Source organism: Durio zibethinus, chromosome 4, assembly GCF_047325235.1.
Source record: "Durio zibethinus cultivar Kanyao isolate XHJ-2024 chromosome 4, ASM4732523v1, whole genome shotgun sequence".
Taxonomy (NCBI): domain Eukaryota; kingdom Viridiplantae; phylum Streptophyta; class Magnoliopsida; order Malvales; family Malvaceae; genus Durio; species Durio zibethinus.
The window spans coordinates 32291030-32435208 of NC_143165.1; the positions used below are offsets into that span (position 1 = coordinate 32291030).

The 144179-nt window shown below is 28.5% G+C and overlaps 7 protein-coding genes and 1 pseudogene across 17 annotated transcripts in view; 4 read left to right on the forward strand and 4 right to left on the reverse strand.

Annotated features, from left to right (window-relative positions):
• LOC111287268 (cysteine-rich receptor-like protein kinase 2) overlaps positions 1-5290 on the reverse strand; it is a 7325-nt gene extending 2035 nt beyond the window's left edge. Inside the window, exons 1-4 of one of the 5 annotated variants that reach the window (XM_089759916.1) lie at positions 1347-1686; positions 1200-1266; positions 411-965; positions 122-235 (exon numbers count right to left, since the gene is read on the reverse strand). In XM_089759916.1, coding sequence (XP_089616042.1) covers positions 122-235; positions 411-795 — 499 coding nt within the window. In that variant the 5' untranslated portion in view covers positions 796-965; positions 1200-1266; positions 1347-1686. Of the gene's footprint in view, positions 1-121; positions 236-410; positions 1715-4936 lie in introns of those variants that run through there. The other 4 variants (XM_022877672.2, XM_089759914.1, XM_089759913.1 and 1 more) reach the window with 4 other exon arrangements.
• A 1042-nt stretch (positions 5291-6332) lies between these two features.
• LOC149519337 (uncharacterized) lies at positions 6333-7068 on the reverse strand. The gene is made up of 2 exons (XM_089760265.1): positions 6782-7068; positions 6333-6594 (listed from the first exon to the last, which is right to left on the reverse strand). Exons 1-2 carry the CDS (start codon positions 7066-7068, stop codon positions 6333-6335), a joined length of 549 nt encoding a protein of 182 aa, XP_089616391.1.
• Positions 7069-36300: 29232 nt separating this feature from the next.
• On the forward strand, positions 36301-48518 carry LOC111289001 (protein NRT1/ PTR FAMILY 6.1-like; annotated as a pseudogene).
• Positions 48519-74998: 26480 nt separating this feature from the next.
• On the reverse strand, positions 74999-76138 carry LOC149519338 (cysteine-rich receptor-like protein kinase 3). Its single transcript, XM_089760266.1, has 4 exons — positions 76118-76138; positions 75905-75999; positions 75425-75531; positions 74999-75249 (listed from the first exon to the last, which is right to left on the reverse strand). The coding sequence occupies exons 1-4, from the start codon at positions 76136-76138 to the stop codon at positions 74999-75001; spliced, it is 474 nt and encodes a 157-aa protein (XP_089616392.1).
• A 146-nt stretch (positions 76139-76284) lies between these two features.
• LOC149519339 (uncharacterized) lies at positions 76285-77025 on the forward strand. The gene has a single exon (XM_089758867.1). The coding sequence runs from the start codon at positions 76356-76358 to the stop codon at positions 76824-76826; it is 471 nt and encodes a 156-aa protein (XP_089614993.1). The 5' UTR covers positions 76285-76355; the 3' UTR covers positions 76827-77025.
• Positions 77026-107817: 30792 nt separating this feature from the next.
• On the forward strand, positions 107818-121612 carry LOC111288704 (alpha-glucan water dikinase, chloroplastic-like). 7 transcript variants are annotated; one of them, XM_089759919.1, is made up of 35 exons: positions 107818-108048; positions 108229-108258; positions 108346-108651; positions 109297-109338; positions 109480-109589; positions 109719-109797; positions 109889-109980; positions 110067-110220; positions 110874-111095; positions 111267-111602; positions 111699-111806; positions 111916-112014; positions 112157-112297; positions 112421-112509; positions 113646-113780; positions 113894-114056; positions 114146-114235; positions 114303-114488; positions 114777-114839; positions 114918-114980; positions 115083-115142; positions 115234-115386; positions 115541-115624; positions 115905-116081; positions 116206-116312; positions 116783-116996; positions 117071-117174; positions 117350-117485; positions 117664-117789; positions 118420-118530; positions 118869-118967; positions 119852-120025; positions 120122-120214; positions 120420-120544; positions 121211-121612. In XM_089759919.1, the coding sequence occupies exons 3-35, from the start codon at positions 108370-108372 to the stop codon at positions 121413-121415; spliced, it is 4422 nt and encodes a 1473-aa protein (XP_089616045.1). In that variant the 5' UTR covers positions 107818-108048; positions 108229-108258; positions 108346-108369; the 3' UTR covers positions 121416-121612. The 7 variants fall into 7 exon arrangements, with proteins under 7 accessions (XP_089616045.1, XP_089616047.1, XP_089616046.1 ...); XM_089759921.1 differs by having other exon boundaries at positions 120429-120544; XM_089759920.1 differs by having other exon boundaries at positions 108229-108255; positions 108344-108651.
• Positions 121613-121890: 278 nt separating this feature from the next.
• LOC111289003 (uncharacterized) lies at positions 121891-122877 on the reverse strand. The gene is made up of 2 exons (XM_022879894.2): positions 122566-122877; positions 121891-122461 (listed from the first exon to the last, which is right to left on the reverse strand). Exons 1-2 carry the CDS (start codon positions 122784-122786, stop codon positions 122041-122043), a joined length of 642 nt encoding a protein of 213 aa, XP_022735629.2. The 5' UTR covers positions 122787-122877; the 3' UTR covers positions 121891-122040.
• Positions 122878-142237: 19360 nt separating this feature from the next.
• The window catches only part of LOC111287698 (protein neprosin-like), a 5804-nt gene continuing 3862 nt past the window's right edge, over positions 142238-144179 (forward strand). Inside the window, exons 1-3 of the mRNA XM_022878369.2 lie at positions 142238-143147; positions 143289-143375; positions 143482-143694. Coding sequence (XP_022734104.1) covers positions 142776-143147; positions 143289-143375; positions 143482-143694 — 672 coding nt within the window. The 5' untranslated portion in view covers positions 142238-142775. The remainder of the gene's footprint in view (positions 143148-143288; positions 143376-143481; positions 143695-144179) is intronic.

The window sequence follows — 144179 nt, forward strand, 5'->3', positions numbered from 1 at the left end:
GGCTGACAACTACAACATTTTCATCTCTTATTCCTTTGTTTGGGCCTTGGGTTTTCTTTTTTCTTTTTTTTTTCGGGTGCATGGAAAGTGGATAGTGAAACCCAGTAAATAAACTTTTTACCTCGTCTTTTGTTTTGAATGTATCTGCGCTTCCAGATATAAACTCCAATAGCCACTCCAACCGCTATGACAACCAGGGAACTGACAATAGAAACTACTATAATTATAATGGTTCCTGCAATTTCATGAATGCAAATTCTCAATCAGCTAAAAACTATTAAGGGGGAAAGTTTATCCCGTCACTATACGAACTTGGACACATACAAAGGGAAGTGTGTAAAGAAACCAAATGTATGAATTAACTAACATTTTAATGTGTGACAGATGATAAGGAGATGAAATTCTTTTACCTCTTGAAATTCCATTTCGTGGTTCTTGATTGAGAAAATCCTTGTCAGAGTACCTCATGAAGCAGCCAGTGTAGAGTGCCCGTCCCTCTGACCAAGGCAAACACCCTAATACTGATGCAGATGCATTGTCCAAACATGCCTTACAAGAACTCTGGTTCACTGTCCTCCAGCAATTAGCCAGAACATAAGCCGTCTCGTTTGTTCCTGAAACTGCCACCTGAGCCTTAGCATAGCCTCCATTTTGCAGTGCAGTAGCAACTGCTTGAGACACAGCCTGTCTTGCCGGTTCTCGAAAATTTGATGCCTTCTGGCTTGTATTCCCACAAACTGCCCTGTCATTCGGTCCCGTGTACTCCTCATAGAAGCTATAATTCTCAGATCTCATGAAGCACCCATCAAGGAAAATACGGCCCCCGTTGTATGGATAGCATTGAGGAAGAAACGTACGTGCCTCAGCATAGCACAATACACAGTCGAGCAAAGATAGATCCCCGTAACACTGAGCAAGGCCATAGTTAATATCAGGCCCTGAACCCGTAACCGCTGTTCCAAAACCTGAATCACGCATCTGATCACTGATTTTCTCCATTGTAGCAATAAAATTTGGAACAAAGATACTTGCATTGTGCTCCAGTTGGTTGGCACATGTCATATTCACTATTTGGGCTCTCGGATCTCCTGCTACTCTTTTAAGTAATGCTAGAGATCCGATAAGAACCAAGAAAACATATTGAGCTGTTTTATCCATTTTCGTCGAGGCGAGTTTTGATTTTGGAGTGGCCAATTTACCTTCAAGTTCAATTGCAATGCTCAAGAGATTAGTCCAGTGTCATCAACAGCTAATTTATCAATGAACCTGAAAAGAAAATGAAATTGGTTATGCAAATTCCATCATTTTGTCCCGCTTGAAATGCCAAAAAAGGAAAAATAAAATACAATCAGCTGGTTCCAAGAATTATCATTTCTTTTAACAGAAACTGCCAAGAGGATGGAACTGGAAACGACAGCGATTTTTGGTGTTGAAATTTGTGGCACCGTCTACATCTCCCAAGTCAAAAAGTCAAAGTCCTGAATTGGCACTAAACTTTTGTCATTGCCAGTCGTTGCACCAAATTGGATTTTTCATGGTTTCACATTTGAACAAGTAATGGGAAAGGGTTAAAGATAATTGAAAGGGGACAATGACATCTTCATCCATAGTTGTAACATCAATTGTACCTGATTTTGCTGCTACAATGAATTCTGTACTCACATATACATTTGGCATTTGATACTTGACATTATGACCATCATCAACTTTACAGCTACAAGAATATGGACAGTTGCTGTAATTTTATTTGTTCTTAGCATTTTCGCCTAGACCATGAAAGGCCCAAGAACAAGACTGTGACAATGGCTCACCTCTAAAACTCGATGAAATTACTAATTAAAAGTTAATAATCAGATTTGTAATCACCCACCATAATTAATGTAAAAAATCTGTGACATCTAGATTCTTGCAATTTAACATTAGTACAACTACTACTAGTTGCATTTTTTTTCTTACAGATTTTTTATGTTTTGCAAAGCCGTGTGTACAACGTGAAAGCAATGTCGACATCAGAATTCTTGAACATTACAGTGGGAACAAACCAACCAACATTAATAATTGACCGAAAATTAGGGCTAATTAAACGGCCAAGTGGCCCACCCACGGTTACAGTCTGACACGTTGCAGTAGATTGTAGAGCAATGAGTCAATGACCATAACTAAAAAAATGAAGAGAGGCCAATCATGGCGAGCCAGATAATTAACCATGGAAAGGAGGGTTGTTTTTCGATTTTTTTTTCTAGAGTTTTTACACTCTGACTACACGATGATAAGATAGCATTAAAAATGTATGGGTTCCGTAAAAATGTATTTTGTGTTTAGTTGTGTAGAAATGAATTTTGAAAGATATTATGTTTTTTTCGTATATTTGATATATTTTAATATTTATAAAATACGATAAATATGTTTTATTAAATTATTTCACACCTATAATTGTGCTTGATATTATTAAAATTTAAATACTATTTTATTTAAAAATATCAAAATAATTATGTATATTATAATAGTTATATAAACTAATGACTTTAATATTTTTAAAAATAATAATTTTAAAATATTATTTATTTCATAATAAAATATAATTAAATTAACATATATATTTATTGATATATAAATTAATTTTTATAATATAAATTATGAAAAAATTATTTGAATTAAAAATAAAATTAATATATTAAAATCATAATAAAATAAAAATATTATATATAATATTAAAAGGTTTTAAAAAATACACAAATTATTTTTAAATTTGTTACAATAAATATTACTTTAAAAACACAAAAATTTATAATATAAAATAATTATAATTATGAAAAAGATTTTTTAATTTATATATTAAATATTTCATATTAATGACGAGTCTTGATATTTAATTTTGGAGGGACCAAATAGTATTATATATGATCTTAATTTTTTTCATAAAATGAAACAAATGTTTACAAAATAAAATACATCAAATAAATAATTTTATTTAAAATTATGATTGATTATTTTTTAAAATACATATAAATAAATCAATTGTTAAATAATATATTTTTATCAAAAACAAGAAAAATAAAATACACCATTAAATGAATAAAGTTGAAAATTTGAGATTACATGTAAATATATTTTTCTAATCAAGTTATAATATAATTAATTACTTTTTTAATCTATTTTAAAGTGGTTTCAATCTTAATTTTTTATAAAAAAAAAAGTGCATAACAACAAAGATAGAGATTTAGGCTTTGTTTGTTTCGCGAAAAATGATTTTCGAAAAATAATTTTCATATTTTCAAGTATTGGTTTAGCAAAAAATTGGTTGGTCAACGTAAAATGATTTACTGATCAATAAAATATGAGGTCATTTTTCTGAAAATTATCTTATGAATTTAAAAAGAAAACAATATTTTTTGAAAAAAAACTATCAATGAGTAGAATTATTTATTAATATTTTAAAACATAATTTTACTTATAAATAATATTATATTAATAAATAATATTATATTATATTATAACATATTAATAAATATTATAACAATATATTAATAAATAATATATTATTAGTAAATAATATACTATTAATATAATATACTAATCAATATTATTAATGAATAATATTATAATATATTAATAAATAATATAAAAATAATAAATAGTTTTACGTTTAAGTATTTTTTATATTAACATAATATTTTAATACTACATATTATTACTAAAATATAATTATTTTTAAATTTAATATTTTTAATAATAAATAATTTCATAAATAATTTTTAATATTTTAATAGTTATGTTAATATTATTTGAAAAAAAAATTTCAGCAAACAACCAAACATCAAAAAATAATTTTCATTAACTTATCCAAATATTAAAAAATCTCTTTTAATTTAAAAAATTTAAATATTTTTTAAAAATTATTTTTTAAAAAACAAACGAACTCTTAAGGTATAATTAAAAGTAAAAAATTATATGAAAAAGAGAAATTGTAGTTCCCAAAAGGAAAAGTAAAATATGTTTCATACTTAGTTGGAAATTTGGAATTGGTTGAATTAATAAAGTTATAATATAATCAAGTTATAATATAATCAATTAATTTTAATTTTTTTATAATAATGAAGTTAAAATAATAATCATGATACTAAATTAAATTAAAAATAAAAATTTAAATTCAATAAATAAATAAATATAACAAAAAATTATCTAAACTAATCAAAAGAATATTAAGCAAGGAAAAGGAGTATATGTGCAAATTCACAGATCTTGAGATTATAAAATATACGAACAAATTTTATAGCGAGTATACAACGGTGCAAACAATACAAGCGATTTTCCAGTTTGTCATCAAAGCCACAAACATCATACTGTACAATTTGTCATACAATAAAAGCGATATTGAGGGGCCAGGCCCCCACTAGTTTTTATTACTGTCCCCCCTTATTTAATATTATATATTATTAATTTTATTTATCATTTTATTTTGATTATAAAAATTTTTATCCTTTTACAAGAGAATTAAATTACCGTCTAAAATAATGATTGATCACTATGATCATATAAAATCATCTCCTACTAAATACAATTATCTAATCACCTAATTTTAAATGATCACCAACATCAAACACCACCTTAAAGTTTAAAGCATTGATGAACAAAAAGTTAAAGCTTAATTCATGGAAAACTCTCCGTCATTCAAATAGAATGATGCTGGAATATGCTTAGCATTTGAGCTTTTTTTTATGTTTCTTTAAGAAGTGAGGACTTTATAACACTTTCAATAAAAAAAAAAAAATGAAGGAACTCGGATGAAATTTCAACAAATTATGTTATATCTACAATTTTCTTTCCTTGTCTTTCAAAGAAACTAAAAAGCAAAGCACATATACTAAATTCAGTCAAGACCCAGAAACAAAAAGGGTTACAGATATCAGAAAACCCAGAGAAGAAAGGATCTTACCTTAATTCATCTGCAACGATGAGCAGCTGACTGGAGTTGCAGAAAAGAGTAGGAACAAAACGATTACTGTTTGCTGGATTGTCCTTTTGGAGACGAAAGAGAAAGCAGTCGGTACAACACAAATATAATACAAATAAGAGATGAGATATATACAGGAGCAGGTGGAACTGGCGTAGAAAGTCAAAATGGAGATTGGAAATGAAGGATGTCTCTGCTTTTGGCTTTAAGATTCAAAGCAAGGCTGCGCGTGGTTGACCGGTTGGATGTGACGGCTTTCATACAAAGAAAGATTCCTATAATACAAAACAAACCAAAACAAAAGGAAAAAAAAAAGGAAATGGCAAAAATGCGGTCGGAGCGTTGAATTTTTACACTAAACCATATTTCACGTTTCGGTTGTTTGACGGTTGTCATTATTGAACCTCTATTTCTTTTCAAAATTACTGTTTTACACCGTGCAGTTATTCAAATAATATGTATATCTTTATAAAATATGTACATTATGATCATTAAAATAATTTTATTAATTTTAAATATAAATATTTTCTTTTCATTAATATTTTTATTATAATATCAAATAATAAAATTTTTTAATGAACTATCACTTTTTATAATTTATTTTTTTTAAAAAATAGATTCATTTACTTAAAGAGAAAGGTCTTGGAATACAATGATATGAATTTTAGAATAGATTTCTGCTGGAAACCTTTCTAAACAAGAACATTCTTCTCTCCCAGTCGTTGCTAGCTTTGCAAGTTTGTGAGCCACCCCATTTGCTTCACGATACGTGTGGGATACCATCCATTTTGTAACATTGGATAATTCCATTCTAGTTTCCTTCTAGAGGCTTCCAATTCTTAAGAGATCAGTTACCTTATTTAGGTTGATCTATGAGGTTACCCCCACTGTATCTCCCTCTAGTATCACTCTCTGCATGCACATGTTCCTTGTAAATTTAGTAGCTCTTGCAAATACCATTCCTTCAATAATGTCTGCGTCCCTTATGCCATTAACAGTTAGGTAGAATACTCTTTGTAGTTCTCCTAGATGGTTTCTAGCAATGCCACCAACGCTAGCCCTATCCTCCTTCCTTTTCAGTGCCCCATCAAAGTTGATTTTTATCCATCCCTTAGCTGGTGCTTGCCATCTTCCTGGAGTATGCTTTTGATGTGTCTCCTTTCGCTCATGTATCTTACGGTACTCCTTCAGATACTGTTGCACAAATGTGATCATGGCAGACGTAGGTTTTGTCTCATTACCTTTAACTTCTATGTTCTTGGTTCCCTATATCACCTAGCATACTATTGCAAAACTGTCAAAATCTACTTTGTCCAATCTTCCAGCCATATGTGACAGTCACTGTTTAATGCGTTGTATTTGATCGTTCTGCCAATCTTCACCCTGATAGACCAGTGTCCACACATCCTTTGCTTTTTACACAGTCTCTAATCGCATGCATTATACTTTCATCTTCGTCGCATCTTAGGCATCTTGCATGATCCATTATTCCCCTTCTTTGTAATTGCCTAAACACTGGGAGTACTTCATGCCACATCCTCCAAATAAATGTTATGATCTTGACTGGTATGGATGAATACCATCTGTTCTTCCAGGTGGTCTTTTCTTTAATTGTGTCCATGTCTCTAATGCATGCATCCCTGTGGTTCATGTCACGATCATTTGATACCAATAAATGGTATGCACTTCGCACCGTAGGCAACCTATCCTTTGTGTAGTGCCATACTTGCACGTTTGCTTAGCCATTCAAACCTATAGGAATTACTTTGATTTCTCTGGCAGTTTCCTTGTAAAACATGGTGTCTAATTTGGCGATATCTCACCTACCCTGTTTTTTTGGAAGAGTCCTTAATCATATCATCTCTTAGCATATAATTTGTTTGAGGGCTTGGAATGAAAGGTTTATCTTTTGGTATCCACTTATCATGCCAAACTCTAATTTTCTCTCCATTTTCCACCCGCCCCCGCAGTCCAAGTTTTAGGACTTCACTCCCCATCCATATGCTACACCATGTGTATGATGCTGTTCTTCCTAACTCTGCCTCCCGAAAGTTGGTGTGGGGGAAATACCTTGCCTTTAGAACCCTGTGAACAGGCAAAGAAGAGTTCTGCATCAATCGTCACCCCTGTTTTGCAATCAGGGCCTTATTAAACAATCCATATCTCTGAATCCCATATTCCCTATTCCTTCCTCGTGCACATTTTCCACCATTTTAACCATTGAATCCTTCTTACCATATAATTTGTTCCTTTTAATTGCATATTATGTATATATATATATATGTATTTACACTCGATTTAAGGTCTATTTAGATGTATGATGAAATTGTCTTAAGAGAGATTAAAATAGTTGTAAAAGTAAGATTAATTATTGTAATAATAAAATTAAAATATGATGTGATTGGATGCAAATCTAACTGTGATAGTAAGATGAATTATAATAAAAAAATAATTATTAAAGATATTAAATTAAAATTATATGTAATAATAAAATTTTAAATTATTTAACATTAATTTATAAAATTATATATTATATTAATTTCTTAATTAAATTTTATTTAAAATATTTATTAATATATAATTGGCCAAAAAATTTATTAATATATTATATAATAAAATTTATTTATTATATTAAATTAATAAAATTAATTCATAATTTTTAAATAAAAACAAAACAAAAGAAAAAGAAAAGGTTAAGGAACATTTTTGGGTTTAAAGTAAAAAGGGGAAGGCCAAAAACAAAAACACTAAGGAGCGAGTAGCCACTGGATCAAAAAGATTTCGATAGCCAACTGCCACCGGTCTCATCGTGCCATAAATTCATCTGGGTCCCAACCAATCAGTGAGTAATGAAATCCATTGCAACCAAACCTCCACCGGAGGAATGCAATCTAAATGCAACCTTAATAAGAAAAAATTAATCCAATAATTGAATTACATAACAATATGTACTGTATATTATATAATGTGTACTATAATACAACTAAACCATTATATTAAAACTTTTATTTTATTTTATTTTTTTTGAAAATTTCATTTGATAAAAAAAGTACAACTTATATTCATGCAAAGTGCAAAGGATAAGTAACAAAAAAGCAATATTTTTGCTAAAAAAGGACGATAATATTGATTGAAAACAACACAGAATCCAATATGACGAGGTATTAGATATGTAAAAAAATTAAATCTTTGTATTTCAATTTTAAAATACTCTACATTATATTTTAGGGAGAGTTTAAATATATGAAACTAATATAGGAACTATTGTAACGGTTTTGGGGATTGTTAGATGAAAATTTTAAAAATTTTAAAATATAAGGGGTTGTCATTAAATTTTTTGTTATGTATAATTAATCATTTAAAAAATTTATCATTTTAATAAAATCTTAAAACTAATTTAAAGTTTATCAAAAAACTAATTTTGATATTTGAAGTTAAAAATGAATTTGAGAGTATGGTTATACGTAAAAAAAGATTAGTACTCTCACAACACTTTTTTTTAAATGGTACCGATTAGTTTTGCGTTATTTTTTAATTTGGACAAAAAATTTTTAATTTGATATTTAAAATTAATTTTCATAATTTCTCTTATTGCAACAAAAAATAAATTTTTTTTATTTTTTTAGTCATTTGTTTGAAAAATAAATAAGAACCTTGCATACCTTAAAAATTTTTAAAAATATTTCAATACTTTGATAATATTAAGAGTAACTTTTTTACTTAAGGATTTTTTAAGAATTATTCTCATACTTCCTAAGAATCTTATCATCGACAGTTCCAAAGATCAAAAGATGGGAATTGAGAGATAAGCACAGTGTAGTCCTCATAAATAGCTTGATCAAGACCAAGATTAACCCATTCCACCTGTAATTGAGTTATTGCCTGATTACCCCTCTTCATTATCCTTTTATCCAATACAGTAGCATGATAAACTAAAGGCTAACCTTATTTTATTAACCTCTGAAGGGTTATACTAGTTACCACTTTTGTGCCAATTTTTTTCTTCAACAAACTAACATGAAAAATAGGATAGATTCTTGAAGTAGGTGGCAACTGAAGCATATAAGCTACTGGTCCAACTTTAGTAATTACAGGATATGGTCTATAGTACTTAGATGAGAGCTTAATAGTTTTTTTTTAGAGCCACATATTTCTATTTATAAGGTTGGATTTTTAAGTACACCTCATCACCAACTTGAAATTTTTGTTCACTCCTTTTTTTGTTAGTATAAATTTCATCCTTTGTTAAGCTATTTATAATTGTTCTACCATCAACTTGCTTAACTACTTCCTTAAACATTTCTTCAACAGTGGAGACCTTGGCAGTAAAGTTAAAATCCCATAAAAATTCATGAGGTTGGTAACTGTATAAGGCTTGAAAGGGTGTCATTTTTAGTGCTGTATGAAAACTAGTACTGTACCACCATTATGCTAGAGATAGCCAACTGGGCCACGACTTAGGCTTTAGAAAGCACATGCACTGTAAATATTTCTCTAAGCATTAATTTAGTATTTCACACTGCCTATTAATCTCTAGATGGTAGGGTGTGTTGAGATTAACACTAGTACCCAGTAACTTTATCAATTCTTGCCAAATGAAGTTCGTAAAAACTTTATCTATATATGATATGACGGTTTTTAGATTACTATGTAGTCTGTGTACCTAGTTGAGGTATAGTTTTGCCACCTCTGAAGCTATATAAGGGTGTGAGTGGCAAAAAAATGGCATATTTAGTAAGCTTATCAATCACAACCAATATGCAATTAGAAATGAAAGAGATGGCAATTTTTTTATTTTCAAATAGATAGATAGTTTATTACATCTAGGTTTTCGTTCATCAGATAATGACTCACTATTTGAAGGGGATAAAAAAGAAGTATAATTTTCCATCTAGGCTCTCAAATGAAACATAAAGCATGAATCTTTTGAAAAACCAACCATCTTTAACATGCTTTTTAGTACCCAAATGTGACGTTTTGATTGATGTCAAGACTAGTTGTGATAGGCTTAAAATTGTAAAAGGTTATTTAAGAATGAAAGAAGAAGGCCCAAAATTTCAAAATTAATCTTTTAGTGTGTAATGTAGGCCATGGTTTAGGGTTTTGAAGAAAAGGATATATAAGCTCCAAAATATATTTAAAGGTGATCAAATCAATGATCTTTCATATCATTGGAAGGATTTCCTTTAGGATGTTTATCTTTTCATTTTCCCACACTTGCCACTTTATCATTTTATTTTTTTTGCTCTATTATTTTCTTTGCCTTTTTTTTATTTTTTTTGCTTTTTTTTTTTTTGCACATATCCATTTCTAATTAAATGAGTGCAAAACTTTTTGGAAACTCCTTTTATTGAACATCTACCTCTCGACATATATGGTTCCCTTTTTATACTTGAGTAGGACTCCACCGTGTATAATTATTGAATATGTTTTTCTTTTGCCTCCTAATGTCAAGTGATCTTTGGTCAAGATTCATTGAGAAAGAATTTGGGCTCAAAAAGGTAGCAAGTGGAATGACTTTTGTATTTGTGAAGTGATAATGAAAGATGACCATTTGTCATTTCAAGCATAAGCAATTCTTTTTAGGAAAATAGGTTTAAAGAAAAGTCTTTTTATTTTAAATTTTTTTTTTTGGGATTTTTTTTGTTTTCTTGACTTTTCTTTTCATTTTGAGTTTTTTGGTTTGTTTCTTTTTGGTTTCTTTCAAAATTTTTGGCTTTTTTTTTTAGATTTTTCAAGTTTTTGTTTGGATTTATTCAAATTTCTCAAGTTTATGATCTCACAATCTTTTTTGTTCTTTTATTTTACATGCTCCCTTTAACTTATACATTAATTTGTCTGCTAGTAATGCAATTCTTAGAAGATGCCCCCATTTTAACATGCCATTCCTAATGAACTCGTTTAGGGTATCAAATTGTTCATATCATTCCACAGAAGAAGAGGTTGTGACATTAATCAAGTTGTTTTAATCTTATGGTCGATTTGCTTTAAGACATGGAATAAGGTAGGGTGAAAATTGGGCTTTTGTGTGTTTGAGGTTATCTAATGAAATTTAAGTATTTGGTTTTGGCAAATTGGAGACTATAACATAGTCTTGACACATCCAATTACCAACATCCAGATTCTTAAAAAAATGACATGTTTCCTTGATTTTATAGAAATCCAAAAAAAAAAATATTTGTCTTCTATTTTTTAAATTAATTGTCTCATTGTTCATTGTCTAGGAAAAGATTATTACCCTCTTATATCATAGCATGATCAAGTGAAGCCAAAGTTCATGAATTCAAATTCATGTCCCTAAAAGGGTTATAGCTGATGAGTGAAATTATTCGAGTGGCTTAGGACATTAGAGTATTCAAAAAAAGTGTAAAGTATTTAATGAGTTTATTTCTAATAGTAATTGCCAAGTCCTTAGAGACTATTACCACTTTTTATAAAAACATATATTTCTCTTATCTTTTTGGAAAAGGTTGATTTTTTAAAAAATATTTTTTTCCTTGCTTTTTTATCTTAATTTTCTTTCATGATATTCAAAACTACTTATATGAGACTTTATTTTCAAACAAATGAAAATCAATTTTTTTTTTTTGTTTTTAGTTTGAAATTTTCTCAAACAAGAGTTAGAAAATATATAAAATAGAATTTACAAATCCGAACTAACCAGTCAGTAAGTTAGCATTTACAAAATCCAAAAATTAAAAGTTATTCCTTTTGAAGGAATAATAATCCACTTTCAACAATTTTCAAAACAAAATTTTATATAAAGTTAGAGAGACTAGAAATCGTCTGTGAGTAACAACGACACTTTTCATGTTTAGAAAATTATTTTTCATTTTGGACTTATTCATTCCAAAGTGTTTAATCCTCTCCCATATTCAACTTCTTGAAGTTCTTGCCAAACTTAGATGAAAAAAGGAGTAATCTGGAAGACACTTGGGCTTTATCAAAATTTTCATGGTCATAATCTTTATCTTGAAGACTTTAGGATTTTTTTTTTTATTTTCACCCATTGTGAGCGTTCTTTATGCATCAAATGATAAGATTTTATGAGAGAATATTTAAATAAATGCGTGAATGATATGATATTTCCATGATGAATTTGTGAATGTGTGAGCAATAAAGATTATGCATGCTTTCTTGAAATGTAATACATGTATGTACCACTTAAGTTTGATGTGAGTCATATTATTTATCCATGTGTACACCAAATAACAAGACATATTTACATGAAATGAAATGTATCTACAATGTGTGTGTGATGGGAATCATATCATTTTTGAATATATGCACATGAAATATAATATCCCAAAACATGAGTGATGATACACATTTATATGAAATACAGTATATGTATAATAGAAACCATGTGAATGTATATACATGGAATGCAATGTCCTATTTCATGAGATGATTTGCTTTGATAGAATGCCATGTCTGTATAATGCAAGTTTAGAACCATACCATTTGTGAATGTATATATACAAAACATAATGACATAAGACATGAGTAATGGTATGTATATAAATGATGAAACATACTTATATGAAATGCATTGATGTATCATATGCATGACAAAATATGTTTATATGAAACGTATTGCATGTGCTATGCAAATTTAATGAAATTAGCATTACTATTCAAATATGCATGAAATGAAGTGTATGTAAGATTTTATTATTTCTAAATATGAAACATGATAAAAAAAGATGCAAAAAAGATCAAATGAAATACAAATGGTGAAATAACTTTCAAAAATAAAAAATTTCTTTCTTTTTTTTTTTTCTTTTTTTTTTTGTAGAAAGAAATAAGAATTCAAGAAAATTTTCTTACGAAATTAAAATATTTTTTTCATACTTCTACATTTATTATTTGGCCAATAACAAAAAAAATTAAGAAAAATCTTTTTTTGAAAAAAGCTTTGTTTTTGTTTTTTCTTTGTTTGTTGGAAAATAAAAAAAAGATACGAATTAAACTACATGTCAAAAATTTTTTTATTGAAATAATGTTTTTCCTTTCATTTATTTTTCCTTTTTTTTCCTCAAAATTTTAGTTTTATTTGTATTATTATTATTATTATTATCTCTAAATATAGATTGTATCAAAGTGCTTCACATGTGTCCTTATTAGGGTAATTTCTACAAAAAAGATTGACATGACTCTACCTAGGGCTGGTCTCATAGCGCTCACTATATGTTGGATAGGGATTAATATGTCTAAAGGTTCCCAAATTGCTCATCACATCATCGTCTATTATAGACTAGTAAGGTACTCCAATTTTCACCTATGATAGGTTACAAACGAAAATGGTTTAATTTAAAGAAGAGTATTTTACTTGCGATTGTGAAAGTTATTATCTTACGAGAGTATAGATACTTTACCCTCTCTTAAAATAGATGGAGTCCGAGTATAACTCTTACATGATATGAATGTGCAAATAAGGGAATATAACATTAGAAACATAATCTTAAATGTCGTGCAATCTATCCAGAATAATATATAAAGAACATAAAATAATAAATGAATAAATGATCTAATTAAAATGAAAAGCATGTGATTTTTTCTTTCTAATTATTTTTGTTATTTAAAAAACAAAATCAAAATTAAAAAATTAAAGTTAAATACCAATTAAAACTATTAAATCAAAATTAAAGATAACACATAATTAATTTTGGCTTGACTCTAAAAAAAATTACATCCCTGGTGGAGTCACCAAGTTGTCATAATGATTTTGGGAATCATTACACGAAAATTTAAAAAATTTTAAAATAGGGGAGTCGTCATCAATCTTTTTTTTTGTTAGATATGATTGACTACCTAAAATGTTTTTTTTTTTTAATAAAACCCTAAAACTAGTTTAAAGTTTATCAAAAAGATAATTTTGGTCGTTGAAATCAAAGATGGGTTTTGAAGCATGGTTATGCATGAAGAATGATTAGTACCTAATAACGCCTGTTTTAAAAAATATTAATTTTGTGTTATCTTTTAATTTTGACAAAAAATTCTTAATTTTAATATTTAAAAATAATTTCCTTAAATTTTCTTATTGCAATAAAAAATATACTTATTTTTTTTAGTTGTTTGCTTGAAAAATAAATAAGAACCTTGCATATTAAAAATTACTAAAAAAATTTCAATACTCTAATAATGTTAAGAGGAACTCTCTCACTTAGAGATTTTTAAAAAATTATTACTCGAATTTCTTAAGAATCCCGTTCTTGGTGATTCATATGTATCTTTAAATTTAATATTTACAATACACGTAATAAAATAATAAAATATAATCCCAATGATTTAATCCAAAGAATAATTTTTTATAAAATTCATTTCTTATCTTTTTATTAAATAAAAAGTAAACAAAAATCTTCATTGAAAATTACTTTAAATGCCCCAATACTTTGGCGGTGATTTAGAAAAAACCTCTTACATAGAGAATTCTAAAAAATCACTACTTAGATTTCTTTAGGATCTCATCTTCATAGGTTTGCATTTATTTTTTAACTTTCTTTAAAGTCCATTTTTCTCTTAAAACAATTTTTTTAATTCCAACTTATTGTAATTCATTTGTAAAAAAAAAAAAATCTTTTTTTTTCAACCTCAATCATTCACAAACAAATTCATTTACTTAATTCTAAAATGTGTGAAAAATAAATGAATACATAAATAAATAAAAATAAAATAAAATTTACCATAAATTGGGCCAAAATCAAATTCAAAATGGCGTGATCCAATGAGTAGGGCTATAACTTGGGTCAATCAACATCAAGTGTTGGGTCTAGGAGCTCTAAGCAATTTGGGCCTACTCCAATGCAAATGAGCTCAAGACAGGTCAACGAGTATATAAGTCAGGTCAAATTGACCTGCTTGTTTTTTTTTTTTTTTGTTATAAAATGCAAACTTTTTTTCGTTTCTTTTTCTCCTCTTAGAAAAAAAAACTATAAACATCCCGTTTTGTCTGATTTTTTTTAGGATCGAAGGCAGGTTTTCGGTTATGAATTAGGCCTAAATGAGATACTTCAGGCCTAATAGGAGATATTTTAATTTTAATTTGATTTATTTATTATTTATTGGTTTAATTGTAAAAAAGTAAAAAAAAAAGTTAAAAGTTTCATAAAAAAAATGAAGTCAGGAATTTGTTTTGAAAAATAGTCCAAAAATCATGTGCATAGAATTAGAAACCAAAATCAAATTGACACCATTTGACCACAATCAAATTGGAATGAAATCCTAATATTCAAGCCTTGATTGAATCTATTAAAACCCCTAAAATTTATGTTAAAAAAGGTTATAAATCAAGTGCAAATTCACAAGGGAAGAGGAAGAAATCAATGGGAGTGATAGAAATTTTCTAGAAAAAAGATCAAAGGCTTTGTGTTCTTTACCTAGATTTTTTGGATTACAAGAAAGAAAATGGGCTAATTTTTAGTTCTGGGTTTTATGTGTTTAGGGCTTGAACATTCATAGGGTTTGATTTTTCATTTGGTTGTTTATGGGTTTTAAAGGTTGTGTTTCATAAATTTAGGTTTGATTTTTTTTTTTTTGGAAGTCTAGGTGGATTTTTCATTGATTTGAAGTTTTGGGATTTGATTTCTAGGTTTTAGGAGAATTTTGGTAATTTTTGGATTTTTTTGGATTTAAAATCCAGTTTTGGCTTTTTAAGAATTTTTCAATGGGGCTTTGAAGATTTCGGTGAAGTCATGGTGGACGGAGGGATTACAGTGGCCAAGTTTTGGGGAAGCTAAGGTTGTTTCCTGGCAGAGTTTGAAGTTTTCAATGTCATTTGAATTTTTTGGTGCTGGAGTTTAGGTTCATCCCCACTATTTGAATTTTTTAGTAAATGCTTATAGAGAGAAGCCAGAGAAAGGCCTAGCTAGAGAGAGAAAAAACCAAAGCCATCTGTGGAAGTTGACATTTTTTTTTTATTTTTATAGTAGATCGATATAATGGCGTTTTGTAAAAAAGGGCTGACCCGCATGACTCTTTAAGATCTGCTCGTGACCCGTTTCTTGACCTGACCTGAATTGTACAATTTGCCTTTTTTTCCTTTTAATTTTCAGTTTTAATTTTATTTTCATTTTTATTTATATTTTTTGTGTTTTTCATATTTTTATTTTCTGTTTTATTGTGTGGGTGAATTAATATAATAAAATATATTATTATATTAATTACATATTTTATATTATTATATTATTATTGCATAAAATTATTTGCATGATAATTTATTTTCTTTTAATTTAAAAAAAAGTTTGTAAAAAAAAATTTAAAAAAAAATTATTTTTAAATCCTACCAAACTATTGGAGGATCTAATCTTAAATTAAGTCTTACGAAACTATAAGAAGACTCAATGAATTTTTCTTAAAAATATTTTTCTTAAAAATATTTTAAAAAAATCTTACCAATAGATTGGAGGATAGTTTTTAACAAAAAATCTTACCAACATATTGATGACATTTTTTTACTATAAACCCTATTTGTAGATATTTATTTCTAGAAGCAAAATTAAATAAATTCGACGATGGAGTCTCTTCAAAGTGGGACACTAGTTTTCATAAATACTTATGAAGTGAGAGAATTATATTAAATTATTACCAAACTATTGAAGTAAATCATAAATATGGTTAAAGCTTAGATAATTTGAAATCAAACTAGTACTATTTTTCGGATGGGTGCTGTGAAGTTGTTATAACCTTTCTCATGTGTAACCGTACTCCCTAACTTAAAATTTGGTTTTGTAGACTAGAATTTACTATTTAAATTTACTTAAGTTAATATTGGGACTCCTTTTTAAATGGGATAAATTTTGTCAGGTGACCAATCACACCTTAACAAAAAAAGATTGGTGGCGACTCTTAAAATTTATGTCTAGCAATAAGTCTACAGATCTATACATTATGATAGTTTGGTGATTCCACTAGGGACATCGAGAGTTAGGCTAGTAAATGATTTCTCATTATCCAAGTCTAACCTAATTTAGTTAAGATATTTTATTCTCTTGCTTGTATTTTATTTATTTATTTATTCATTTTATATATCTATCATTCATTTGCATATGCATAACACGTGCTATACACTTGAGTTCTGTCCCTGAGAAGGGAGTAAAGTACTTACGCCTTCATAAGATTTCATGTCTCTGCATGAGCTAGTGAAAAACTTTCACTCAAATTAAACCCTTTCTACTTGTAGCCTATAATGGGTGAGGATTGGAATGCCTTATTAGTCTATAGTGGACAATGATATAAGGAACAGTTTAAGAACCCTTAGATTGTCAAACTTTTGAGCCTAGCATGTAAACCTTAACGGTCTAAACCTAGGTTAAAGTCATCCATTCCCTTGTGTTAAAAAATCTCAAATAAGACATATGATGGGACATTTATTCAACTTGTAACTTTATATATTTTCTTTGTATTTGTACACTAACCCTTTATGTTATTTTTTGTGTATATTATTCTTTGTATATATCATTTTTTTTACTAGCCTTTTTTTTATTGTATATGCATGCATTTTCATCATTAAATCTTTCTCGTTGCATTCATGCATTTCTGCATTTAATCTTATTCATAATCTGATGGTCATATAAACATCACTCTAAATTTGTACCATAATTGTAAATAATTAAGGTTCAAAGATAGCTCGACTAATTCACCATAAGTACAATACCTAGGCCCAAGCTAGAATAATGGAATAAGTTAATGTAGCTGTGTTGAAAAATTAGAAAAGGCTTAAAAGGAGATTAAAGAAGAGTTGCACAAAATCTTTGAGACACTAGACAAATTGAATAAAGGAAAGACGGTAGAAGAGGATGTTTCACATGACGTTGCTGATCCTCTATATCCTTTGGGTTATAGTCCATATTAAGCCCAATCCATTCCAAGTCTTCCATCATAATAATTAACATATTCACAGGTTATACTTACTCAGAAATATCGTCTGCACCTAGCAAAGGGAATGCCCAAAGCTACAACAACCTTGCCCTTACTGAAAAGGCATTTGAACACATCCAAGTTCCTAATATGAACATCTCAAAAAGGAAATTGAAAATGGTTAAGGCTTTGGAAGATTCAAAAGCTGATTACAAGATAAACATGCTTGGGGAGAGGTTACGAGCTGTTGAAAGAATAGATTTTTATGGCATTATGGATGCTATTGACCTTTGTTTGGTTCAGATGTTGTGATTCTTTCGAAATTTAAAATTTTAAAGTTTGAAAAGTATAATAGTACTAAGTATCCAATAATTCATGTCATCATGTACTGTCAAAAGGTGGTAACCTATACCAATAATAAGAAGCTATTTATGCATGTATTCTAAGACATTTTAATTGGTTCTGCTATAAAGTAGTATGTTCAGTTAGACAAGACCTGCATTCGATCATGAAAAGATTTAACCCATTCTTTCATCAATCAATATCGTCATATTATAATTATGGCTCCTAATTGCTTTTTTCTACAAAGCATGGAGAAAAAGATAACAGAGTCCTTCAAATAATATACCTAAACATGGAGGGATATGACTGCTCAAGTTCAACCTCTTTTGACTAAGAAAAAAATAATGATCTTATTTGTAAACATCCTGAAGGCATCTTATGAACACAATAAAAAACTTTACTGATATGATGATCTTAAGAGAGATTATTGAAAATGCCATCAAGAATGGCAAGCTTGAGAAAGAAGAGGCCAGTAGTGTCAAAAAAGATGAGATGCCTAAGAAGAAAGAAGCTAAAGCCTTAACGGTAAGTTTTGAGGGCAATAATTTAGAGGTTATGCTCTATATCCACCACTTAATCACCCTACTTACTGCTTTGCAATCAACAATATTACACCGGTTCCTTATCAACCTCGTTATCCAACCATGAATAACATTTACCCAAGCTTTTATCAACAAGTTTTTCAAACACTGACATATGGGCCTAATCTTGTCACCACACTAGTTTCAAGGCTTGACAATCATGCAAGTGATTTGAAAAGATCCAGAGGTAACCAAAAGAGAGCTTGCATTGATCTTATCCCTATAACCTATGCTAAGCTATTTCTAGAATTAAATCAAGAATGACTTGGCATCCCTAATGATACAATGTTAATACCACATGTGACTACCATAATGGGAATGTGGGTCACTTTATAGAAACCTACCCTGCTTTTAAGCATAAGGTATAAAGTTTGATTCAAGTAGATTCAATGAGCTTCAATGAATCATGAGAGTTAAATATCCATAAAGGTTTTTTATCTAATCATACAAAGGCATGATTTTGAAAAGGCTGATTAGAACTACTTATCATTTTAAGATTTCTTGAGAATATGTATCTCTTTTATGTATTTGGATTTCATCTTATTTTTCATCAGTTTGATAAAGTGGTAGATTTGATGCATTTTCATAACATTACCTCTTTTGTGTGAATTATCGTTATATATACTTTTACCTTCTCACATCTTTCATTATATCCATTCTTTGATTTTGAATAATAAATGTTCAAACAGTCATGGCAATAATTCATGATTCAATTTTAAAAATATCATTCATGATGATATGATTGATGAATTAAGATAGTTGATGCATTGGGATTACTGAATAAAATAAGATACATTTAGTAAAGAATTTTGAAAGTGATGCAATACATGATCTTTATAATGGTTCATTTACAAGTCTATTTTTAGTCAATCAATATTTTCCATTGAAAGTATTCATGTTGCAAATGATAAATGTCCATTTTTCTTCTGCTTTTGATAAAAAAAGTAAAATTATCTCTTGCTACCCCATTCGAGCTTGTTGAAAATTTCTTTCAAGAAATCCTAGTTAAGGGTCACCCCACACTAGAGGCAAATGTCTAAGAAGCTTGTTTATCCTTAGTGATTTTAGAGGTAAAGCCTTTTTGTACTCAAATTTTTTAAAAAAAATGATGAAAAAAAAAAATAAAGAAAAAAGTAAAAAAAATAAAGAAAAAATTGATAGGACAAAATGTCAAAGTTCTTTACATTAAAAGAAATGATCATTGGTTTGATTACCTTTCAAATATAATTTGGGCCTGTTTCATCCATTTCTTTCATAACCTCTCACCCTAGCCTATGTTACGTCCCTTAAAAGTCTATTTTGATCAATGTGAATACTCGAATTAGAGAATTATGAATTGAATTAAGATAGATTTGTCATTGGATTGTTTGAAATTTTGATCGAAGTTTCATTGATAGATCAAAGGAAAAAAGAAATGAGTAAAAATGATGAGAAAGAAGTGTGCAAAAAAAATGAAAAAATGAAAAAAAAAGAAAAAAAAAAGAAAAAAGAGAAAAAAAAAAGCTTAAACTAAAAATCTGAGGGGGCAATTTAAGTAAAAATGAAAACTTGAAAATACAGCTTTATTTGAGGATCCTATTGATATGGATAATGTCTAAAGATCACAAATATTAATCAAATGTGTTTTCAAAAGAGGATTCTGATTTGGAGTTCAAAATTATCTAAACAATCATTATTCTTGATGCTGATATCCTATTTACACAATCACAACATTTTGTTTTTCATTTATCTTTGAGTTGTTCTTAACCATACTTTTTTTTCTTTCAATAATAAAGATCTATTTTAATTATTCTTTACTAAGAGTACATCCCCTGAATGAATAAAGAAAATATATCATATTTGTCATGAATTAGAATGATGGTAAATAAATGAATGATAATGTTCGTAAAAGATTTTTTTATTCTTTTGAAATAAATCTAAAATGAAAGAAGTGAAAGAAGCTTTAGAAGATGATTTAAAAAGGGCAAACAAGGTGACCTAGTGATGAATGCAATGATAGATTAGTTGATATGACCTATGAGTTGTGATCAGATGAGAAAAATGACATGGATTAGTTGATAGAATTTATTCTAAGATTATTAGTATTAAAAAGCTAAGAAAGAATGGTGGAGTCTTGAGAACCTTATTACCATGATTAGATTTTTATGACATTGATTTAGTGACATTTGCATTACATACATTGTGATAATTGCATTTGCATCATTGTTAAGGCATGAATTTGCATCTTGTAAAGAACATTTGAATTATAGTAGAACATTGGCATTTACAACATTTAGTGAGAATCTGGATTATGACATTTGCATTATGACATTTACATGACATCTGTCGCATACAAAAATTTGACTATGTTGGGAAAATATATATTTTTTTAATTTTTGAATCTTTAAATGATGAATATCTTTCATAATGAGATTTTTTTTATTGACAAACTTTTAAAGTTATAGAACCTTTATTTAAAGGAGCTTTTCAAATGAGATTCTTTAAATTTTGGATGAGAAATCCTAAAATTTTTCGAATGTGAATCTTTGAAATTTTGGATGTGAATCCCAAAATTTTTTGAATTAGAATATTTGAAATTTCAAATGTAAGTCCCAAAAATTTTTGAATGTGAATCTTTGAAATTTTGGATGTGAATTCCAAATTTTTTTGAATGTGAATATTTAAAATTTCGGATGTGAATCCCAAAATATTTATATGTAAATCTTTAAATTTTGGATATAAGGCCCTAAAATTTTTTGAACAAGAATCTTTGAACCTTGAAATCTTTTATGTGAATTCTTGAAATTTTCAAACATAAAGCTTTAGATTTTGGATCTTTTAAATGCAAATTTTTAAATTTCTTGCAAACCTAAATCTCTTATGAATATGAATTTATTGCGAATCTTTGTATTTGAATTTCTTACGAATTTTTGAATTTTTTGTGGATCTGAATTTCTTGCGAACCTGAATTTCTTGCGAACCTTTGAAAAGTGTTGCAAATCTTCAAATTCTTGTGAACCTGAAATTCTTGAGAGTCTGAAACTCTTAAGAATTTTTACAAATCTAAATTCTTACGAATATTTCATTTTGCGAAATCTGAAATCCTTGTGAACTTAGAATCTTTTTGAATCTAAAACCTCTGAAAAACTGAAATTTTTGTGAATGTGAAATTTATGTGAAACTTGAAATCCTTGTGAATCTGAAACCTCTGAAAAATAAAAATTTTTGCGAATCTGGAAACTATATGAATGTAGAAACCTTTGTGAATCTTGAATCTTGAATCTTTGTAAAATTTGAAATCTTTATGAATTTTTTATGAATCTTAGAGTCTTGAACTTTCATTATGGAACTTTGTTTTTGTGGCAAATTCTTGAATTTCCAAATTGTGAACCTTTGGATTTCAAGTTAAAAGTCTTCAATTTTTCTAAACTTGAATAAAATTGATGTCTTTTGTCTTTATGCAATTCTTGTTTCACATAAATTGTGCAAAGAGAGTAATTATAAATATCCCATTTTGTCTGGTATTTTTCTGGGATTGAAAATAAGCTTTTGGTTATGAATTAGGCCTAAGTGAGAAGCTTCATGCCCAATAAGAGATATTTTAATTTTAATTTGATTTATTTATTATTTTTTGTTTAATTTAAAAAAAATTAAAAAAAAGTTAAAAGTTTCATAAAAAAAATGAAATTAAGAATTTGTTTTGAAAAATAGTCTAGAAACTATGTGCATAGAATTGACAACCAAAATCAAATTGAAACCATTTGACCAAAATCAAATCAGAGTGAAATTCCAATATTCAGGCCTTGATTGAATCTTTTAAAACCCTAAAATTTATATTAAAAAAAAGCTATAAATTAAGCACAAATTCATAACAGAAAGATGGGGAAATCAATAGGAGCATAATAAATTTTTTGAAAAAAGATTAAAGGCTTCGTGTTCTTTAACTAGGATTTTGGGATTACAAGAAAGGAAAGGGGTTGGATTTTTAGTTTTGGGTTTTATGTGTTTAGGGTTTGAACATTAGTAGGGTTTGATTTTTCATTTGGTTGTTTTTGGGTTTTAAAGGTTAGGTTTCATAAATTTAGGTTTGATTTTTTTTTTTTGGAAGTTTGAGTGGATTTTTCATTGAATTGGAGTTTTGGGATTTGATTTTTGGGTTTTAGGAGAATTTTGGTAATTTTCTAAAATTTTTTGGATTTGAAATCAAGTTTTGGGTTTTTTTAGGTTTTTAAGAATTTTTTGATGAGGCTTTGAAGATTCTAGCGAGGTCACTGTGGATGAAGGGATTACAGTGACCAGGTTTTAGGAAAGCTAAGGTTGTTTCTGGGCAGAGTTTGAAGTTTTTAGTGCTGTTTGAATTTTCAACACTGAAGTCTGTGTTCATCCCCACCATTTGAATTTTTAGGCCAGGCTTCTAGGGAGAAGTCAGGGAAAAGCCCAGCTAGAAAGAGAAAGAACTAGAGTTATCCATGGAAGTTAAAATTTTTTTACTTTTATAGCAGATGAATATGATGCCATTTTGTAAAAAAAGGTTGACCCACGTGACTCATGGAGATCTGCACATGACTAGCTTTTTGGTTTGACTTGAATTGCACAGTTTACCTTTTTTTTTCTTTTAATTTTTAGTTTTGATTTTATTTTGATTTTATTTTCCTTTTTTTGTGTTTTTAATATTTTTATTGTGTGGGTGAATTAATATGATAAAATATATTATTATATTAATTGCATATTATTATATTATTATTGCATAGAATTATTTGCATGGTAATTTCTTTTCTTTGGAGTTTTTTTTTAAAAAGGGTTTTTAAAAAAAAATTAAAAAAATTATTTTTCAATCCTATCAAATTATTAGAGGATTTGATCTTAAATTAAGTATTATCAAACTATTGGATGACTTAATGAATTTTTTTAAAAAATATTTTTAAAAAAATCTTATCAACAAATTGAATGTAGTTTTTAACAAAAAATCTTGCCAACAAATTGGATGACATTTTTTACTATAAATCATATTTATAGTTATTTATTTCTAGTAAAAAATTAAATGAATTCGACGACGGAACCTCGTCAAAGTGAGACATGAATCTTTGTGAATATTCTTGAGATGAGAGAATTATTTTAAATTGTTACCAAACAATTAAAGTAATTTTAAGATCAATTCTTAATATTAAATATTTTGATAAATCGTAAATATGGTTAAAATTTAGATAATTTAAAATTAAACTGATATCATTTTTTGGATAGATGCTGTAAATGTATTATAACTTTTTTCACATATAATCATATTTTTTGAATTTAAAATGTAGTTTCATCGACTAGAATCTATTATTTAAAAGTACCTAAATTAATCTTGTGATTTTTCTTTAAATAGGATAAATTTTGTCAAGTGATCAATTATACTTTAACAAAAAAATAGTGATAACTCTTAAAATTTATATCTAATGTTAGATCTATAAATCTATATATATTATGACAAAAACCATATTTTTGCTTTAAAAAAATTCAAAGCTACCAACCACCAATTTAAACTTAGCCCAAAATCTGGCATCGACCTCTATGCCACCGCCGCACTTCGCTACTGGCTGTCGTTCACTAGCGCCCATTCGCCCCCAAATTTTCACCTCGAGATCCTCTCTTCCTTTTCCTCCTTGTTCTCGTTTTCTAGTTGGTTTTCCCAAAACCACCATAGATCTTCCTATGTCTGAGCTGACGTCTCGTAGGTTCACTTATCAAGAACTACTCCACCACCACTTCAAACACGTCCTATTCGTAGTGGATGTTTCATTTGGCCCTAGGCTTCTTCTACTCAAAGATCTGACCTCGACACCAAACATAGCCCTCAAACTACCCCAAACCTGAAGCCTTTCCTCTTTTTTCTTTGTGACCTTTTTTTTTTTTTTTGTGGTTCCCTGTTCAGGTAACTGTTGGTTGTGGTTAGAGATAGGGGTGATTAAGGTTGATTTTTTGCTGTTTGCGTTATTTGTAAGGAGTTTTGAAAGTTGTGGGCTTTTGGTGGATGAAGGTGGGGGTCTCGGGTAGTTTAGGTAACGGTGAGTGGTAGTTTTAGGACGTGGGTAGAAGCTGTGATTCTTTTGGGAGTTGCCAAATCGGTAAGTGGGAGAGGCTGTAGGCTTTGTGGTGTTTACTGGGCATATGGGTTTTTAGTTGGACGTTGGAGAGGAGTAAAGGGATGGATGTCAGCTAAAGGTGCAACGAGAGAGTTGGGTGGTAGGTTATGTTTATCTTTGGGTCTTCGGAATTGGTAATGAGCTCTCTGTAAAAAAATGGAGATGTGGGGATGGTTTCTCAAGCTCTTGGTAGTGGTGGCCCCGTGTTGAATTCGTGATCGCAGGAGAGTCCCCAAAACAATTTTCGTCCCTTTTGCATTCGAATTCTTCTCCCTCTTTTTCATGGCTGTGCATAATAAAATCTTTTGTAGAATCTGAATTCTGATTGAAGGACATATGAATTCAATTTTTTTTGAACTGTTGCTCGTTGCAATAATGTCATTGCTGCCTTTCAAGAGGTGTGTCTTTCTATCTTTTGGGATATTGGTCTTTTTATTAATACATGCTAGAAGTCAATAGGGAAAATGGGGGTGAAAACCGTAGAGGTGAAAAGTGATCATGCAAATTAGGGGAAAAGCTGTGAGGGGGAGGCTGCCATCCAACCTTCTTTCTTTTTCTTTTTCTTTTTTTCTTTGTTGAATTTTTTGAATTTCTTTATTACTTCAACTTTATTAATTTAATTCATTCTAAAATAAAATTGAGTTCTAAAGTTTAATTTGGACTTGGAATTCGGCTTTAGATTTTTAGTGAACTTTTCAAGCCCAAATGACTTGAATAGAACTTTAAGCGCGTTGATTGGATCATTGATCAGTTCAATTTAGGTAAAATTTTTTTTTTAATTTTTATATATTATTTTATTAATATTTATATATATATTAAAATATTTATATTTATTAGATTAAATGATAAAATATGTGGTTAATTTTTTTATAACTTTATTAATTTTTAAAATAAATTTTAAAAATAAAATAATATAAAAATAAATTTAATAATAATACTAAACTAATAAAAAATATAGGAATGAAATTGAATTAGATTTTAAAAATTAAGTTTAGACTCACAAATTAGTTTTGGGCCTTTTAATTGGGCTTTTAAAATCTTAACTCAAAATTGACTCAATAATGAAGTAAAATTAGGTATGAGTTCATGCAAAAATGATTCAAAAAATGATTAATCTAAAATAAAGCTTAATTGAGTTAAATCCAATTGGAACACATAATTTGACCTAAATTGAAAAGTTTAAACCAAATAAAAAAAATTGATTAAATTCGAATTGATCCAAATAAAATTAAGTGTCTATACAAATTTCACGCATTCATTTAACAAAAATTTACCTCATAAGTTTTTAAAAATTCTATTATAATTAAAACAAAATTTTAGAACTTTTCATATAATCCCTAAAATAAGAAATAGATAAACACTTAAGCTTTCAACAATAGTTTAATGAATGAGTCTTATTAAACATTTTTCCCAAATATTATCCAAAAATTTAATAAAAGGTTTAAATATAATAACACTTATTCAAAAGCTATTGGATTTTCTTTTTAAAATTTATAGTTCATTGACAATTTCCTTAGATGCTCCATTCAAAATATGATATTTTGATTTCATCATGAAAATTAACCTAAAAAGCACTCGATAGTTGCAAAAAGAGATCTCAATAAAAATGTGAGAGAAATTTGATATGATTGACTATTCTCCAAGATTAATAAAGCTAGTCTCATTCCCAACTAGAGCCATAAGAGAAAAAAATTATGTGATTAATGAAGTTCTTAAGCAAATATATATGTATATATATATACACACCCGGACAAATTAATAAATGCCCCTGGAGAAGAAGATTACTAGAATCTACCTAAAAGGATTTGTTACTCTGAACTACACATAAAGAAGCATCTAATTCCAACTCATAAAAAAAAAACAACAGGAAAAGATATGAATTCTTGGTGGAATATGGTCTTTTTTCAACCTCTATTCTATTAAATTTTCATAAAAAAACACAATGTCTAAGAAACTTTCTAATAAAGGAATCCATCTATGCAATTAAGACTTTCCCATTCTCTTTCTTTCTCTCTCTCTCTCTATATATATATATATGTATAAAAGAAGGCTTCATTTCTTCAATAAGGCATACTTGAAATCAAACTTGAGAGATCGCCTATAAAATATTTTCTTCACTTTTCTTTTGCCTCCACAATCCTCTTATTGTATTAAGTTTTGTAAATTAAGTGCGACTGTGTGAGTGTGTCTAGTGTGATTCCAATGTGTCAAAAAGTCATAAAAAATTGTGTTTTAATTTCAATGTGCTCCTAGTGTAGGGAAGGAGAACTTAGTCTCCCACAATTGTAAGTATTCTATTTTCTTCACTACAAGAAAATGAAAGATTAGTGGTAGTTTTAGATCGGCATTTCACTTACAAACGCCAATAGCTTCCGTGTTTTTATAAAACTTAAGGCGTTTATTATGAAAACGCCACTAAATATTCAAATAGCGATGTTGTTACATATAAATGTCACCAAAGACTTGATATTAGCGATGTTTCTTGATTAAAATCCCTTGAGTAATCTTTTTTAAAAAATCAAGTGAATACTAAAAGCATTTTTGACAGAAAATGACTTGAATAATCTCGTTAAAAAAAATTGATAGGGAATTACTGAAGGCATTTTTGACAAACAACACTTTCAATAATCTCCTCATAAAAAATTTATGCGATTATTGAATGCATTTTCTATAAAAAAAGTCTTTAATAATTTCATCAAAAAAATTTCATAGGCTTATTGAAGGCATTTTTGGTAAAAAAATACCTTCAATAAATATTATATCAAAATTTTAAGATCATACGGATGTTAATCATAAGGTGATAGGTTTGATCCCTTTCTTTAGCCTTTTTTTGGGTTTTTGTAGAGATTATTTGTAATTGATTATTCTAGGCATTTTCTTGACAAAAATGTCTTCACCAATTGCTTTTAAAAATTTTGGAGAGAATATTGAAGGGGTTTTTGGTAGAGAAATGCCCTTAATAATCGATAAAAAAAATATAGAACTGATTCTTGAAGGCATTTTTGATCGAAATCACCTTCTATAATCCAATCAATAAATTTTTAGTTAGGATTATTAAAGGTGATTTTTGTCAAAAACGCCTTCAATAACCCATAGACAAAAGTTGGAATGGATTCTTAAAGGCATTTTTGGCTCAAAACGTCTTTAATATTCTAGACAATTAATTTGAATGGTCGGATTATTGAAGGTAATTTTTTTCAAAAACACTTTCAATAACATTTTGTTAAGGATTATTTAAGGCATTAGCGGTAGGAAAATGCCCTTAATAATCCATTCAATTAATTTTTAGTTTGTATTATTGAAGGTGATTTTTTTTTAAAATACCTTCAATAATCCATATAAAAAAGTTGGAATGGATTCTTGAAGGCGTTTTTTACTTAAAACGCCTTTAATATTTCATATGATAAAATTTTATGTGTGATTATTGAAGGCAATTTTGGTAAGAAATGCCTTCAATAACATTTTGTTATGAATTATTCAAGGCATTTTCTTGCATAATATGCCCTTAATAATCTATAAGAAAAATATGGAATGGATTCTTGGAGGCCTTTTTTGGTGAAAACGCCTTCAATAATCCAATAAATAAATTTTTAACAGAAATTACTAAAGGCGGTTTTTTAAAAAAATCCCTTCAATAATCCATACACAATATTTGATACGGATTCTTGAAGGTATTTTTTCCCCAAAATATCTTTAATATTTCACACAATATATCTTTAGGTGGGATTAGTGAAGGCGATTTTGGTTAAAAATGCTTTCAATAACATGTTGTTGGGGATGATTCAAGGCGTTTTATTGCTAAAAATGCCTCAGTTAATCCTATCAAAAAAATATTTTTGATATTGTATACGTCAAGTCAGTTGTAGATTTATACCCAGAAAACATTTAAAGTCAATTGTATATTTATGCTAAAAAAATATTTGGTTTATATTGTGATACTACGAATTACATTTTGAAATTTACATAATGAACATTGTTGTATTTCAATAAATTGACTACACATCCAAAATTAAAACTGATAATGTTGTCATATTAATATACTTTTCTGAAATAATCATACTCAATAATATATTAAGTACATATAATGTATTCATATTAAGTATACCAATAATATTAAACCAATACCCCAATGTACAAACTTAAAGTTTTCATTCAACATGGCATGTTAAACACAGTATACCAATTTGTTTCTCATATATTTACATTCAACCAACAATGTCTAACCTCAAGGTTATCAACATTGATAAATGATAATACATACTCACGCCATTCTTTAAGAATTTCATCTAGTTCCTCTTTCGTGAAGCTTTTTTTACTCTCCCACTAAAAAAAAAAAGTAAATGTTAATAAATGAGAACATAATGTACCTTTTTATTTTTTTGAAGATATAATGAGTTTATGAAATTTATACTAACCTTGAATGGTGTGGTCATAAAATCATTTAACAACATCTCACACATAAAACAAAAGACATAATATCCACATTTAGTATTATTGGATTGATGAGGTACTTGAAAATTAAATTGAATGGGTTTAGAAAATATTTATCTATATAAACTCAGCATAAAAGAACACATTTGACTTGTACCGGTAATGAAACCCATTTTGGTTTCTTTGTCTTCTTATCGAATGCAGATATTACCTTAAATTGAAAAGAAAAAAATTATTTAATACATAAATAAAATTACTTATGAAGAAACAGAAGATATATAATATAATAAAGTGTAATACCTTTTTATAAAAGTTTGAATATTGGGGTTACGCATCGTCGTTAGATTAACTGAATTAAGTAAGTATGGCATTAAGTATTGGGTGTCAATGATAATAAGCACCCAATGAAATTGTAAAATAATAACAATGATATATTCAGATTACGCATCAGATTAGATTTCGGTAAAGTTAGAATAATTAAGGTTGGAATATAACTTAATGTGCATTATATGTGAGCAAATAATAATCAACTGGTCTTTTCATGCATTCGATCACATGATTAGCATGATAAATGATTGTGCCACTCTGCTCACTAATGAAGTTGGGGTCAACGAATCTAAATCTGTTGGTCAACTATCTCTCCTTGAGCTCTCTATATAGGAAGTTACATGATAACAATCAATACTGCTAGTTAATATTACACCATAATATAGATTAATACATATTGAATGTGCATATTTGTATTTATAAGCTAACTTCATATAAGCAACATTATCAACAACTGATAATTTATCTAGTTCATAAAATTCTTTAACCCTTTCCAAACCAATGAATGAAAATGATGGTTTATCAAATAACCCTTCCTCAGACTCAATGGTTATGAAGTTTCCTTCAGATAAATGCTCTAGCGAATATTTGGATAACTCATCCATGGTAGCCTGAGAAAGGGTCATACTGTGAATCTCAACATCCTGCTACAATATTTAATGAAATATAAGTATTAAAACTAAATCAATAAATATAATAAACAAATTAATATTAAAATTATAAATAAAACCATACTTCTTGCATGGTAGCGGAGGATAGGTTCGCTTCTTTACTTGCAACGGAGGTTTGTCTTATGTGGACGATGCTACCAGACTAGCCTACTGGTATGTTATACTGCATTGCTACCAATATAGACTCCAAAACAATGAGTCTTTGCTATTGCTTATTGAGGCATTGCTTCTGATCATCAATTCATTACTGTTGTTGCTTAATGATTGCTTTATATTGTGTATTTCTCATTCGCGGGGTTTTGTGTTGATTACTAAAAAACTTTGATGGCAAGATAAATTTACCAACCCCTCGAATGTGACCAGGCCTTTCTTTAGCGCCTAATGCTAAAGACAAAATATCTTTGCCATACTGGGTTGCCAGTTCACCAGATTTGACTTTACAGCATAATTATCTTGAAAGACAATAATAAGATGGGCTGTAACAATAAATTTATACAAGCTAGTATACAGTCATGCATACAACCACAATGCCAATCATACATTATATTAAAAAAGTAGTTATACATACAATCTTTTTTATCATTTCTTCGGTTATTTCATCTACAAAAGATCTATCATTCTGTACATGTCCTTGTTTTCAGACATCTCATTTGGAAACTTCAGTTCCAAAACTCGTTGATTCTTGTTAAATTATCGAAATACAAGAATCAGAATGTATGAAATGAATGTTTATAAATATTCATTAATGATGTTAAAACAAGTGTGCAAATACATATAAGCTCATACTTCACATTTGCATATCTCTTTCTCGTTGTCCAATGGTGATATTGTTGTTTGGCCTGAATGTTTTGTTGCTTTTCTTTGATTTCTATAAAAGAAATAAATTACATCAATGACATATGAAGATCAAAGGCTATATTGCATAAAAACTTATAAACAATATTTTTGGTAATGGGTTTACGCACTAAAAAATCTTCTGAAAGTTGATATCGAACAAAATTTATCAAATCTTTAACACTTATCACATTTGCATATGTCACAAGTAGAACAGCCAATACATCACCTTGATCAGCTAGTTATAAAATATATTGGGTTGTCAATTTGCTTTTAAAGTCTTTGAATGCTTTTTTAGTAGATTACAATACAATCTTTTTACAGTCAATTGGGACGTCGAATATTTCCTAGATTATTTAACACAATTAGTAAGAACACATTGAATTTCAATTAAATGATCATTTAACAAATTTTATGAAATAGTTGAATAAACATATTACAACTGACTGCCATATATCATCCTTTAGATTATCAGGAACTCATCATCAATCGATGTACGTAATTAAAATCTTATGATGGACAACGGCTCCAATATGAGTAGCCAACTTAGCAGCTCCTTCAGACACAGGTTACCCACTTTGATTGAAATCAACTTGAATTTTTGTGTCACTCACTTCAATTTGTTTATTTAGGCTTCTTCTCTTTCTTTTTTATCCTACATGTGTGTCTTTTGCATATTCAATAGAAAGAGAATGATGTTGTTCGGAGTCCATAATACCTAAAATTTTGATCATAATTATATGAATTATACAAAATAACCGTCTAAATTTAACACTGTATGTAATTAAATACAACCAATACCATACTATGTACAAAAACACTATTAAGTAAAACACTCAGAAACACCATTCAGCAAACTATTCAAAAACACCATTCAACATACGATTCAGCATACCAAGATCATACAATATCATTTAGCAAAACAATATCACACAACAAGGTTCAACAAATGACATTATTAACAGAAAACTATATAGAAATAGCATACATGCAATAATAGGTGCTTGGAGGACTATGCTTACGGTGAAATGGATAAAAATATATATCTATATGTAAATAGTAAAGAATCGAAAAAAATAGCTCTATCAAATAGTATAAATAATACAGTAAAAAAAATTATAAAGACATACCAATTAATAGAGAGGTGTGTGTTGGATTTTGTTAAAGGTCAGTGGCGACAATAGGGCTAAAGAAATCAAAAGTTTGATAGAAATGTGTTTGTGGGTTTGGTTTGGTTGATTAATGCAGCTTTTAATCATTCTGTGCATTAACAGCTTTTGAGTTCGATGTCCAAGACATGGAATGAATATAAAATTTATTATTAAAGGCTTTATTTGAAAAAAATACCTTCAATAATCCCCTTAAAATTTTACTTGGAGATTATTGAAGGCATTTTGTACTAAAAGACACCTTTAGTAATGTAAAAAATAATTTTCAAAGAAAATTATTAAAGGTAATTTTCCTCAAAAAATGCCTTTGATAATTCTGAACAAAAAATATTAAAAGCATTTTCAGTAGACAACCGCCTTCAATAATTATGTACAAAAATTAAAAGGAATTAGTGAAGGCATTTCTTTATAATAAACACCTTCACTAACCGTCTCAAAAATTGAGTTGTGAAATATTGAAGGCGTTTTTCAATGGAAGATGCCTTTAATAATCTAAAAATTTTAAGAGAAAATTATTGAAGGCATTTGTTCTCAAGAAATGGCGTCAATAATTATGTACGTAAATTAGAAGAAATTAGTGAAGGCATTTTTTTTTTGGAATAAATACCTTTACTAACTGTTTCAAAATTTGAGTTGTGGAATATTGAAGGTGTTTTTCATTGAAAGAGACCTTTAATAATCCTAAAAATTTTAAGAGAAAATTATTGAAGGTGTTTGTTCTCAAAAATTACCTTCACTAATCATTTCAAAATTTGAGTTGTGAAATGTTGAAGGTGTTTTTCACTAGAAAACACCTTTAATAATCCTAAAAATTTTAAGAGAAAATTATCGAAGACGTTTATTTAAAAAAAAACACATTTAATAATTATGCACGTAAATTAGAAGAAATTAGTGAAGGCATTTTTCTAAAATAAACGCCTTCACTAACCGTCTCGGAATTTGAGTTGTGGAATATTGAAGACGTTTTTCACTGGAAGATGTCTTTAATAATCTCAAAAATTTTAAGAGAAAATTATTGAATGCATCTGATCTCGAAAAATACCTTTAATAATTATACACGTAAATTAGAAGAAATTAGTGAATGTGTTTTTCTAGAATAAACACCTTCACTAACCGTATCAGAATTGGAGTTGTGGAATATTAAAGTCATTTTTTACTGGAAGACACCTTTAATAATCTAAAAAATTTTAACAGAAAATTATTAAAGGCATTTGATCGAAAAAAATACCTTCAATAATTATGCACGTAAATTAAAAAGAATTAGTAAATGTATTTTTCTAGAATAAATGCCTTCACTAATCATTTTAAAATTTTAGTTGTGGAATATTGAAGGCGTTTTTCACTGGAAGATGCTTTTAATAATCCTAAAAATTTTATGAAAAAATTATTGAAGGTGTTTGTTCTCAAGAAACGCCTTCACTAACTGTCCTAAAGTTGAGTAGTGGAACATTGAATATATTTTTCAATAGAAAACACCTTCAATAAAAAAAATGAATTACTCAAGGCGTTTTTTTGGAATAAACACCTTTAATGACCCCTTAAAATTTTAGAAGTGTAAAATTATTGAAGGTATTTTTAGTAGCAAAATCACCTTCACTGATATTCATAGATAAAAAGGAAAAAATTATTGAAGGCGTATTATGCAAAAAAATACATTCAATAAATACACCATATAAATTAGATGAAAATTTTGAAGGCGTTTTTAGGGCATAACTGCCTTTAATAATCCCACACATTCTACTACGACTTTATTGATGACGCCTATAATATATTCAAAAAATATTTAGGAAAAATTATTGAAGGCATTTTTCTTAGTAAACGCCTTCAATAACCCTGTCTAATAAAATTGTCCCCAAACTTAGCACATCTAATCACCAATTTGAAGCTTTATCTTCATTATTTTACTATTTCTCTTTCTAGACAAATAATAATTTATTTTCCCTTTCATTCAGCTTTTACTATTCGAGCATTGTCTTTTAGCACCTGATTTTAACTATTCATTAATGATTTACTGATATTTTTACTTAATTTGACTATTCCTTCAGCTTTTGCAATTGGTGATTTTCATTTTGGTTTAAACAATTTTCTCTAAAACCCACATTCCTCAAATACCCATTTGTAACCCATCATCTACTTCTTTTTCCCTTTCATTGTTTTTTCTTTTTTGAGTTTTCTCGTACCTGTTTTACCTTATTTCAACCTTAACTATAAAAATTCTTAGGTGCTATCTATGTTAGCAGTAGATTTTGATATTCATAATATCAAGTGCCTGATAAAATACTTCACAAAAATGAGTTCTCATTTTTTGTAATTACTGGTCTTGTTATTATCTTTTGTTTAAAACATAGTAAACTTAAATATTTGACATGTTCATTTTCATATAAATTATTTATATACATTTGGTCTGATAATGTAGCAAATACTAAATGGATAAGAGTTGGATGCAAAAGTCAAGATTAAGTCAAGAGTACAGAGATGGAGTGAAATTTTTTTTTAATTTTACATTTGAGAATATAAGTGAAGATAATATGATATTATGCTCATGTGTGAAGTGTGGTAATATAGATTGACAAATGCGTTAAGTTATTTTTGAACATTTAATTTGTATTGAATTTCTCTTGGGATATGTTAATTGGTATTTTCATAGAGTCATATCATCTAGGTCTTCCACTAGAGTTTCTTCAACTTTAAGGGCTCCTCAACACCAATATGATCCTTTTATAGCAGATGACATTAAAAGCATATTGTGAAATGCTTTAACATTCATAACCAACATTTTCATAATCGTTCTCCCTAAAATGATGGATTTAATTAATCCAATATTGAAATGAATAAATTTAGTGAACTTGGGATAGGTGTAGGTGACCAACAACCTAGAGGAGAAGCAAGTTTTATAGGTTGCTTGAGGATATGAATGAAAAACTTTATGAAGGCTCAAAGCATTCAAATTTATCTTTTTGTATTCGTCTTTTTCACTTGAAATGCTTATATGGATAAACGAGAAACTCTCGACTTTATTAGTAGAGTTTATGAAAAAAATGTTTCATTTTGCAAAAATCCTTGAATATTGTAAGCAATCAAAGAAGATGATCAAGGATTTAGGTATCGGATTAAAAAAATTCATAGTTGTCCTAATGATTGCATGTTGTACTGGGGTGATAAAAAAATCAGGAATCTTGTCATATGTGTGGTATTTCTCGTTTGGTGGATAAAAACCCTGATGAAAGGTTGAATAAGGATGGTGATGAGGTCAGTGTAAAAAAGAAGCCTGTTAAGGTTTTACACTATTTTTCATTAATACCAAAACTTCAATGATTTTTCATATCTTTCAAAACTGTAGATTCAATGAGGTGACATCATGAGAAGTGGATAGATGATGGATCATTAAGGCATTATGTAGATTTTTTGGCATGAAAATCATTTCATTTTAGGTTTTCAGACTTTGCATCTGATCCTCAAAATGTTATGCTTGGACTAGCATATGATGGATTCAATCCATTCAAAATGATGAGTACTTCTTATAGTATTTGGCCAGTTGTATTAATTCCTTATAATTTACCATAATGGATTTCTATGAAGCAATAATCATTTATATTGTCTATGATAATTTTCAGGGAAAAAAGGTCAGGTAATGACATAGACATCTACTTACAACCTCTTAGTAAAGAGTTAAAGCAATTATGGGAATGAGTTGAGACCTATGATGCATAAAGAAAAGAGAACTTCAATATGCATATTGCTTTGTTATGGACTATCAATGATTTTCTTGCTTATGTGAATTTATCTGATTGGAGTACAAAAGGTCGTTATGGTTGTCCATGTTGTGTTGCACAGACATGTTCGAAGTGGTTACCTAATGGTATGAAGTTCTGTTATATGAGACATTGTCGATGGTTAGATGATAATCATCGATTTAGATTTTAAAAATATCTTTTTAATGAAACTGAAGAGTTGAGAAGATCACATTTACCTATTAGTGGGTCTAATATCTTGTCAAAGTTAAAAGGTATCAATTTCACTTATGAAAAAATGACTCAATTAAAGAAAAGAGTAAGGGACAACTTTGAAGGTGTCTGGCCTTATATTACGCAAGTTGGTGATACTGATACTAATGTTGGTGATCTTGATATTCAAAGTGATGAAGAGGACGATGAAAAAGATGACCAAAATGAGTCTGAGTGTGAAAAAAAATAAGTATCTTTTTTGAGTTGCCTTATTGAGAATATAATTTATTACGCCATAAACTTGATTTGATGCACATAGAGAAGAATGTTTGTAAAAATTTTATCGGGACAATTTTTAATGCGAATAAAAGATCAAAGGATGACTTAAAAAGTTGGTTTAACTTAATTGATATGGGGATTCACCCTGACCTTTATTTGAAGTTACTTTCTAATGGCAAATATCGATTGTCTATTGCTTATTTTGGGATTTCTAAATCTGAAAAAGATGTGTTTTGCAAGGTTTTGAAAAATGTCAAAGTTTCAGATGGCTATGCGTCAAATATATCAAGATATGTGAATCTAAAGAGTGAAAACTTTCTTCATTGAAGTCACATGATTATCACATTTTGATACAAGACTTACCTCCAATTGCTTTACGTTTATCAATGTTAAAGTAAGTCACTTCTGTGGTAATTGAATTGAGTAACATATTTAAATCTCTATGTGGGAAATGTATGAATGTGGAAGAGCTTGACAAACTTCAAGATCGAGCCACGAATGCTTTATACTATTTAGAGAAGATTTTTCCTTTAAACTTCTTCACTATTATGATGCATTTAGTTATCCACCTTTTATATGAAGCAAAAGTCGGTGGGTCAATTTATTATCAATGGATGTATCCTATCGAAATATATTATTGTTTAATGGATTGATTAGGCTTTTATTGATGATCATGCCACTCTGGTTGAAAAGATATATGACTAATGTTTTATGCGATAGGTTTTTTGGGAGGTTAAAGTCCTATTGTTGTAACAAACGCTATCCGAAAGGTTCTATTATTGAAGAATATTTAACAGAAGAGTGTATGACATTTTGTTCTCGTTATTTGGAAGATGTTGAAATGAGATTTAATAGACCATCGAGAAATGTCGGTATGCAACAACATGACTTTATCTACATGTATCTTTTTCAAAGTTTTGGACAACCAATAGGCAAAGCTAAAATGATGGAGTTAGATGATAAATTTTGGGCTCAAGCACATCGATATGTTCTTTTTCATTATGATGTTATTGAATCATTTCGCACATAAGTTTTTTAGCAAGAAAATTATTCATTAAATTAAGTGTAATTTATTTTATTTTTTTTTATTGTTAATACTTTATCATGATGCTTTGAAGTGAGTATAAAAATAATTTGAGAGCTTCTGCACATTATCGATGATCAAACCCTCGAGAGCTTGATAAATTGTTCATTGAAAACTTTCATGAATGGTTAGGAGCAACTGTAAGTAATGCCATACTTCATTTTGTGACAAATCTACATAGAATGCTTATGATATAATTAACATTAATAACATATATATTTATTTCACTTTTATAGGTTTGGAGTGGAAGGCTTGTTAGTGAAGAGGTTAAGTGTCTTTCACAAGGTTCGAACGGGATTGTGAAACGATACAAAGGTTTCATCATCAATGGATTTAGATTTCACACTAAATCTCATGAGAGATTTAGCAGTACATAAAATTCAGGAGTTGTTGTTGCTTCATCAACTACTAGATATGCTAGTGCTAGGGACACAAACCCTTTAGAGGGAAATGTTGACAATTATGGCATGATTAATGACATTATTATGTTAGATTATTATGACAAATGGAAAATTATCTTATTTCAGTGTGATTGGACTGATGTGAATAGTGTGAGAGGTATTAAGAAAGATCAGTATAGATTTATACTTGTAAATTTTTCTTAATTAATTCACACTAGACAACCACTCATCGATGAACCTTATGTTTTTTCATCTCAAGTCAAACAAGTTTTTTATTCTGAAGATCCCAAAGAATTGGGTTGGTTTGTTATTATTTGAAACACACCTAGAGACTTATTTGATATGGGGTTAGATACAAGATATGATGTTGAACATGAAACTAAATGTTATCTTTTTGCTGAACAAAACTTCGATGAAAATATCTTTAGTACCTACGCTCAGTGGGTCCGTGAAGATGTTAATGAAGACATTTATGAACCATGATGGATCATCTATAATTTATAATTCAGGTGTTTAAGACATAATATAGTAAATGATCATATGTAATTAATATCGCATTCGTTATTATATATTTATTGTATTATAAATCATACATTATCTTTCGATTTAATTAAATTGATATGTTCTTTTTGTATCGTGTGTTATGATTTCTTAACTTCTTAATGTCTTTATATATGTTCTAAACTAATATATTTTATATATTTGCTTTTATGATGCAAATAAGCTACAAAGTGGAGGAGTAGATTGAAAGGAATACATATCATAGATATTAGTTTAGAATCGTCTGTAGCACTTGTTGATATTGGTGATGAATTGAATCTTTTAGAGGGGAATGAACGTACTGTTGGATCTAATTCATTCACTTCTAACCCTTTAATTGATATTGAATCTAGCAATATGGGAGGTCTAGGTTTAGATAGTATCCTATCAATTGATTATGCTTTAAATTTAAATGCAGGTATCATGCACCCCATATTTACAAATCGATTATAATGATAAAAGTATTGCCATTTTACAAATTAATTTTTTAATTTTTACAATTGATAACAATGGTCAATGAAAGACCAAAGGTCAAACAACTTTGAAGGAATTGTTTGTACTACCTCCGAACGAGCATATTGTAGTATCTACAAACTTTGATAGACAACCAATTGGTGAAGAGGCTAACTACTGGCTGGATTTCTAGGCATGCTTGCCTGTAATAGAATAAAATTGTCTATTCATTATGAAACATGGCATAAAGTTCCAAAAGAAGTAAAGGTCGATGCTTTAAACTTTATTGAGATATTAGTATAATTAATTACATATAAAAAATTAATTATTTTAAATTTGGTTTATTGATTAAAACTTTTCATTTTTGTATTATTACAGTCAAAATTTGAACTTGAAATACCAACTTCATTTGTGCTTTAGTCATTGGGAAAGAAATAAGAAGATTATAAGCATAATTTGAAGAATAAGTATTTCGATAGAAATACAACTGTAGAGGCGATGATGGAAAATCTATCCCGTAATGTGATTAGGTGGCAATATGAACAATTAGTTAGATTTTGGTTCTCAAGAAAAAAAGAGGTACTAATTTATAACTTTGTATAGTAGAATGAAATAATAAAAGTGTTTTCTACTTTAAGTTGGAAATATTTGTATTTCTATGATATTCCCAATTATTTTTTATAACAGGAAAGAGAACATATTGGGATTGGTAGCAGAAAACAACAAAAATATAGCCACACAAGTGGATAAAAAATTTTTGCAAGAAAGCAAAAAGAAATAGTAAGTTTATGATTTTAAATTTATTTCAATGAATGAACTTTTTATGTTGTTAAAAGGTAAATATGCAAATTAACATTTATTGTACTATTTTAATGGTTTTGATAGTTTCAATACATGATATTAAACTTATCAAAAGTTTTGAACTTAGTTGAGACGGATGATATGTATGAAAAAGTTATTATTTATGTCTATTTAGGTAAAATTACAAATTTTTTGTTATTATTCTATTTAAATAGTTTGGATAGCTTCAATACTTGATATTAAACTTATATGATTAATTGAACTTGGTTTTTATGGTTAATATGGGTGAAAAAGTTATCGTTTATGTCTATTTGGGACTATTTTTGCCTTTAAAAGGAAAAAATACAAATTAAACTTTTGGATGGCTTTTAATAGTTTGAATGGCTTTTAACAGTTTGAATGGCTTCAATCTGTGATATTAAACTTGTCCAAATAATTGAATTTGGTTGCCATGATTGAAATGTGTGAAAGGCCAAAATGCTTTTATGTACGTTTATGTCTGTTTAAAACTATTGTGTTGTAAAGTGGCCAAACTATAAATACATGATATTAACATTATTCAAAATTTTTAAACTTGATTGACAGGTATGATATGTATGAATAAGTTACGGTTGATATGTATCATATTAAATAACATATGTTTTTGTATAGGAGATTGAGATAGGTGGTCAAATTATACATGTGAAACTTTTTTGCTTAACACACATAAAAAAAGATGAATCTTACATGAATATCGAAACACAAGAAATTATGATAATTTGTAATGTCTATTTTAACAAAAAGTTAATATTTACTCTTTTTAACATATTATCAATTAATCATTAAACTTGATAGTTGTATATAACTATTTTACAGGAGAAAGGAAAAGAAAAAATGGCTGCTAAGATTAAAGTAGCTGCTGAGATTGAAGTAGCATCTAATGGTTCTCTCTACATGCAAGAATTGAAAAATCAAATATTCATAGAAGTTGCTAGAAAAGAAAGGCATGGACGGGTCTGAGGCCTTGGATTGGGTCCAACACTATCTACCTACTATGGACGAAGTTCTTAGCAATTTACATTCTTAGCAAGTTAGTCTTCTCGAGACATTTCTATATTGAGAGAGGAGTTACAAACTATGCAACAACGTTTCCAGCAAATGAAAGTAGAAAGAGAACAGGAACTTACCAAAATTGAGGAAAAACGTGCTAGAATGAAGCAAGAGGTGCAAAATTTCAGTAGTTGTATAATCGATTCGATCATCTTATAAATTGTGTACAACAATAATTTTCAGGAACTGATCTCGGTGGTCCTCCAACTCAGATATTATATTTAGTAAATATTTATATTTTTTAATATCAAAATAGCTTGCAATGAAGTGTTAAAAATTGTATGCTATTATTCAGTAGGTTCTTGAGCATGCTAGTGACCAAAGTAAAAATTTTTTTTCATCAATTGGCAGCCTTCAAAATGTATATAGTCATCAATTTCATACATTTTAATTTTTATTTTGTTAATGTATTAAAAAATTTGAATGTTATTATACTAATTATTAAATTTTGTGTTAATTAGATGCATATTTGAACGTGAATTAAGTTTCTATTAATTTCAGTATCTGAATTTAAACTCGTTTATGAAAATAATAAATATTAACATAAATTTTTTATTTTAAAAAATATAATTTTTAATTTCGCTGCATTTGTGTTTAAGAATGTTACTAAATGAATAATTTAGTAATGTTTGTACCATAAAACACCACTAAAAATAGCAATGCTCTTGCTAGAAATCACGCTAAATTAGCAACATTTTTTTTATACAAACTCTATCAAAATAACGACATTATTCTGATAAAAATGTCACTAAATTAGCGGCGTATCAAAGATACAAATGTCACTAATATGGTGACGTTTTACAAAAAACGTCGCTATTTTTCAGATGCCTGTATAGCTTGCACTTTGACTGACGTTTTTCGTAAATGTCGTAAATTTTTTAGTGGCGTTTATAAACGTTACTAAACGTAAGAAAAAAAAAAGGTCACTAAAAACCAAAACCCCTATAGTACTTGTAAAATATAAGTTGTTTAATATTAATTAGTGCATTTTATACATTTGTCTTAATTACATATTTTAATCTATTTTATAACTATTTTTTTAAATATTGCTTGTGTAATTCAGACGCTTTTAAGTGTTGTTTTTGTGTGTTTCCTGGACCAATTTTGGTATTAGAGCTAGGTTCATATTAAGATTATATTGATCTTATAAACGTAAGGATTGAAGTGAAAAAAAATAAAATAAAATTTGAAAGATCAAATAATATATGCGTGTATGGTTTATGTATCATAATTTTGTTGGTAATATGATCATAGATATCTTCAAACATTACTTGAGTAACCTCTTCCCTGAACGGTCCCAAAATCATACTTTTTCACATCATCAATACTTGCATTTATGTAGTATCGCCCTATTTTTTTTTTTTGCTATATTGAATTCATTGTAAGTTTTTAGTGAGCTTAGCTAATAAATATAAGGTTCTTGGCGCAAAATTAACCATGCTTAATAAATAGCCAATGAGTAGTAGCTCAGATGGTGCATACATATTAATCAGACTATTGGGGATTATGTTTCAAGATGATTTAGACATATAATGTCTTCAATGAATAAAGTAAATAACGATTGGGAGTTAAGGATAGATTAACAATAAATCTATAAATAAACTAATTTGCTAGTATGCATATTTTAAGTATTTAAAACTCGGATTCAGTCCAAAAGCGAGCATTTACATGGCAACTAATTCTTCGCATTGGCTTGACTGTATTTAACAAATTAAAGATAAAATTCTTAAATGTTGATGAGGGTATTGCTATGAAGTCCTCCCAAAATATGATCATTTTTTCCACCATGGGAACCCCATTTCTAGGTCGTCCTGGAATTCTTCACATTGGCTTGACGACAATAGGTCATATATTTAACAAATTAAATATAAAATTTTTAAATTTTAATCAGCGTACTCCCATAAAGTCCCCTAAAGTCTCAACATATGATCATTTTTTTCCTTCATGGGATCCCAATTTCCAGGTCATCCTGGAATCAATATAATTAGTTGGAGTTTACCCGTCGGTTTGTGCCAAAGAAAGTCATCCACGTTAAAACATTCTAGACTTGCGAATGTCAATGTTGGCTTCGCATGTTTGGATAAGATTGTAGTTAAAACAGCACCACTATCTGAAGTAAAATATAGAGCATGGTTTAAGCGTGGTTGAAGTCTACTATTTTTTTTTCTCAATGGAACAATTAATAATTGAATAGTGAACATATAACTGGCTGCCAGGCTACATCTTGACGAATGAACACAGGGCTTCGACACTGTGCAGAGGTTCCAATGCCGTGTTCAGTTCATTTAGGTTAATATTTTTATTTATAAAAGAGAAAGGAAAATGTATTGTAGATGCTGGATGCTGTCTTTTAATTAATCCATTTAGTTTAGCATTAATAATACCTATATTTCAATCTCAAATTATATATCATAATAGATTTGTTGGATTGCTTTTGGAGAATTTGATATTCCAGGGAGGAAACTGTAACACAATAGTAATTGGTTAGCCATGTTTGATTAAGAACATGACGTTGTAGCTTTGCACTAAATTGTCTTGTATTTTTATGTTGCTCAGCAAAATGCAATTTCCTTGTACCTTAGGAAGAATTTATAAAGCAAATCATCTTTGCTGGAAAGTGATATGAGCAAGAGCTACTACTTTATAGCAAAGGCTATGTAAGAGACAATTAAGCAGTAAATAAGCCCGGTAGAGAGATATGTCAGAAAGCTATAATGAGATCCATAAGTGCACTGGTCAAATATTTTATCTGCTTTGAACAATATGCATGGCATAAGCAGTGCTATTGTATTGTGTTGACTTGCATACTTAAAATTACGAGGTTCACACGTCTCCAAATATGACCAAAAAGAACAATCACTGAGCCGTGATAGGACTTTCACTGAGACGTGAGAGGACTTCCAATTGGAGAATGTCACATACTAGTTCCACGTAATTGGATTGGAAGACCAGTTAGCTACAGCCGAATTGTCAAATAGGGTGACAGAGATTGAGAGCGCGGACTAGGTCGCTCTCTTGAGACGATACGCATCCTCTGGTGATAAAAACTGATGCAAAGAGGTTGTATTGCACGCTGTCTCTCAGATACAACAATCTTAGTCACCAACTGTACACGTTTTAACCTGCACAAGTTAGAAGGCAGAAACTCCACCAAAAGTGACATCTTCTTCACCCTATTAATTACAACTCTTGAAACACGCCAGAAGATTTTAATAGGAAAAAAATATATATTTGTTTTACGGATGGATGATGTAAAGTGAAAACTGACTCCTATTTATAATATCAATTGAAAGATAACGCATGAAACATATGCTGCCACCAAGCTCAGACTAAAGAGTCACTTGAACAACCTGCCCATATACTGCCAAAAAGTCAATCCACTAAATATTCAGACTTGTGAATGGTCGGTGTCGACTTCACAAGTCTAAGACTCTCAAATCTATATACCCTATATTAAAAGTATTACGCTCGAATCTATATACTTTATATAAAAAGTATTCTTAAAAGATTTTACTTGCCATGTGTACTTTTTTTATTTTGTTTTTTTTTTTTTTAGTTTTTTACCATTTAAGTCGAACAAGTGGGATGTTTTACTTGGATGAAATAGTATAAATTTCTTTCACTATTTACAGGTGTTTTTTTTTTTTCTTTAATGTTTGATAGCTGTGTTTTGATTTTAGATGTGTTTGAACTTCAATTTTGAAACTTTTATTTTTGAGTTTTCATTAAGAAAGTGTAAGTTTGGCATCAAAGAAAGCCTTCTCTAGTTTGTTGGTTTTTTTTTTTTTTTTTTCATTTCTTATATTTTTTCTTTGATGTTTTTGGGTAAAATCTGTGACTATTTTTTGTTATTTAATTGAATGTAGTTTTTTTTTTTTTTCTTAGGATGATTTTGCTGTTATATATTTTTATATTAAATGGGATTTGAATTTTATGATTTTCAGGTTTATATGTTATTGTGAATGTGTTTTTTTAATAATTTTTCTTTGCATGTTTAGATATTGAATGAAAATTAGATTGTTATTTATAGAAAAATAGTTTTATAGTGCATAATTTGTGTCTTTTTTAGGAGTTTTTTTGTTTTGCATGTTGTTTGAATGAAGTTATCATTTTATTTTTGATTGATATATATTTTTTTGTCTTAGGGTTTGTTCAAGCTCTTTGGTAATTGGATTAGGTTTTTTTATTTTTTTTGTGAATTGGTTTTTATTATCTGTTTAATTAGTTTTTTTTTTTTTTTTTGTGTAGGTATTGTTGAATGTGGTTGGGGATTAAGTTGAATGTTGTTGAGTGTTTTATTGCTTTTGTGATTTCTAGGTTTGTTTTTGCGTTTGGATTTTTTTTTTGTACATGCTATTTTTTTTTGTTAACCCATCTTTTTTATGTTTAGTTTCTTTAATTTTTTGGCTTTTTCTTTTCTCGGATGAAGAACTGTAGAGAAAGACAGAAAAAGTCAGATATTCTATATAGGATTCATTATAGAAGATATTATTTTAGATAACGTTTTTTTTTTCATCATCTAATTTTTGGTTTGTTAAGGAGTCCACACCATAAGCTCATGAGGATATTACTATTCAACTTTGGATCCACTATAAGCTAGATATCTTGGGAAAATGTAACATTGTAGCAGTCCATGGCTTCACTTATAAGCAAATGAGAGGAGCTCTATTTGCCTTCATTAGCCACGCCATGATTAGATAGCAACTTTTGCCAAAAATAGATGAATTCATGAGAACTTTCCTCAATAATTGGGACAACAAAGTCATTAACATACAAGAAAAGACCAAAGAGGTTTGTATGACATTCAAATTCATGCAAAAACTATGAAAAATTTTAAATGTTTTTGCTCATAGTTCCCCTATTTCTAATTTGTTTCTATTTGATATTTTGTATATATGGCATTTTTATCATCACTTAAGCAAAGTGCTAGTGCTAAATCCAATTCAGTAGCTTAAGAATTCATGCTTGAGTTCTTTAAATTGGTTTTAAGGACCTTATCACTTCCTATCAAGGTAAATTGACATGCATTTCAACTCTTATATCAATCTTTCATTGTAGTTTCTGTTTATAATTAATAAGTAAGATGTTTTACTATGATTTGCAGGCTAGGAAAAATATTGTAAGTATATTAGGACAACTCATAGAAGAGAGAATAGATTCTCAAGAATCCCACAAGGACATGCTTGGCTACTTGATAAGAAAAAATGATAATACTAGACATAAACTAACTGATGATGATATCATTGATCAAATAATCACAATTTTATATTTTGGTTATGAAACTATTTTGACTACTTCGATGATGGCTATGAAGTATCCCCTTGATCATGTAAGAGTTCTTGAAGAGTTCAAGTAAGTTTAAAAAAAAAATTTCTTGCTTTTTGGGTTTTTTAATTTATTGTAAAAAAAGTTTGTCAAAAAGAACATATAGCAATTAGAGACAAAAAAAAAAACCAGAGGATCCAATTGAATGGAATGACCTAAGTCAATGAGGTTTACAAGAGCGGTAAGAAATTTGTAAGTTTTCTTTTTAGACAAACCATTTTTGTAATCACTTATTTTATAAAGAAAAATTCAATGATTTGTTGCACTTTATTTTATGTAGGTGACTTTTAATACTTCAAAATTAGCTACAATTGTTAATGGAGTTTTTAGGAAAACTAATCAAAAAATGGAACTACATGGTGAGCATTAAAATATTCATAGTGGGATCCATATATTGAAAATAATTCTTTTTGGTTCTACCTTTTTGTATGAACTTTATGGGCTAAAAAAGTTGAGTTTGTAGTGAACGTTTTTAACAAAAATAAATCATGTAAAAAAATGTAATGGATATGAGATCATCTTCCCTTAGTGGACCTTACCCTATCATGATTTACATGCCATACCTACCAATCTAGCCAGACAATTTCCTGGTTTCGTTGTTAAGAATCCGAGAGAAAAATAAAGGTAATATTACTGAATGAGTTATGGTCAGTGGTTGTTTGGTTTACTAATTTTTGCAGTTAAAAAGTGTCATACTTTTCTATTAGTAGTAAAATGTGCATTTTTTTTGAAGTTAGAGCTTTTTGGACAAGAGAATCTTATAGTGAACATTCTTTTGTTTGGTGAACTTGACCCTTTTTTTTTTATTTAGGAAATGAGAAGGTAGAACGAATGGCTTATTTTGGCCTCTGAGTTAACATGGTGGCCTTTATGTTCTATGTAATGCATAGTCTCTTTTTGAGTTCTTCAAATGCAGTTAACAATTTTCTCAGGATATCTCAAGCATTATATGTTCTTCGTGGTTTTCTAGCTGATGTCTATCTTGGTCGATATTGGACAATAGGGATTTTTACCACAATCTATCTTGCAATGAGATATCCCTATAAAACCTTTTTGTTAAGAAACTATTTCCATCAATTTTTATTCATTTTTCAATCCAATTGTATCCAACAGGGTTTGACAGGAATAACTTTATGTGCAACTATGAAAGTTTTTATTTCAAATCAATATCAATGCGATCAGTTGTCCCTGGTTTTGGGTAGTTGTGAGCTTGCAAAACCATGGTAGATGCTTTATCCATATACTGTCCTTTATATAACTACTTTTGGAGTCATAGGTATAAGGCCCTGTGTCTCTTCTTTTGGGGTTGATCAGTTTGATGAAAGAGGTAAAGATTATAAGACTTTTTTTGATAGATTTTTCAACTTCTTTTACCTCTTTGTTACTATTGGGGCAACTATGGCATTCACTTTGGTAGTCTACGTTAAGATAGAGTGTGGAAAGGGAGTGACCTTTGGTTCATTAGCTATAGCTATGGGCTTATCCAAAATGTTATTCTTTGCTGGTACTATTTTGTACAGGCATAGGTTGCCAGGAGGCAATCCCCTAATGTGAGTTGCCCAGGTCCTGGCTATTGCCTTTAGGAAACAAAATGTCTCGTTCATTAGAAGCGAGTTAGTAGGACTGTATTAGCTCCCTGGAAGGCATTCTGCTATAAACGGTAGTAGAAAGATACTTCACTGATTTCCAAAGTGTACCATTAATCTACTTTATTCATGACTTTTGATTTCCAAGTTTTGGTGTTACAGATGCTTGGAGAAGGCGGCTCTCTAACTGAAAGAAGAAGTAAGCAATCCTAATCCCTGGAAGCTCTGCACGGTGACTCAAGTAAAGGAAGTCAAGATTCTCATTAAACTTATTCCAATACCAGTTTGCACGATAATGCTTAATGTTGTCTTAATAGAATTTTTAGCTCTCTTGGTATAGCAGGCATATACATTGAATACTCACATTGATAAACTGAAACTCCTAGTAAGCACGATAATGCTCGGACAAGGCGACTCTCTAACTGAAGGAAGAAGTAAGCAACCCTAATCCATGGAAGCTTTGCACGGTGACTCAAATAGAGGAAGTCAAGATTGTCATTAAACTTATTCCAATGCCAGCTTGGATGATAATGCTTAATGTCGTCTTAATAGAGTTTTTAGCTCTCTCGGTACGGCAGGTATATAGGTTGAATACTCACTTTGATAAACTAAAACTCCCAAAACATGCATGCTTTTTTTTCCTAGCCTTAGCATCTTTCTTATACTATGTCTTTATTACTCTGTATTTGTTCCTATATCCTGACAAATCATTGCTCATCCTCATGATGCTTATCAACTTCTCTGAGTGGGCTTCAACATGCATATATGTTTATTTTTTCTTTATATTTCATATCTGTTGAAATCTAATATAGAAACATTTTTTTAATTTTTCTTGCTTGCCAATAAAACTAGATGTAAAGTGGCTTCCTACAATCACATCTTTGGTTTTGTGTGTTGAGTTGTTACTTTTAGTCATGGATCCTGTTAGTGGATAATACTCTGTGTATATATTGGTTAGAGCTACAATTATGCTGCAATCTGCAGTTTCTTCAATCATTGAATTCAAGTATAACTAGTTGTACTTACAAACTAAATGTTTAATTACAATTTCTATTTAACAACTGCAGATACCCAATTTGGTCTAGGCTCGGATCAATTGGGCCTGGTCTAATGGGGTCAATGGTCAAGCTCGAGAGGTATTATTTTATTGTTTTGAATTTTATTTTTTATTGTTTTATTTATCAATTTTGTTAGAGATAATAATTAAAATATTTAAAAAAAATTTTACTGTAAGTTTGGGAGGTGGTAGGGTTGGAATTGAACTCAATTTGCCTAAAGATTGATTTTTTGATAATATTGAAACCTTATTGAAGAAGGAGTCTGAATCAATCAGAAACTCTTTTGATAGCCTATAATACCCGTAGATCACAACAATAGAATACATACACAGAAAAGATCATACAAAAACATAGATACATAAAAACGCTACAAGCAGAGAGAGAAAATTTTTAGTGTTTTTTTAGGGAAAATTTTTTTTTCTAGAAATTTTTTAGAAAATTTTCAGATTCCAACGAATTTTTTGACACCGGTTGAATTTTTTGGCAAGTTTTTCAATGTTGGTTGAACTTTTCGATAGGTTTCCTAGAATCTGGCATAGATTTTAGTGCTGATTGAATTTCTTGACGAACTTTTGGCGAACCAACCCAGATTCTAACAACATTTTTCAGAATCTGATGAAAATTTAACCAGAGTTCATCCGATTCTAGAGAGAAAGGGAGAGAAAAAAAGGGGAGAGAGAGAAGGAGAAGGGGAATCTAAGGAAAAAGGCTAGGAGCTACCTTTTATAGTAGTTCCAAAATGACATCGTTTTGGCATTTTTATTCAACCTAGGATCTGTGTGTTTCACTGCTAGGCGACCTGACCTGAGTGCTTGACCCGCTTTAACTTACGTCCCTGCCTTTTGCTCCAGTCGAGCTGAGCCACAAACCCAGCCACCAAGCTGAGCCTACAAGCCATCTTCTGGATCTAAAGTCGAGCTGATCCAAGCCGCTCTAGTCGAGCCACTTCTTTTTTTGGTTTTTTATTTAATATTTAATTTATGGGTTTGTTTCTTTAGTTTTTTTATTAAATTTGAAAAAAATAAAAAAAATTTTAGAATAAATAATAATTATCCAATGAGAAAATTTTTAAAAATTTCAAGTGATAAATTTTTATAAAATTCTTAGGTAAAACATTTTGTCTAAGTTTATCTCAAATGGTAAGATAATTTGGATAAAGTTTCAATAATGATAATTAATATTTATTTAAAAAAATAAAAAAATAAAAACATAAAAATTTTTGGTTGAAAATATTTGATAATTATCCAATGATGAGATTTTTAAAAATTTCAAATGGTAAATTTTTTAAGAAATCTCTAGGTGAAAAATTTCTTTAAATTTATCCTAAATGGTAGAAGAATTTGAATGAAATTTCAAGAAAAATAATTGTCATATTATTTTCTTTCCGAAAAAAAAAAAAAGAATTTCTAGAAAGGCCAAAATTGTGAAAAATTTAGAAATTTTGAAAAAAAAATTTCTAAATTGACCCAAATGGTGAAAAATTTAGAAATAAAATAAAAAAGAATAAAAAGAATTTCTAAATAGTCCAAAATGGTGGCGAATTTAAAAATTCAAAAAAAGAGAATACTTTTAATTTGGCTCAAATGGTGGAATAATTATATATATTTTCAACAAAAATAATAATAAATAATTTTTTTTTGATGACGAAGCCTTTTCAAGAAAACAAATAGGATTCTTGAATACTCTTGAGGTGAGAAAATATTTTTAAGAATTCTACCAGGTTAATGGAATAATCTTAAGAATTATTTTCAATATTCAACATAAAAATTAAAACAATTAGAATCAAGACCCTAGAATAAATTTAAAATAAAATGATACCATCCTTTATATGGGCATGTGAGGGTACCATAATCTTTCCTATATGTAATCGAACTCCTGAACCCTGTTCTGGTTTTAGACCTAAACCTATTCTTTTAGGGACCCTTAGTCAAGCTTAAGAGCTCCTTAAAAGGATAGATTCCTAAGGTGGCCAATCAAACCTAGATAAAAAAGATTGGTGGTGACTCTATTTGTTAAGTCTAGCTATAGATTTATAGATTTATCTGTTATGATAGTTTGGTGACTCCACTGGGGACGTTATAGAGAGTCAGGCCATAATTTTTGAATTTATCATATCCTTTGGTCTAATAGTTTTAAATTGTAATGATTTGTGTTATTTGTTTACTAATTTTTTTTGTCTTTTATTTTTGAGGCATGAAATTTATAAGTTCCTTCACACACACCACCACCTGCATTTGCATTACATGAGCTCTATACCCTGCTCCATCCCTCTTCGGAGGGAGTAAAATACATATGCTCTTGTGAGATAATAATCTTTGTAATTGCTAACGAAATACTCTCACTCAAATTGAATTCTTTCCTTTAGTAGCCTATGATGGGTGAAGATTAGACTACCTTACTAGTTTGTGATGGATGATGGTGTAAGGAATAATTTAGAAACTTTTAGTGGTCAAAATCACCTAACCCTGCATATAGTTCACACTTAAAGGTCAGCTCTAAGATAGAGCCCTACCTACCCAATGATAGATGTAACCCGAAGATAAGACACAAGAAGAAACGATTTGTGATCTAAGTATTTTGTTTATCTGACTTTGGGCATCTGCATTGCATTATCATGTCATGCATCACTTTTATTGTCATATGTAATATTGTGCATCTGCATTATTTTCATATTAGATTTCATCTATGAGATATATATTTGATTCATGCATCAACATATCATGCATAAAGCATAATATTTTTTATCATAATTATGATACTCAAAGTTTAAGGATAGCTCTACCAATCAAGAATCCCACGCACTCAACTTACCAATACACTACAAGGGCTTGAGCCAGACAGATGGAATAAGAAAATTTCAGTTGTCTCGAGAGGATAAAAAAAGCTTAAGAGAAGCTTGAAGAGGAGTTGAATAAGATTATGGAGGCTTTGAACAAGTTAAACAAAGAAAAAGGTTTAGAAGAAAGTACTAGCCAATAAGATCATCCATCACAAGAGGTGGATAACCCATTGTATCCTCTTAGTTTTGGGCCACATTAAACTCAACTCACACAAGGTCCACCACCACAATAGTTCACTTATCCTGTAAGGTATACATACTCTGAAATACCATCAGTTTTAAATCTAAGAAGTATCAGAGTTATATAAATCCTATCTTTACTGAGAAAACGATAGAACCAATACCAATTCCTAATATGGATGATCCAAAAAAAAAAGAGAAGTTAAGGCCTAAGGAGAATGAGACTTTAGAAGCCTTAAAAGCTAAATAGAAGATAAACTTGTTAGAAGAAAGGCTATAAGTAGTGAAAAGAGTTGATTTTTATGGTTCAGTAGATGCAGCTGGGCTCTGTTTAGTCCTAGATGTGATTATTTTTTCAAATTTCAAGGTTTTAGAGTTTGAAAAGTATGATGGTAAGAAGTATCCAAAGACCTACATTACCATGTACTGTCGAAAAATGGTTGTCTATGCCAATAATGAGAAGCTATTAATGCATGTATTCTAAGATAGCCTTACTTACTCTGCTACTAAGTGGTATGTCCAATTGGATAGGACCCGCATTCGATCTTGGAGTGATATGACCCATAACTTTATTAGTCAGTATCAATATATCATAGACTTAGCCCCAGATTATCTTTTTTTATAGAATATGAAAAAGAAAGCAACTGAATCATTTAAAGAATATGCCCAGAGGCGAAGGGATATTACTTCTTAAGTGCAGCCTTCTTTGACTGAGAAAGAAACCATAATGTTGTTTGTCAGCACTTTAAAATCTTTCTATTATGAAAAGATGATAGGAAATGCAACAAAAAATTTCGCTGACATGGTGATCTTAGTTGAAATCATTGACAATGCCATTAAAAATGGTAAGCTAAAAGGAGAAAAAATCAAGAGGGCATCTAAGAAGAAAGAGATCGAAGCTCAAGCCGTAAGCTTTGACAGACAGTTTAGGAGTTATCAATCTTATCCACCACAGGGTTACTCTCTATACTATCCTACTGTGAATAATACCTCATCCAACTTATATCATCCATATCCATAATTAGCTTATCCTCCAACCTACCAATAAGTCTTTCAAGTACCTGCATCAGCTTCAAAGCGTAACAACCAAGTAAGTGGTTTAAGAAGATCTTGGGATAACCAAAAAAGAGCGTAAATCGACTCTATCCCCATGACCTATATTGAGTTATTCTTAGAATTGGTTAAGAACAACTTGATATCTCCAGTTATTTTAGAACCATTGAAGCCACCCTATCCAAAATAGTATGATGCTAAAGTGACATGCAATTATCATAATGGGAATGTGGGTTATTCTATTGAAACCTACCCTACTTTCAAACATAAAGTGTAAAGTTTGATCCGAAAAAGCTTGGTGAGCTTCGACAAATTAAGGGGATAAGATGTCAATAAAAATCTTTTACTTGATTGCACTGAAGGATAATTTTGAAAAAGATGTTAAGGCTGGTTGGAAGCTACTTATTGTTTTACATTTCTTTCATAGTAATGTTAGAAATTTTTTCATGCAATAAGATTTCATTTGTTATCATTTTAATAAAAGACAAGTTGATGCATTTCATCACACTTTCTCTTTCATCTAGGCCATTATTCCATGCTTTACTATTTGCCACATCTTTTTATTTCTATTTTTAAATTTTCAATAATGAATGTTTAGACAATGATAACAATAATTATGAGATTTAATTTTAAGAAGTCATTTACATTGAATTGAGAAGACTATTTGAGCAAAAAAAAATCAGCTACTAGTATATGTGGAATAGATATGTCTTGAAGATATGTAATCTTTTATAAAGATCCATGAGTTTATTTTGGTTAAATAGATGATCTTTAAAGAAAGCATTCGCATTTGAGATGAAAAATGATCATATTTCTTTTACCATTTGAAAAACCATTCATTGCTACCTTTTTTAAGCCTATTATGATTTCTTTTTCTAACAAACCCTAATCAAAGATCACCCTCCATACTAGGAGGTAATTTTTGAAGAAAAAATAAAGAGGTAAAAGATTGCAAAATGTCTCAAAGATAGAAAGCAAAAAAAAAAAAAAAAAACATGAATGCCATAAATGAATTGGGGCAAAGTAATGAGAATCTTTTTGTGAAGAATGAAATGAAAGAAAAAAAAAGTAGTGAAATGATGCAGAGTGGGGCAAAATGCCAAGTTGTATCAAATGATGGAAAGGATTCTTTGGTTTTGAACCCTTTAAACATATGTTTTGAGCCTCTTTTATCCATTTCTTTCATGATCCCTCACCATGGCCTATGTTACAACTTTTAAAAATCTTTTTGGATCAAGTGTGAGTGCTTGAATTGAATGATCATATGTTAGGCTAAGGCATGCTTGTATGGAACAATGAAATTATGCTATATTATTCTAAAGATTGATGTGTGTGAGATGTCAATAATGGATGAAGATGACAAAAAAAAAGAAAAAAATGAAAAAAAAATGAAAAAGATGACAAAAAAAGAAGAAAAAATGAAAAAGAAAAAGGAAAAAAAAGAAATACTCAAATTGAAAACCTAAAAAAGGCGATTTGGGTAGAAAAATCTTTGAACTAAAAGTTGAATAAACAATTCACATAGATGGAAGGTCAAAGACACTTGAAGATCTCTAAAAAATGGGGAAAAATTTAATGAGCTCAAAATGATTTCGACAGTCAATGGAATGAGTTTTTCAAAAAGAATTTTGGATTAATGTTAAGAATTGTTTGAGTATTCATTGTTTAGATATTGTTACTCTATTTGTTCAATACCATTCTTAAGGACATGCTTTGAATTTATTCCTTTGCCTATTTATTTTTGTACCAGATCCACTTCTTATTGATTACCTTTCCCGTGATTCACCTTATGCTTTTTTATTCTTACACCCTTAAAATAAATCAAGGAAATGTATGAATGCATTATATTTGTCATGATTTGAGATGATGATTAATGAATGACAATGTGCATAAAAGAGTTTTTCTTTCCTTTGAAAAGAAATCCAAGATGATAAGGGAAAAAAAGAAGAGATGGTAGAAACCTAAAAAAAGATGATTTGAGAAAACACATGGTATGACCAAATGATGAATATGGTGATAGATTGGTTGACATAATTTGTGAGATATGAAAAATGATGTGAGGCAATGGACAAAATTTGTTTTGGAATGACTAATGTTGAGAAGCTAGTGAATGGTGATCAAGTGATAAACATAATATGGATCAGAAGATAGAATTTATTCTGAAATGGCTAGTGTTGAGAATACTATAAATTGTGGTGAAAATAGTATGGTAAATGGATGAAATTTGTTCTGAAATTGCTAGTGTTGAAAAGCTTGTGAATTGTGGTTAAGTATCAATTGATGAAACTTGTTTTAAATGGTTAATGCTGAGACGTTGAAAAAGAAAGATAAGAAATGATGGAGTCTTGAGAACTATATTACCACAATTTTTAGGATTTCATGACATTATTGACATATGCATTACATGCATTACATTTGCATTATTGTTTGGAGAATATTTGAAACTTTAGTTTAGCTATGCAGTTGTATTTAAATCATGGTTAAGAATAAGGCATTGTGAGAATATAGATTGTTGCATTTGCATAATTAAGAAAGTATTTGCATCATTGATCAGGACATTCATTACATACAAAACTTTGACTTTGGTAAAAGTTGTAAAGTCATCTAGAAAAGAAATTTTTAAATGAGAATTTTTAAGACATTTTCAAATGAAAAGCTATGAGTTTTAAGTGAAAATTTTTAAGATATTTTCAAATGAGAATCTTTGAGTCTTTCAAATAAGAAGCTTTGAGTCTTAAATGAGAATCTTTAATAATTCTTCAAATGAGAATTTTTAAGTCTTTCAAATAAGAATTTTGAGTCTTTCAAATGAAAATCTTTGAGTTTTGAGTTTCAAATGAGAATCTTTGAGGTGTGAAACCCTAAAATTTGTTAAATGTAAATCTTCAAACTCAAATGAAAACCTTTGAGATTTTAGATGTGAAACTCTAAGTGTTATTGAATGTGAACCTTTGAACTCAAATGAGAAGCTTTGAACTTTTAAATGTGAATCTCTAAAATTTGAATAAGAATATTTAAATGTTAGATGTGAGCCTTACAATTTGCATGTGAATCCCTGAATTAAAATGTTGGGTGAGAATCTCACAAATGCAAATTTTGAAGATCCTACAAATTTGAATTCTTGCATATATGAAATTTTGCAAATCAAATTCTTATGAAACTGAAATTTTGAGAATCAAATTTCAGTGAAATCTTGTGAAGCTGAAAGGTTCTTGTGAATCTAAACCTTTGAATTTCGAACTCAAATTGTGAGTATTTGAGTTTTCTTCAGACATGATCTATGATTCCTCTTGATATGATTATCGAAGAGTCTTTTATTTTTCAAAGTTGTGGTACCTCTGTTTAGAAGAGCATTCATTTTTCTCAAAGTCATTAAACTTTATTTAGATGAGCTTTGTTTAGTTTTTCAAAAAAGAAAAAAAGATGAATTTGTTGGGGTGATCATATATGGGGTGTATACGTCTTTATAGAATTCTTATTACATAGAAAATGTGTAAAGAGGGACAATTGTAGACACCCAATTTAGTCTAAGCCCAGATCAATTGGGCTTGGTCCAATATGGTCAATAGTTAAGCCCGAGAGGTATTAATTTATTGTTCTGAATTTTATTTTTTATTGTTTTATTTATCAATTTTGTTAGAGATAATGATTAAAATATTAAAAAAAAATTTTGCCGTTAGTTTGGGAGGTGGTAGGGTTGGAATTAAACTCAATTTATCTAAAGATTGATTTATGATAATACTAAAACCTTATTGAAAAAGGAGTCAAAATCAATCAAAAACTCTTTTGACAGCTTATAAATACCCGTGGATCATAGCAACAGAATACACACATAGAAAAGATCATACAGAAACATAGATACACAGAAATGTTGTAAGTAGAGAGAAAGAAAAAAATTTTCAAGTTTTTTTGAGGAAAAAAAAGTTTTTTTTCTGAAAATTTTCTAAAAGCTTTTCAGATTCTAGTAAAATTTTCGATAAGTTTTTCGGTGCCAGTTGAACTTTTAGGTAGGTTTCCCAAAATCTGACATAGATTCCAACACTAGTTAATTTTTTGACGAACCAACCAAGATTTCGATAACGTTTTCCAGAATTCGACAAAAGTTCAACTAAAATTCATCTTGTTCTAGAGATAAAGGGAGAGAAAAGAAAAGGGAAGAGATAGAAGGGGAAGGGGAATCTAAGGAAAAAAGATGAGAGCTACATTTTATAATAGTTCTAAAATGATGTCATTTTGGCATTTTAATTCTGCCTAAGATCTGCGCATTTTATCACTAGGTGACCCAACCCGAAAACTTGACCCACTTCAACCCACGTCCCTACCTTTGGCTCTAGTCGAGCCGAGCCGCAAACCCAATCGCCAAGCTGAGCCTCTAAGCTGTCTTTTGAATCTAAAGTCCAGTCGATCTGAGCCATTTCTTTTTTTGGTATTTTTTATTTAACATTTAATTTATGGGTTTGTTTCTTTAGTTTTTTTTTATTAAATTTGAAAAAAAAATAAAAAAATAAAAAAATTTTGAGAATAAATAATAATTATCTAATGATAAAATTTTTAGAAATTTTAAATGATAAATTTTTATAAAATTCTTAGGTGAAAATTTTGTTTAAAATTGTGGGGAAATTTGTCTCAGTTGTGGGATAATTTAGATAAAGTTTCAATAATGATAATTAATATTTATTTTTAAACAAAAAATATAAAAAACTAAAAAACTAAAAATTTTTAGTTGAAAATATTTTATAATTATCCAAAGATGAGATTCTTAAAAATTTCAAATAGTAAATTTTCTAAGAAATCTTTAGGTGAGAAATTTCTTGAAATTTCTTTAAATTTGTCTCAAATGGTGGAAGAATTTAAATGAAATTTCAAGAAAAATAATTGTCATATTATTTTCTTTCTAAAAGAAAAAAAAGGAGAATTTCTAAATTGGCCTAAATGGTGAAAAATTTAGAAATTTTGAAAAAAGAAAATATTTCTAAATTGACTAAAATGGTGAAAAATTTAGAAATAAAAATAAAAAAGAATAAAAAGAATTTCTAAATAGTCCCCAATGGTGAAGAATTTAGAAATTAAAAAAAAAAAAGAGAAAATATTTGTAGTTTGGCCCAAATGGTGGAATAATTAGATATATTTTTGACAAAAAATTAATAAATAAACTTTTTTCTAATGACGGAGCCTTTTTAAGAAAACAAATGAGATTCTTGAATACTCTTGAGGTGAGAAAATATTTATAAGAATTCTACCAGATTGATGGAAGAATCTTAAGAATTATTTTCAATAATCAACATAAAAGTTAAAACCATTAGAATCAATACCGTAGGATAAATCTAAAATAAAATGGTATCATAATTTGGATGGGCATATGGGGTGCTATAACCTTCCCCATATGTAACTGAATTTTCGAACCCTATTCTGCTTTGTAGACTCGAACCTATTCTTTTAGAGACCTTTAGTCAAGCTTAGGAGCTCCTTAAAAGGATAGATTCTTTAAGTGGCCAATCACACCTAAATAAAAAAGATTGGTGATGACTCCATTTGTTAAGTATAACTATAGATTTATGGATCTATATATTATGACAACAACTACTCTTTTTATAAACTCTGTAACTTTAAAATACACAACTAACATTTTTTATTTAATTTTATATTAACTTTCTATTGCTAATTATTTAGAAAAACCTTTGTACACTTAACAATGCTAATTTTATATTAAATTATTTTAAATTCTAATTTAATCAAATATTAATGAAATAAAATACTAAAATTTAATTTAACACACCGAGTGAAGCTAGGGCTCAGCCCTAGTTTTAATAATTGGAATCTCTTTTTGAGTAAAAAATTTAGTGTTTTTAAAATTTTTAAAGTTATAATCTATAGTTGTCTACCAGGATTCATGCAATAACATCTTGATAAATTGGTGTCTACCTATTTGTCAAGGTTTAAATATAGTGCAATTTTCATTGCTGTGTTTAGTGAGTTTCAGTAAATGATAATATAGCACTTCAAATTGTTCTAATTCAGATTGAAAGATAAATTTGTGCAATATATATATGAACATAATAATATATACTTATTTGTTTAGGGAAAGCGAAAGTGAAAATCTGGCTTGAATTAACAATCGTTGAACAAGATCACTATATGAAAATTGTTCGTTTCCACAACATAAGTTCTTCAACATACCAAAGAAAAAAATTCCTGTTAAGAGTTATACAATACCTACACGATTGCTCTTTCCTTTTCTCACTATTTTTTTTTTTTTTGTGGAAAACTTTTCTTGTTTTGTTGTTTAATGGCCAAATGCCATAATAATGTTATATATTGAAATGGGCACATTTTATTTGCTTTAATATAAATTGCCTAAGGCAATTTCATGGTGAAAAATAAACTGTCCAATATTATGGGTGGTTATCCTAACATCTTCTACTCGCACAGAATAGGTGCCAAACTTTCATGATCTTGATAACATTTTTTTCTTTTTTTTTTTTACATTGGTTCATATAAAAAAATAAGCTATGCGACCATCATACTTTGAGAGCTTAATTTCCATATGATTATTAGGTGCATATAAAGCTTATAATAACTTTTAGTCATTTATACAACTGTTAAGCATGTAAAGTAACTTTAAAGTACAAGTAGAGTAAGTATATAGTACCCTATACCCATTTAGTTATATTTCAAATTTCTCACGATCTCTTTTAATCATAATGCAAGATATACTTGTGTATTCACAATTATTTTCAATGTTTAAAACATAATTGGTCAACTTGTGAATACAAACAAATGTGACACTGAATGATCTTTCTTTATTCTAGAATTTTTCCATTTCAATTCAACTACTATCTCAATATGTCCCATTCAATCGAATTATCCATGATTATTGACAACAATCCAAGATAGCTAACATTGAACTGAAACTTTAGGAAATAGTTAAAAGTCTTTGAGGGTACTAAATATAAGATCCTTTATCTTAATGGTCTCACATAACAAGAAGTAGAGATTTATTCTTCTGTTGCCTTTGTTGGTCAAACAATGCACATGTGGTATGAAACACATGTTACTACATTACTCTCTTTTTTCTAAGGAGCGTATATCTTTCATCATTTTTATATCAATATCATACAAGTGATAGTTCAAATACTTTCAATATCTAACTTGAGTCCACAATTTTACTTGATTTTGTATAGTCAATGGGACTTCCACATGGCATATTAAGACAGACAAAGTGAATTGTGGGTTTATTCACTTACGATCACAAATCTCAATATCGAGTGATATTATCTTGATCCTTTATCAAGGTAATTCCATTTTAAGCTTAAGCTATCAATCTATAACTTAAAAATAATCTCATCTCTATGGTGCCAAACCATTGAGGTGATTGTCTATGTGAGACGACAAATTAGCTATTCGACATATCTTTTGAATCATATTGTATATTTGCACATACATATACATGTATGCATGCATCATAAAACAAAGCACTAAATTTTAATAGCATTAATTGTATTTAATATAAGTCAACTCAAATAGGAAAATATCATACATTGTTCATGTAAAACTATTCAATCAGTACATGTGCATCAATATCTACGTAATCATATAGATCTCATATGGCTATTAAACATATCTATAGGTATGGTTTAGTAAATGGATCTGTAATCATCTTATTTGCAAAAATGTAATGCATGTTGATTTTTTTTGTGCAACCATGTTTCTTATATAGTTATACTTGGTATCCCTATGTTTGGTCTTAGAATGATATTTGGGATCCATTATGAATGCAATTACAGCTTGACAATAGTAATTCACTAACATTGAGTTGGACTTATCGTTCTTAAATTCCAAATGATTCAATAATCTTTTAAGCTAAATGGCCTTTTACACTGCCACTAAAAATGTTACAAATTTAGTTCTTATTACAAATAGTGATATACAAGTTTATTTTTTACTGCTCTACAAAATAGCCACACTATTCAATTAAAAAGAATAGCTAGAGGTAGATTTTCTTTCATTTAAATCTCATCCCTAATTGACATCCGTACAGCCAACTAAATGGAAATCACTTTCTTGATAGCACAACGGATAATCCATAATACCTTTTAGATATCTTAATATCCTTTTAATGGCTTTCTAATGAGATTGACTTGGATTGGATTGATATCTACTTACTATGCTCACGATATAATAGATGTCTGACTTTATGCATATCACAGCATACATAAAGTTTCCAATAGCACTAGAGTAAAAAACTCATGTCATTTGTTCCTTTTTCTTATGGAGTCTTAGGACATATTCTTTGGCTAAGGACTTCACCTTTTGCCATAAGAGTATTTATCGATTTGCAGTCTTGTATATTGAATTATTCCAAAACTTTTTAATGTATTGCTATTGCAAAAAAGCTAATAACTTTTTAGAACGATCTTTCATGATTTTTACATCAAGTATGTAAGTTGCTTTGCCTATGTCCTTTATTTCAAAGTTTGACGATAACTAGGTTTTCACCTCAGTGATATACTTTTTGTTATTGCTAGCCAACAATATGTCTACATAAAGTGACAAGATCACAAATTTATCTTTGTTTTTTTTTTACATACACATAGTGGTCCTCATTAATCATGATAAAATTATATAAATTTATCGCTTGATGAAATATACCACTTTGTGGAAGATTATTTAAGACTATAAATCAATTTTAATAGCTTGTACACTTTGCGCTCTCGACCTTTGTTAATGAAACCTATAGGTTGTTCTATATAGATTTTCTCTTACAGTTTTTTATTTAAAAAGGCAGTTTTTACATCTATTTGATATAACTCCAAATCTAAACTAGTTACAACGGCTAGAATTAAGTGTATTAAGATAAATCTCACAACAGGAAAAAAAATCTCTTCATACTTAATTCCTTCTTATTGGGTATACTCTTTCACTACCCGATGAGTCTTATATCTTTTAGTTGTCCCTTCTGACTTATGCTTGATATTGAGAACTCATTTGATCCCAATCACTTTGTATTTTTTAGAAAGATCAACCAATTCTTAAACATTATTTAATCTTATAGACTCCATATCTTTTTTCATTACTTTCATCCATTTTTCTTTTGTAGAAGATGAAAGATTTTTTTAACATTTCTTAGCTTTTCTTCATCTTGTGAGGTAATCAAGAATGCTTCCCCTTCTATTTCAAAATGACATTGAGGAGTCTTTCCAAGATTACTTCATCTAACTTATGATTCTTGAAAAATTAATTCACAAAATTCATCATCTTTAGTCATGCTTTCACTTAAATAAGATACTATTGGTTTTTATCAAGAACATGCATTAATTGATTTCGAACTAACACATTATTTACTTTCTTAATCTCGTAAAGTGACATTTTTTTATTATCTCAGCTCCTATTGAAAACTTACTTTATAGAAAAATGGCATCTCGCGATTCAAATTCAGTTACACTCTTACTTGACTATCACCTATGAAAGCATATTGTTTAAATGTTTAGAGTTATCTTATAAATATACTCTTTTTGCCTCTAGGATCTAACTTGTCATGTTAATGAGCAGTCTCATAAACATAGGTAGCACAGCCCCAAAGCCTCAAATTACTAAGATTAGGTTTTTTCCCAGTACATAATTCATAAAAAGTGAACGTAACTAACTTGAAAGATACTTTATTGAGTATATAGGCAGTAGTTAATAATGTATCATCCTAAAGGTATTGGCAAATTTGCTTGGGCCATCATAAACCTACCCACTTTTTAGAAAAATTCTATTTATTCTTTTTGCAACATCAGTTTGTTGTAGAGTCCTTAGAATAATCAATTGCCTATCAATATCTTTTTCAATCACATAATTGTCTGTATTGATCGTATAAGTATTCACATCCTCAGTCTGTTCTTATTGCTTTAATTTTTTTGTCTAATTGATTCTCTACCAAGGTGGCATACTTTCTAAAGCACTATAATGCTTCAGACTTATGAGAAATCAAATAGATAAATCCAAAGTATGTAAAATTATCAATAAATGTTATAAAATACTGACCTACTTTTCGTGACCTTACATTCAATAAGTCACAAATGTCAAAGCGTAACAACTGTAATGGAACATTAGAATCAATCATAAAGGAAAAGCTTAAAATATTGTATGGAACAGTATCTAACATAATAAAATCATTTGACAAATATCTAGATCCATAATAAATTGTATCCAAATAAAAACTCAAAGTAGTACTGTTGAAATGTAAAACAAATCCTAAACTAACTAGAACAATGATAGAAACTAAATTTTGTCGAATATCAGGTGTAAAAAATATATCAAGCGTAAAAAATATATCATGGAGGATAAATGTTTTGCCACCATGCATACACAGCTTGTAAGTGCCATTTCCCTTTGCTTCAATCTGTGAATTGTTCCTACATTGATCTATTTTGTTCTGCATGAAATTCGATAAAGACCCATGAACGCATTCTTGTCTCATGCTATATGGTTTGTCACCCTTAAGTCTACAATCCATAAAGTAAGGGTGAGAAAAAAAATTAAAAATCGATTCGAAACTGTAGTATTCGATTAAGTTTGGATTGATTTTTTCTTATTCAATTTGGACAAAGTTTAGGTTTTAAATGTATATATTAAGTTCGGACAAGGATGTGAAAAAAAAAATTGAATCGAACCAAATTATATATTTTGATTAGTTTTTATATATATTTTTAAATTTTTATAAAATAAAAATAATTATTTTATATATAAATCTATTTAAACATATTAAAAATTCCTATTAAAAATAAATATAAAAAATTAAAATTTAAAAATTGATGAACCAAATTGAATCAAATTGGTAGAATTTGGTTCAAATAGGATTAGTTTTGAGAGAAAGTCGGCTTGAATTCATATCAAATTTTAAAATTTCATAATAGTATATATTATTCGAAAAACCAGGTCGAATTCCATCTGATCTAAATCGTTATCACCCCTACCATAAAGAATGTAATTCAATCATCACAACAATGCTAGAAACAAACATAGTATTTTTAGCATTATGTTAAAAATGCTTTGATGGTTTGTATCTTTTTGGCTCATTACATTTATGCTCCTAGTGACCCTATTTGCCATACTTAAAGCACTTGACTCTCAGTTTGTTCTTCTTAGAATGAGCTTTGGGACCTTGTTTTTTATCGATTTGGCCACTCTTTGGCCTTTAAGGAGCTTTCTCTTTATTCTCACCACATGGCCTATGCTTGAAGCCTGAAGCTTCTTTTGAACTAGATGATGCTATATAAGTACTAGTACTAAGCTTAGATGCTTCTATACAATCTTTTTCTAGTTAAAGATGATGGAAAATATCATCAGAGTCCTTATACTCTCATTGTGGGAAAGGTGCACCTTTATGTGCTTCTAGTTATGTGGTAAAGAATGGATAATAGCTTGAACATGTTATTCATCTATCAAAGTGTGGCTAGCCTCCTTGAAATCGCTTATCATATTTGACTTCTCTTTTATATGCTACCTTGTATTATGATTAAGCTATTTCTTATATGTGTTAAACTTGATAGTAAGCTATTTTAGTCTGGTAATTGAAGTTGCACCAAATTTTACTTTCAAGACACTCTATATATTTGGCTATTCCATAAGATCAAAACTTGCACATAATATCATTCTCTATACTCTTAAGCAACATAATGCATACAATAAAGTTTTTTTTTTCTCGACCTTATAAGCTTTTCATCTCTCTTGTGCTGTGATGTATTCCCTTCTTTAGGCTTATTAAAGAAATTGCTGAAAACATTAAGAACCTTTTGTTCTTAAGTATATACTAAATTTTCATACTTCAGATCTCATAATTATCCCCATTCAGCTTCTCACACTTGTTTAACTCAACAACAAGTTTTGTTAGAAGCATAAACCATTTCAAAGTATAATTCTACATTCAAGAGACATGCACTAATTAATGCCTAGTATTGCACATTTTTCATTTTGCTACAATGTCACAAATAAAAAAAAAAGATAATCATTCACATAAAAATGAAACCAAAATGTTACTATGTCCACAACCAAATTCCATTTTAAATGTGTTTGATTATCACTAATTTATTTCATTATGCAAAATCAATTATTCTAAGATAAAACAAAATTAATTATCTTAAAACTCCTACTAATCACAGGGTTACTAACATATAATCAATAACATATATATTGATTTCACACAAGCAACTCTTACAAAAGATAGTTCGAATCTAGGAACATGTTTATAATAAACAAACATATACATACTGAATGTTAATTAAACATGTTCCTAATCATTTTGAATGACTTGCCTAAGAACAAAGATAGATTTTAAAAACTTTTTTTTATAGTTCTGCATTCATATTGTCCATCTATAGAGGTCCAAGAATTCTATGTTTACCATTATAGAGATTTGGGCTGACTAAGAAGGTCACACTCCTCTTTGCCCCTATTCTTACTTATTTTTTCACAAAATCTTTAATTAATGTTTCATACTTAGGATCACTTTTCAAAGGCCTTTAGATATTTTAAAGAATATTATTTTGTTTAGGAGTCAAAAGTGTACCCATTAGCATTTCATATTTGATCTGGTCATTCCTAATGTGCATGCAACCACACCAGATCAATTTTTGGATCATGCCTTTGAATTTAATGATATGCCTTTCAATGTTGTCATTTGGATCCATTCGGTATTGCGTCAATTCCATCGTTAGCCTTATGATTCTCATAAATTATGCATATGTCCTCATAACAATGGGAATCTTTATGAAAATAATCATAATTTTTTGTAACAACATATGAGAAAAATCACAAATTCATGAATCAACACAAGTAAAAAAAAATGATTAAGACTCATCTAAATTATTCTTATGTGATCTGATGTCTCAAAGTCAGTCAAGGGTAATTTTTTATTTTTAAATTTTTTTTTACCTAAGGCATTTGGATGTCGTATCTAAAAATTGAAAAAAAGATCCAAAATTGGCAAAAACATCAATGGCATTTCCCTTCTTTTTTTATTCAAAAAATAATCACAATATTAATTATACTAAGAACACAAAAATTATGTCAACTTTCATGGAAGTTCACAAGTGTGCAAGAACTTATCATATTTTCGGTTATGAAGAATATACTAGCGAATCAGGATACAAGCCAACCCAGCTTTGGTAGCTATGAAAGATAAATTCATGCAATATATATGTATGACAATAATCATATATACTTCTTTAGCAGAAGAGAAAGCTAAAAGCTGGTCTCAATTATTGGCTATTGAACAAGATCACAATATGAAAATTATTCATTTCAACAGCTTAATTCTTTCAATACAATGAAGCAAGAATTACTTTTGAAAGTTATACAATGCCTACTTGATTGCTCTCTCTCATTTTCTCATTATTATTTTTATGAAAAATTTTCTTTTTTTGTTGTTTAATTGCTAAATGCCATAATAATGTTCTATATCAAAATGTTCACATTTTCTTTGTTTTAATGTAAACTGCCTAAGGCAGTTTTATGATGAAAAATAAATTGCCAAAACAATTAATTTCATGGGATATAACTCACCCATTATGCGCAATTATCCTAACATAGATTTATTTAGATTGTAATTTAATAATGGAAGTTTTGAATTTATGAAGGAAGAGTGTAATGGACCCATTATCTTAAGAAGCATTTATGAGCTCATAAGTTGTAGCTTCAAGTAATTATCTTTTTCTCTCCTTGTGGGGAAATTGCCTATAGCATTGATCCTTCATAAAAATTAACCAAAAAATCTAGTTTAATTGAAAGTACGATGGTTTAATTAATAAAGGCTAAAGACTACCGAACAAAAGCTTGGAACTTCTTTCACTATAATAAATAATGGAATGAAGAAATGAAGGTTATTAAAAGTTGCATATAAGTGCATTGGTTAAAGAGTTTTATCTTTGAACCTAGAATCGAGAACTTATTAAGCTTTGTTAGATTATGCATTCACTTTTAAGAGATAGCATTCAGTAAATTTGAAATTTGAATTTTAGCATTCATAAACCCTTCTTATTTCCAACCTATGACCTCATTTATTTCCTATGAACAATTTAGGTGACTAAAAAGGATATATATCGAGGCTACAATTTTTTTTTTAAGGTGACTATCAAAACAATACAACATAAAATAATATCATTGCATAATCATTGACTTGGCAAAAACCTCATTACAATGAAAATAAAGAGTACATATCTAACTTACAAGATGGTGATCTCTCTTGTATAATTTTAGTATTTACATAATATCTTTTTGGTTACAATAATAGGAAGCCACTTTATAAATAGTTTATAGAAACAATTTATCTTCAATCAGTGTTGAAAACATTTGTACATTACAATTGCAAACATTTGAGGTAATTGATCTACATAACTTTATGCCTCTAAATGAGCATAGAGAGTTAATTGAAATGGTTCATCTAATTCCACAACCTCTCAGGATGTACATTGTAATAAGAGACATAGAGAATGATAAAGCAATAGAGGAGGCCAAGTCAAAATAAGTAGAACCTAGTTAGTCTATCTTTGTGAATCTTGTGCAAAACATTTTACAAAAAAGTAGTTCATCTAGGCTCAATCATACTTGGTGTCATATTTTTCCCTCAACATTGGGTGTAAGACTGATGCTGAGAATTACAAGTTACAGTTGGAATGTTTTGGCTAATTACTTCAAAGCTACTAGGATTCAATAAGGAGGTTGAAATAGGTGAAAAACTTCATGAGTATCATCAGTAAGCATTTTCACAACTATTGACATTGACAGTTGCATTTCTACAAATCTAAAGGCTTGTATCTAGAGGCATGTTCTTGAACATTATCTTCTATCATAGGATCAACTGATAAGGAAGCAAAATTAATCAAAGAAGAAATTAAGGAAACAATCTTTGTTGAAAATCAAGAGAATGCAAAATCAATCACAGAAAGAATCAAGGAAACAATCTTTACCAAAAATTAGGAGAATCGTCAAAGTCAAATAGAATCATTCTCATTAACTCATGCTTAAAATTTAAAAGTTAATGTAGTATACAACCTGTACATTTACTATTTTTTACCTGTATTTTTTTGTATATATATTTGCCTTGTATTTGAGTTTTATTCATTCAAGAATCAAAATACAAAAGATTATAGAGTTTTTCATATTGTTAATTTGTATTTGATTTCCTTAATCATAATGGTAATTGTAAAATTTAGTTGCAAATTTCTTGTCTTGGCACATCAAAGCAAAATGGGGTAGTCGAAAGAAAACATCGGCACATTATTGAGATAGGTTTAAAAACCATGTTATTTCATGCTAATCTACCATTGTTCATATAGATTAAGGTTTTTATTGTACCTGTCTATTTAATCAACAGGATTCCACCTTCAATTTTACACAACTAGTCCCCATACTCTAAGCTATATCATAAGAAACCAAATTATAAAAGTTTATAACTGTTTAGATGTTTATACTTTCATTTTCTAAGACATCAAAAAAAAAAAAAATTTGTTAAGAAGACTTACCCATGTGTGTTCATTGGTTACAGTCCAGTTCATAAGGGCTATCGGTGCTACAAGCCTCAGATAAAAAGAATTTACATATTAAGGCATGTTATCTTTGATGAAGGTAAATTTCTCTACAAACCATCCCTACATGAGTCAACTCCTATATCATTAGAACTTGTAGAATTCCCAACTCATGATGAAAGGTTTAACATCACACTTGACATTGATCATATAATGGTGCAATCAAAAACGCAGTTAGCAATATAACCTTTTTTTTATGAACATAGATACTTGTTGTATGAAGATAATGGTAAATCTCTTGACTATCATGATAGTTTAACCCTTGACTTTAATGATGAAATATTTTCTAATATTGAAGCATCCCAAGAAAATGAACCATTAGTTACAACAGAACTAATAGACATGCAAGCAATCACATTTTGTGATGACATGTTTAGTTATATTATTGATACCAATATCAACAATGATGTTAATGACATGTATGTTCATCCTCAATGTAATAGGTACTGTTTAAGACATTTGTAGGACTATGAATGCTATCTATCATAAGTCACATTACTTGTTAAACTACGAAATCATCATTTTGCACTAAAAAATTCTTGATGGGTGGCTGTCATGGAAGAAGAATTAAAGGCTCTTTATTTAAACTAGACCTGGTCGTTAGTTCTTTGACCACAAAATGTGAATGTTGTTGGGTCAAAATGGATCACATTAAACAACATAAGGATAGTTTTGTTGAACGATTCAAGGCTTGGCTAATTGTTTGTGGCTTTACCTAAGTTTTCGATACTGATTTCAATAAAACTTACAGCCCAATTATTTACCACACTACAATTTGACTTATCATAACTCTTTTCACTTCACTGAATTGGTGTTTGAGGTAACTTAATATGAAAAATAATTTTTTGTGTGAAAATCTCAAGGAGATCGTGTATATGAAGCAACCTTCTGGTTTTGTGGATTTGCACAAACCTAATTATGTATGCCTTTTCATAAGTCCCTTTATTGCCTAAAACAATCTCTCTGAGTTTGGTTTGATCATTTATCTCAATTTTTTCTCTACCTTAGTTTCTACTATAGCAAGGCAGATTCTTCTTTGTTTGTTTACCTATAAAATTTGGTTACAATTATGCTTTTCATCTACGTAGATGACATATTGGTGACAAGAAACAATGACTTATTCATCTCTAACCTTATTCATCAATTGAGCTCAGAGTTTACCATAAAGGAGCTTGGTTCTATAAGTTTCTTTTTAGGTGTTAAAGTTAAACACTTCACTAGATGAGTCATTCTCTCTCAAAACAAGTACATTAAGTATCTATTTAACCACATTGATATGTTGATTATGTTTTTAATGCTATTCTTATAACCCTCAAGGACAAGTCTCATGTCTCTGAAAAAAACTTATAAATGCAACATATTATAGAAGTGTTGTTGGCACCCTTCAATACCTCACATTCAGTCAAGCAAACATTCAACATGAAGTAAATAAAGTTTATTAATTTTTCAACAATCCAACATAATTACATCTTAGGGCAATCAAGTGAATTCTTGGCTATCTTAAAGGGACACAAAATTATAGTTTACAATTTATATCTCATAGTCTTCTTTCTTTATATGCATTTTCACATGCTGACTAGGTAGAATGCCCTTTGACATGACAAAGCACAACTAGTTTTTGTGTCTTTTTAAGTGTAAACTATATCTCATGGCATTTTAAAAAGCAACCTACTACTACTTGATCAAGTCTAGAAGCAAAATACAAGTCCATGGCTTCTACCACCGTTGAATTAACTTGGCTCACATTTTTATTATGCAGCATTAGCATTTTTTTACTTCATTCTCCTCAATTATTTTGTGACAATCTTGGTGTTCTTCACATGTTTGTTAATCTCCCATTTTCATGCTAGGACAAAGTATATTGAAATAGAGTACCATTTCGTCCAAGAAAAGGTAGCCATTTGTAATCTCATCACATGGTTTGTGCCATCTTTGCATAAGATAGCAAATATTCTAATCAAGTTGTTGCCAAGGGCACCATTCCTTTTCCTTTGTGATGGGACTTCATGTACACTCTGTCTACATCTTGAGGGGGGCTGATAAGGAAGCAAAATCAATTAAGGAAAGAATCAAGGAAACAATATTTATTGAAAAGTAGGAGAATGCAAAATCAATCAAGGAAGAAATCAAGGAAACACTCTTTGTTGAAAATCACAGCTTGTAGACATTTGTAATAGGATTGGTATTAGGTTGGAATTTGCCTTTGATGGTTATCTGATGTTCTTAACATCTTGTAGACATTGAAAATTTTACCTTTGAAATTTTTATTTTGTTGAATATTTTGGAGAGATATTACTTGTAAACAAGATTTACTCTCTAACATTATGACAATAGGCTTCATATTGTGATGTTTTTAGGTTTGATTTCTATGAAAAGGAATAGGTTGAGGTGAAAAATATTGGAAATAATATAAATTTTCTCGCAGATAAATGTTACAACTCATGTTACTCAGTAGCTAAAGAATCTAATATAAAGAGAAACTCCATTTACTATACTTAATGTAAAGATAGAAACCTTTATGTCTATGACTTGGAATATCGAAATGTTACAACATATTTACCTTGTCTATATATATATATATATATATATATATATATATATATATATGAGAAACGAAACCACAGTTTGAAAATAGAAAAAAAGATCATAAATTTTGAATGTTATGTTTTAAGGTTAACATTAATAATGCGTATATTTCAATTTCAAATTATATATTATAATAGATTTGTTGGACTGCTTTTGAAGAATTTGATATTCTAGGGAGGAAACTGTAACGCAATAGTAATTAGTTAGCCATGTATGATTAAGAACAGGACGTTGTAGCTTTGCATGAAATTGTCCTGTATTTTTATGTTGCTAAGCAAAATGCAATTTCCATGTACCTTAAGAAGAATTTATGAAGCAAATCCTCTTTGCTGCAAAGTGATATGAGCTAGAGCTACTACGTTATAGCAAAGGCTATATAAGAGACAATTAAGCAGTAAATAAGCCCAGTAGAGAGATATATAAGAAAGCTATAATGAGATCCACAAGTGCACTGGTCAAATATTTTATCTGCTTTGAACAATTTGCATGGCATAAGCAGTGCTATTGTATTGTGTTGACTTGCACACTTAAAATTACCAGGTTCAGACGTCTTCAAATATGACCAAAAAGAACGATCACTGAGCCGTGAGAAGACTTTCACCGAGACGTGAGAGGACTTCCAGTTGGAGAGCGTCACATAATAGTTCCTCATGATCGGATTGGAAGAACAATCTGCTACAGCCCAATTGTCAAATAGGTTGACGGAGATTGAGGCGCGGACTAGGTCGCTCTCTGAGACGATACGCATCCTCTGATTATAAAGACTGATGCAAAGAGGTTGTATTGCACGCTGTCTCTCAGATACAACAATCTCAGTCACCAACTGTAATCTCCACCATCTTCACCCTATTAATTACAACTCTTGAAACACTACAGAAGATTTTTTATAGAAAAAAAAAAGTAAGTATAGAAAAATGCAATTAGGAAAGGAATTTGTTTCATAGATGGATGATGTAAAGTGAAAACTGACTCCTATTTATAATATAGATTGAAAGATAACGCATGAAACATTTGCTGCCATCAAGCTCAGAGTGAAGAGTCACTTGAAAAACCTGCCTATGTACTGCCAAAAAGTCAACCCACAAAATATTCAGACTTGTGAATGTTCGGTGTTGACGTTAAAAGTTTAGGATGCTCGAATTTTAATAACTGGAATCACTCTTTGAATAAAATATTTAGTGTTGTTTAAATTTTTAAAGTTCTAATCTATAGCTGTCTGCCAGGATTCATGCGATACCATCTTGAATAATGATAATACAACACTACAAATTGTTCTAATTCAGATTTTTTTAGATTGTAATTGGATAATGGAAGTCTTAAATTCATGGAGGAAAGAGTAACGGAACCACTATATATCTCAGGAAGCATTTATAAGCTCACAAGTTGTAGCTTCAGGCAATTGCCTTTTTTTTTCCTTGTGGGGAAATTGTCAATTGCGTTGCTCCTTCAGAAAAATTAACCAAAAAATCTAGCTTAACCGAAAGTGCAATGGTTTAATTAACAGAGGGTTAAGACTATCAAACAGAAACTTGGAACTTCCTTCACTATAATAACAATGGAGTGGAGAAAGGAGGGCTACCAAGAGTTGCATATAAGTGCACTGTTCAAAGAGTTTTATCTCCAAGCCTGTGATTAATTCAGTTAGTTCACGAAGTCACTTTAAAAGATAGAGAGGTTGCATTCAATAAATTTAGAATTCGAATGGCAGCACTTGCAACTTTTCCCTATTTTCAGGCTATAGACCTAACAATCTAAAACATGATATGATAATATGTCAACAATGCAAAAAAATAAAAATAAAAGTGATATGATTTAAAATTTTAAAAATAAATATGTATGGGTAAGCTTTGAGGATCTAGAATGTTTCTGAAATCCAGAGGGAGTAAGCTTTAAGGATGGTCAATGTGTGTGTCATTGGTGTGGAATGTTTGAAGAGGATTGTGCTCATATCTTGTTAGCTTGTCACTATTCATTGTGTGCGCAGTGTTCAGTCTTCAATTGATGGGGTTGGGAATGGATTATTCCAAATAATGTAAAGGATCTATTGAGTCATTGTGAATGAGTTCCCTTGAATCGATTGACTAAGAGCAGATGGTTATCGGTATGTGATGCTACATTTTGGGTTTTATGGTTGACTAAGAACAAGTCAGTTTTTAAGGAAAAAGTTGGGACGGAGAGGAAATTGTCCCCTCTTTGTTCATGATTCCAATATAGCAGAAATTCTGGCTATTAAATCAATTATTGAATCAGAATCGACGATCCTGATTAATTGGTTGTGCAACAGCAACTCTCGTCCGTGGAAGCAATATAAGGTATCTACAGAGATTGATAGACTCATAGGATCCATTGGTGAGGTTAACTTTGTTCATACCTTCAGGAAGCCAATTTCTTAGTTGACACTTTAGAAAAATGGGTGTTGATGCTTCTGTTTTGTTTAATGCTTCGTTCTGATTCATAGCTGTTGTACTGGGTAGAAGTTTTTGTTTAAGGCGTTGTATGATCGTAAGCCTTCTCTCCTATCATAGAGAAGCTTGTTGTATTGACTTTAATTATGAATAAAATTACAACCTTTTGGCTGAGAAAAAAAACTATGTAGCACAACCCCTATAATTATTTTTACTTTAATGTTATAATTATTTAATTAAAATAAAAATTTGTGTAGGATTCATTACTTATAAATGTAAGTTTTATATAAAATTTTAATAAATGTCATATAATTTTAAATTACGATTAGTTAATCTAATTAAGAAATTATCAAATACATTAATAGTGAAGTTTTTTAATTCTATAAATAGGATTAAAATAGTAACATATATCCTTTATATGTGTAAAAAAATTAATTTAAAAAAGAAGTGAGACATGTGTTATTATCTAAACCTCGCTTGTAAAGTTAAAAAGTCCTTCTATCAGTGTATCAAATAATTTCTCAAATTATATTATAATTATTGTAGGTGATATGCACTTATAATAATTTTTCTATAATGCTAAATTATTCATTAAAATAAAAATTTATATAGGGTCCATCATTTATAAATAAGGGTTTCATATAAAATTTTACTAAACTCCACATAATTTTAAATAGTAATTAATTAATATAAGCATATCACCTATAATTGCTTTTACTATAATAATATAGTTGTCCAACCAAAATAAAAATTTATATAAGGGTCCATCACTTATAAATGAAGTTTTGCATAAAATATTGATAAATCTTGTATAATTTTAAATTGTATTTCATATAATTTTAATAAAATAAAAAATATATATTTTATATCTTATGTTAATATGAATTATAACATATAATTTTTATATAAAATATAATATAAATATATAAATTTTAATATTTTATACTATATAGATATACGAATAACCAAATCAGTGTGACCTCCTCTTTATCCCGTTTGAACGATACAGGTGACCAGAAAGGATACACACCGAGGCTAGGCTGCTATTCTTTTGAGGGTGACTATCAAAACAATACAGAGACAAAATAATATTACTGCATAATCTTAAACCTGGCAAAAAACCTCATTACAATGAAAATAAAGAGTACATATATAACTTATAAGATAGAGGAGATATCTCTTGTATAACTTTAGTATTTACATATTATCTCCTTGATTACTCTGTATCCAGCTGCTCTATAAATAGTTTACAGAAAGAATGCATCTCCTATCAGTGTTGAAAACACTTGAGGTAATTGATCTACATCACTTTATGCCTCCAAATGAGCGCGGAGAGTCACTTGAAATGGTTCATCTGACTCCACAACTTCTCAGGATGTACACTGCTCTCAAAGACACAAAGAATGAGGAAGTAATCGAGGAGCCCAAGTCAAAATAAGCAGAACCCAGCTAGTCCATCTTCGTGAATCCTGTGCAAAACATTTTTACAAAAAAGTTGCTCATCGAGGCTCAATCATACTTTGTGTCATACTATGCCTTCAACACTGGGTGGAAGACTCAAGCTGAGAAGTACAAGTTGCAGCAGGAATGTTTTGGCTAATTACTTCCGAGCTACTAGGATTCAAGAAAGGAGGTTGCTTTGGCCGAGGAACTTTATGAGTATCATCAGTATGCATTTTCACAACTGTTGACATTGATGGTCGCAGCAGATCTAGAGGCTTGTATCTAGAGGCATTTTCTTGAACATTATCCTCTATCACAGGATCAACAGCTTCCCGGAGTTTATCCTCTAGAAAATGATTCCAAACCCTTCAATTTAGTAAAAAAAGAAAAAGATATTTGGTGAGTTTAAGACGTGAAACTGGAGAATAAAAGGTTTCACGAGAGCATTACTTATTTGATAAGGCCAGCAAAATGAATTACCATGTGTACGTAGGAAAGAGACTGAATCTAGAGAGAAGTACTTGTTCCTCTTCCCACAAATAACTTCAATACAAGAACACCAAAACTATAAACATCGGCCTTCTCAGTCAACTTGCCACGAGCAACAAACTCTGGAGTCCTGTAACCTCTACAGATGCAAAGTAATACAACTCGCAGTTAGTAATATATAACCGACAATAACTGTATAATTTTGTTAGTTGTGTGAGAGCAATCTTCCAATAATGAAAGTGAATCCCTATAATTTTCTAAAGAGCAATAATACATTCAAAAGTTTAGTAGATAAATGATAAGTCATAAAAAAGTATAGGGAGATATGCAACATGTTTAAATCTGAGATATATAGTAAAAATTAATGAGATTTATAAAAAAAAAATGTACATAAATATCTTTAATTTTATTTTAATTGTTAAATAAATTTCTTAGCTGAATTGATATCACTTTGTTGTTTTTTTAAAAAAACGTATATAACTATCTCTAAGTAACATGTTTAAAATATGCACAGCCGGGATGATAATGCATCAGTCTCACTCCAATTAATCGTACTGAAGGAATTCGGATGAGCAGGTTTAGGAGAGCTTATCCTGCCATTTATTTTCTATGATGACAATGACAAATAATCCCCTGTGAGCAAACTTCATATATCAAACTTAGATTATCCCTACCTTAATGACTTTGGCCAAAATTTAATGAGTATGAATTGTCTGAAAGAATACATCGGGGGCGAGTGGAAACATTGTACCGATACCCGAAAAGCATTCGCTATTATAATGGCGAGCCCTACAGTTTATAGAAAGCTGTATTTTTATTAGTTGTACATGAGTCAAACATTTGATCCACTATCGGTTTTTAGAAAATTTGATCGGATCTTCTGGACGTTTCCTATATAAATCGCAATCAGCTCTCCCTCACAACTGCAGAAAGGCATCATCCAAAAAAATCAGATTCAAAAATATGGCTTACAAGCAGCAAATCTCTTTCTCATTGGCCTTTCTTGCAGCGGCCGTAGTTCTCGTGGCCGGTCAAGCCCAGGCTCAACGTGAATTGCTAAATGTTGAATCTAATGGAGCAGCAAATCCAAAGGATACTATTGAATCGGTTCTGAACGAGCTAATCAGTGGTACACAGCGAGCGAAGACCAAGGTTCCCGTCCTTGGGAACAGTCAGATGGTTAAGGAGTGCGATAAAGCCTATGCGTCGTCATTGGACAGCCTGAACAAGGCTTTGGCTCTCGTCAAGGGCAATGGCAAAGACAGCGGAGACCTCAAAGCCACCATCTTGGAAGCATTGCATGCCTACGATAACTGCGATTACGTTTTTGCACAATCGACCAGACCGTCTCCTTTTATCCCAAATAACGCAGCCCTGAAATCTTTGGTTTCCAAGTGCTTGCAATTAACGTCAAAGCAAGCTACCAACAATTAAATTCTGAATTGATACAAGAAATGGTGTGGACAATGAAAAGAAAATAAATTTATATAGCTGTTTGTTCTGATTGTTTTTTTGAGCTTATATATGTATCAGTAAGAGAGGGAGAAAAAGAAACCCAAAAGGTCGGTCCATTGATCCTTGAAATCGGTATCTGTTTCTTCTACCATTATTTTATTGTTTTTTACAACCGACTCATTTATGGTGATTAGTACGTGGCTATATGTAATTTTTATCTTTAAAAGTTTAATTTATTAAATAATTTTTTTATACTATCGTAATAATAATAATAATAATAATAATAATAATTGTTTATTTTTTATTTTGATATATATAAATAAAATTTGATAACTAAATATATAATTTTGATTTGATAACCTTTAATATACTTTGATAATTTTGGTTAAAAGTTTTATAACTTTTGATATAATTTTAGTAATATTCGAAATTAGTTTGATAATTTATGATATAATTTTGGTAATTTTTTATAAAATTTTGATAACTTTTCATAAATTTTGATAATTTATGTATAATTTTGGTAATTACTAATAAAATTTGTATTATTATATATCTAACAATTGATTCTTGCAGCAAAGCACGAGTTTAATTCTAGTATATGATAATTTTTTTATATAATAGCATTATTGTTTCATTTAAATTTAGATTTTTTTATCAATTTTTTTATTGAATAAGTTCAAGATACGTTTATCCTAACCTCCTAAAATAAAAGTTCTAATTTCGTTTCTGTTAATAACCAAAGTCCAATGCTTGACAACTTTAAATATTAAAAAAATTTATCAATTATTAACAATTAAATTATCATTAATTTATTTTTATATTATCAATGATTTACTACTAAACTATAAATAATTTACTACTAAATTATCATTAATTTATTATTAATTTATAAATAATTTACTACTAAGTTACAATTAATTTATTATAAAGTAATAACTTATTTACTACTACTTTATCGATGATTTACTTTAAAGTTATTAATGATTAACTAATTTATTACTAAATTATCACTTATTTACAACTAAATTATTAGTAATTTACTACTAATAAGTTATCAAATTTACTACTAAATTATCAATGATATACTAATATATTATTATATATTTGCTATTATATTATCATTTATTCACTACATAGTTTTTGATTATTTACTATAAAATTATCACAGATCGATTATTTACTATAAAATTATCATAGTTCAATTATTTACTATAAAATTATCAAAGATTTATATTAAATTATCAATAATTCATTGTCAATTTACCACTAATTTATATTAAATTATACATAATTTATTATTAAATTTTTAATAATTAACTATTAAATTATCGATGATTCACTGCTAAGTTATATTAATTTACTTTTAAGATTGCAATAACTAATTTCTAAATTATCATTGATTTACTATTAAATTATTTATAATTTACTACTAAGTTTATCAATTAATTACTATTAAACTGAAATTGATTTATTATTAAGTTATTATTGATTTATTACTAAGTTATCAATGATTAACTGATAACTTATCACTTATTTTTATATATTAAGATATTTTTTATTTACTAATATGTTGTTATGCATTTACAACTATAAAATATAGATTTTTAAAATTTTATTAAAAATAAATGAGATAATTTTTTTATATAATAATATTATTACTTCATTCAAATTTAAAACTTTTTATTAATTTTTTTTTATTAAATAGGTTTATGGTAGATTTATTCTAATCTCAAGATGGAAGTTTTCGTATCTTTTCTATTAATAACTAGGATTCAACTTCTAGCAACTTCAAGTATAAAAGAGTTATTAATGATTGATAATTAAGTTATCATTGATTTTATTACTATATTGTTAGTGATTTACTATTAAGTTATCAGTGATTTATTAATAAATTATCTATAATTTACTATTAAATTATGAATTATTTACTACTAAATTATGAATGATTCACTATTAAATTATTGATAATTTACTACTAAATTATTAATGATTTATTATAAAATTATAACTGCTTTGCAACTAATTTACCGATGATTTATTATAAAGTTATCATTGGTTAAATAGTTTACTATGAACTTATCATTGATTTACAACTAAGTTATTAGTAATTTATTACTACGTTATTTGTGATTTAGTATTAAGTTATCAATTTGCTACTAAATTATCAATAATATGCTACTAAATTATTAATGATTTATTATTGTATTATTATGTATTTACTGTTATGTTATCATTGAATTACTAACTTAATTTTTTATTATTTACTACAAAATTATTATTAATTTATTACAAAATTTTCTATAATTTACTATTAAGTTATCACTAATTAATTATTCTCTATTAATTTACTTTTAAATTTTAATGATTACCTTTTAAATTATCAATTACTATTAAGTTATCATTGATTTATCACTAAGTTATTTATAATTTATTACTATCAGTTAGTTACTATTAAATCAAAATCAACTATCAAATTATCAGTAATTTACTATTAAGCTATTATTAATTTATTATTAAATTATCAATAATTAACTACTAAGTTATCACTTATTTTTGTAATAAGTTATCCTCAATTTACTACTATGTTGTTATATTTACAACTATATTATAATTGATTTACTATTGTATTATAATAATAATTGATTTATTATTATGCAATTATTATATGTTATTATTGATTTACTACTAAGTTATTAATTATTGACTACTAAATTATCATTTATTTACTATTAAGTTATCACTAATTTATTGATTGCCTATTTTTGTAATGTTTGCAAGTATACAAATCATAATCAAGTAATAATAGTGAGGGAAGTAGAGTATCATCCCACGAAAATTATAGAATTTAATTGTTGGGTGGATTTAAGTACCAAAGGTGATAAACTTAAATTTTTGTTCCTAAACTATTAGAAAAGACTGATTTGAAAGCAATTATAACAAGTAAAGAAAATAAAGAATCGAATTTTTTGTAGGCCAAAGAACAACTTATTCAACTTTCACTTAAAAAGTTATTGATTGAGGCCAAATACTAGATCTAATAAAACAAGGATTGAAAACTTGAAATAAAGAAAATTTGAAAATTGGCCGAAACTTGTAATAGCATTAAAGAATTTCTTATAGCAAAATAACATGAAACCAAAAATAGAATGGAAAAAAAAAGTGATTGTCAAAACTTGAAAACAATAAGGCAATATTGAAATCAAAAGAGAAAAGAAAACTTTATGAAAACTAAATCTAGAAACTAAAAGAATGCTTGTATTGAAAAAGAATTTAGCAAACAATGTAGTTGTGGCTAATCTATCAACTTAGTCAAACTATAAAAATAACTAAAGAAATCTAAGAACTAAAGAGAAAAAAACTAAAAAGATGAAGAAAAAAATGAAGTGTAGGATGCTTAAGATGTGAACTAGCCTTTTTATTTATAGGTGTAAGATTGGCTAAGGGATGAATACAAGCTCAAAGTTTTAATCCTATCAAAACTCTAAAGATTAAACCTATCTTAATCTCTAAAGAGTCATAACTGCATTATGATCTTTTGTGCTTAGGAGAGTTGTGGCCGAATAAGGTTTTTCACTCTTAGATGGTTATGGCCGACCATGTTCCTTAGCTTTTATCACGAACGTTGGATCATATGTAGCCTCCATATTGATCTTGAATTCTTCATATGTTCGGCTAAACTTGGATTCCAAAACTAATTGTTAAGTTCAATCCAAACTCTTAAGATTTACCTTGTATAAGTTCTTCTTACAACATAACTTTTTGATTGATGATTAATAGAGTCATTCTTGAATGCAACCTCCTTTTGGCCAAATGCTTCTAAAGTCTATGCTTGATTGAATTTTTTCAATTATCGCATGTGTGCATTATCTTCTCTTGAAAGTGATATAGCCAAATGCATATAGAACTCTTGGTGCCATGAGAACTCCTACTTTAACTCAATTTTGTAATTCTACTTCAAGTCAAATTTCCATCCTTCATTACATGCTTGGCCAAATGGACAATTCTTGTCGTGATCTTGCAGGAAAATGATAGAAATTCTACTCCAAATAAAAAAACCTAGAGATCAAGAAAATAAACCTTAAATAAATCAAATTCAATCAATTTTTAAAATTTTTAACCCAAATCAAACTTGAAAAACACTATATATTTAAATGTTATCATTTACTACTAAGTTATCCATGATTTATTATTAACTTATTACTGATTAATTATTAAGTTATCAATTATTACTATTAAGTTATACTAATTACTTTTAAGTTTTCAATCATTAACTAATAAGTTATCAATTATCTAATATTATATTATCGTTGATTTGCATATATCCCAAAAAAAAAGAAGAAAAAACCACAATGTATTCTAGATGATATAATTTGAAAAGTAGAGAAAGAAAATAAGAAAAATTTTAAGCATAAACAACTTGAAAGTAATAAGTAAATGTTTTTAATTTGTTATCTGTAATTTAATACATAATTATAAGTTAAAATTATAACTTATTATGCTAATATAAGCATCAAACTAAATTAAATAAATTTATACAATATATATTAAGTCAATATTTTTAACATATTTTCAAATTTTTTTAGTTCATGGTAAAATTGTACATATTAAGATAATCAAGCTTTATTGATGATTTGATTAAATGATTAGTGTATGTATTTTCATAACTATTATTGAAGTACAATTACATATAAAATATTGAAAATTTCGAATTGTTCTGCCAACAATGAAATTAATAAATTTTGCCTTATGCTTATTTTTTAAAAAATATATAATTTTGGGTAAAAATTTTGTTATAGATATGAAAAAAGTAATGAAAAAAAATTTACTAAACAAAATTTATAAAAAAAAATAAACAAACAATATTTTTTAAAAAAATATTAAGTTTACAATAATTACCTTTACATTCTCTTTCAAAAAATTCGTTTTATTAAACAAAAAGATGGTATATTTCAAATGTTGTTTCATTCTTATTACAATCATTTAAAATATCTTTCTTAATATTTTGATCCCAACCAATTTCTCTATTTAAAAAGAATAAAGAATATTGTAAAAAATCATAAACAACCCAAATAATGTTTCTCTATATTTTTTCTTAAATAAGTATGAATTATAATATCTCTTTTAAATGAAATGTTTGAGTTATTTCTCTTAATCAATATAATAACTTGATCAGCAAATGAATGATTATAAACTTGTTGATCTAAATTAATATTTTTTTAATATGAATTTCAATATCCTTAAAAGAATATATATTCTTTAATCTCTGCAAAATTTAGGTGTAAAGATTTTATTCTAAAATTATCATTAGTATTCCCATAACTTTTGCACTTAAATTTTCATTATGTTGTGTTCCTAGTTTGTTTTGAAGTTTATTATCAATATCATAAAAGTATAGGTAAAAACCGTTTTATTAATCAACTCAAACTTGAAATAGTTTAAAACTTAAATTGAGTATACATAATTTTTTTTACTCATTTTAAATTTTAATTTAATTAAAAAAATAATATAATACACAAAATTATAAAAATGAACTAACTTGACTCAATTTCAATTGATTTTAAAATGCCAACAACTTAGCAGTTATTTAAAATTCGAAATGATTAAACTTAACCAAAATTTGAATAGAAATAATAACCAATTAGAATCCAATATTTCTTATTCATCTTATGTAACAATTTAAAAGTTCCTTATTTAAGCTTTTTTTCAGTCATTTTCAATATCCCATTTTTATTGTCTTTGTGGTAGAATTAGTTAATTTATTTTTCAGAACATGTTTAAAATGAAATTGCAACTATAAACAATTGAGTACCCTTTTTTTATTTGAATTTAAGATAATTTGAATCTAGATTTTTAAATAAATAGAAGCATGTATCAATTATTGAGCCAAATTTGTTCAGATATATAAGTGAATAATTGAGCATACAATAAATAAAAGTAAATGATAAAACTTAACTCAACCTAATTAATCACTTATCCTAAATCTAAAATTCTACTAGGAATGATGAAAAGTAAAAATTTTAAAATTATTGAAATACTAAATATATAATTAAATAAAGATTTATCAAATAAATTTTGCAAATAAATACCTTTAGTTGAATAATTTATAATAATATTTTGGCTAAAATATTAAAAAAGTCTTTGAACTATTTCACTTTTATAAATAATCTCATATACTTTATTATACCCATATAAGCCTTTATCCTTTTATTTGTATTCTAATAAGCCCTTATTTCAAACCAAAAATTGATTCATGTGAAGTATTGATTTAGAAACAAACTAAAAATTTAGCTCTTATTTGGATATAAATTAAAGTCTAAGGATTTATTTAAGTGCAAATTAAAGGTTAAGGGTTTACTTTGGTACAATAAAATTATAGGAGTTTATCTAATATGATGAATTTCAATGCTTTTGTTATTACCTAATATGGTAACCTTAAAATTTTGATACAACATTGAACGTTATTCAACTGATATAATGGAGAAAATGAATAAGTGTATAATGTTTTTCCTAATAAGAGTTTCATATTAATCCTAAAAAAATTAAAATCAATATATTTGGATATTCTTCATTGAAATGTTATATAGCACTAACCTTATTTATTATATGAAAAAAAAATAGAATTATACATAACTAGTCAATCTTTGATCTCATTTTTGGCTTGGCATAACATTTCATTGATACTTCCATTAATTGAATGTAATTGTATGTTCCAACAATTGAAAGCTTAATTTTTTTTTATTTTAAATTTTTATTAAATAAAATATTAAATACATAATTTTAGAAATTAAAATAAAATAAAATAAATTTCTAACCTTGGTAGTTATCGTTTTTCTAAGGAAATTCCTATTCTCAAAATAACAAATTTGTTATGTATTACTTATATGATTTATCATAATTTCATTTTCAATAATAACAACATAAATTTTTGTAAATGAATGTAACATTGGCAATGGCCAAAAAAGTGTAATATTAACCTAAATACATTCAAAAGATGGTTCCAATGAACTTTGTTACACCTTGAAAAAATTCACCAAGAATAATTCATTTTATTTCACTTTATAATTCTTTATTTCAAATAATTTATGTTAGGACTTTCAACCACTAGAATTAAAAATAAAAGCAAACAATTTAATACAATTACGAAAGATTAAATCATCTAAAGATAAAAATTAATCAAAGTAAACAATTCTTATGGCAATCTAGTCTTGAGTTATTGGTAATTCCACCACCTCATAAATCATCTCATTTTATAGGTGGGAAGTTCAATTGAAGTGTTTAAAATGTTCAATAAATCACATTGTGCTAATTGTTGGTGGAAGGTGCATGCAATTTATTTGCAATTGATTTTATATTAGTTTTTGTTCATAAGCATAACAATTATAAAATTTTAAAAGGAAAAATACAAAAGTTAAATTAATTATAGAGGTCAAGTTAAACTATAAGAATGATATATATTAAAAAATTATTTCAAGTAACTAAAATGATTTAATTATATTATCAATGATTAAATAATTTATACAAAAAAAGATCAAATAATCAACTAAAAAAACATACAAATAATAAAATTATTAACATACATATATAGCTAGCAAATAAACTAAATAAAAAAATGACAGAAAAAATAGAAAAAAAAAAAAGCTTTAAGATCTTTAGTGAATTTATTTATCAACATAAACTATATGTGCAATTGTTTTTACAACAACAAAAACAAACTCTATGTAATTGTCTTATTGCTATGCATACAAATTAGTTTTGATCATGTTCTATTTGTATTTTTAATTTAATGTGAAAATCAAATTTTGTGTCTTAATATGAGTCTAATTAAAAAAATTCTTTTAAATTAAAATTTATAAAAAAATTACTAATATGATTTTAATAAATTACTTTTAACATTTTTAGAACTAAAATTTTATTAAGAGTATTTTAGTCAAACACTTTTAGTCGATGGCAAACAAATCATTTTTAGCATTTATTAGTCTAACTATTAAAAGAGTCTAATAATTAAAAATATTCATTCAAATTAGAATTTATAGAAAATTTACTAAAAGCATTTTAGTCAATCACTTTTAACAATTTTGAAACTAAAATTTTAAAATTTTAAAGAATCTATTTCTAATTTTATATTATTTAAATTAAACTTAAATAAATTAATAAAAGTTATATATATTTAAAGATAATTTTATTAATTTTAAAATTCATTAGAATATTTAAATCAATCATTTTTAACAATTTTGAAGTTTACGCTTTTACATATTAGGAAATAATTATATTTACCTATGTTGAAAGGAACAACAAATTCGTTGTCAATATTATTAATTAACTTTGATCCCAGCAATTTATTTTAGTTAGAAGCATATTACTGTGTGACTGAAAAATCTTGTACAACAGATACTTTGTATCGATGTATGTCTCTTAAGATTTAGTGATACAATTCAATAAAAAAATTTAACTTACTTTTTAGGTGTTTTTAAGTTTAAATTAAATAAATTTAACTATATATAAAAATAAATTTATAAAGTAAGAACAAATAATGAAAAGAATATTTGTTTAAAGATAGATTTTTCATCAAATCTCTATTTCAATTGTAGGATACATTTTTTTTAAAATTTTGACAAATTCAATGTTAAATGAAAACAAGTAATGAAATTATTAAAATAATAGTAAAAAATAAAACACAAGTTTAATAATAAAAAGGTTGAATTGTTTTGTTAAAAAAATCATTTAAATTAAAAATTTATTAAAATTTGAATAAATAAGAATTTAATAATAAAAAAGGTAATAATAAAAAATCATTTCAATTAAAATTTATTAAAAATTTTATAAAGGATATTTTAATCACTCATTTTAATACTTTAAAAATTAAAATTTTATTGAGAATATTTTAGTCAATCACTTTTTAACACTTTTGAAGTTTACGCTTTTATAAATAAATAATATGTTAGAATACATAAGCAGTGCTATTCATTTAAGATCCAAGACCTTTCTTTATGACAAAATTATGCATATAGAGAAATCATCGTGCTCACAATTAATTATTTCTCTATTTGATCAATCAAAAACCTTCCAAACTAAACAAGCTTTTTCTAAAGCATATAGCTTTCAAGATATAGATGATGGTATTTATACAAATGGACATATATTGTATAATTTATATATATAATATAATATAACGAACTACCATATGAGTGGATATATAAGAATCCAAATCAGACGAACTATTCATGTTATGATCTTCTACATTTGAAGTCCTTCCATTTCATCATATGGCTTATGTTTTTCATATAGCATTTAGGACGAATGGTTATAAAATTACACCGATACTTTCACATATTATATATAACGTAGGAGATATGTTTTTTTTTTCCTAAAAAATCTTTAGAATTATTGTCGTTTGAGTTAAGTATTAAAATTGTGAATATATAATATATAGTATTTCAAGTAAAGAACTTTGAAGGCTAATATACTAAAAAAAACCTTTGAATTATTTTACTTTTCCTAAATAAACTTATATATTTTTATTGTATTAAAATATATCTTTATACTTTGATTTGTACCTACATAAACTCTTATTTCAAATGAAAAAATGATTTATGTTAGTGCTTATTTAGTTATAAATTAAAAGTTTAAGAGTTCATTTGGATATAAATTAAAGGATAAGGGTTCATTTGAGTATAAATTAAAGATTACAAACTTATTTGAATACAATAAAAGTATAATGGCTTATCTAAATAAAATTATAAAGTTCAAGGGTTTTTTTTATTATTTTAGCCAACTTTAAAATTGAATTAATTAATAAAATAATGAGGTATGTGGTATTTGACATGAATAAATTATCAAATACATAGACAATGAAGTTTTTTTAACCCCACAAGTGTGGTTAATAGAGTAACACATACCTTTTAGTATATATTTACAAAAAATTAAAAAACTAATTTTAAAAAAATGAGATATTTGTTACATTATTAACCTTGCTTTTGGAGTTAAAAAACTTCAATGACATTGTATCAAATAATTTCTCTTTGACATTTGTAAGATATATTTATTTCTTAATTACTCAATAGTTTAAATTGAAAAAAGTGCATTTAAAAAGTATGATAAGAAAAATGTGGTTAAAAATTTTAAGTGTTTGTTATTATAGTAAAAAATGCTGTGAGTAGTTGAAATATTTAAAAAAAATATGTATAAAATAATAAAATATTAAAAATATAAGGATAATAAAGTGATTTCTATCCCAAATATACTTTTTTATTATTAAAATATATTGTGGGGAGCTTTTTAGTTTGGATTGAAAGATTAAACTTTTAAACTAAAAAATCAAATTTTTTTTTGTTTAGCATTACGTTTGGTTCCAAAGTAGCTTTTGAACATAAAAAACTATTTTCAACTCAATAGTAAACGAGGTCTTCTATGTTTCTCACATAATCATTTGCACTCTATTTTTCTCTATCCAAGATTCGTTCTTTTTCTTTATGTGCCATCTTCTTTATACTTTCCAGATTTCTCATTTTCATTCTCCAAAAGCTTTTCTCTTTACTCTTTTTTGTTTTTTAAATCTTCTCGAATATAGAAAATGAGAATAAAACAACAAAAAATGAATTTTTTTTTACTTATCAAAAAATGAAAAAGAATCAAGTATCTTTTTATCCTTGTTTATGTATAGTACCCTTTAATCTCTATTTTTATGGATCAACAGTGGATTGGTGATCATGCAGAAGAATATGTCTTTTTGTAACATTTTATTAGGTCTAAAGGAAGTGATTATTTGCAAAAGTCCAGTAAGTCAAAAAACATTAATCCCTTCATATCAAACATACATATATTTTTATCTCTTATTGAATAAAATTGTGACATGTAAACACTGCCACATCAGCTCCACATCATCATAAGATACCATATTAACCTCATTAAACCCACCTCAAGCTTTATCTTTTTGAAACCTATAATGCATCTTCATATTTATCAAAAAAAAAAAAAAACCCAAACCCTTTGATGTTTTTAAATGCATCTAATCCATTCAAAAAGTCATTTGATTCCTTTCAATAATTCCAATATGTTTGCAAATTTTTTTACCCTTGAAAAAAAGATAAAGCACCAATCGATCGTCCTCAAATTCATGGTATCTTAATATCAAATCAACAACCTTCTTAGGTTTGTTGCTAATATCATCCCTTATCATTCATTAGCAATTTTATTTGATTTTAATATTTCATAAAAACACCATTGATAGCTAATTATGCATGTCATTTCCCTCAAAAGGAAAAAAAACCAAAATGCAATTTCATTAGTTTGTTTAATTTAGGTTTTTGTTTCATTTTCCTATTTTCCCAATTTTAGTTCCATCCTTTTACAAACACAATCAAAAATTAAATATTAATTTAAAAATTTACAAAGAGGAATATTTATCTTTAAATCAAGAAATGAATTTTAAAAAGTCCTTTCAAATCCCTAAAAGAAAAACTTAATCATCTACCATTCCCCTAATTCTATTGATTATTCAAATTTCAAACATTATTATAGGAAAAAAATTCCATTATCTTGTTTAACGAATTAGGTAAAACATTTTCCTTGTTCTAAAGATCTAATTATTTAAGACGAATTTGATTCATAATCGAATCAAGGGTAAGCAATCAATCCTATCAGTCAATTATTTTCATTTTTTAAAGATTTTTTTACCTTACATTTAAGATTTATGTATTTATTCATTTGCTTGGTTCATTCATTCAATGGGTCTCTGTTATTTATGTGTTTTTATGGTTCATTTGGGTCAATTTTTTTTTATATGCTTGCTAATTATTTCAATTTTAATTGTAGTTTTTTGTTTGAAGAAAGTTTTATCGGTTCTTTCAATAAAATACTTCCAGGTTAAAAATGATTATCATATATAAGTCTAATTGTGATGATGAGCTTTAAAGTAAAAGGCTTTTAAGAGTGAATTTGATTGTTGGTGTTAGGATCATTTGTCCATAACCTTAGCAAAAGGTAATTAGTCTAGTGTTGGGTTTCTCTATGCTTAGTTTGTGGCCTTCTTACCCTGTCATTGTTTGTGCCAGATATAGCCTTCTATTTTTAAGTATTTGGTTAGACATAATTATACAAATTTAGGTCTTTCCAAGGTAACATTGTTGTTTATCTCCTTAATTTATCTTTACGTAATGCATTTAAAGGCTTGCTTGTATTTTGATGTCAAACTTTGAAATTGTTAATTCTTTTTATTTATAACTACGTTCTTTCAAAAGTTTTCATTCTTTCAAAAGTTATCTATTACCAAGTTGATCACATTGTTTTAAAAACAATTAATATTAGATTTTTAATTCAGTTTCCCCTTAAATTGTGTAACTTTCAAATATTTCATATGTTTATTTTGTTGAATGCTTTAACAAGTTTGAAATCGTTTGCATAAATGATTGTGTTACATGTAAATTAATCAACGTGTTTTCCTCTATACTTTTAATTCTTTTTTTAATGAATAATTACCAATAGTTAGGAAATATTAAATTACATGTTTTGTATTGCCAACTATTATTAATATGGATTTGTGAAATAGCATTAAAGGTATTTATTTAGATTGTTGCTTTTAATTTTAAAGGCTACTTTAGCATACATGGAAGATAACAATCTAGACAACTAAAGCATAAAGGTTTTAAACAGTTTTGTTACTTACGTTTATGTCGTTGGGATTTTATAAAAGCATTAATGTAGATACCTAATTTTGTCTAAGCAAAATCCAACCTATTGTAAAGCTTTTAGAATCCGACTCAATTCAAATCCAACACTTCCTTAATTTTGACAAGTTTTTTAAAATCAAAATTTAGACCAAATTATCCAAAATATCTTAGGGTCAAACTTGATCAAACATAATCAAATAAAGTCAAACTTGATGAAAATCAGTCAAACAATAGAACTTGGGTCAGTTTTCAAAATTTACAATCATTTGGAATCAATATGGCTTAAAATTGAGATTTGTGGTTTTAAAGCACTAGAAATCTTGATCAAATTTATGGAAAGGCAAAATTATCAAAATACCTTTCAGGAATATTTTTGTAATCTAACTTTTTTAAACTTGGATTTTTGTGAAAACTTCTAGATCATGATTAAATATTATGATTTTTGATGCATTGAAAACCTTAATCTTACTTTGAAAGATGTAAAATTACAAAGATATGCTTATAAGTATTTTTGTATATTGACCTTCCTAGGTCAAATTTTCATAAAATATTCAAAATCATGTTCTCATATTATTTGATGATTTTTTGTGCATTAAAAACTTTGATTGCACTTTAAAATGTGTAAAATTACTAAAATATCATTTTAGGTTAATTTTGTAATTTAACCTTCTCGAGGTCGAATTTTCACAAAAACTTTCATATCTTAATTTCATATTATTTGAGGATTTTTTGTACTTTAAAATGATAAAAACGAAGAAGGGATCATATTTCTCCAAGAAATTAGCATAAAAATAAAAAATTTTCTAATGAGGCTAAAATAGTATTTTTATTTGATTCTAGTAGCATAAAAAAAATCTTTGGTCATGAACATTTTGAATCGTGGGATGATCTTGAAGAGTTAGATCCAATGGTGAAAGGTGGCTCCGTGTAAAAAAAAAAAATGAGAAAAAATTGTCATTAGATGAAGATTTGATCTAAGGGCTTGAATGGCTTGTGCATGAGATATTTATTCTTTATTAAGGAGCTGAAAAATGAGAAGTCAGTTGGGGAATTCACGTAAAAATAGTAGAGAAAAAAATAAAAAAAATTTGAGAGATCTTTGTAGAGGTATTATTCTTGCTAGTTTCTTTCTTGCTTTCTATCACATTTCATTACATTTTTATATTTTTCATATTTGTTTTCTTTATTTTTTTTATTTTTTTTGAAAAAATTCATAGTTGTTTATAGCTCCAAATTTGATCTAAAAACTTAATCAACTAATCCATAATTTGATTTGAGATAAAAGATCAAAGAAAACACAAAAATCCACCATTGAAATATTCATTGGGAGGTTCGGCCAACCTTTATTTCACCATGGCCAAACCTCCATGTGGTCTTTTTTATTATTTTCTTGCTTTAAAAAAAAATGTTAATGGATATTAAGGTATTGTATGTTTGATGCATATTTGGTGAGTATTTTGGTAGTTTACATTTAGTATTTGGCTAATGTCCTTATGTTCATAGATTCCTTCTTGTTTGGTTCATTACATGTTTGTTAAATTTTCTCTTATGATATAAATGCCCTTATGTGATGATTTTGCAAGTAATTAATGCATGCCTAACTAAGTAAAAAGTTATGTGATTTGTGGATTTGCTATAAGGAGGTTCGGCCAAGCCATTCCTATGCTTGGATGAAACTTCCAGAGTTGTTTGGTGGTTAAATGTTGGCTGATTCATTTTTGTTTGCTTGTGCTCTTGCCTAGTTCTTCATGTTTTTTATGTGTTTGATCAAATTTTCAATGACTAAAAATGTTAAATTAGTAGATTTTTAGGTTGTTTTATGATTATTTGCATAAATTTCAAGAGGAAAAAAATGGTGGAATATGCATTTTAAATTTTTTAAAACCTTAGTATTTGATCCATTTTCATCATGTTGTTGTATGCATATTTAGTTTGCAATATAGTTTTAAAAATGCCTAAATTTGTAAAAATTTTGTTCCATAATCATGCATTTTTTATGCATCAATATTTACATTTTTATCGATGGCATTCTTGTAATTTATTTTTGTCTTATGCATTTTTCATGAAACCCCAAACCCTAACCCTGAACCACCATGAAACCTCAAACTCTAACTCTAAACCTTGAAACCAAACCCTAAGCTCAAACTCTAAACTTAAACCTAAACTTTAAACCCAAACCCTAAATTTTAAATTTAAATTATAAACCCAAAACCCTAATCGTAAACCTAAACTTAAACCCTAAGCCCAAACTCTAAACTTAAACCTAAACCTTAAACCCAAACCCTAAATTTTAAATTTAAATTATAAACCCAAAACCCTAATCGTAAACCTAAACTTAAACCCTAACCCTTAACTTAAACCCTAAACCAACTTAAATCTTAAACCAAACCCCAAACCTTAACCTAGACCCTAAACCTACCTAAACCCTAAAAATCTGAACCAACCCTCAAACCTTAAAATCAAACCTTAATCCCATTCATACATTTGTATTTTTTTCTAGCTTATTTTTCACATACTTTCTTAAATTGTCATGCATTCATACTTTATCATTCATATTCAATTGTCATGCATTCATATTATTATTATGTTTATACATATCATCCATATTTTTTTTTAAAATGAATTTTCAAATAAAAATGTCTTTAAATGGGATAACATCTTAAGTAAAAATAACCTTTAAGATTTAGCCTAAATATATAAGGACTTTTGATAATTATCATTTATGCAAGGTGTTATCTCAGTTTTGTGGGACAATTTAAAAACCTTTAAATTAGAGATGTTTTTAAAGCTCTACATAAATATAGGAGAGTGAAGAAGTGTCTCAATACTTAAGACATTTTCATTTTGATCCAAAAATAAAATATTTTGTTTTTCAAAGAAGAAAATTGGTTTGCTTTCAAAAGAAAAAAATTTCAAGTTTTGGAACAAATAAAGGAGTTAATTTTTAAATATTAGAATAGGACCATTTTTACCAAACAAATGATAATATGTAATTAATCGGTACCATCTTCGACGAATACTGTAGGGGTTCTAATCCTCCCTCATATGTAACCGACTTTCAGACCTAACTTTATTTTTTCAAACCATAAAATTATTTTTTTCATAAACTTTAAACCCATTTTAAATGTTTTGTCAAAAAGATAAAATTTTCAAGTGACCAATCGCACCCTAAAAATGATTGGTGGTAACTCCTCATTTTTTGTTTTATTGAAAATGCTTTTTGAGCACCCACTCATTTTTCATTCCCTAAATCTGACAATCAGGTTTCTTAAGCCCGCACATCATGATAATTAATAGCCTAAGTTTGTAAATTGATCTTTATAATCATCTAACTTTTTTTTTACACCATGTATAATGTATCGGTCAATTTTGTGCAATTTAAAGAACTGAGTTATTTATAAACTTTAAAACTACTTATAATTATCAATAATACTACTTTTTTCATAATATATAGAATTGAATGATATGTGCATACTTTTATGATATAAAAACTTTTTATTTTTTTCTCTTTAATAACCAATTCTAGTCCACAATTGTTTTTTAATGTAATAGAAATAAGTTTATATGTTCTATATTTTAGATATTGTTCACTTAAGACATAATAATATAATGAACTTTCTATGTATACTTGGAGAACAATGCTAGCATGTTGGCCTTCTAATGAATCCAAATTTAGGTTTGTAAGCACAAGAAATCATGCACTTATCACCAACTCTTATTGAGTTTTTTTAGGATAATCTATGTAGTGAAAATGCAACCCCTAGGTCTTTTATGTTCCATGTACAAGTAGCTAGTGACAAAAATGGCCTCACTATTTCTATTACCTTGAACTCTCATACCAAATATATAGGTTAGGTTCAAAATAGATAAATTAACTATTTTCTTTTATCTATTGCAAGGAAACAAATTATAGTGTTTGAAAATTTTTCAAGCTATAATTGTCTATTACTAGGAATCAAACCATGTTTTGTTATGATGTGTGGATTACAATTAGGTATTTGATGTAAATTGGTAATTTTCATTTATGTGGTTAATGTTATTTGATTAAGTTGTACAAATATATCATTTACTATGGAATCTGCCTTATTTATTCAACATTAGTTGAATTAAGTGTTAGAAAATCTTATTATGATCTTTGATCTTTGACATTTGTATATGTTTTATAGTGTATCTTGTATATATTTAACCTCACCTAATATAGTTGAAACTATATGATACTGCAAAAAATCATTTTGCCCATGAAATCCAATAGATAACTGATACTATTGCAAGATATGGACATATTCTTTGTTAATTTTTCGCTCATCTTTTAGTGTTGTAATTATTAGTTTAAGGCACCTGATAAAATGTTTTTATTCCTTGAAAGTTTATATTAGAACATTTTAAATTGAACTTTAATATTAACTTTCAACTAACATGAGTAGGTGAACAAAAAGCAAATATGCATACTTCAATAAACCAATTGTTGAGTACAAGGACAATCCAAAGCAATGAGAATCCTCTTATATTTCAAAATTTTTCAATTATAAACCTATTCTTTATATCATACATCACTTTGTACCTTTTAAACCATTAGGATTACAAAGTTTTGTCACTTTCAAATGATTACATTACCTTATATCGGGATAAATTATTGTTATGCATTGATTTGTATGTGTTGTTGAGAGTTTTGTCCATTTGTTTAAGTGTGCTTGCAAATAAGTATGTTTAGTATTACTTAATTAAATAAAGTTATCAATTAAAATGTTTACAAAGGACACATAGATTAAGCAATAGAAAAGAAAATGTACCTTTAGCCATAGCCTTTCAAATGAAGTTAGAACCCTTCTCAAGTCTTCTAATTTAGATTAATTATGCTAGATGGGTATTACATGTATTTTTTATTGCATAGATTAGAGACCTCATGGTTGGTTATTTATAGACTATTCCCATCAAAAAGACAGTTACCACTTACACCATAAACACCATGAAAATAGTGATAAACCATATCAAATATTAAAAGGATAAAGATAATCCTTTCAAATAGATATTAGATTTATTTTAAATTCAAATTAATCTAAAAGATAAATATCTAACATTCTCTCATTTGGTTTGAACATTTTTACCTTGATACTTACAACGTGATATTATAAAATTTCATGCTTAAATGAAAAGATAAATTACATGAATCATGGCAGTAGGTCTTCTTCAAACAAGTATTAACTTTCATGTATTACAAGAAATCTACCTTTTTGAATAAACCATATATGTGGTACTTTATAGTTTATGAATAAGTCTTAAATGCTTATGCTAGGTCCTCATAAGATATTTGTCATTCTCGAACATATATGTATATAAAAAATTTAAAAGAGAAGATAAATTAATTATTTAAAGTTTTAAAATATATCAAGTCATATAGGAATAGCCCAAATTGAAATAAGTCTCATTTGCATTACATGATCCTAATGACTTTAGTGGCATGCCTTTTGTCAAAAGATCTGTAATCATCAATTCAATACTAATATGTTCAACAAGCACCTCATTGACTTTGACACATTTTTTCAACTTTAAGTATTTTATGTCGATGTGTTTATTTCTACTTCCACTTTTACTATTCTTAGCCAAAAATATAGAAGTTGAATTGTTACAATAGATCTTTAATGGCATAAAGATTGAATCTACAATTTGAAGCCTAGAGATGAAACTCTTAATCCAAATACTGTGTAATATCGCCTCAAAACAAGAAATGAACTTTGCCTCTATGGTAGAAGTAACAACTAAATATTACTTTATACTTTTCCAAGATATAGCTCCTCTAACAAGTATGAAGATATATTCAGATGTTAATTTGCAAGCATCAACCCAATCAATAAAGTCAAAATTTGAGTATCCAATGACCTTTAAATAATCTAAACATCTATATGTAAGCATACGATCTTTGGTTCCTTGAAAGTACCTCATAACTTTTTTTGCAACTTCTAATGGTCTAAATCAGGATTATTTTGATATCTTCCTAACATTCCAACAACAAAACAATGTCAAGTTTTATGCAAACTTACACATACATAAGGCTTCCAACAGCTAAAGCATACGGAATGTTTTTCATTTGTTCTCTTTCAAGTTTGTTCTTTGGACATTGGTTTAAGCTAAACTTATCACCTCTTTTTATGATGGGTGCTACAAACAGTGAACAATCATTCATCCGAAATCTCTTAAAAACTTTATTGGTATAAGCTTATTGAAACAAACCTAATATATATTGAGATCTATCTCTATGTATCTTAATGTCAATGACGTAAGATGCCTTACCCATATCCTTCATATTAAAATGTTGAGAGAGATTATTTCACCTCATGTAACAAACTCATATCATTGCTAACAAGTAGAATATCATTAACATACAAAATTAGAAAGATGATATTACTTTCACTAATGTAGTAGTATATACATTGATCTATAATGTTCTTAACAAAACTAAATGATGAGATAACATCATGAAATTTTAAGTACCATTGATAGTTTGCTTGCTTTAGTCTATAGATAGACTATTTGATTTTCAAACCAAATTATTTCCATCGCTAGAGATAAACCTTTCATGTTGTTTCATATAAACCTCAACCTCTAAATCACCATTGAGAAAAGTTATTTTCACATCCATCTAATGTAATTCTATATTAAAATAAGCAAATAATGCCATAATGATATGGAAAGAATCTTTCTTAGAAACAGAAAAGAACATTTCCTTGTAATTGATTCCTTCTTTTTGTATGAATCATTTGGTAATGAGTCTTGGATTATATCTTTCAATATTGCCTAATGAGTCTTAATCGATTTTAAATACCCATTTACAATCAATAATCTTCACCCTATTAGGCAACTTAACTAGATCTTAAACTTAATTATTTGTAATAGAATCCATTTCATTTCTCATAACTTTATAACACAACTTAGAATTACTACTATCCATAACTTGTGAAAGCATTTCAAGGTCATTCTCTACACTAATATCATACTTAGATTCTTATAAGTACACAATATAATCACTAGATATTACTGACTTTCTCATTCTAGTTGATCTCTTTAATATTGTATTAACATTCTTTTGTTGAATTTATGGTTCAACAGAATTCACCTATTGTAAAAGTTGATGCTTTATTGAAGTTCTTCTTATAGAGGTTGATGCTCTATAAAACTTCCTTCTTATGAAAGTCGTTGCTCTATAAAAGTGACCTATTGTAGAGGTTGGTAGCTCAATGAGATCAACTTGAATATCTACAATATGATGTAAAATTTTAACACTTGGTAGTTCAATGTCCATCCGATCTTGATGGATGTCATTTATAATAACCAATTTATTACTTGATATGAAGTTGTATTAAAAGCATGACCATTTTCAAAATCTAATGCTTGAGATTAACCACTCCCACTAATCACAACATTCACAAGAAATTTAGCATTTCTTGATCAACAATTCTATTAGTATAGGTTAAACAATAAAATCTATACCCTTTGGACTTCTTAGCATATCTAATTAAATATGCACTAATAGTTCTAAGAATTAACTTCCTTTCTTGTGGGTTATAACTCTAACCTCAATTGGGCAATCCTAAACATGTATAAGTCTCAAACTTGGTTTCCAACCTTTTTACAACTCAAATGGCGTTTTAAGAACTACCTTGGTTAAAACTCTATTCAATACATATGTTGTAGTTTTAAGTGCCTCCCTCTATAGTGATACAAAAAGTTTAGAGTTACTAAGCATACTCCTTATCATGTCCATTAGAGTTTGATTCTTTTTTTCTACAATACCATTTGTGGATGGTATGTTAGGCAAGGTGTACTGAGCTACAATACCTTTCTCTTCAAGAAACTTTACAAATGGACCTAGTGCTTGTCCGGTCTCTATGTGCCTACCATAATATTCTTCACCTCGATTTGATATCATGATTTTGTTTTCTTTACCACATTGTTTCTTTATCTCTATTTTATAACTTTTAAAGACATTTAACATTTCATCCTTATTATGAAACAAGTAGAGATACATATATAATGAATAATCATTAATGAATGAGATAAAGTATTTCTAACTATTCGAGCTCATATCAAGGCCACAAATATCAGTATATATAATCTCTAATATGTCAAAACTCCTCTTAGCACTTTTTTTGTTTTGTTGGTCTATTTTTCTTTAATACAATCAACACATGAATTAAAATTCATAAAGTCAAAAGTGTCAAGTACTCCATCATTTACTAGCCTTTTGATTCTTTCAATGGAAATATGTTCTAGCCTTCGATGTCACAACATAGAGGATTTTTTATCCATAATGTAACGGTTAATATCAATATTATCATGTGAAACCATAAGACCATAAGGAACATTATGATTTAAATGAATTTTAAAAAAACCATCAATCATTGTACCATTACCAATAATAATTGAGCTTTATAATAAATAAAAAAATGTATCAAAAAACTTAAAAGCAAAACTCAAAGGTACGAGTCTCAAAATAAAAATTAAATTTCTTGAAAAACTAAGAATGTAAAAAGTTCATTTCAAATCCAAAACAAAACCAATCTTTAAAACTAATCTGTAAGCTCCTACAACTTCCATATATGAATGCATTTGATTACTAAATAGATGCTACATTTACTTTCCATCGATTTTCTTTGGTTTAGAAAACCCTGCATGGTATTCGAAACATAGATTGTAGAACCAAAGTCAATCTACCAAGTGTTATGAGAAACATCAATCATATTAGATCCGTAACACACTAAAGATGTGAGATTACATTTTTTTGCTAGCCAAGCTTAGTGTTGAAGGGATTCATTCTTTATGTGTCCCTTCTTTTTACAAAAAAAAAATACTTTGATCTTTTTTCTTAGTATAGGCAGGTATTTTTCCTTTCCTTTTCAACTTGTTAACTTGTTTCTTACCTTTATCTTGAGTCACTATATGTGCACTTTAACTTATCTCCTGGATCAATCTACATTTTTCTTGAACACATATGGTTAGAAGTTCATTAATTGACCATTTTTCCTTATACGTATTATAGAAAATTTTGAAAGATCCATAATGTGAAGTGAGAGAGTTCAAAATGAAATTTACTAGAAGGTCTCAAAAATTTCAATCTTCAATGACTTTAATTAAGTAGCTATATCTCTCATTTGCTAGATATGCTCACACATTCTTTTGGTGCCATTTAGCTTCTTTGATGATAATTTTTCCATTAGGGTGTTAGCCAATACCTTATCTGAAAATTTAAATTGCTTATCAATAGCTTTCACCAATTCCTTAACATTGTTGAATGGACCCACAAATACTAGTCATAACATGAAATTTGATGAACATCATACTAAAGTGATTAGATCATTCCCAACGTTCTTTTGTAGCAATCTCAACTATGGTACTAGCATTCGTGAATGCTAGCTACTCATCTTTAGTAAGAGTATAGTCAAGGTCCATGCACCCCAAATGAAGAGAATTTTGTCCTTCAAAATTATATAATTGTCACCACTCAAATATGGAATATCATTTTTTTCATAAAAAATAAACAAAAGTTAAATAACTGTAATTAAACAAAATTAAACACGTTTATAATAATTTATTAATTAAGTCACAACACATAACAATACGATATGTTTACCAATGCAAAACATATATAAATATATATGAATCAGGTGTCAGTAAAATCCACCTATGGGTAAAGAATTCAACATGCTATTGTTCCATAATACTATATGATGAAACTAGCAATTACTAACATTTCTTAATACCTGTAGGCAAATTAAAAAATTAATAATGTTCATCATACAAATTAATAGCCCAAATTATAAAGCAAAATTTAACTAATGAAAGAGCTCAATAGAATGCCATAGAGTTAGTAACATATAAATGGGATCTTTGATTAAAATAAGAAAAAAAGGTCCACAACAAAAAGAAATTACAATACCAAGACTTTGGGGTGAGTTGGCTAGATAGAGAAAACAAAGCTTTGATACCACATGTAAACCTATCAACTAAAATGTTTACAAAGTACATAGAGATTAAACAACAGAAAAAAAAAAAGCATATCTCTAGCCATAGCTTTTCAAATGAAAGCAGAACATTTAAAGTCTTCTAATATAGAGTAACCACGTTAGATGGATATTACATGTATTTTTGATTGCATAGATTAAGGAACTTATGGATAGTTATTTATAAACTCTTTCCATCAAAGTGACAATTACCATTTACACTACAAATACCATGGAAATAATAATGGAACATATCAAAAATTAAAAGGATAAAGATAATCCTTTCAAATAGATATTAGATTTATTTCAAATTTAAATTAATCTAAAAGATAAATATCTAATATTCTGAAAGATAAATATCTAACATATTCTATGTTAGAAAAAATAAATAAGAGAAGAAAAATAATAGAAAAAAATTTAGCTTTGAGGCATGAAGAACACTTTCTTAAGAGTAATTATACCTTTAGGATATAAAAAAGTCTCAAACTTTTCAATCAGAAGTAATGAAAAATGGTTATACTAAAAGATTTATTTATAATGAATGAACAGACATAAACTTCTATTCAGATGGTTATAATCTTTTATATAATCATGACCTTTATGAATAATAATCTATTTACATTTAAATAGTTATGACCATTTGTCATATAATAATTATTTATGTTCAAACATAATTATTTAAAATATGAATAAAATTAATACAAAAATTAATTATATTCATTAATAATTAAATCTTGTTATCTAATGTGAGATGCATCACATTCTAAACTGCCAATAATCCCCAATTAGTTAGGAATATTGGTGTTTAGTTTTTACCTTTCACACAAATAAATATTATGAATACAAGAAAATATCTCTCAATTTAAACCTTCAATTAACATATATATCTTAGAATTCTAATGAAGTTGATGGTGTCCACTAATTAAACCTTCTTTTAGTGTTAGAATTGAAGATATAACACACATAATACTTATTTATTCTTCTATCAAAAGTTTATAACTACTTTTAGTACTATTATGGTCATGTGCTTTTTCTATTCATAAACATTTATAAGAGAGACTCTAATTCTTCTTATTGAAACGGTACCACTTCTATGTTTATATAAGTAGAGTTTTCATTATGTCTCCATTGTTTTAGGCATTTAAAACTCCATTAAAATTATAAAAACTCATCATCCCTATGCAATGGATCACACTAGTTTCTAAACTTTGAATGGATCACACTAGTTTCTAAACTTTGAATGGATTTTACTAGTGCTTAATAGACATAAAACAATAACTTATTTTTTTACCCATTAAACTTTGTAATTAAAGGTTACTAATTCAAAGTTAGGTTTCCATTAATGGTGTCTAATAGCAAGGGTTTAAATCCATTATACTTGTAGTACTACTAACCAAATATCTTAGAATTTAGTTTTCTTTTATGGTAATTACCCCTACTTGAAATTGAATCTCTAATATAATCACTTCAGGCTAATATGTCCAAACTTTTCATTTTGCATATCATTTATATGCTCCAGTTATTGTTATCTCATTCTTATCATTTTAAGAAATAGTTAATTTTGGTTGTGATTACAACTCTATATTCATTAATTTCAACCATTCTATTTTTATACTTTTACACATTTTTAATACAATTATATTTCTAGTACAATTGAATAAACTTAATGAATAAACCAAATGATTTTAGTCTTGTTAAGATTTTTAAAGACCTTTTTTTATGATTTTACTTTAATAAATGTCTAAACTTATTAGTCTGTATAATTTACTCATAAAATTATATTAAAATCTTACAACACTATGGTGGTAATTTTTATTTATTTTTATTCTTATCACCTCCACTTTGTGCAAGTATGCATTCTTTTATTAAAAAATGTCTCATTCAATTATTCTAGATATTATATATACTTAATTAAATTACCATTTTATTTATCCTTTCACTATTTTTTTTAAGTAGGAGGCTTTCAAATCTACCTTTAGTAAAAGATAACTAGTAAATATCTTAATATTTATATAAAAGTTTCAAAACTTTCATATTTTAATTCAATATAAGAGTTTACATCAATAAAAAAATTTTAAATATAATCATGCTTTTATAGTCTCGTTTTAAGACTTTTATGTCAATTCATAAATACTTATATAAATCTATTTCATCATAGACACTATTAATAATTTTTTATAACCACGGACAACCATTTTCGTCACCCAAATGGATCAAATAGCATTTCTTTTATTATTATAAAAGTTTTCATATTCATAAGATCTTTGAATCACTCATGGCTTCCAAAGTAAATATACTTTGAAATTTTCACTATATAAAATCATAAATGATAAATCATTTGTACAATCCATGAATTAGACCATATACATAACAAAAACTTTTCACAACATGATCAAGATTGTGGCATCAATTTATATTATGGCTATTTTAAGCCAACCATAATAATTCACATCATACATATAAATCATGCAGATTTGGCTATTGAAGTTATCTCATTTATAATGATGGCTTTTTTGTGAAAACCAACTATCTCAAATATTATCATGAGTTTTCAATGCATATATTAATTGCCCAGTAGTCAATTCCAAGTTCATGGCTATTGAAACCTCTAAATTTAATTTCAAATTTTTTTATGAGAACTTTATTTCTCCACCATTGTGCAACTTATATATCTCTATTACTTACCAGTTTTAATTTGTCATAACATTTTCAAATATATAATAAATTCAAACTTTACTCATATGACTAGTATGCCTATGTAAAATAAGAGTCCATAGTATATTTAACTCCAATTTTAAATACTTTCACAATCATTTTGTGATCAATATGTTTATATCTAGATCATCATATCAATGCAAGTCATGAAACATGAATCCAAAGAATTATTTTCATAAAATAAAATAAACAATAATTATAATATCAATTTTGCTCATATTTCATACAAAAATTCATAATGAATTTGCATTGGTTAAATCACTGATTGGCTAACTTTAAGGCTTGCAGCTTTTACAAATCAATATTATTATCTAAGCCCATGTGTTAATATGGTGTATAACTAACCACATCTTTATCATTGTCATGAAACTATTAAAAACCTCGAGAACTTGTTCACATTTTGTTTTAATATCCTGCAAAAAGCCATTTTTTCGGGTACAAGAAGCAAAAATATCTTCATTGTCTTTAACCAATGATATATTAATTGGATGATAGCTCCATGGTCCATATCTTTCTTATATGTATAAGAAAGAAAATTTCATCTCATTCAGTTCATTTTGTAACTGTATCAATGTTCTCTATGCCATCATAAAATGGAATTAAACACATGTATGTATTGCTGCCTTTGGAACATTGAATTTGCATATTCTTTTGTAATTTATAAACATGCCTAATTAGACATTGATGAGCATCATTCAAAATGCTAGTAACTGACAAATGCTTCAATATTTCTTAATAACATGCATTTTCATTTAATCAATATCCAGTATGCGAAAAGCAACAATACTTTTTTGTAACAATTGATTAACTCTTTGATGGCAATTTATGATTTCAACTTTGTGATTGTTCACAATAAAATTTTATTTTGTAAAATCACTTCTGGTGTAATACACCTAGCAGATAAAAATACCTGTCACACTGCCCATGTTTTTTATAATAATAATTATTTGGTTTATTATCCACTAATTAATCCATGAAACATGATATCAATTTAATTTTAATTGGTTTTCATGAAAATTGAACACAAGTCAAAATTTAAATCAATAATAAATTTAAAATATATATATCAACATTTGATTTATAAGCAACCAACAAAGATAGAACCATACAAATAGCTTGACTCAACTTATTATCTCAATTTTGGTGCCATGATTTAAAAATAAAACTAATCTTGCAGCCAAATCTTATTTTATGCATATATTCTTTACTTATATCTAATTTCATGATAAATACCTTTACCTATTTTCGATTGTTTTTATAGAAATCATGAGACAATTTGTCTGTTCTATATATAACCAAGACATGATAATTAAATAATGGACCATTCCATTAGAACCCAATTTAATTCGTTACTTTATAACAAGTGATAATTCTTTTAGTCATAGATCAATTCATGTCTTTCTCTTTTATGTTTTCAGGCTATTTTCCATCTCAGTCTTTATAAGCATCGATTTTTCAAATAGATATAATACAATTCATTAAACCCAATTGTGGAGTCAATTTCAGTATATGCATAAACTTATACAATGTAATCAATATTTTACATATTGTGTTTTGACTTTACACACTAATAAAATAAATTGTTAACATGTTTATCTCATTCAATCAATCCTTTTACCAGTAATTATGCAAAAAATAAATTACATACCTCTAAAGAAGATCTTTATGAACATTAACATTTTGGTCCATAAAAACATTGATTCTTTGACACCGTGAGTCTTTTCTAATACTGATCTCCAAATCATGCCAATTTTTTCCTTGTATCTTCCTTATGCAAAATATAACTTTCTTATAACTGCCTTTAAATTGTTAAAAAAAATAAATAAGAGAAGAAAAATAATACAAAAGAATTTTGGCTGTAAGGTGTGGATAACACTTTCTTAAAGATAATTATGCATTTAGGATACAACAAAGCCTCAAACTCTCCAATTATAAGTAGTGAAAATGGTTATACTAAAAGATTTATTTACAATGAATGAACAGACATAAACTTCTGTTCAAATGGTTATGATCTTTTGTATAATTATGATATTTATGAATAATAATCAATTTATATTCAAATAGTTATGATTATTTGTCATATGATAATTATTTGTATTCAAACATAATTATTTGAAATATGAATAAAATTAATACAAAAATTAATTTTATTCATCAATAATTAAATCTTTCTATCCAATATGAGATGTATCACATTCTAAATTATTAATATTATATTTTATTTTTTACGAATTAGTATTTTTGTGGGTATCTTATATTTCAAATTGTTATAAGTTTTTTTTTTTAACTTTTGTAATAAGTATTTCAAATTATATTTCAAAATCCAAGATTTGTAAAACAGTTTGATGTAATTCTAACTGAATTTATAATTTTTTATTGTTTAAAATTAAAATTAAAGTAAAAAAATTGTGTAATTTATGAAACAAAAATATATATATATATAAATAAGGGATCAATTTACATTATTATAAAATTAAAAAACTTTTGTATTTTTAAAATTTTTAATTTCAATAGATCTAAAAATGAGTTTTTCTCATATTTTTTAGATTTATTAAAATTAATAATTAAAGAATATAAAACTTTTTAATTTTATGTTGATATAAAATAATTCTTCTTTTAAATATATGTTAATATATTCCATGTTTTCTCGTGATAAAGAAAAGGAAGCTTATCACAAAGGTAAACACGTAGGCTAAAAAGAGGTAAAAGAGTACTTGTCTTTTACTCTTTTCCAATTTTGTTCAATCATTTCATGTGAGCTTTGAAGTATCCGTAGTTGATTTTTCTTCTGTGTTTTTTTTTTTTTTTTCTTTATTGTTCATTTTCAAAGATCGATCCTTTTCGTTATCTTTACACATCCGTGGTGCATGCAATTTCTTTATACTCCTCCAATTTGGATGATATTTATTTTTTCTTTTTTGGAATTATGTTAAGGCTATGTCTGGAGTACCTGAAATTCTTTGTCATACCAAACTAATAAAAGACATGTTAGTAAAGGGCGAAAAATATTATTCTAGCCAAAAAAAAAGGTAGGAAAAATATTAAACAACATCTAGATAGAAGATGTTTGGGTTTTGGACCGACCTCCCATCCCTATCTTATTATTATATACTATATATAAAACAAATTAATCTTAGAGATATTATATTTTATTTATAATAATAATGTTGTATAAAAGTTAATGAGAATTTTATAAAAATCTTGGATCTATCAATCAGTACAGCGGCGTGCATCTAAAATTGCTACACCCAAATTTACGTAAATGCACATGAACATATTAGACGAAAAAAAGAAAAAAGAATTTTTGCTTAAAATAATTAAAATTAAAAAAAAATTTTGATGCTGTCTGACCGGACAAGATGGGATTTTTTATTTGTATGCAGCGTGTTCAAGATCTTTCGCCTTCTCCTTTCTTCTTTCATGCTTGGATCTCTTTCGACTCAATGTTTAGTCTTTGTTTTAATTATTAAAATTTCGACTTAAATTTGATCATTTAAATATTATATAATAATATAAGATAAAAATTATACAAAAAAGTGATGTAATTTAAAATTTTAATAAAAATTAGATAAGAGTTTAACAAAAATTAAATATTTTATTTTATATATTTTTTTGGTCAATATAAATTATAATATATAATTTTTTATATAAAATATAACAAAAATGCATAAATTATTAGTTGTTTATATAATATAAATATACCAATTATCAAATTTAAATTTCACGTAATTCAAGATATTTAATATAAATAAATTTATGATTAAAAAATATATGAATAAATCTTATATCGGCATTTCTAGTATTTTTCTTTAAAATAATTAAAGTACTAATATTTTATTTCAAAAACAATAAATAATAATGTTTAGATAAAAAATTTATTTGATATAATAATTTTAACAAGTATATTTTAATCTATATTGTTAAATTCACAAATTCATATAATTGTATTAATATAAATGTTATTTCATCTGAATTAGATTTGATAATTCGTGTATCTGTATTATATTTTTTTATATCAAATAAGTACAAAATATAAAAATTATTATGTTACAAATCATGTTAACATATAAAATATGTTTTTTTTTTACCAAATTTATATATAAATTTTACTAAAATTTTAAATTGTATCATTTCAATGTATTTTTTATAATTTTTGTGTAACATTTAAAATTATCATGTCTAAATCTAATTAGGATATGGAAATTGAGCAAACATTTTATTTATAATTAAATTAGATTAGAATAATATATAATATTATATTACTAAATACGAAAGTACCTAATAAGTATTGTTTATATGGATATTTATGTGGATAATTTTACTATTTGACACATAAAAAATTATTCAAAAAATTTGCTTACTTGGATATTTACATTGATAGCTTTTAATAATCATATATATATATATATATTATAAGGTATGTTATAAATATGTAGATGTGTATGTCTATATGAAGAACTTATTTTTATGACATGTAAGATATATTTCAAATTCAAATAAAAAATTAATATTTATTTTTAAAATTTAAAAATATCTAAAATAAACAATCAATCTAATACACATTACAATCACAAATCAATTTACAAATAGCTTTTTTTAATTTAAAAATCTCGAATATAATTTTTATCTTCATAAATTTTCTTATAATTGTCTTTTATTATTTACTTTTTAAAATTAAAAAATACACATATTACTTATTATATACTACTTTTAAATTCGAAAGATAGTTAGCAATTTTAGAGTCATCTATGCCTCCTTGTTTGTCATTAAAAATTCCCATAAATAGATCGTGTATCCTTTATCAGTATTTTTATTTTATAACTTTTCTTTTAAAGGTGTATTACCATTGTGATTTTATTCTTAAAAAATTATTTATTTATTTATTTTTATTTTAACATGCATCTACTAAACATTTACATATTTTATTCAACAATCAAGATCGCAAAAATATTGAAATATTTTTTATGAATATATATATTTTTTAAATATATACTTTGTTCTTCTTTAAAAAATAATTTTATGTATGTTAAGTTTTTTTATATACATCTTCTTATCTTTTTAATTTTTCAACATTTTGATTAAAACTTTAATAGTAATGATATGTCCAATAATTTTTTATAATTTAATTACCTTTTTATTTAAATTTTTTTTTTTAATTTCAATAGAAATGATTTTTCAAAAACTCCAATGGTGATATGGTCCAAGAGTAAGCATACTTCATGATAAAATCCAAAGCACATTCAATTCAATTCATTATTTTTTTATTTTACTTATTTATGATATTTACAATAATAAAAATAAACATAAATTTAATTTGTGTTTATACATATATATATATATATAATTAATCTATCCAGTGAGAAATATGAAAAGAGAAATGATAAATCTCGAAATTCCATAAAAAATAAGGGGCAATTAAAGACCAATAATTTAAATATCACAATTTCACGGACCCCACGGTTCCCTCACCTCCCGGCGTTGCCCCATATCGCACGTGACAGTCCCCCAATCCCCAACTTTTACGACGTGTCCATTCCAGAACCTGCCAAGCGGCCACTGATGAAGATAAATCGCCGTATAGAGCTAACGGAGTCTAGTCTGGCCCCTGATCTCATAATTTTTTATGGTTTTCAACTTTCGACTCGCTGTCGCTGGTGCAAAAGCCCATAACCAGTCTCAATTCAAATCATCAATTTGCTGAACACAAACCAAAAAAAAAAAAATTTTGTTTCTTCTTGATTCTTCTCAAGAATCTGATCGTATATTCTTTCCATTTCTCCCATAAAGAATTCCATTTCTCCCATAAAGATTTCCAACTCTTTCAAGGTAATTTTTCACAGATTCATTATCTCTAAACACTTCATCATTCATACAAATCTTTGATATCCAGAATTTTACTTACATTTGGTAATTTTAGTTTGTTTCTATTTCTTTTGCGAAATTATCGAAGAATTATTATGTTTAATGGTGAATTCTTTCCTTTTGCTTCGGTTTTGCTCCGTTCAGTTACCGATCAGGTGTTAGAAACAAAAAAAGGTTGATCATCACGTATTTGGAAATGATTCGATTAACAATATTATTTTTTGCAATATACATTTTTGAATTACTGTTGAAATTCTTCAGGGATACGAAGTCTTAACAAGGAAGATGAGTAATAGCGTAGGCCATAATTTGACACAGCAGCATTTCCTCCGTCCCACGGTTTTAGAGCATCAAGGCAAACTCAAAAATTCTTCTGGCGTCCCTATAAATTTCTTCTGTGCCACTGCTTCTCTGAATCAATTACCAGCTCAGCCACACAAGTATAAAATATCCACAAAATTTTATGGTAACAGTATTAGTGAGAGGAAACAGAAATTAGCCATGGGGAGCCAACGGGCTGTTAAGTTCATCCCTCGAGCCGTGTTAGCCACTGATCCGGCTTCTGAGGTTAAAATCTGTCTTTGAATTTTAAACCTTTTTTGCAGTTCTTTATTGTGTTTTTGTTTTTTTTTTTTTTTTTTGACAGAAAATAAAATATTGCTTTGATACAAAATGTACCGACTTAAAGTTTGTGTTTTGTTTTAGTTTTTTAGCTTTTTGGTCTAAGTGCTTATTATGTAGTTTCATTAATCCCTCAATTGAACTTATTTCACTTTGCTTTTTTCAAATTTGAGGATTAGGGATTCTTTCACTGGATCACTCCCTAAACTCTTGAAATCTAGGATCAATTTATTGTAACTTTAGTGCTTGACCATGAAGGCATAGAAACCGGCTATGCTATCTCCCTTGTAAGTATGAACAAGCATTGACCATGAATTGAATAAAACAAATATTTCGTGATCTACACAAAAGAACTATATTGGATAAGTATTTTATTGGCGCTTCCCTGTTTTCTTGAAGATCATTTTTAAAATACTATTTGTTCCTTTCCTGAGTGGAGATGCATGAAGAAGCATTCATATTTTTTTGAAGCAAAACCAACCATATCCGAATTGATTTCCTTTTTCAGAATTTTGCATGTGTTAGTAGGTTAACAGAGTTGTGTTGTTTGATTTATCTTCAAAATTTTGACAAATTCTTACTTTGCTGCAGCATCTCGGAAAATTCAACATTGATGGGATTATTGAATTGCAGGTAGTTATAGCGTGGTGTTAAATACTTTGCACCAACTCATATACTCTGTCTAAACCACTGGTTAGATTGACATTAGTTTGGTATTTATAGCTTCTTTGTGTCTTATAGTGACACAAGATTCACCCTTTTTTAATTGAGCAGGTTGATGCTAGTGCTTCTACTTCAGGGTCTATTACACAAGTACATTTTAGAATCATGTATAGTAGTGACTCTTTGCTCTTGCACTGGGGTGCGATACGTGATAGAAATGAGTAAGTTCACTTGTACCAGTTGGTGATTATGTTAACGTTACATTTGATTTTGATGTTTAAGTGTTGATATTTGGGTTTCATCATTACAGTTTGAGAAACTCTGTTTCTTTTTATTTTTTCGTTTTACAGAAAGTGGGTACTTCCTTCACGTCAACCAGAAGGGACCAAAAACTACAAGAATAGAGCCCTAAGAACTCCATTTGTGAAGGTTAGTGCCAAAAAACAAAACAAAAAGTCACTTTTGAAAATCCTAACTGACAACTAGTTGTTTATTCTGTCTACATATTGCTTTTCTGTAGTCTGGCTCCAGTTCGTATTTAAAGTTACAAATTGATGACCCTCAGATACAAGCTATCGAGTTTCTCATATTTGATGAAGCCCAAAATAAATGGCAAGTATCCAATGGTTTTGTTTTTACTGCATTTGTACATGTAAAATGAATTTGCTGTTTTTTCTCTTCCTATTTTCCATTTGCAGGATAAAAAATAGTGGCCAGAACTTTCACGTAAAGTTACCCAGGAGGGAGACATTGATTTCAAACATTTCAGTTCCTGAAGATCTTGTTCAGATTCAGTCATATTTGAGGTGGGAGCGAAAGGGTAAACAGATGTATACTCCTGAGCAAGAGAAGGCAAGTAATAGGTTTAATAATTTATACAGTTTATTTGCTCATTGTTAAAGTTAAGTCATGCATTTCAATTTGTTCTTCTTTTTTTGTCCTTTCCTCTTGTTCCATTTCCCCTTATCCTTTTGATTTGAAGTGAATTAATTGATGTTTGGTTCTTGCATATTTAACTTTCCTGCTCCATCAAATTAGTCCACAGAAGTAGGTTTCAGGGATTCTTGTTTGCTTTATCTGTTCTAAGTGTTAATGTTCCCTGTTTTGTGTGGAATTAATTAACACTTAAAAACTAATTTTTCTTCCTGTACCAGATTAGGAGCTTCACTGATGTGCTTTTAGCAGACTATTTTTTCATGGAGTGAAGCATTTTATTCTACATCTGATAAAATTTTCATTCATGCCCCAGTATTGATTAAGAAATAGTTTTGGCTGCAATACATTAGTTTCAACTCTTTTGTTTAAAAATTCAAGAAATATTCTGTGTTCTTGTTGTTGTTTCATTTTAGACTTTTCAGTTACAGGTGCAGCAATCGTAAGAGAAAAGCTGGATTATCATTTATTAATGCATGTATCCAAATCATGAATTATAGAATTCTTTCCTCCTTTAAATCTCTGAAGAAATATGAAATATTACTATTATTTTTGGATTTTGTGCATCATAGGAGGAGTATGAAGCAGCTCGTGCTGAGCTTTTTGAGGAAATCGCCAGGGGTGCTTCTGTGGAAGACATCCGAGCAAAACTAACAAAAACAAATGGACAAGAATATATGGAGACTTCTATCCAAGAGACAAAGAACAAGATACCTGATGATCTTGTCCAAATACAAGCCTATATACGATGGGAGAAAGCAGGGAAGCCTAATTATTCCCCAGAGCAACAACTTGTAATTTTCTGATCTCTGTCTAACTGGATTTTAAGATTCTTTTTTGTTTGAAGACCTTAGGTAATAAAGACAATTGGACTAGGTGATTGCTCATTTGCTTTTAAAAGATTAATGAGGCTATCGTTTTTTGCATGTACTAAATACTGACTCAAGCACTGTTTCAATAATTAGAGGGAATTTGAGGAAGCAAGGAAAGACTTGAAATCTGAACTAGAGAAAGGTGTATCTCTTGATGAAATTCGAAAGAAGATTACTGAAGGAGAGATAGAGACTAAGGTTTCAAAGCAGCTGCAGAACAAAAGATATTTTAGTATTGAACGAATTCAGCGCAAGGAGAGGGATTTGATGCAACTTGTTAACAAGCATGCAGTAAAACCTGTTGAGGGAAGTATCTCTGTTGAACCAAAACCTTTGACAGCCATTGGACGCTTAGCTAAGGAAAAGGAAATGGATGGCAGCCCTGTTATGAACAAGAAAATTTACAAAATTGGTGATTGGGAGCTTTTGGTAAGACAACAAGTGTTTCTTTGATTCCGCCTTCTCTCTTTAAGGGTGGTCACTTGCAAAAGTCTTTAAAGTTTTGACTCCTTCCTAATATTCCAGGTACTTGTGACCAAACCTGCTGGTAAGACAAAGATTCACTTAGTTACCGATTTTGAAGAACCACTTACCCTTCACTGGGCTTTATCCAAAATGGCTGGAGAGTGGCTGGTAAGATCATTTAAAACTGTTACACTCCTCAGGAAGTCATTGGACTCTGGGATTGAATCACTATTTCTTTCATGTAAATCTCAGACTACTTTATTTTAACATTTTTCAGCCACCACCTCCCGATGTTCTCCCTCGTGGTTCAGTTTCTTTGGATGGAGCTGCTGAATCACAATTTTCAACAAACTCTTCTGCTGATCTTCCTAAACAGGTTTACTAAGTAGATTTCAATCTTAAAATGTGTGCCTTAGGACTGAAGTTCAATAATACACACAAGTTAGATTTACTGAGGTTTAACATACAATAAGATACACAAACGTGTCCTTGTATTCATATCCTGAAATTGTCCTTAGGTGCAATGCTTTGAGATGGAAATTGAGGATGGTAATTTTAAAGGGATGCCATTTGTTCTTCTGTCTGGTGGGAAGTGGATAAAAAATAATGGCTCTGACTTCTATGTGGAGTTCAGCCAGAGATTCATGCAAATTGGAAAGGTTGTTTCTTGTTGGTGATTTCAACCAGGAAATTTTTGGGTGTATCTACATATTTTACATATATTATTTTCTGTTTGAAGTGCCTTCATGTATGATTAACTGGATTTTTCTTGAAAACACAAGGATGCTAGTGATGGCAAAGGTACCTCAAAGGCTTTGTTGGATAGAATAGCTGAGATGGAGAGTGAGGCGCAAAAGTCTTTTATGCACCGGTCAGTGAACTTCTGGGACTTAGACTTCATTTTTGTCATCAACTTTATCTCATTTGATGATATTGTGCAGTTATTTTAGTTATCATTGTAGCATGAAATATTAATATAATTTGTGTTTAGCTTCTGGAAGACTACAATGAAATAGTTCTAAGATTCCATGCCACTTGGATATGTCTCTCCTTTCCTCGCAAATGCAGATATTTTGTCCATCTTATGGGCATATTATAGACAAAGCTGGTTACTCAAATTAAAAAGGAAGCAATTTAATATCTTCCTTTGAGTTTTGACTGTTTATTTCTCACACATCATGCTTTGAGTGTTTCTTTTTTGGAACCTACCCTACTTAGAATCAGTAGGACCTGCACAAAATCCAAGATGTAATGTGTTTTAGGAAATTTAGACTTATGCAGTTTTTTTTTTTTTTCCTTACCTTTAATTTCATTAAAAATTTGAAATCTGTTCAAATTTGTTGCAAAACTTATCTAGGTTCTTCAAATGTAATTGAATTGCTAGTTACTGGCAAATGCTCATTTCCCTTAACCATCCCTCCACTTCCCAAAAGGATCTTGCTTTCATTAATAGACTCTCTCTTTTGCTAAAAGTAAGATCATTGTTTCAATAAAATTTAGTTCAAATTGTGATATCTTGCCTTACAGTTGGCTAAACATTTACAGGAGATCTCACTATACTTGTGATAGTGGAACAATAGAAAAAAAAAGGCAAAGATGTTCAAAGCATATTGTTTTCCTTCCTTACACTGATACTAAATATTCTCAAAATGCATGCAAATCGATTTTTTTGCTATGTTCCCTTCAGTTGCATAATAATGAACATAATTATGATGCCTTCCATCCTTGGATGATGGTAGAGCTTCTGAAATCTTAGTCTCTCTTGGGCACATGCAAGTTTTTGTCATGTGTGTGTCCTTTTGGCTCCATGTCTTGCTAATGGTTTCATGTTTGACATGGAGATTGAAATTTCACTCCAGCAGATTATTCAGTTAACTTCTAAAATCTTCGCATCTATCTTAATGCACTCCTATTTTACTTGACATGCAATTATGCTGAGACTTGTGTGTTGTTAATTATATTCAGTTGCTTCTTGTTCTTCATAAGTCTTGCTGTTTCCCTTTTTAGGTTTAATATTGCATCAGACTTAATGGATCAAGCCAAAGATACTGGTGAATTGGGCCTTGCTGGGATCTTAGTGTGGATGAGGTTTATGGCTACAAGGCAGCTCATATGGAACAAAAACTACAATGTGAAACCACGGTACAGATTAGATATTTTTTGAGATTATGAGTGGTCAATCTTTTGTACAAATTTTCCATTGTCATGCCTGATGTTCATATGAATGCAAATGTAGTAATTTTTATTTTGTGCAGCGAGATAAGTAAAGCACAGAATAGACTCACGGACTTGCTCCAGAGTATCTACACCACTCATCCACAGCACCAGGAGCTTTTGCGCATGATTATGTCTACTGTTGGTCGTGGAGGTGAAGGTGATGTGGGACAAAGAATTAGGGATGAAATACTGGTCATCCAGGTCAATCTTGAAGAATGGGTTACTTTCATTTCCACTTTTTTTTTTGTTATTATTTTGTATTTACTTGAACTGTTATCTATCTGTTTCAGAGAAATAATGATTGCAAGGGAGGAATAATGGAGGAATGGCACCAGAAGTTACATAATAATACAAGTCCAGATGATGTTGTAATCTGTCAGGTATCAGATATTTGAATGTAGAGAAAATTCTTTAGTTTCCATCAGCTAACAGAACATGTTCTTGCAGGCATTGATTGATTACATTAAAAGTGACTTTGACATCAGTGTCTACTGGAAGACTCTAAATGAGAATGGATTAACAAAGGAGCGCCTTTTAAGTTATGACCGTGCTATCCATTCTGAGCCAAGTTTTAGGAGAGATCAGAAGGATGGTCTTTTACGTGATCTTGGACATTATATGAGAACCTTGAAGGTCTGTTACTTAAACCGTTATGGTTGTATTCACTACAATGTTCCTGATCCATCATCAGCACCTTTATGTGTGTAGATGATATTATAATAGGCACCCAATTCACACATTGCTTCTAAGGACTATCATTCTGTTCTTAAGCTGTACTTTTATCTCATTGTCTGTTTTCGCTTTTGATGCACATGTTTATGTTTCATCTGCTCTCTGCTTATACTGAATTAATTTCCTTCAATTTCTTTCTTTTGGCTTATATAATTTATAATTTCTATTCTAATTGTGATTTATGCACAGGCGGTTCATTCAGGTGCAGATCTTGAGTCTGCTATTTCAAATTGCATGGGCTACAGAGCGGAGGTAATATTAGAATTAGGATGAAATTACCTGGACAAAGAATTATTGTCAGCATTTGACAAGAGCTTTGTTTGTGTTCAGGGTGAAGGTTTCATGGTTGGGGTGCAAATAAATCCTGTAGCTGGCTTGCCATCAGGATTTCTAGTAAGTTATAATTTTATCTTCAGTTTTCTTTCAAATATTCTCTGCTTTTTTTTTTTTTCCCCTCAAAAAGTTGATTATATATTTGAGATACACAAATAACAGGAATTGCTTCAGTTTGTCCTTGGACATGTTGAAGACAGAAATGTAGAAGCCCTGCTTGAGGTGTGTGATGTTTGATTGGAAATCTAATCACTATGCCCATTTATTTTCTCCATCTACGTTGATCAATCCTCTTTCAACTTTCCTTTCACAGGGTTTGCTTGAGGCTCGTCAAGAGCTTCGACCGTTGTTGTTGAAGTCTAGCAATCGTTTGAAGGATCTATTATTTTTGGACATTGCCCTTGACTCTACTGTTAGGACCGCTATTGAAAGAGGTTATGAGGAGCTGAATAATGCTGGACCAGAGGTAAATCCTGTCATCTTCACCATATCCTATGTACCACTCTGTGCAATGCTCTTTACTGATTAGTATCTCTCTCTATCACTAGGCATGGTGGATGATCTTATTTCCATCTATGATGTATATCAATTCCTGATTAGGCTTCTTGTGCATCTTGCAGAAGATGATGTATTTCATCACTCTTGTTCTAGAAAACCTTGCACTTTCATCGGATGATAATGAGGATCTGGTCTACTGCTTGAAGGTAAAATACTTTCTATCATACAGAATTGTGATGGTTCTTATTTCTTAAGGGCATTTACTAAGTCAATCTTCCTTCTTCCTGTGACTAATGGCCAGATGCACCATTTTGAAATTAATCACTGGCATATTCATGTGCATGGATTGCCTTTCTTAAGTACTTTGCAAAAAGAGAAAATTTCAAGATCTCCATGAAAGTGCTTCTGTTATGGCATGTCATAATACAAATGTTTGTGTGTGTGTTTAGATCATGGATAATAACTGTTACTTCATTACTTATGCAGGGATGGCATCATGCCATGAGCATGTGCAAGAGTCAAAGTGGTCACTGGGCACTGTATGCAAAATCAGTGCTAGACAGAACTCGCCTTGCACTGGCTAGCAAGGCTGAGTGGTACCAGTGTATTTTGCAACCATCAGCAGAATATCTTGGATCATTGCTTGGAATAGACCAGTGGGCTGTATGTTATTAATTGTTTTAAATCTCAAACTTAGTTGGTCACTGTAAATTTCCTGCAGTTACTTGATGTTGATCTCATTAACCAAAATGGAAAGATAAAGTACATTAGTTGAATTTTCTTCCAGATCAAGATATTTACTGAGGAAATTATCCGTGCTGGATCAGCTGCAACTTTATCCTCGCTTATTAATCGACTTGATCCTGTTCTTCGGGAGACTGCTCATCTTGGCAGGTAGTTATTATAATCATTGCCCTGCTAACTAACTCATAATTAGAAAATATTGGCAGTGAAACAATCTCTTATGCAATTATATCTAGGCTCAATTCATTTATGCTATGTTTGGAAAGATGAATTTGAGAGGGTGGATTTTGGATTATTTTTCTATATAAATTGTGAGAATGAAATGCATATACTATGCACAAATTATTTAGGATGCAATATGGTTATATATTTGAAAGGTATAAAAAGATGATTCTAAATTCAAAAATACCTATAGGTATTGCAAATTCATCACTAAATAGGCATCCAACCAAGCCAAAAGAATCATGGAGTTTATATTTGCATTTGCTTTATTGCACAATTTGCACTAATTTTGAAATCCAAGTTACCTAACGCAATCTTAAGGAGATTTTGGCATTGGATTAAAGAATATCAGACTGTCATTTCTTGAGCTTACTAATTCAACTTCTGTCCTGCAACAGTTGGCAGGTTATTAGTCCAGTTGAAGTTGTTGGATATGTCGATGTCGTAGATGAGCTGCTTGCTGTACAGAATAAATCTTATGACCGGCCTACTATTTTAGTGGCAAAAAGTGTAAAAGGAGAGGAAGAAATTCCAGATGGTACAGTTGCTGTGTTGACACCTGACATGCCAGACGTTTTGTCACATGTTTCTGTCCGTGCAAGAAACTGCAAGGTGATTGCATGGTGTATTGAGATTTCTCTATAGCTGATAATTGACTGTGTATTGAGGTATAATATCACCTGCAGGTTTGCTTTGCTACATGCTTTGATCCTAATATTCTGGCTGACATCCAAGCATACCAAGGGAAATTGCTGTGCCTAAAACCTTCGCCTGCAGACGTAGTTTATAGGTACTGCTATCTCTAACTTAATTCTGAATATGTCTAATACATCATTTATCATAAGGGTAAATTAAACAAGTCCGTCTAATACATCATGTATCATTAGGTGAAATTAAACAAATCCCTTGTTTTCATATATGCAAAAGTAATTTGAATCTCTTTCTCTCTTTCATGCATTCATTAGTGATGTGAAGGAGGGTGAGCTAGCTGATTCAAGTTCAAGTAACTTGAAGGGAGATGGTCCGTCATCTATTACTTTGGTCAGAAAGCAGTTTGGTGGTAAATATGCCATATCAGCAGAGGAATTTACACCTGAAATGGTTAGGCTTGCAAAATCAGATTCACCTCCAAAACTTCATTTTTTCCCTTCTAAACCTGCAGAGTTTCAGTGAGATTGAATATTGAAGTATTTATAGCTCTTTCCATGCTATATCTCTGAACTATGTTTATGGTTCGTGTATGACTAATTTATGCATTGGGACTCATTTTTTCTCCTAGGTTGGTGCTAAATCACGCAATATCTCATATCTGAAAGGAAAAATACCATCTTGGGTTGGGATTCCTACTTCAGTTGCCCTTCCATTTGGAGTATTTGAGAAGGTTCTTGCCAATAAAGTAAACAAGGTTATTCTTATTCTGAACTTCAATAATGTCTCCCTGCTTTCTAAATGCATGTGCAGCTGCAATTTGTTTACAATGACCTCTGTCAGGGTTTTCAGTTTTCCTTTTTTGTTAAGTAGCTTTGTAAACTTACATTGGTATCAAAATCAAGCTCCTGGATTTTTACCATTGTGTGGCCAACTGAGATTTTCTGAAGCAGGTTTGCAAGTAAACCAGTGATATATAAGTTAAATCTGACTGAGAATATTCCCCAAAGCTTCTAAATGCCATTTCCTTTACATCTTAAAATTGTAAGAGAAAAAAAAAAGTATGGCTGATATTTGATTGTGATTTAACTACTTTGGCTTCAGATTGGGGTGTGAAATTTCTTAGAGCACTTAGTGCCTCTAGACTTAGTATACTTAGAACTTAAAAACAATTGATAAACAAGATTATTCCAAAAATAATAATAATAATAATAATAATAATAATAATAATAAAAATAATAATAATAATAATAATAATAATAATCAATTGGCTGCTGCAAAATATGTTCACTAGTGTCAATAATCATTTAGGGTACTCTATTTTACTTGTCAAGATAGCCCTATTATCTGACAGTTTATCTCCTATTCTCTCCTCCTTAATTCTCAGGAAGTGGATGAGAAGTTGCAAATATTGAAGAAAAAGTTAGGAGGAGGAGACTTTGGTGCACTTGGGGAAATTCGTCAAACTGTTCTACAGCTGGCAGCACCACCCCAATTGGTATGTATTTTACTGATTGAGCTTAAGATGTTTCTTCTGCTAAGCTTTCATTCCCTATTTGTTACTTGTTAGCATCATTAGAAGCCATGATTATCTCCTTACACTTGTTTTTGTGGAGTTATATGGAAAGTTTTCATTTGTCCAAATCCTTTGTTTGACTAAGAAAAATCTCCCTTCTCAAATCTCCCTATCTATTACCTATATTTTCACATAAATCAGAAAATTTTCAAGAATTTTATGCCTTTGTTGATAATCTTTAAGAAATTGATAGCACTTGAATCCAAGAATTCTCTGGGAGCCCGTTGGTCAGATTTATTTCAATTTCTTATTACCTTTAGGTGCAAGAGCTGAAGATCAAGATGCAGAGTTCTGGAATGCCTTGGCCTGGAGATGAAGGTGAACAGAGGTGGGAGCAAGCATGGACTGCTATAAAGAAGGTATACCATTTTTCCTGAATGGGAAAAGAGCAGATCCCTCAAATTTTTTATTTCTATATCATGCCACTTTATTTGAATAGTGTCTATTCAATAATTATACTCCATTAACCGCAATTATAGTATCAGGACTAGCAATATCATTACATTACTTTTAAAGTTCTATCAACGTTTCTAGGCTAGCATGGTGTGTGCTAGGCAGGCACTAACTTCCTCAATTCTTGCTAACTGCTATATTCTATGATTTATTTTCACTCGCGCCACCCTGAAGATGAATTAATTCTTGTAAAAGCACGGTGTGTAACCAGCGTATTTTATTTCATTAAAAATAAACTACTTTGATTTCCTAAATTATTCTTGTTTTCACAACCAAAGAGCTGAAAGTAGCAGGATTGTTGTTAGGCAGTCGTATTATGCATTTGATCTAATTTCTTTTCTCTGTATTTTCATCTCCATTTTTGGATCCCGGGGATGCTTTTCAAACTGTAAACTAGCTATATTATGGATCAAAATTAGAAATATTTGTACACACTATTTGGATTTTGGAAGCAAACTATAGAGAAAAAAATAAAAGGGAAAACCTTTTATTTGTCTTATGAATTATGTTCTTTGTCCTTTATATTTTGTTTAAACATCCAAACAATAAGAGCATACCCTTTTCATTTTGCATTTTTTTTCTTCCAATATCCTTTATATTTTGTTTAAATATCTGAACAAGAATTTTTGGCATACAACCACATTTTCTTTTTTTTTTTTTGTAACTTCACCTTTCAAAACTTGTTCCTTCTATTCACATAATTCTAAATTTAGGTGCTTTGCAGGCTTGCAGTCATAGATTTCTATTTTGATGTATAGCATTGACTATTTATCACATGCATTCAATCTAGGTCTGGGCTTCGAAATGGAATGAGAGAGCATATTTCAGCACCAGGAAAGCCAAATTAGACCACGAATACCTCTGTATGGCTGTCCTGGTTCAGGAAGTAATCAATGCTGATTATGCATTTGTTATTCATACTACTAATCCATCTTCAGGGGACTCATCTGAGGTCTATGCTGAGGTATTTATCTCCATTTATCATCTCTTGTCATGCTCTCATGTAATTTTTTCTCCTCAAGGAAGAAAGAGTAATTATTTGCACTCTGTTTGACAATAGGTGGTGAAAGGACTTGGAGAAACTCTCGTTGGAGCTTACCCAGGTCGTGCTTTGAGTTTTGTTTGCAAGAAAAACAATCTCAACTCTCCTCAGGTAAAACATGCCTGCAGATTTAATAGAAGATTTTACTTAAATTGGATATTGAAGCATGATAAATATGAAGTTAATATTGTTTATGCCATTAACAAAGTAATTCAGAATAAGTGAATCGTCAGTACAGTGCCTGTTATCGTATTTGTTGACATAAAATTAGATATGATCACAAAGCCACTATCATCTCTGCTAAATGATTTCCAAGATATTTCAGGTATTGGGATATCCAAGCAAACCAATTGGTCTCTTCATAAGACGTTCTATTATCTTTAGATCTGATTCAAATGGTGAAGATCTAGAAGGTTATGCGGGTGCTGGCCTTTATGATAGGTAATCTCCATCCAAACTATCATGCACAAAGAGGAAGATGTGCATATTATTTGATGTGTTTGGCTTTTCCTTTTGTCTGCTGGGGCACCAAAAGAGAGGTTGGGATTGTGCTATCCTTTATGGATAACTGTCCATCTTTCTGAATTGCTGGTGAAAATGTTCAACCCCTGATCTACAACCGTGGACTTGTCACCAGCCTTTCATGGACGCATAAAAACTTTCCAGAGGCTGATGTTCATGTATGGGGCTGTGGTTGGATTTTTTGCTAGTAACTGTTTTTCTAGAGTCTAGAGATACCTCTATAGGGCTATTTACTTTGTTCTATGCAGGTACATCAGAATCTTTGAACATTTACGGTTCAACCGCCATCCTTTTTCTTCAATTCCTAAGCTATGACTGAACGCTAATAACCAGCCTCTTTATGGACAAATAAAGACTTTTCGGAATGTCTTTGATTAGATACTGAAAATGCTATTCTTGCCTAGCCTAGTACTTTGGTTCTTGGTCCCCATCAGCCTTTTTCTTTGTCACCATCTAATCAATGTTAAAAAATTTCCTGGTCGAAGGAAATTTGTCAAGAATTTGTTTTTTGTCATATGGTTTTGTTTGGTTCTTTTTATTTTTTTTGTGAATTTCTAGCTCAGTAATGCATTTCCTTTTGTGCAGTGTGCCGATGGATGAAGAAGAGAAAGTCGTGCTCGACTACCCATCAGACCCTTTGATAAATGATGCCAACTTTCAACAATCAATCCTTTCTAGCATTGCTCGGGCTGGAAATGCTATCGAGGAACTGTATGGATCTCCTCAAGACATCGAAGGTGTCATCAGGGATGGGAAGGTCTATGTTGTCCAGACAAGACCCCAGATGTGATTATACTTATTCTTTAGACTGTAATCATTCCTTTGGCTGTCTTTTTGCCTATGCCAAGGTTGTTATACGAGGAAAAAAAATAACAAAGAGCAACCGAAGAAAAAGGATGCAGGAAATGAAAAAAATAAATGACTATACATGAACTACAAATGTTTCCAATTGCTTTAATTTGGCGAAATAATGTTTTATGATGTCAATGCCTATTAACTTATAATTAGCAAACTCCACCATAATCAACTGTTTGAATTTCATTTGTCTTCTCAAACAACAACCTGAGGAAGAGGAATAATGATATGTCATTTACCTTTTAAATTATTTGGTCAGCTTTCAACATTAATTGGTTTTCTACATACAAGGCATGATGCAGAAAACAATTAACAATATTTGAGATACAATGTCGATTGAGATTTGCGTTGAAAGACAAATTCTGCTTAAACAAGACAATGAATTTCCTAGTAAGAATTACCATAAGAATTACCACTTTTCGGTGGAAGTAAACCGGACTGAGCATTTCATTTTATTTAAATCTTTTAAACAGGGAGGTAATTAAAACATGTTTGTATTAATTTTGTCACACAAATGCACTAGATGCTGCTGTTGCACGGATATAAACGAACTTCTATAGCTAGACTGGACAGCCTTCTGTGGTGAAACCTGATACATCCATCCACACCTCGTTTACGCGCCCTGTGGGATGTCTTGAAGCATTGTACTGGGCAATGCTGTAGTTATACTTGTTTTCCACTGCCTCCATTAATCCTGGCCAAAGGCTAGAAACGAGAGCTTCTTTTTCCTTGTCGATGTTATCGTCCCTGGCATATCCAGGAAACTTTCTGACTGCAATACAATGACTCTGCCACTTGTCCAACTGCAGATTCAGTTCAGTGTATGGCTGTGGAGGGGGCGTCTTGTCATATTTTGAGGGCAGATAATACCTTACAATATATGCAGACCCTTGGGGTGATGGAGTGATGCTGGTTACGACAGGAGCAGTCATCAAAAACTGGGTACCATTAAGGTTAGCCCCATGAAGATACTGATACAACCTGAAGCAAGCAATACAAGGATAAAGAAAGAAATCGGATCAGAATTTATCAATTAAAACTTAAGTCCCCATTCAGTAGGGAAAAAGTTTCTTGTTGTATGAAACCTGTGAAAACCATCTTTGGTGGAATTCTGAAAGGAAGTCCCATGAGCAAGAGCAGACATCCAGGACATTTCTTCGTACAATCTTATTTCAAAATCAGATCCTAAGTATACCACCCTGTATTTTGGAGATTCAATCGTGTAGGTTGAAAGTACCAAACACTTCGCACCTAGATAACTTACTGCTGCAGTCATTGTCACTATCAAGAGAAACAGCTTTTCCATTTTTTTTGGATCGTTCTTCTTGATGATGTATAATGAGAGTGCCTTGGCTCTGGTTTATATAGCCAACAGAATAGCTCATTGAATGCCGGTTTTATCCTCCTTCATGCTTGTTATTTCACATTCAACATAACTGCGGTGTCGTTAATTCATCCGTACACCGAATATAAAGGCAACAATGATAAGGTGACAACTGAGCGAGAAAATTGTTACTGCAGAACAGCATGAAGTTCTTTCTTTTTTATCTATTGTTTTTTGCTTTTTAGACTCGGAGCATAAAGCAAAATGGTAAGATATAACATTAATTATATTTGTTGTCCTTGCCATGTGTTATAGAACTAAGATGGTGGAGTTATGGTAAGTCTAAAGGAAAGTAGCAATGTGAGAATTTGAACTACAAATGTTTTTTTTTTTTTTAGGCATATTTCATCTTTATCAAATGTGATATGCAAAGTGCTAATCAAAATAGCCTATGATATACAATAAAGCCTTATTTGATATCACTTTGGATTAATAATATCAAACCACTAAATACCTTTTAACGAGTGGCAAAATAATCTTGTTTAACAATAGAAATAAGAGGTAAAAGGTACAGAAAAAGTGTCTCCTAAAAGTTTTAACAACCCTTTTAAAATATGTCCTACCATCTCTATTTATGGAGATTTGATTAAGGGTTATATCATTTCAATTGAATTGTTTCATTTAACAATCATCTCATTTGATTAAAAACACATTTCTTTGAATGATTGCAGACATAATTATTAATCTTTTGTTAGTGAAAGATCACATATAAATTATTGTGACCCATTTCAAAAGAAATTATTTTTCAAAAAACATATTCTTTGAACTAAAATAATCGAATCTCATACGAATATGAGATTACTTTAGTGTTATTTCATAACAGAAGATTTTTTCAAACAGAATAGTCAACTTTTCCAAATAAGGCATGTGATTGCCCTAATATATTTCTAAAATAAAAAAGCTAACATTCGAATGTTTATAGAAAGATATCCCAATGCCCTAACTGTAAGTCATATAAATTAATTTATCATGCATCCAAAGCTTCATCCAAGCTTTAATATTCTTTGATTTTTAATTTTTGATTAAGTATCATACTTAACCAACTTATCTTTTACTATTTTGAAATTCTTTCCAACACTACGTGGAGGAAAGCCTCTATTGAAACTGCGCCATACAAGCATCATCATCCAAAGAAGTGACCAAATCACTCCCAAAATCTGGTATGTAGCACATATAAATGACACCTGTTAACTCTTCAAAATTAGACAACTGAAACAAGGCAGACAGAAGAATCAAGTTCCGATTTATGGCCATTAATCAAAGCCTTAGTGGCCTCAGGCTCATTGATTTATGCCCCCACTTTGTAAAACTTGGCTTCTGAGCAGATTGCAGGCCATCTTTAATCATTGAGGATGCTATTTCATTTATAATAATTGGCACCTACCATCCCCAAGTTGACCAACTAGAAGTAAGCTGATCAGCCATTTTTGGTATGTTACTAGGAAGCAAAAACATAGAAAACCCAAATTATTGGTTATGATCCACTAATTATTTGCATTTTTCTATAATCATGAACAAAAATCCAGTAGAAAAAAAAAAAAAAAGAAACCATGGCATTCATAAAACTAGTGGCGAAAGTGCTTTATAATCTACTAATTAATACTAATTATCTTGGATTAGTGGATGCTTTGATAAATGGCAAGAAATAAGAGGACAAAAGAGAGTTACGTACCACTTAAGCAAGTGTCGTTTGTTGGTTAAATCCAAGCTGAACAGTGAGCTTTGAAGGTGAATCATCTTTAAATTATAATAAAATATTTAATATAATATATAAATTTAAAAAAATTTTAATGTGATATTTGAACTATAAATTTATTAATTAATGTAGTACTTGAAAATTTATTTATTTATCAAGTATCATCATTTAAAATTAATCACATTAGAGATTAATACAATTTTAATTAATAGATTCACAATCCAAATGTCATTTTAGATATTTTTAATGTTTAAGTATTACATTGAAAATTTTACAATAATTTCGAAACTATTTATAACCCATTTAAAATTGCTTCTTAGTTAAAAAATTTTTTAAGGATCAAACTTTTTATTTGTATTAATTTAAGATTACATGTTTTCATAAGTTTACAATTAAAGATATATTTAAATAAAATTTTATGTTATTCTCACATACAGATAAATGATAATTAATTTGTCAAATATTTAGCCTGATGTGGCTCAAATAGGGTATTTAGTTCAAGAATTATTAGACTTGAGAAAGGGAAAAGTGATTTAGGGAGAAAGTAATATTGAAAGGAAATATTTGATTTATGGGTTTTGTTGACTTAAGGAATCTAATATTTTTAGGTTTGATTTATAAGAATGTAAGATTACCTAATAAAATATTTTATCATATTATACTTGATAACACACGAATAACATGTGATAAATGAATAACATGTTGTTTTTATTGAAACTAAATAATTCTTAAAAATAACTTTTTTATATTTTCAACAAATACAATTTTACAATTCTAATTACAATCTTAACATTGATTAGTTTTACGTAAAAAAAATATATGGATTAACCTTCGCGAAATTATTTTTAATAAAGATTGTATTTTTATCTTGAAAACATTGTTTTTTTAATAAAAATTGTATTTTTTACCTTAGAAACATCGTCTTTATTGAATTTTGAAAAATATTTTTTTATGCTTTTAACAACAATTGCATTTTTATCTTAAAAATATTGTCTTTTCAACAAAAATTACATTTTTTATTTTAAAAGCGCCATCTATTAAATTTTAAAAAAATAAATTTTTTCATATTTTTAACAAAGATCACATTTTTTTTTTTTATCTTAGAAACGCCACCTTTGTTAAATAAAAAAAAAAATTTCATCTTTTCAACAAATATCATATTTTTAATCATAATTTTTTATGAAGATTTCAATAGCACTATATTAAAAATATGATCTTTGTTTAAAATATATTAAGAAAAGGATTATTTTCATAATATTTTATAAAAAATTTCTATGTTTCTAAGATAAATAATTTTATTTATATAATTTGAAAATGCAATTAAAAACAAATGGAGAAAAAAATTTCACTTTTCTTCTAAAATCTTAAAAAGCCTTAAGGAAAGGAAAGTTTTTTATTCTCCTACTTTTCCGCTCTTGATATTGTTGAAAATTTTAAAATACCTCAACAATCATATTCTTATGAAGCAAGCTAAAGAATCAAATTATAAAAAATAAAATTTTGAGAGAAAAAATTACCTCCCCACCACCTGCCAAAAAAAAAATGTTAAAATAATAATAAAAAGTCAGTCAAATGTGACTAATCATCCAAAATCCAAAGAAAATATTAAAAAAAAAAAGTTAGTTTCGAACATAAAAAGCTTCCCAACTTTGTTTCTTTATTTTTTAGCATCAAATTTTTCTCCGTTTTACTCATGTCCCTTTAATTATGGAGACTTCTCATTCTCATCATCCGTCACTAACAAAGTTTGCAACGGTGGCCACATCATTTTTTTTTTTCTAATTTCTTCTTTCTTTTTTATCAATTCAGCTCTTACCTCTTAGTATTTACTTTCTCTCTAGATGTAATTCATGACCCCCAACGCTAGTATGTTGCTTAGTCTATTTTTTGTCACTCTTTCTCCTTTGATTTGATAATTTAAAGTACAATACAAAAATGATGCAAAAAAGCATGAATATATTACGATTAAAATTTTATTAAAAATATATGTAAGTGTAACAAAAATCAAAAATTATATTTCGTATTTTTTGTAACGACATAAATTTTAATACATAATTTTTATATAAAACATAATATAAATACACGAATTATTAATATTTTACACGATATAAATACACAAATTACTAAGACTACTCATCTCATTTTAACAGCTCTATTCATTATCCAAGTTTCACTATATTTTTAATCTATTTATTATTTATTTATTTATTTCACTACACAAGCATACAAACGAAAACTGCCGTTTTGGTAGGTCGGAATTTTCACGGAAGTTTTAATTAAAAACTAATATAAAATCTGTGCGTTGTTACGGTCAATGATAATATAAAAAATATAATTGTTTCTAAGTTAATGAAGTCAAGAAGCAAATATATGCATATAGTAAGATATATTTGTTTGTACATGTTTTTTTTCTTAAAACAAATGATTGAAACCACGATGCTTGAAGATAAAATTAAAATTAATGGGAATTTTTTATCATTAATTTCTTTCATCCCTAAGTAATGGCATGATGTAACTAAGGAGCAAACTTACATTAGAAGTGACACTTGTTCATTATGTTGGTGGCACCCAGAATTTGTCGGCACAAAAATGTAGACCACCTATAAATTGGTTGCATAAATTATAATACAACAATTTGGTGCTTCAATGTTTATAATGGTTGCCTTAAGGTCTTTTTTTGTATTCTGTTTAAAAAAAATCAAACGTGCAAACAGTAATAGATAAAATTTTGGTGTTGAATGCTTACGATTTTGATGCTTTGATTGCCCTTGGATTAGCAGCAGGCATGTGCCATTGTTGCAATGACGGTTGGAATTTGAGTAGATGCTTATCGTTGGTTAAAGTTTTCAAGTTAGATCACCTGGACATTAGTTGGCTAATATGAGTACTTGTATTGTTTTTTTAGTTCAGAAGTTTTGGAAATTTTAGGCTGAATTAGTTGAACATTAAACGGTTTTGTTGCAGTATCTGTTTTTTTGTGCAATAGTTTCTGAGATGTTTAAGTTCAAATGTATTTTGTTGCTAAGGATGAAGAGGCATTAAGACCCTTGAATTGCAATTTTAATCATTTTTTAATGTATAGCAAAAGTTGAAAATAAATGAGTATTTATATGCGTTCAACAATTAAAAAATAATGATCACTCAGCATATAAGATTTAATTATCATTCTAAAAATATATATATTGGGTTAACGTTATTCAACATCAATTTTTCTTTAATATTTAATATTAAATTTTCATAAAAACAATCTACAAAGTATTTTGGATGCAAGCACATTTTAATGAGATTAATTGCAAAGAAATTTAAAAAGGCACTAAAAATGCATAATAAAGTATGTATTAAGTTTTGTATATTCATAATTGCCTTGAATGTTCTTTTTTCCGCCAAAATTTTTTTGTTGTCTAACCAAACTTTTTATCACATAAGTGATGAATCTAACAACTCCTATTGCATCTATCATAATATATAAATCAGTAGATTTATCGTTAGATATAAATTTAATGAGTCACCACTAATTTTTTTTTATTTAGGTACGATTGACCACCTAACTGAATCTGTCCTATTTAAAAAAAAAATTTTAATATTGATTTAAGTATATTTAAATAGTATATTTCAATCCACGAAATCAAAATTTAAATTTGAGAGTACGATTATACATAAAAAAAATTATAGTATCCTCACAGTACCCATCCAAATGATGGTATGAGTTTAATTTCAAATTATCTAAGTTGTACAGTCTCTTTGCAATTTTACCAAATAATTTAATTATTAAAAATTAATCTTAAAATTACTCCAATAGTGTAATAGCAATTTAAAATAATTTTCTCACATTAAGAGTATTTATAGAGATTAGTATCTCACTCTAAAGAGACTCCATCGTTAGATTTGTTTAAATTTTTTGTTGTAAAATAAACTTTCATTTGTAAAAATAATTTATTCTCAAAAATATCTTTTAATATGTTAGTAAGATTTTTTATCAAAAATTATACTCCAATATGTTGGTAAGACTAAAAATTTATTTATTTTTTAAAATAATTTATTTTTAAAAATATCTTCTAATATGTTTGGTAAGATTTTTCGTTAAAAATTATTCTCCAATATGTTGGTAGGATATATATTTTTTCAAGAAAATTCATTAAGTCTCAAATGGTTTGATAAGATGTAATTCAAAATTTAAATCTTTCAATAGTTTGATAGGATTAAAAATATTTTTTTGAAAACCCTTTCTTAAATTTGAAAGAAAAAAGTTAAAATAAACAAAAGTATTCATGCAAAAAAAATTATCATTCAATAATAATATAACAATACAATAATATAATATATAAATTATCATGCACTAACAATATAACAATACAATAATATAATATATAAATTATCATACAATTAATATAAGTTATCATGAAATGAAAAAATAAAACAAAAAAATAAAGAAAATAAATAATAAATAAATCAACATCCATAAATAATCTGATCATTTTTTTGTCATATTAATTCACTTACACAAAAAAATAAAAATATGAAAAACACAAAAAATAAGAAAAAATAAGAAATAAAATAAAAATCAAAACTAAAAATTAAAAGAAAAAAGAAAAACTAAACCTTACGATTCGGATTAAGTCACCAAATGGGTCAAGCGTAGATCTCCACGAGTTCGCGAGTCAAAAGATCATTCCCAAAATGTTGTCGTTTTAGTACTGCTATTAAAGCCAAAAAGTTTTCAATTTCCTCATATGGCTTTAGTTCTCTCTCTCTTTCTAGCATAGTTTTTCTCAAACTTCTCTCTTATAGTTCACAAAAAAAGTCATCCAAATGTAGAATTCAACCATAAAACTCAGGTTCCGACACTAAAAAATTTAACCGGCTATCAAAAACTTTAAATTTTTTTAAACAATCAATAAAATCCAAAAATCGACTATCGTAGACCCTTTTTGACTACCATGTACTCCACCAAAAAAATCAAATCATTGGTAAAAAATTTATAAAAAAAAAATTCAAAAATACCCAAAAAAATACAAATCCAAAAAAAAATTTTCAAAAATTCAAAGTAATTTTGGAATCTGACCAAATCAACACCCAAATTCAAAAATCCCAAAACAAAAAAATTAGACCTAAATCCTAATAATCTAAACCAAATCCCATAAATCCAAATTTCCCATAACCAAATCAAAACCCAAGAATTAAAACATCTCAAAAACAGAAGGAATTTAAAAAATTCTCAGAATCAAAACTAATTCTAAAACCTAATATCCCAAAGCTAAACAAAAAAACCCAAAAGATTTTTAACGGTTGCCCCTTGCTTTTCTATCTGATTTTTCATTTTATAAGGATTCAATCCCTTTTCATTTGAAAAAATTCAACTGATTAATTTCAGGGATTTGATTTTTGGGTGAATTAATTTCTTGTAACTTTCCTTTTTCATGGAAATTAGGATTCCCAAAATCATTCCATCATAAAATCCATTAACCTGCAATGATTTCATTTCTAGATTTGATGCCCAAACTTCAAACACATTTTTTCTTTTTCTTTTTTACTTTTCCTTCCTTTTTTTTTTTTTTACTTTTGACTTTTTTTTTTTATTTTTGAGTTTTTTTGAAAAATAACATTAAACCAAAAATAAGATCAAATTCAATCAAATTAAACTTAAATTAAAACTTTTCTTATTGGGTCCAAAGCTTCACAATCAAGCTTTTTTTACAATGAAAACCCTTTTTCAATTTCAAAAAAAATTTGGAACAAAATAAAATATCTACAACATCTACAAATGGATAAATAAAAATTTAAATTATGACTAAACAAAATTTCATAATCACTAACATCAACCAAAGTAAAATCAATTCCTCAATTCCTTGATAAAGCAATTATTTGCAAACATACCAATTATTTGCAAACATATGTCTATGAAAAATCATTTAAAAATGAGTAAAAGAAAACAACGAACCAATAAACATTAGGAGCTCAAACAATGCTGGCAATGAAAACCAAAAAAAAAAAAAAAAAAAAATCAAAGAATGCTAAGTTAACTTTTCAAAAATCTATTTGTATGCTATGCTTTTTATTCAAAATCAAAATCCTCAGGCCATTCAGTAATGTTAATTTAGTTAGAGAAACATAAAAATTGATCGTGTATAAAAACCAGTTTCAGTAAGTATAGCTAATAAAAATATTATATTGTGCGATAGCCTAACTAACCAAATCAAATTGTTTTGGCAAATGATGCAAATTTTCAAAGTTGTTTCCACTTTGAACTAAAAACTCAGTCTCAAAACAAAATCTAGAATGCAAGTCAGCAGAAATTGAAACAGCACACAAGCCATCACCAACTATTCGTAGCTGAACCATGAAACAAAAAAAAATCAAACCTTGGTTTTCTTGTCATAGCTCTCATTGATAAATCAATTGAAACGCCTAACAATTTAAATTGAAACTGTATGCAATTCACCATTATCACCTACAATAGATGAAGAAACATATTTTCTCTACTGGTTTTGTTGGTAGCTATTGATCCAACGAACAATGTTGACTTATACCTCTCAAAATTTCCCTTACTTAATCCAACAAAAATATTGGCAGAAGACATTCCATTCATATGACTCACATTAAACAGACAAATATCATCACATCTCACCTTACGTAACTTTTTTAAGCATGTCATAATAACTTTAGTATCATTGATAATAATCAACTCAGTCTACAAACATGTACGCTTGAATGCATGTATGTTAAGACTATAAGTATACAAATATGTGGATGATGATATCAATGTACTTCAAGTCCAAAGAATAAAGAATCGACCTATTAATTTTGCACTGATATTCAACTTCTGTTCCTGCATATTTTTCCAATTGTTATTTCAAGAAAAAAAAATTAGTTTGTCCTAAAGCTCATAGTTGAATGGTAAAAAAATCAAATAATAACAAAAAAAAAAAAAAAACTAAGGGGTCGTTTGGTATTGTTGTGTGTTTTATATTTTATGTTTTATATTTTTAAAAATTTTGTTTTGTTTTAGTTTCATTTTATTTTCAATTTATTAAATTTGAAAACAAGTTTGGATAGAATGTTTTTGTTTTAAAACTATGAAAACAAAAACATATAAGAGAAAGTGGTTAAAACTTTTAAGCTTAGTTTGTTATTAATAATATAATAATATTAATATAATATTATTTATTTATTAATATAATATTATTTAGTAATATATTATTTATAATATTATTTATTTATTACCATAATATTTATTAATATAATATTTATATAATAAAAATATTATTTTATTAAAAAAATAATTGTAGCGTCACTATGGGAGATGGATTCAAGATTTATGTTCAATGGGGGCAACTAATATATATAATATTAAATATCTAAATATATAAATTAACTCAAATGCATAAAAATTTGATTTGTTTATATACAAAGATAACACACTATAATTATTTTTTATGGGTTTTTCAATGCAAAAATAAACTTTTCAAACATTATCTCTTTCATTGAGATGATAGTCTAAAATATTTTTTCATAATTTTGAAATGATAAAAATTATCTAGATCTAATTAAATATGAATTGATTTTGTAAAATGTTGTGTGTCACTATTATATATTTCGGATGATTATTTCAAAATTGACTTTCCCTTAATAAAATATTTTTTTCACAACTAATTAAATTAGATAATTTAGTTTATATAATTTCTAAGAAATAAGAAAATAATATTGTAGTTTATATTAGATATTGAAATGTTTTTATGCAAACAAAATCAACATGTATATTTTATTATGTATTTTGAATTTTAATTAAATAATAAAATTTTATAAATAAAAAATAATTTTATAAAAATTAAATTATTTCATTGATCAACTTAAGAAAGTACAATATTTTTTGATCTTAATCCATTTATAATATAAATATAAATAAATCATAAATTAAGCCCTAAATCAAATTATTTTACCAGTATAAAAAAATTTAAATATTAAACAAGTATTCTATCATATAAACAAGTGATAATAAATACAAAAAAAAAAAACATTATTACTTAAATATATTGATGGAAGAAAAAAAATGTTCACTCCTTAATTTGTTTATTTAGTTTATTGGCTCTTCCTTGTCTTATTATTATTTCTCTACTTCTATTCTCTATATTATGTAATTTTATTAGTTTGATCAAAGAGAAAAATTATAGGTGGAGTAGAAAGATCACTTTTTATGTGATTTTTATTGTTTTTTAATTGAAATGATGGTCCTTGAATAAAAAATTATTTATAAATATTTATTTTATTTATATTTTTATACATGTGACCTATTATTTTTGTAAAATAAATCATTTATATTACAATTATAGTTTTGTTTTTTTTAAAACATTTATAAAAATGTCATATATTTTATATTCTTTTCATTTTTAGTAGGGACAAATTATAAAAGAATTAAATTTTTTAAGGACTATCATAATAATTTCTAAGGGACACTAGGATCTAAGTGGGGGTATCTGCCCCTACTGGCCCCATTGTATATCCGACCTTGGTCACTGTAATAATTTAATTATAATTTCTGTGAACAATACCCCTGTGGTAACAATGTCAAATTGTTTTGAAAAAATTAAAAACACCATTTTTCTATTTTCAACAATTTTCAAAATTTAGCTTTCAGTTTTCAAAAACAAAAAACAAAAACAACCTACCAAACATGTTTTTGTTTTAAATTTTTAAAAAATTGAAAAAGCAAATAGAAAATAAAAAATGAAAATGTTACCAATAAAACCCCTAAAACATTCATAATATATTTAATTGTGAATGCCATGAAAAATGGTAAAAAGAAAGTAGTTGGCATCAACTTTAAATAACTACAAAAGCTACTTACATATTCAACAAGGGTTTCCAATAATCTATGATGGCAAAAGTTCAAAAATGTTTAGAAATATATAAAACTAATGCCCGCACCGACATGGAATAACTCAAAAGCTTAAAAAAAATAAACTTGTCATTATGGAAATGTAGGAAAATAATGATATTAATGCTTTTTTTACTCTAATCATACAAATCTAACCTTAAGAATTTTTCATTTAAAGGTGGTGCAATGAAACAATAAAGTGTTAAGCATATCACAGATAAATAAAAGAGTAAATTCTCTGCCGACTGGCATAACAGTTGCAACATTCCTTGGTGCAGCTGAAAACTTCATTCCACCATTAGAAAAATATATTAAAAAATAAAAAGACTAAAATATTTTTAAATGATTCAATTATTGTTATGATAATCTAAAAAAGTTCAAGGCTTACATTGCATTCAAGCATTACCACTTCAAGAATCATATGTATGACTACAACTATAAAAATATATATACAATTAATAAAATACAAAAAGAAATTATTGCACTAGTTAAGGGTCAGATCTAGACAAAATGGTCATGGAAAATAAACAATTTATAAAATATGGATAATAAAGATAAAAGTCAAACTAATTTTAAGTACCAAAAGCTTATATAACTCAAAACTCAGATAATGCAATGTAACAACTGGCAGCCAAGCATTGATAAAATACCTATACAACAAACACGATAAAAGCATTTTGACCATTAAACTTAAATAATGAATTAATTATTTTTTTAATATTCTACTAATGTTGTGATAGTGTTTGTATCTGTTAGATTAATACCAGAACCCTTGAGATCCAATGACATAGGCAAAAGCCCCATTTTCTCCAATTGACCAATGGTTTTATACCTACACCAAGCTCCAAAGCCTTTTCTGCTCAAATCTTTTTTTTTTTTTTTTTTTTTACAATAACAACTCTTTTTTCTTTCTAAATTTGTTAAGTTATTGATCTTTCTTTTAACTACAACGCATTTATAATATATTTTTAAAATTTGTAAGATTATTAAGTATTATATGTACATAAAAATAAGAATAAAAATCCAAACAATTAAATATTAAATAAATTCATGAAATAAGAAAATATAAAAAAAGAAATATATTTGAAAATTAAATGTAAAACCCATTTTGGTACGTGTAAAAATTTTAAATCAATTAAAATGGAAGATAATAAGTATCACATTCAACCAAAAAAATAATTAAAATAAAAATTTTTGAGATTAGGTTTGCTCATAGATTCAAATACTCCATTTATCACACAACTGTTCATCTAACCTCCCACAGCCAATGTAACTATTGCCAGCTAAATTATAGCTCTTTTCTTTTCAAATCAGTTCTCTTTAGTTTGATGATAATAAAATCCTTAAAAAAAATAAAAAAGATGAAAGAATAGAAAAAATCAAGAATAAAAATTACCTCTAAAAATAACTCAAACTTAGAAAGGCAAGGTTGTACTTGGAGAGTTAAGATCAGACACAGTGTTCGCGAATTATCTTTCCTTTTTTCTCTTCCTATCTACCTTAACTCTGTTTCTATTTATTTTTCTCTTCAACAGAATAAGAAAAAAAAAAATTAAAAGAAGATTAAACCACCACAGATTTCTTCATTCCCTTTTTCTTTTCTTACCCTTTCTTCATTTCTCAAGAATAACTGAAAATGGCATAAAAAATGTCATATATAAAGTTTTTTTGAAAGCAAATTTTTTGAAATTTTTTGAAAAAAATTCGAGTTCTAGATGTCGACACTAGTATGGCCGAACTGATTAGGACATTCTCTTTTTTTACTCCATTCCTTTCTTGCTCTCTCCTATTCACTCTCTCAAACAAATTCATCTTTATCCCATTGTTTCTTTCCTTTTCTTGAGCATCTAACACCATATCAAATTTTTCATTTTTTTTTTCACCCATTCCCGTCACTATCTTCATGACAATCACCATTTTTTTTAAATAAAAAATCCAAAAATCAAATATTGAAGAAAGCCAAAGACTTTTAGCAAAAAAATTTTTTGAAAAAAAAAAGACAACAATGCCACGTGGATAGTCTCATTTTATTCCAAAATTTACAAATTTTATTTTATGGATTGCATGGATTTGTCAGAGAGATGAATACGAAGAGAAAAGAAAGAAAAAGAAAAAGATGAGAAAAAAACTAAACGGTGAAGTAAAGAAAATAAAATAAAAAGAAAAAAAAGAGCTTTAAGGAGGAGTACCACGTAAATAGCCTACGAGATGATCAATGGAAGTTTGAAATAAGTAAAATTTATTGTATGGATGGATTGCTAGACAATAATAAACAAAAATTTGTGTAACTTAGCTGTGATTTTTTTTTTTTTTTGATATTACGGGTATTATATTATTGGGTTTACGAGTTTTTTATTTTATTTAAATAGTAGTGAGTAATTAAAATTTGAAGGAAGTGAAGGTGACGGTTGAGAACTAGATACAAATGAAATTTTATATTTTTATTTTCTTATTCTTTTATTTTCAAACTCTAATCAAAATAAATCTCTAATTGTATGAGAGCAATGAAGGAACTGATCATGAAATTAGTAGTTGGAGAGTTGGGGGCACTATAGTTTTTCTCTCTCTATCTCTTTCTATCAAGTATCCTTGTCGTTTGATTAGATTATAAAATGAACAAAATGTTATTTAGCTTTAGTCTATAAGGGCATACCATAATTGTTAATTTTGTTTCGGTATTGATTATACTGGCCATTACGCTCTAGTTATATTAAAATACAATATACTTAAAGATGATTTTTTATGTCGAATTTGATATCGGGAAATACCAGTTATTTTCATTAGTTTTGGCCTAATTCGATGGAATAATATATTTTGATCGGTACGTAAATGTAAAATATATTTTATAATTTTTAACTTGCCTTTTGTCATTTAACTATTTTTAACCTAATAAAAATAAATTTAATTGACAAAATAACCCATAAAAGTTGAGTTTCTTGAGTTTCTTTATTTTTTATTTTTATTTGTTTATATTTTATTTTTTCAAATCAAAATTTATAATTTTATATTTTATTTTTTCAAACTTAAGTTTATAAGTACTTTAATTTTTTTCAAGAAAGCAGTTATACTCCTTTTATAAAGTTTAACAATTATAAAGTCTTAGTTAATTTTTTTCATCTCTTTGTTTTTATTTTAATATTTATATGAAAAAAATACTTATTGAAATATTATATGATCAGATTAAGTATTTAAAAATATCATAAAAAATTTATGATATTATTTCTATGCTTTTAAATTTACTTATTTGATGTTTGAATATACTATATATATTTTTTTATAGATTATTAATAATATTATAATGTTTAAATTCATGCATATTTATAAATATATTTGTACTAAATTAAAATTTTTAAAATAATATATTAAAATAATTGATATCAATAAATATTATTTTTTAAAAAAAATTAAAATATTATTCGATATGATATTAACTTAAGGGCATACCTTTCTATAACTTATTTAAGCTAGCTTTGTTTTTTCACGGGTATATGTATTTAAAATATAAATATATGCATTGATGTTTGGGCTTCACCCATGGTGATTAATCAGTTATAAATAGTAGGCTTAACTAGCTCTTGTTGTTGGACTACACTGGCCCCGCCCTGCTTTCTTTGTCCAACTAAACTCGAGCTACACTCGGTTCGTTAAGCCATCCAAGTCCCAAGAAACCTATTTCCAAATGAATTCCAACCCGAATCATTAATTGAGCCGACCTGGTTTCCTCAAAAAGATTTCATTTATCGGATAAATTCAAGCTCTCTATGTTCTGTGATCTCGGCCCAACTGATAGATTCATTTGCAGACAAATCAAGATCAATATATCGAAACTAGCTTGTTACCATCTGGTATTCAGCCCAACGATGGATCAAAAAAAAAATTTTACGAAAATGTTTATTTATAATATATATAGTTATTAAAGAATTAATCAATTTCATCAATAAAAAAATAAAAAAAAATATTTTGTGGGAGCCAAGTAAAATTTTTTTCTTTAAAATCTTTTAATTTTTAAGGGCGTCATGAACATCCTACACAAAAAAGTGAAAAGGGTAGTCAAAAAATATATATTTGAAAGGAAAGGTTTACATGACAAGAACAGGAATTAAATCGCATCCCAACGAGGCAATGACAAGAAGGGAGTGAGCTAAGCAAGATTTTTGTAACACATCAGGCCTAGACAACTGCTATGATCAGGGTGCATGCGCAAGTAATATTAGATGAAGCTGAAGAGCATGATTAAATATCATTATGGGTCGTCCCCAATAACAAAGCAGCATAGAGAGACTGGCATTCAGATCATCTTAGTTATACCAACATCATCATGATCCACACGATGATGATAACATTAGCAAATATGGTCCATGAGATGATGCCCTAAGCATGCCTCATACCCAAAGAAATTAAACAAAGAAAATGAAAAGATTAATTTGTAACCAAAATCATTCTTTTTCCCAACAATTTACACCCTCCCGGAATCATGGTTTTGTTCAGGCAAATAAGCATTTTTGGACAAGAGGGGGATGTTGGGTCAGCGACATCTTTCAAGGGGAATGTCCTTTTGTAAACCCTTTTGAGGGTTTTATTTCTACCTTGATTTAGCTAAAAAAGCTGGCCCATATGCTCCCTCGGACAAAATCATTGCTCGACATCGATGTTCCATGCTTAAAAGCCTTTTGCAATCCCTCCTTTTCTACCCTTTCAAGAGCTTCTTTATGTATTTAAAAATATATGCTACACAAATATAGAGGGAGAGAGAATCAAATGAACCGTATCATACAGTAAAATGGAAATAAAAGTGTTTTCGAATTGATGATTTAATAAGCTTTAAACAACTACCACTCTTCCTCATGATTCTATTCTCTTCTTTTCATGTGGGAGTCTAAGTGGAATTCCCTTTGCTGTTATTCCCATTTTTAACTATTATTTTAAAGCTCGATTCTCTGATGCTTTTCTTTTTACTCAAAATGTTCACCTACCAATGGTTTTTCAAAAAAATAAATCTTGGATTTCTTGTTCCTTCGTCTCTTTTTGGTTTTGCTTTATGCTTTGATGGGTTATGCGAAGATTGAGGAAAAGAATTTTAGAACTACAAAAACCATTTAATTCCAAATTAATTCGACAAAGATTCTAAATTCGTTATTTCTTTCTTTCACCTTTTGAACCTTCTTAGAGAGTGAAAAACATTGTGTAAGCCAGCGAAACTAAGAATATAAAAAAGATTAGATCAAATAGTAATTTTACTTTTAAAAAAAGGGTCAAGCATTACTTTTAATGGAGTGAGGTATGTGTTATAAAGGTGTAAAAAAATTTTAGAAATCTTTATTTTATTAAATTCATATATTATTTTTATTATAATTTTAAATCATATTATTTTTATTTTTTATATTATTTTTTATACATTATCGTATTCTATTTAAAAAATTTTACTTCTAAAAAAAATAAAAAATCATTATTTAAACCCTTAACCTTTATCTTACAATCTCAATTACAATTATTTTGTTTAAGTGTGATCGAATAATTATGTTAAAGTTTAGGAAGGTTCCTTGTAGGACTTAATTTGAAATGAAAAATCAGATAGCTTACTATAATTTTGCAATCCCATCTTATAAGTAAAGAAATTAAAACAATGTCATCATTACAAAGCACCTTTACATTCCTTGGAGAAAGCATTTAGTCAACCAATAGCCCACTAATTAAATTTGTGGAGTTAAACCGTCCATTCTCTTTCACATTTTATGGTAATTAAGTCCTTTTTCGAGGCTTCCGGGATTAGAATTCTTTCGTAAAAAGCTCACCTATGGTGCTTTGTGAGGCTTCAAAGAAACCAGTCCCATTCATTTTCTCTAAATCTAAGCCACTGCAATGAAAGCTCTTTGGTCACCTGGCTTCTAAAACCACGTAATATAAAAAAAAATTAAATTAAATTTAATTGATTCATATAACTATTTTAAAAGATAACATCTAAAAAATTAAAAATTTAAATCTTAATATTTATAAATATTTAATATTTTTCCTATCTCAAGCTACAATATTGCGTGAAAAAAATGGTCTTGTGTCAATTGGATCTCAGCTTTTAGGCCGAACCCATCTGGCTACATGGACTTATGATCAAGAATATGTTTTTAATGGGCCGGAGCTGGAGACAAAACACCGGCCGAAGGGCAATTGCCAAATCAATGCGTACTAATTATACATTATTAATAAGGAAAATTAAACATAGAGGATGAAGCAAAGGAAAAAAAATTTTCTTTTTAAGTGACCTTACGTGTCATTCACTCATCATCTAGAGTCAATGCAAACCCAATTAAAAGGCACTGCATGTCAAAAAAAAAAAAAAAGGGACCTTTGGCTTCCACAATGAAATATTCTTCTTTCCCTTCATATATGCCTTGAAGGGAAGCTCCATTCCATTCTCAATATGCCGACACCATGATTGTTTGTATCTTGGCATAAATTCTATTGAAAATCAGCACTAGAGATATAACTATTCATGGACAGGAATTAATGCAGCTGCTGAACTTTCAATTTCAGAGAATTTTACTATTTCTTACTGTATTAGAATTACAAAATGAAAGATGCCTTTAAAGTGGTTCGTTTCCGCAAATTATATTTATTCGACTTGAATTGTTGATGAATTCTAAATTTAATTCTAAAATTTTAATATAATTACTAAAAAACATAGCCAATTAAATTAATTGGCAATTTAAAACTTTCAAAGCTTTGAAAATTTTATTAGACCATGTCCTTAATTTTTTATAAAAAAAAAATTTAACAGTTTGGAAATAAATTAAAATTTGTAAAATTTAAAATTTGAATTTCAAATTTTCTAAATATCATATCATACTTACATAAATTAATTAAATTAAATTTTTAATTGTATAATTAACTCATAAATCATAATATTATGAGTATCCAAATCAACAACAATCTCTTAACTCATCTTTTGGGTGTTTCAAACAATTTCAGGTTCAGCTTTTCCTCTTCTGGAGATGATGAAAAGGGAAACAATGAATTTTAGTGTAAAGGTTACATCACATGGCTTCTAACGACATCAACATCAGTCTCTTATCCTCCCTTGAAAGAGGCAATTATATATTCATATGCAGTACTGATCCAACTGGAAATTTTCACTAGCTTCCTCAGCCTCAAAAGGTTTTGAAATAATTAACAAACAAAACACTAAATTAATTTAATAAATAAAAGGAGAAGAAAAGAAGAAACCCAACCCTTTTCTTGAAAGATCTTTGCTTCGGTTTAAGCACATTAATGTAGAGAGAATCAGAATATAAAACGTTTAAAAGAAGAAACAAAATTGACTGCTAGAGATGTGCAAGCATCATTGCCAGAGCCCTGAAAAAGATACATAGGGACAGGCAAACCCTCCCTTTGTTGCCTTACCAGCCTTCTAATTAGTTATATTTATAGGTAATCAAATCTCAACAATATATATCCACCAAAAAATAGTTTAATTACAGTTTGAATAATAATAAAATAAACTTCTCTATGTTCCATTTTGTATTTTCATGTTTGATTTTTTTTATCAAACAAATTCAATTTTAACCATTATTTTTTAAAAATATTTTATAAAATTAAAATTTTATAAATCTTATTTTTAAAAATTTTTTAGTTTTATGATTTTATTAAAAATAATAATTAAAGTTGAATTCATTTGACTAAAAAAACTAATAAAAAGCAAGCATAACAGGACTGTGAGAATATGTACTAATAAATAACTTTGGAATTGTACTCTCCACTAGTCTCCCTCCACTTTAGGTTTGGCTCTGATTTTTGCTTTTTAAAAAACATAATGAACTTTGAGTCATTTATACTCAATACTAAAATAGTTTCAAAAAATAGTTTTTATGAAATTATATAAATTATACAAAAAATTTTTATAAAAAAAATGACATAACTCAATCTTACTCGTTCAATTCAATTTTATATGAGTTGAATCAAATTTAAATAAAAATATATTTATCATGTAATTTAATTTGTATCGATTCAAATCATTCAAGTCAAATTCAAAGCAAACTCGACCTAAGTTACACACTTAAATAGGAGCAATATACACCAATACCAATTCCATAGCAGCAATTAGCAAACAAATCAAAGTTTGAGCCCCTAAATACAAACACAAAGGAGACATGCATAGGTGGAATTGTAATGAAATCAAATTAAGCATGCAATACAATGCATGGGTGCTTACACAGGCATGCAGTGGCAGTGCACATAACCAAGTGCGCATGCCAACACATCAGCCCCCAACACATTAAGAAGTATTGGCACTCTCTCAGAAAACGACAGCTTTAAAAAGTTGTTCCTACTTGACCGAAACAAAAGAAGAAAAAAATTCCCATTAGTTAAGAATTTAAGATTGCAAACTAAAACCGCAGAGAGTGATGATTTCTCCTATTTGTATGCTGACCGTCAATGAACTGACCCACCAAATCCACAACCCTCCAACTCGGACACATCTTGATTACTTTAGTGTTGGCAACAGCCGATCACTAATTTTTTTTTTTTTGGTGTGTAACGGTGGCAAATTATTCAAACCGTATGAAATTGATGTTAATAAATATTTTATTCCAACCTTAACTCAATTAATTTATATAATTATTTTAAAAAGTAATATTTAATTAATTAAAATTAAAATTTCAATATTTATAATTTCTACTTTGGAAAAAAATAAATATTAGTAAACAATTTTAGGAACATGAAAGTGGGTAAGCTTTAACTTGCTAAATTGTGATGGTTTATTTGGGAGATAATAAAAACAGAGTAGCTGACACAAAGAACATCCAGGGACGTGAGAAAGAGGACACCCTAAAACAAAGAAATTTGGAAACCCAGAATCAAGTGTAATTCCTCTGTCCTCAGAAACCAAAGTAAAGAACAACAGAAATCAGGACCAGTTTTCCCTATAAAATTAACACAAAAGCTAAAGCTTCAGTCCTTGCATTGAAGACCGGAAACACAACCTTCAGGCCTTCACCTCTCTCTCTCTCTCTCTCTCTCTCTCTCTCTCTCTCTCTTCCCCCAAAATATTTAAATCCTAAGCATGATTTCATCACTACTTGGTATTTATATCACCACCCCCACATGGGCAAAACTTTAAGAAAACTCAACCCCATTTCTGTGTTTTTCTAATCGGGGAAATGCGTAGAAGTTCAAGCCAAGGTGTCAGAACTTAAAAACCAAGACATTAGAAGCTGTGAGAGAAGAAGGAAGAAGAAAAAGAAGAAGAAGATGGAAGTGGTGTTTTTAATTATTTTTTGTCATTCATGGTTGTTCTCGAGAACTTCGGAATTGGTGAGGGAGTGAAAGTACTCAACAAAGTTTTCTTAGAATGGTCATCTTGTGTTGGATGGATTTGGTGGGAGCGTCATTTCTAAGGGAAAAAACTGGGAATAGAGGGTGCCGTTTCGTTCACAGAAGAAGACAACACCAATGTACACAAATGAAAACCGATATAGTGCAAGAAACAACAAGAGGAAATTTCTCAAACATGGTTTCTTGCTGTTGTACGATCTCACCAATCATTCCCATTTTTGTTTTCTTTCTTCTTGTCTGTTCTTCAATTTGTCCTGTCTATTCATCGGAAACCGGCAATCTCCACGCTAAAAATCAAACTTTGCGGCCACAAGAAGAGATACAAAAGTTGAAAATAATAAGAGAACGTCTCAACAAGATCAACAAGCCAGCAGTCAAGACAATTCAGGCAATTAATCCATTTTGCCTCAGTTATTGATCTTTCATTAGACATTGACTTCCAATCTCCTTTGTTTTTTGTTCTGTTTTCTCTAACTACGTTAGGCCCTTTTCTTCTTTTTTTTTTTTTCTCTTTGGTTTGCGGGTGCAGAGTCCAGATGGCGATATCATAGATTGTGTTTTATTGCATCATCAACCGGCCTTCGATCATCCTCAATTAAAAGGACAAGAACCATTGGTGATTATTAAATTTTATTACCATGCATTTATTTTTGGATTTTATGATGAACATTGAAAACAAATGAATTTCTGGAATTTAACACCTTTAATGATTCTTGAAACAGGATCCACCAGAGAGACCAAGTGGTCATAACCCAAATGGGATGGCGGCAGAAGATTTTCAGCTGTGGAGTATGTCTGGTGAATCATGTCCGGAAGGAACAATTCCAATCAGAAGAACAACTGAACAAGACGTGTTGAGGGCTAGTTCTGTTAGAAGATTTGGAAGGAAATCAAGAAGAAGTGTCAGACGAGACTCAACAGGCAATGGCCATGAGGTAGGTGCCTTGACAAGTATACTTTAGAAAACAAAAATTAAGCCTGCAACTCTTTTTCTTTTGTCCCTTTTTTTTTCCTGTCCCACAATATTCTGTAAAAACAGCACAAATAATTAGCTAGGGCCATACAAAATCAAAAGACACTAATATAAAGAAAGTAGTCAAAGTGAATAGCAATACGAGGCTTGCCAATTGTCTCCTTTCCAATGCCCACTTAATTAAAGATGGCAAACTCATCGAAATCATAAAAGAAAAGAGGAAGAGGATACCCAAAAACTGCTTTTTCAAAAATAAATTTATGTATCTTCTATTGCTTAAACCAGAGAAGCTCATTTGTTACTTGCTTCTCTTTCTTTCCTGCATTTTATTTTCGGTTTTTCCCCTGGGTTTCTGTTGGTTTTTTCGTTCTGTATTTGTCTAAAATTGACTGAAATGAGTGCAAAAAAAAAGAGTTCATGAAATGCTAGACATTTTCTATTTGGAAC

Coding starts and splice junctions, on each gene's coding strand:
- LOC149519337 (XM_089760265.1), bottom strand. CDS start 7,068: ATGCAGAACTCTTCTTTGCCTGTTCACAGGGTTCTAAAGGCAAGGTAT. Junction 6,595..6,781: donor GACTCTTCCAAAAAAACAGG/GTAGGTGAGATA, acceptor CATGAACCACAG/GGATGCATGCATTAGAGACA.
- LOC149519338 (XM_089760266.1), bottom strand. CDS start 76,138: ATGTTTCCACTCGCCCCCGAT. Junction 76,000..76,117: donor TGTTTCCACTCGCCCCCGAT/GTATTCTTTCAG, acceptor TTGTCATCATAG/AAAATAAATGGCAGGATAAG. Junction 75,532..75,904: donor GATGCATTATCATCCCGGCT/GTGCATATTTTA, acceptor TTGCATCTGTAG/AGGTTACAGGACTCCAGAGT.
- LOC149519339 (XM_089758867.1), top strand. CDS start 76,356: ATGGCTTACAAGCAGCAAATCTCTTTCTCATTGGCCTTTCTTGCAGCG.
- LOC111288704 (XM_089759919.1), top strand. CDS start 108,370: ATGAGTAATAGCGTAGGCCATAATTTGACACAGCAGCATTTCCTCCGT. Junction 115,625..115,904: donor ATCTGGTCTACTGCTTGAAG/GTAAAATACTTT, acceptor TTACTTATGCAG/GGATGGCATCATGCCATGAG. Junction 117,486..117,663: donor AGGAATTTACACCTGAAATG/GTTAGGCTTGCA, acceptor TTTTTCTCCTAG/GTTGGTGCTAAATCACGCAA.
- LOC111289003 (XM_022879894.2), bottom strand. CDS start 122,786: ATGGAAAAGCTGTTTCTCTTGATAGTGACAATGACTGCAGCAGTAAGT. Junction 122,462..122,565: donor ACCAAAGATGGTTTTCACAG/GTTTCATACAAC, acceptor TGCTTGCTTCAG/GTTGTATCAGTATCTTCATG.